At 45.2% G+C, this 121,896-nt stretch overlaps 1 protein-coding gene across 2 annotated transcripts; it reads right to left on the reverse strand.

Annotated features, from left to right (window-relative positions):
- Positions 1-25,235: 25,235 nt before the first annotated feature.
- Positions 25,236-109,913, reverse strand: LOC137327111 (succinate--CoA ligase [ADP-forming] subunit beta, mitochondrial-like). Of its 2 annotated transcripts, XM_067992569.1 has the most exons (11): positions 109,776-109,913; positions 107,331-107,514; positions 68,887-68,986; positions 57,883-58,045; positions 53,139-53,267; positions 50,144-50,282; positions 47,355-47,516; positions 43,367-43,509; positions 28,505-28,625; positions 27,112-27,200; positions 25,236-26,225 (listed from the first exon to the last, which is right to left on the reverse strand). In XM_067992569.1, the coding sequence occupies exons 1-11, from the start codon at positions 109,866-109,868 to the stop codon at positions 26,151-26,153; spliced, it is 1,398 nt and encodes a 465-aa protein (XP_067848670.1). In that variant the 5' UTR covers positions 109,869-109,913; the 3' UTR covers positions 25,236-26,150. The 2 variants fall into 2 exon arrangements, with proteins under 2 accessions (XP_067848670.1, XP_067848671.1); XM_067992570.1 differs by lacking the exon at positions 53,139-53,267.
- Between the last annotated feature and the right edge of the window lie 11,983 nt (positions 109,914-121,896).

The raw sequence follows: 121,896 nt of genomic DNA on the forward strand, positions 1-121,896 counted from the left end.
TTCTCTTTGTAGTGAAGTGACGGTAAGATCCATGTGCCTGGACTGACGAAAGGCAATCTGATGGTGGTAGTAAGGGTGGTGGTCAGGACTGTGAGACTGATGGTTTATAGGGGATGGTAGGGCTGACTTAGGTGAAACACTCGTCGATGGGCTTGTCTCTGAGCTCTGGCAAATAGGGGCACTGGTGGTCGCTGCCTGTCCTCCTCCTACTCCTCCTCCTCCTCCACTTCTTCCTCCTCTTCCTCCTTCTCCTCTTCCCGCTCCTCTTCTTCCTGCTCCTCCTCCTCTTCTTCCTGCTCCTCTTCCTCCTCCTCCAGGTGGTGGTAAAGGCTCATCCCTCATGATGGCGAAGTTATGCAGCAGATGACGACAGATCTGGATATCCACTCAGACGTGTTCTGCAAAGCTCCTCCGGAACAGTCCGGGCAGTGGAAATGTTGCTTGTGCACAGGGATGGTTTGTTCAATGATGTTCCATGTGGTGGCATGGCTCTCGGTGTAGGCCAGATCTACAGCTGTGCCCCGGTTCCTGACAGGCGTCATGAGCCATGTCCAGAGGGGATGTCCATGTCGCCAAGTAGCCAGCCTGTAACCTGATCGCCTGGATGGAGTAAAGGCAGCACAGAGGACTGGTGAAGGATAAATGAGTCATGACGGCTGACAGGAAACCAGGCACGATGCAGTGCCTGGACTCAGAGGGAGTGGAATCCCTTTCGATTGATAAAGATGCCAGGCTGGTAATAATGTAAGGAATCTTACAACACCAGGTTATAGTCCAACAGTTTTATTTGAAAATCGCAAGCTTTCGGAGGCTTTCTCCTTCCTCAGGTGAGTGTTGGATTCCTTGAAAATTACCGCATATATAGTCAGAGAACAATGCCTGGTGATTACAGATAATCTTTCCAACTGCCCGTTATCAAGGCAATCAAAGGAATTGAATAGTGTTCAGACAGAGAGACATTAGATACAAGACTACTGAATATACAAACAGCCAGAACCAAAGACAGAGAGAGAGAGAGAGAGAAACATCCGAAAGGAAGAGAAAGAGAGAGAATGACCCGTTGTATTAAAAACAGATAACTTTTTTTTGCTGGTGGGGTTACGTGTAGCGTGACATGAACCCAAGATCCCGGTTGAGGCCGTCCTCATGGGTGCGGAACTTGGCTATCAATTTCTGCTCGACGATTTTGCGTTGTCGTGTGTCTCGAAGGCCGCCTTGGAGAATGCTTACCCGAAGATCGGAGGCTGAATGTCCTTGACTGCTGAAGTGTTCCCCGACTGGGAGGGAACCCTCCTTACATTTGTCCACCCCAGTCCATCACCGGCATCTCCACATCAAGGCTGGTAATAGGAAGCGTGCAAGGCAATGTGAGTGCAGTCCATGGCACCTTAAACCTAGGGAAGCCTGGCATATAGGCAAAGCTTAGTGCTGTCTGGTCCTGCTTCACTCTGTCCATAGCGAAGGAGATGTAGGTGTTCCTCCTGGTGTAGAGAGCCTCGGCCACTTCCTTGATACATCAGTGTACTGTGAACTGGGAGATGTTGCTGATATCACCCATTGCAGCCTGGAGGAGCCCGTGGCATAAAAGTTGAGGGTGACGGTGACCTTGACAGCAACCAGCGTGGTCCATGTCCTGGTTCGGGGCTCGTGTTGTGACCTAGCTCAGTGACAGCTCCTTGGTGCAGTGAAGGATCTTCACATTTTGCTCCTCAGTAAAGTTAATGTAGGAGAAGTGTCCCTGCTCCTTGCAGCTTCCCCTCGTCCTCCAGCTCCGAAGGCAGCCCTACGAGGTCAGTCATGACTGGAGCCAGACTATTCCCGAGGCAGCTAATAACAGTGCAAGATCAGCAAAATCTTTCTCTCTTTACACAAAGTGAACTTTCCAGGGTGATAAAACACACCCAGAAACCCCCAGCTGCCTGAAATGAGAAACTAGCAACTAACCTGTAAGTATTCCACAATCTCTTTAAATATCACTGCTGAGAGCTCCTTCCTGCCGGGTAGCACCATGTTGCACTGTGCGATTTCAGTACGTGACAAACGAAGAGCTGGGATGTTCGACCATGAGAACAGGTCCTGCAAGAAGTGCAGGGCCCTAATCAGAATAAATTATTTCTTTGTTTAAATGATCCCGATGTGCGCTCCTGACCCCAACACAACCACCGACATCAATATGGCGGCCAGGGCATTTCCGTCCACAAAAGTGCGTGTCCTGCCCACCATATTGAGACCGTGTATCGAGAAACGGGTTCTGTGTGGCCGAATATCTGGGCCACGGACTCTCGGCTCCAGGCCCCGAGCAATCTCATGGACCTAATGACCACCCCCCCTCCTCCCCCACTCCCCCCTCCCCCTCCACCCTCCTCCCTCCTCCCCCATCTCCCACTCCTCCCCCCTCCACCCCCCCCCCCCGGTCAGGTTCTCTTCCAGCCCCGTTTCCCACTGGAGCATGGGATTGGCCAATTTACCCTTAAAATATCACCAGTGCTGAGCTGACGGGTCGTAGAACTCTGCCGCGGGATTCGAACGTACGAAGGATTAAAAGAATCTCAGCGAATGTGTTGCGAGTTTGTACGGGTTTCCCTACGTTACAACAGTGACTACACTTCAAAAGTACTTCATTGGCTGTAAGGTGCTTTGGGACGTCCTGAGGATGTGAAAGGCGCTATATAAATGCAAGTCTTTCTGTCTTTACCTGAATCGCTCGTAGTGCAATTTCAGATGCTCCTCATGTCCCTGACAGTCCACACCTTTCACATAACTTACCTTTCACTTCATGCACCATCCCATTAGCTGAGTACACAGTCTATTATCATGCCCTCAATAGAATCAGCTTTCGGGCATCGAGGTGAACAGAATGTTCGGTTCAGTTTCTCTTTATCTGTACCTTCCCAGTCGAACACTTCACCTTCCCAGGTCTGAATGCTGTCCTCAAACGCTGCACCTTCCCAGGTCTGAATGCTGTCCTCGAACACTTCACCTTCCCAGGTCTGAATGCTGTCCTCAAACACTGCACCTTCCCAGGTCTGAATGCTGTCCTCAAACGCTGCACCTTCCCAGGTCTGAATGCTGTCCTCGAACACTTCACCTTCCCAGGTCTGAATGCTGTCCTCAAACGCTGCACCTTCCCAGGTCTGAATGCTGTCCTCGAACACTTCACCTTCCCAGGTCTGAATGCTGTCCTCGAACGCTGCACCTTCCCAGGTCTGAATGCTGTCCTCAAACGCTGCACCTTCCCAGGTCTGAATGCTGTCCTCGAACGCTGCACCTTCCCAGGTCTGAATGCTGTCCTCGAACGCTGCACCTTCCCAGGTCTGAATGCTGTCCTCAAACGCTGCACCTTCCCAGGTCTGAATGCTGTCCTCAAACGCTGCACCTTCCCAGGTCTGAATGCTGTCCTCAAACGCTGCACCTTCCCAGGTCTGAATGCTGTCCTCAAACGCTGCACCTTCCCAGGTCTGAATGCTGTCCTCAAACGCTGCACCTTCCCAGGTCTGAATGCTGTCCTCAAACACTTCACCTTCCCAGGTCTGAATGCTGTCCTCAAACGCTGCACCTTCCCAGGTCTGAATGCTGTCCTCGAACGCTGCACCTTCCCAGGTCTGAATGCTGTCCTCGAACACTTCACCTTCCCAGGTCTGAATGCTGTCCTCGAACGCTGCACCTTCCCAGGTCTGAATGCTGTCCTCGAACGCTGCACCTTCCCAGGTCTGAATGCTGTCCTCGAACACTTCACCTTCCCTGGTCTGAATGCTGTCCTCGAACACTTCACCTTCCCAGGTCTGAATGCTGTCCTCGAACACTTCACCTTCCCAGGTCTGAATGCTGTCCTCGAACGCTGCACCTTCCCAGGTCTGAATGCTGTCCTCGAACGCTGCACCTTCCCAGGTCTGAATGCTGTCCTCGAACACTTCACCTTCCCAGGTCTGAATGCTGTCCTCGAACACTTCACCTTCCCTGGTCTGAATGCTGTCCTCGAACACTTCACCTTCCCTGGTCTGAATGCTGTCCTCGAACGCTGCACCTTCCCAGGTCTGAATGCTGTCCTCGAACGCTGCACCTTCCCAGGTCTGAATGCTGTCCTCGAACACTTCACCTTCCCAGGTCTGAATGCTGTCCTCGAACGCTGCACCTTCCCAGGTCTGAATGCTGTCCTCGAACACTTCACCTTCCCTGGTCTGAATGCTGTCCTCGAACACTTCACCTTCCCAGGTCTGAATGCTGTCCTCGAACACTTCACCTTCCCTGGTCTGAATGCTGTCCTCGAACACTTCACCTTCCCTGGTCTGAATGCTGTCCTCGAACACTTCACCTTCCCAGGTCTGAATGCTGTCCTCGAACGCTGCACCTTCCCAGGTCTGAATGCTGTCCTCGAACACTTCACCTTCCCTGGTCTGAATGCTGTCCTCGAACACTTCACCTTCCCTGGTCTGAATGCTGTCCTCGAACACTTCACCTTCCCAGGTCTGAATGCTGTCCTCGAACACTTCACCTTCCCAGGTCTGAATGCTGTCCTCGAACACTTCACCTTCCCAGGTCTGAATGCTGTCCTCGAACGCTGCACCTTCCCAGGTCTGAATGCTGTCCTCAAACGCTGCACCTTCCCAGGTCTGAATGCTGTCCTCGAACGCTGCACCTTCCCAGGTCTGAATGCTGTCCTCAAACGCTGCACCTTCCCAGGTCTGAATGCTGTCCTCGAACGCTGCACCTTCCCAGGTCTGAATGCTGTCCTCGAACGCTGCACCTTCCCAGGTCTGAATGCTGTCCTCGAACGCTGCACCTTCCCAGGTCTGAATGCTGTCCTCGAACGCTGCACCTTCCCAGGTCTGAATGCTGTCCTCAAACACTTCACCTTCCCAGGTCTGAATGCTGTCCTCAAACGCTGCACCTTCCCTGGTCTGAATGCTGTCCTCAAACGCTGCACCTTCCCAGGTCTGAATGCTGTCCTCGAACGCTGCACCTTCCCAGGTCTGAATGCTGTCCTCGAACGCTGCACCTTCCCAGGTCTGAATGCTGTCCTCAAACACTTCACCTTCCCAGGTCTGAATGCTGTCCTCAAACGCTGCACCTTCCCTGGTCTGAATGCTGTCCTCGAACACTTCACCTTCCCAGGTCTGAATGCTGTCCTCAAACGCTGCACCTTCCCAGGTCTGAATGCTGTCCTCAAACACTTCACCTTCCCAGGTCTGAATGCTGTCCTCAAACGCTGCACCTTCCCTGGTCTGAATGCTGTCCTCGAACACTTCACCTTCCCAGGTCTGAATGCTGTCCTCAAACGCTGCACCTTCCCAGGTCTGAATGCTGTCCTCAAACACTTCACCTTCCCAGGTCTGAATGCTGTCCTCGAACACTTCACCTTCCCAGGTCTGAATGCTGTCCTCAAACGCTGCACCTTCCCAGGTCTGAATGCTGTCCTCGAACGCTGCACCTTCCCAGGTCTGAATGCTGTCCTCAAACACTTCACCTTCCCAGGTCTGAATGCTGTCCTCAAACGCTGCACCTTCCCAGGTCTGAATGCTGTCCTCAAACACTTCACCTTCCCAGGTCTGAATGCTGTCCTCAAACGCTGCACCTTCCCAGGTCTGAATGCTGTCCTCGAACGCTGCACCTTCCCAGGTCTGAATGCTGTCCTCAAACGCTGCACCTTCCCTGGTCTGAATGCTGTCCTCGAACACTTCACCTTCCCAGGTCTGAATGCTGTCCTCAAACACTTCACCTTCCCAGGTCTGAATGCTGTCCTCAAACGCTGCACCTTCCCAGGTCTGAATGCTGTCCTCAAACACTGCACCTTCCCAGGTCTGAATGCTGTCCTCGAACGCTGCAGCTCCGTGATGCTAAAGCCATCGACCTCAGGCTTGAATTGTGATGTCGTTTCAGCTGAAATCACCAAGTAGTTTCCAATAAGGAGAACATGCCGTCGATCATCCAGCAAACGGCCTTTTAAACCAGACCGAAAGAACAATGTTAACAGAACCGAGATATCCTTTACACGAGAGCACCGTCAGCAAAATCAGAGCTGTGACCACCAGTGTGAGGAGGGGCCTGGGCCCAGTGTGAGGAGGGGCCTGGGCCCAGTGTGAGGAGGGGCCCGTGCCCAGTGTGAGGAGGGGCCCGTGCCCAGTGTGAGGAGGGGCCCGTGTCCAGTGTGAGGAGGGGCCCGTGTCCAGTGTGAGGAGGGGCCCGGGCCCAGTGTGAGGAGGGGCCTGTGCCCAGTGTGAGGAGGGGCCTGGGCCCAGGGTGAGGAGGGGCCCGTGCCCAGTGTGAGGAGGGGCCCGTGTCCAGTGTGAGGAGGGGCCCGGGCCCAGTGTGAGGAGGGGCCTGTGCCCAGTGTGAGGAGGGGCCTGTGCCCAGTGTGAGGAGGGGCCTGGGCCCAGTGTGAGGAGGGGCCTGTGCCCAGTGTGAGGAGGGGCCTGGGCCCAGTGTGAGGAGGGGCCCGTGCCCAGTGTGAGGAGGGGCCTGGGCCCAGTGTGAGGAGGGGCCTGGGCCCAGTGTGAGGAGGGGCCTGTGCCCAGTGTGAGGAGGGGCCTGGGCCCAGTGTGAGGAGGGGCCTGTGTCCAGTGTGAGGAGGGGCCCGTGCCCAGTGTGAGGAGGGGCCTGGGTCCAGTGTGAGGAGGGGCCTGGGCCCAGTGTGAGGAGGGGCCTGTGTCCAGTGTGAGGAGGGGCCTGTGCCCATGGTGAGGAGGGGCCTGTGCCCAGTGTGAGGAGGGGCCCGGGCCCAGTGTGAGGAGGGGCCCGTGTCCAGTGTGAGGAGGGGCCCGGGCCCATGGTGAGGAGGGGCCCGTGCCCATGGTGAGGAGGGGCCCGTGCCCAGTGTGAGGAGGGGCCCGTGCCCAGGGTGAGGAGGGGCCCGTGCCCATGGTGAGGAGGGGCCCGTGCCCATGGTGAGGAGGGGCCCGAGCCCAGTGTGAGGAGGGGCCCGGGCCCAGTGTGAGGAGGGGCCTGAGCCCAGTGTGAGGAGGGGCCTGGGCCCAGGGTGAGGAGGGGCCGTGTCCAGTGTGCAGAGGGGCCTGTGTCCAGTGTGAGGAGGTGCCTGGGCCCAGGGTGAGGAGGGGCCGTGTCCAGTGTGCAGAGGGGCCTGTGTCCAGGGTGAGGAGGGGCCTGTGCCCAGGGTGAGGAGGGGCCGTGTCCAGTGTGCAGAGGGGCCTGTGTCCAGTGTGAGGAGGGGCCTGGGCCCAGGGTGAGGAGGGACCCGTGCCCAGTGTGAGGAGGGGCCTGTGTCCAGTGTGAGGAGGGGCCCGGGCCCAGTGTGAGGAGGGGCCCGTGCCCAGTGTGAGGAGGGGCCTGTGTCCAGTGTGAGGAGGGGCCTGTGTCCAGTGTGAGGAGGGGCCCGTGCCCAGTGTGAGGAGGGGCCCGGGCCCAGTGTGAGGAGCGGCCTGTGTCCAGTGTGAGGAGGGGCCCGTGCCCATGGTGAGGAGGGGCCTGTGTCCAATGTGAGGAGGGGCCTGTGCCCAGGGTGAGGAGGGGCCTGTGTCCAGTGTGAGGAGGGGCCCGGGCCCAGTGTGAGGAGGGGCCCGTGCCCAGTGTGAGGAGGGGCCTGGGCCCAGTGTGAGGAGGGGCCCGGGCCCAGTGTGAGGAGGGGCCTGTGCCCAGTGTGAGGAGGGGCCTGGGCCCAGTGTGAGGAGGGGCCCGTGCCCAGTGTGAGGAGGGGCCCGTGCCCAGGGTGAGGAGGGGCCTGTGTCCAGTGTGAGGAGGGGCCTGTGTCCAGTGTGAGGAGGGGCCCGTGCCCAGTGTGAGGAGGGGCCCGGGCCCAGTGTGAGGAGCGGCCTGTGTCCAGTGTGAGGAGGGGCCCGTGCCCAGTGTGAGGAGGGGCCCGGGCCCAGTGTGAGGAGCGGCCTGTGTCCATGGTGAGGAGGGGCCTGTGTCCAGTGTGAGGAGGGGCCCGGGCCCAGTGTGAGGAGGGGCCCGGGCCCAGTGTGAGGAGGGGCCCGGGCCCAGTGTGAGGAGGGGCCTGTGTCCAGTGTGAGGAGGGGCCTGTGCCCAGTGTGAGGAGGGGCCCGAGTCCAGTGTGAGGAGGGGCCTGTGCCCATGGTGAGGAGGGGCCTGGGCCCAGTGTGAGGAGGGGCCCGTGCCCAGTGTGAGGAGGGGCCCGGGCCCAGTGTGAGGAGGGGCCTGTGCCCATGGTGAGGAGGGGCCCGGGCCCAGTGTGAGGAGGGGCCCGTGCCCAGTGTGAGGAGGGGCCTGTGCCCATGGTGAGGAGGGGCCCGGGCCCAGTGTGAGGAGGGGCCTGGGCCCAGTGTGAGGAGGGGCCTGTGCCCAGTGTGAGGAGGGGCCCGTGCCCAGTGTGAGGAGGGGCCTGGGCCCAGTGTGAGGAGCGGCCCGGGCCCAGTGTGAGGAGGGGCCTGTGCCCAGTGTGAGGAGGGGCCTGTGTCCAGTGTGAGGAGGGGCCCGGGCCCAGTGTGAGGAGGGGCCTGTGTCCAGTGTGAGGAGGGGCCTGTGCCCAGGGTGAGGAGGGGCCTGTGCCCAGTGTGAGGAGGGGCCCGTGCCCAGTGTGAGGAGTGGCCTGTGTCCAGTGTGAGGAGGTGCCTGTGCCCAGTGTGAGGAGGGGCCTGTGCCCATGGTGAGGAGGGGCCTGTGCCCATGGTGAGGAGGGGCCTGTGCCCAGGGTGAGGAGGGGCCTGTGTCCAGTGTGAGGAGGGGCCTGTGTCCAGTGTGAGGAGGGGCCCGGGCCCAGTGTGAGGAGGGGCCCGGGCCCAGTGTGAGGAGGGGCCTGTGTCCAGTGTGAGGAGGGGCCCGGGCCCAGTGTGAGGAGGGGACCGGGCCCAGTGTGAGGAGGGGCCCGTGTCCAGTGTGAGGAGGGGCCTGTGTCCAGTGTGAGGAGGGGCCTGTGTCCAGTGTGAGGAGGGGCCCGTGTCCAGTGTGAGGAGGTGCCTGTGTCCAGTGTGAGGAGGGGCCCGTGTCCAGTGTGAGGAGGGGCCTGTGTCCAGTGTGAGGAGCGGCCCGGGCCCAGTGTGAGGAGGGGACCGGGCCCAGTGTGAGGAGGGGCCCGGGCCCGTGGTGAGGAGGGGCCTGGGCCCATGGTGAGGAGGGGCCCGTGCCCAGTGTGAGGAGGGGCCTGTGCCCAGGGTGAGGAGGGGCCCGTGCCCAGTGTGAGGAGGGGCCCGTGTCCAGTGTGAGGAGGGGCCTGTGCCCGTGGTGAGGAGGGGCCTGTGCCTGTGGTGAGGAGGGGCCCGGGCCCAGTGTGAGGAGGGGCCTGTGCCCGTGGTGAGGAGGGGCCTGAGCCCAGTGTGAGGAGGGGCCCGGGCCCAGTGTGAGGAGGGGCCTGTGCCCATGGTGAGGAGGGGCCTGTGCCCGTGGTGAGGAGGGGCCTGTGCCTGTGGTGAGGAGGGGCCTGTGCCCATGGTGAGGAGGGGCCTGTGCCCGTGGTGAGGAGGGGCCTGTGCCCGTGGTGAGGAGGGGCCTGTGCCTGTGGTGAGGAGGGGCCCGGGCCCAGTGTGAGGAGGGGCCTGTGCCCGTGGTGAGGAGGGGCCTGTGCCCGTGGTGAGGAGGGGCCTGTGCCCGTGGTGAGGAGGGGCCTGTGCCCATGGTGAGGAGGGGCCTGTGCCCGTGGTGAGGAGGGGCCTGTGCCTGTGGTGAGGAGGGGCCCGGGCCCAGTGTGAGGAGGGGCCTGTGCCCGTGGTGAGGAGGGGCCTGTGCCCGTGGTGAGGAGGGGCCTGTGCCCGTGGTGAGGAGGGGCCTGTGCCCATGGTGAGGAGGGGCCTGTTCCCATGGTGACGAGGGGCCTGTGCCCGTGGTGAGGAGGGGCCCGTGCCCGTGGTGAGGAAGGGCCTGTGCCCGTGGTGACGAGGGGCCTGGGCCCAGTGTGAGGAGGGGCCTGAGCCCGTGGTGAGGAGGGGCCTGTGCCCGTGGTGAGGAGGGGCCTGTGCCCGTGGTGAGGAGGGGCCTGTGCCTGTGGTGAGGAGGGGCCCGTGCCCGTGGTGAGGAGGGGCCTGTGCCTGTGGTGAGGAGGGGCCTGTGCCTGTGGTGAGGAGGGGCCCGTGCCCGTGGTGAGGAGGGGCCTGTGCCCGTGGTGACGAGGGGCCTGGGCCCAGTGTGAGGAGGGGCCTGAGCCCGTGGTGAGGAGGGGCCTGTGCCCGTGGTGAGGAGGGGCCTGTGCCCGTGGTGAGGAGGGGCCTGTGCCCGTGGTGAGGAAGGGCCTGTGCCCGTGGTGAGGAGGGGCCTGTGCCCGTGGTGAGGAGGGGCCTGTGCCCGTGGTGAGGAGGGGCCTGTGCCCGTGGTGAGGAGGGGCCCATGCCCGCGGTGAGGAGGGGCCTGGGCCCATGGTGAGGAGGGGCCCGTGCCCAGTGTGAGGAGGGGCCCGTGCCCAGTGTGAGGAGGGGCCTGTGCCCAGGGTGAGGAGGGGCCCGTGCCCAGTGTGAGGAGGGGCCCGTGTCCAGTGTGAGGAGGGTCCTGTGTCCAGTGTGAGGAGGGGCCCGGGCCCAGTGTGAGGAGGGGCCTGTGCCCGTGGTGAGGAGGGGCCTGTGCCCGTGGTGAGGAGGGGCCTGTGCCTGTGGTGAGGAGGGGCCCGGGCCCAGTGTGAGGAGGGGCCTGTGCCCGTGGTGAGGAGGGGCCTGTGCCCGTGGTGAGGAGGGGCCTGTGCCCGTGGTGAGGAGGGGCCTGTGCCCGTGGTGAGGAGGGGCCTGTGCCCGTGGTGAGGAGGGGCCTGTGCCCATGGTGAGGAGGGGCCTGTTCCCATGGTGACGAGGGGCCTGTGCCCGTGGTGACTAGGGGCCTGTGCCCGTGGTGAGGAGGGGCCCGTGCCCGTGGTGAGGAAGGGCCTGTGCCCGTGGTGAGGAAGGGCCTGGGCCCAGTGTGAGGAGGGGCCTGAGCCCGTGGTGAGGAGGGGCCTGTGCCCGTGGTGAGGAGGGGCCCGTGCCCGTGGTGAGGAGGGGCCCGTGCCCGTGGTGAGGAGGGGCCTGTGCCCGTGGTGAGGAGGGGCCTGTGCCCGTGGTGAGGAGGGGCTTGTGCCCGTGGTGAGGAGGGGCCTGTGCCCGTGGTGAGGAAGGGCCTGTGCCCGTGGTGAGGAGGGGCCTGTGCCCGTGGTGAGGAGGGGCCTGTGCCCGTGGTGAGGAGGGGCCCGTGCCCGTGGTGAGGAAGGGCCTGTGCCCGTGGTGAGGAGGGGCCCGTGCCCAGTGTGAGGAGGGGCCTGTGCCCGTGGTGAGGAGGGGCCCGTGCCCGTGGTGAGGAGGGGCCTGTGCCCGTGGTGAGGAGGGGCCTGTGCCCGTGGTGAGGAGGGGCCTGTGCCCGTGGTGAGGAGGGGCCTGTGCCCGTGGTGAGGAGGGGCCTGTGCCTGTGGTGAGGAGGGGCCCGTGCCCGTGGTGAGGAGGGGCCTGTGCCCGTGGTGAGGAGGGCCAGATTTATGAAGTTACCTCATCCTAAACCCTGTGGATGGAGAACGGGAGCAGGCTGCCTGAGCAGCAGCTTCACTGGTTTGGTGGGTGGGTGAGTGGAAGGGAGAGAAATCCATCAAGGTAGCTCCTCTTAAATGGCCATTGCTGGTCAGGACGATGGAGGCAAGAAGCAATGTGGACATAACCTCCCTTTTGAAGATGGTGCCTTGGAAGGGCTGCTGCTGAAGTGGTAGCAAAGGCAAGTGACCTTGTTTGGAGGGGAAAGCCATCTTGGGCGTAGGTCGTTGAGAGGCTGAGTAGAGTTTCCCAGGTCAGTAGGGCCTGGCACAAATGAAGAAGTAGTTTTCGGGTATGACGGAGTGCGAGGGCCAGGAAATTGGGCAGGACTGCACGAGCTGGTCCCTCCCTGAGCTGTGAAGTGTTTCATCCTCCAGCAGAGCCTAAACTTCTGACAACACAGAACTCCCTCATCACTGCACTAAAGTGTCAGCCAAAGATAAATGGTCGCGTACCAGCGTGGAGCTTTAATCCACGACCACCTGACCCAGAGGAGAGAGTGTCTTCAAATGAGCCAAGATGGCCCAGTCTGCCTGCTCCACACTGACTGGGACCAAATCTATTGTCACCTTTAAATCTCTTCCACTCTGAGCTTTTACAACACTGTTCACAGGATGCCTATATTTTAATTCCGATGTGCTGTAATTTCCACTTTTCGGCATTGCGTTTATCTGTCACTGTCCGCACTACGTGCAGATCTCACCTGGCTCATTTCAGAGTTCTTCAGCTGCCTCATCAGACTCGACTGCCCCACTCAAGTTTAGAACAGTGTTGTCCAATAGAAATCATTGACCAGCCCCAGGCAGAGCGACAGTGACACCATTTTATCCACATGCAGTAATTTGAGGAGAAAACGCCCCCCCACACAATCCAGGGAACTGGATTTCACATGGGATTTAAACATTCACCACCAATCAGGGCAGAACTTTACAGTTTCTCTCTTTCACCAAAGCTTGGAATTCTGGCACATCTTAGTGCAGCTTCGAGCCTTTATCAGGAGTTATAGAGGATACTGCGCCTTCAGAGTGACTGCTGACAATGTTCACTCGCATAATGTGAGGCACCGTACCCTCCCCCGCTCTCCGTCCCTCCCCTCCCTCGCTCTCCGTCCCTCCCCTCCCCCGCTCTCCGTCCCTCCCCTCCCTCGCTCTCCGTCCCTCCCCTCCCCCGCTCTCCGTCACTCCCCTCCCTCGCTCTCCGTCCGCACCCTCCCCCGCTCTCCGTCCCTCCCCTCCCCCGCTCTCCGTCCACACCCTCCCTCGCTCTCCGTCCCTCCCCTCCCTCGCTCTCCGTCCCTCCCCTCCCTCGCTCTCCGTCCCTCCCCTCCCTCGCTCTCCGTCACTCCCCTCCCTCGCTCTCCGTCCGCACCCTCCCCCGCTCTCCGTCCCTCCCCTCCCTCGCTCTCCGTCCCTCCCCTCCCTCGCTCTCCGTCCCCCGCTCTCCGTCCGCACCCTCCCCCGCTCTCCGTCCGCACCCTCCCCCGCTCTCCGTCCGCACCCTCCCCCGCTCTCCGTCCGCACCCTCCCCCGCTCTCCGTCCGCACCCTCCCCCGCTCTCCGTCCGCACCCTCCCCCGCTCTCCGTCCGCACCCGCCCCCGCTCTCCGTCCGCACCCTCCCCCGCCCTCCGTCCGCCCCCTCCCCCGCCCTCCGTCCGCCCCCTCCCCCGCCCTCCGTCCGCCCCCTCCCCCGCCCTCCGTCCGCCCCCTCCCCCGCCCTCCGTCCGCCCCCTCCCCCGCCCTCCGTCCGCCCCCTCCCCCGCCCTCCGTCCGCCCCCTCCCCCGCCCTCCGTCCGCCCCCTCCCCCGCTCTCCGTCCGCCCCCTCCCCCGCTCTCCGTCCGCCCCCTCCCCCGCTCTCCGTCCACACCCTCCCCCGCTCTCCGTCCACACCCTCCCCCTGCTCTCCGTCCACAATGCGGTTGGGATGCTGCTTGTCCTTTGCTATAACGTACCCTGTTGGAGCTGCTTGTTATTGGTTGGGCTTGCTTGCTTCTGCTAGCGTGGAACGGTTATTCTGATTGATTGAGCTGACCATGATGACAGCTGCCCTCTTTATACAATGTGGCTGGTGTTTCCATGGTGAAGGCCAGTGTTTTCACCTGTGGACACACCATTTTAGCAGATAACCAATAAGCAATAATCAAGGAAGTAAAGTACACACAACGATCAAAGAACACTCTTTACTCAAAGATACAACAGACATCTAGCGAACGAAAATATAATAAAGAATAGTCAGCATGGATTTCAGAAGGGAAAGTCATGTTTGACCAACCTTATTGAATTCTTTGAAGAAGTAACAGGAAGAGTAGACAAGAGTAATGCAGTAGATGGAATATACTTGGATTTTCAAAAGGCTTCATTAAGATACCACATAGTAGACTCATGACTAAGGTCAGAGCATTTGGAGTCAGAGGACAAGTAACAGAATGGATCGCAAGTTGGCTACAAAACAGAAAACAGAGAGTAGGGGGTTAAGGGTAGCTACTCAGACTGGCAAAATGTGGGAAGTGGTGTTCCACAGGGATCGGTGCTGGGACCATTGTTGTTCACCATTTACATTAACGATTTGGATTCGGGAATCAGAAGTACAATCTCAAAATTTGCGGACGACACCAAATTGGGGTATGTAGTTAATACAAAGGAATAATGCATCAAAATGCAAGAGAACATTAATAAACTTGCAGAATGGGCGTGTAATTGGCAAATGAATTTCAATATATGTAAGTGTGAGGTGGTGCATTTTGGTAGGAAGAATAAGAAGGCCACATACTGCTTGGGTAATAAGAGTCTAAATGGGATAGAGGAGTGAAGGGATCTAGGGGTACAGATACACAAATCACTAAAAGTAGCGAACAGATTAATAAGGCCATAATAAGGCCAATCCCCCATTTCTAGAGGGATAGAATTGAAAAGCAAAGAAGTTTTGTTAAACTTGTACAGAACCTTGGTTAGACCACACCTGGAGTATTGTGAACAGTTCTGGTCTCCATATTAGGCACTGGAGAGGATGCAAAAAAAGTTTCACAAGGATGATACCAGAACTGAGAAGATATACTTATCAGAAAAGGCTGAACAGAAAAAAGAAGGCTGAGGGGTGATCTGATAGAGGTCTTTAATGAAGGGGTTCGATGGGGTATACCTGGAGAAAATGTTTTCACTTGTGGGGGAGTCCAAAACTAGAGGTCATAAATATAAATTGGTCATTAATAAATCCAATAGGGAATTCAGGAGAAACTTCTTTACCCAAAGAGTGATAAGAATGTGGAACTCACTACCACAAGGAGTAGATGAGGCAACTAGCATTGATGCATTTAAGGGGAAGCTGGATAAGCACATGGAGAAAGGAATAGAAGGAATAGAATTTATTCTGATTGGGTTAGATGAAGTAGGGAAGGAGGAGGCTCATGTGGAGCATTAACACTGGCATAGACCAGTTGGGCTGAATGGCCTGTTTCTGTGCCGTAGTTTCGATGCAACTCGATATAACTCAACGTAACACTCACACACTCTGCCTTTTGTCTCACCATTTTACCAACAAACACACAAAAAGGTTAAAGTTCACATGCGTACGTCTTGTGAATATGAGTCTTGAGATCACAGATCCGACGATGGTGTCTATTACTCATTTTTTTATTTACTAATCAGAAATGCAATTAGCCATATCTGAATTCTCAATTAGCCACATGAGTAATGTATTGGACAACTCTGATTTAGTATCATCCACGTATTTGAGCAGCTTGCACAGAGTTTATGAATCCAAGTTGTTGACGTAAATACGAAGCAGTAGGGATCTCAACACCGATCCCTGGGGCACTCCACTCTGTACACCCCTCTACCCCAATGTCACTGCTCAAACTACTACCTTGTCTGGGATTCTTCCATCACTGCTCCCAATTGAAATGACTTAAAAAAGGTTAATACCTGCCAACTGTTTCCTCTCCTTCACAGAGAGAAGATTTCTACTAGTTCCTGTATTCCCCGTAGAATCTCTTCATTCTCTTCTGTCTATTGATCTGAAAAACATAGGAACATTAGGAACACCCAGTAGGCCATTCAGCCCTTTGAACCTGTTCCGCCATTCGATTAGATCTTGGCTGATCCGTACCTCAACTCCATTTACCGACCTTCGCTCCCTTGATACTCTTACCTAATAAGATTTAAGTAATCCAGGCAAGGATAGAGGAATACTCCAAGAATGACGTAGTGAACAGATGACAGCAAACCACGGCAGAGTCTGTCCCCAGTGTTAAAATCCTCTGGCAGTATCTTTCTTCCTTCTCTTTAGCCCGGGATGGTTTCAGATTCTTCCCTGAATTCAACAGCGGGCGAGACAAATATCCACCACCCCTCTAGTAGCTGTGTGTGTGGGAGCAGCAAGATCCCAGCTTGGATGCCCAGGCTGTGCTGAGTCAGCTGATCTGAGCTGAGATGGCGGTAGGCTCATTACACTTGGCCTCAGCACCCTTGGGCTAAGAAGGGGAGGGTGGAACAAATCAGCCAGGGCTCCTTCTCCTGATCGGTGTCCGGGTGGTGGCTGCTGGAAGGTGTGGGGTGTGAGGTCACTGGGTGAGGACAGAGTCAGATTAGGCTGCGATGGCCTCCATGGTTGAATAGCCTACCAGCCTTCACTTGTTAGGTTCACATAGCAACTTGGACAGAGTTGCCAGTGTCTGTGGAACTGTATCTCAGTGACAGTGCTACATCAGGGGGAAGCTTTGTTTTTTTAAAAAGTCATTGCAACTTATGTCTGACCACAGAATGGCTCGAAGAAGCCAGTGCACCATTTGGATACGACATCTCCACTTGATTCGTTTCTGTTTCACGAAACCTTAGCCTTCAATTTATTGAAATATTCAACAGATCTCTGGCGAAGTTGCTCACTGTGAGTATAATGCCAAGTAATATTACCAAAAACATTGACTTATCAGCATCAGGGGCAGCCCCGAGAGTACGGGGAAGGGGCCCTGGGGACTACCAGTATGGGAGTGGGGTCTAGGATGTAGCACTATTTTCAGGAGACCCAGGGTCTGAGATCAGAGAACACTGGGAATACGGTTTGTGTGCGCTGAGAAAGGGTCCCAGGAATCTGAGAGTGGGGAGGAAGTCTGGGGAATGGAGTCCTGAAGTCCAGCAAGAGTAAGGAGGGGGAGCATTGTGGGGGGAGGGAGAAAGAGCCTGGCAGTTTTGGGGGTTGCTGGGGTTTGCAGTTTTTTTAAGAAAATTGGATACCATAAATTTATTAGTGAGAAAAATTATGGATGCATTTTTTTTTGATAAAACAATCATATTTAATCCTCCAATTTTAGCCTCCAAAAATGAAAAGGGGCTACACTCAGCCTACCTATGTTTGTCCTCCACTACACTCCTGGCCCTAGAAATAGATGCAATTGGAAGCACGATCACATGGTTTGATATAGTTAGCAATAAGTATGGCTGCCTCCTTTTAAATATTAAGTTATAGTCCAACAATTTTATTTGAAATTCACAAGCTTTCGGAGGCTTCCTCCTTCCTCTTTCCTCATTTTTTTTCCCACAACATTCACCTGAGGAAGGAGGAAGCCTCCGAAAGCTTGTGAATTTCAAATAAAATTGTTGGACTATAACTTGGTGTTGTAAAATTGTTTACAATTGTCAACCCCAGTCCATCACCGGCATCTCCACAACCTTTTAAATAGTCATCAGTAAGTTGCTCTGGCAGAAGAGGGCCAAATGGATGGGTAAATGAATTAGTCAGGGTATGAAGTTATTGTCTTGATCTAGACACCAGTGCTTGAGGTTTTTGTAGCCTTTATCACATTTAGAAAATAAATCATGATTCATCCTGTTCTTGGAGGGTTTTAAATGGCAATGTTTAAATTACACTGAAATCAAAAGAGAGTTGAGTTTACATAAAGGATCTCACTTTACAATCAGAAGGTGGAAATAGCATTTGTGTTCCATTAAATCAATATTCTAAATAAACTGATTTGCAGATTTTTTTTTCATTCTTGGGATGTGGGCGTCACTGGCATGGCCAGCATTTATTGCCCACCCCTAGTTGCCCTTGAGAGGGTGGTGGTGAGCCGCCTTCTTGAACCGCTGTAGTCCATGTGGTGAAAGTACTCCCACAATGCTGTTAGGTCAGGAGTTCCAGGAGTTTGACCCAGCGATGATGAACGGTGATATTTGTCCAAGTCAGGATGGTGTGTGACTTGGAGGGGAGCTTGGAGTTAATGGTGGTCCTATGTATCTGCTGCCCTTGCCCTTCTAGATATGTTTGTGTCTGATGTCGTGATAACAGGGAGAAAGACCATCGCATTTTTAGCACAGCTCACTATAGAAATTTGGAAGGCTTGTGGAGAATGTATGAGCCGCTTAGATATTACAGAGGCTGTTTCACCTGGAAGGAGTGTTTGGGACCCTGGACGGTCGGAAGGGAGGAGGTGAATGGGCAGGTGTTGCATCTCCTCGCACGGGAAGATGCCGTGGTGAAACAGGATTTACATGTGCTTCTTTCAATTTACTATATTGTATTCGCTGCTCACAATGCGGTCTCCTCTACACTGGGGAGACCAAACGCAGATTGAATGATCGCTTTGCTGAACACCTCCGCTCTGTCCGCAAGAGTGACCCTGAGCCTCCGGTCGCTTGCTATTTTAATTCCCCTTCCCACTCCCACTCTGACCTCTCTGTCCTCGGCCTCTTACACTGTTCCAATGAAGCTCAACGGAAGCTCGAGGAACAGCACCTCATCTTTTGATTAGGCATTTTACAACCTTCCGGAATCAACACTGATTTCACTAATTTCAGACCATAACCGCTGCTCCCATTTTTTCGGACAGCAGGTGTTGGAAATGGTTCTACTGTTGCCATTTCCAGCTCCTCTAGACCCATCTTTTGTTTCTTTACTTGTCCCATTACCACCCTCCTTGCCTTGCACCATCATCCCTTTTGTCATTTAATCACTCCTGCCCTCTACCCTTTCACAGACCTTCCCTTTTGTTCTTTCCTCCCCCCTCCCCCTTTCCCAGGCTCTGTACTTGCTCAAAAACTTTAACACTTTCAACATCTTCCAGTTCTGACAAAAAGTCTTCAACCTGAAACATTAACTCTGTTTCTTTCTCCACAGATGCTGCCTGATTTGCTGAGCTTCTCCAGCATTTTCTATTTTTATTTCAGATTTCCAGCATCCGCAATAATTTGCTTTTGATCACTTTGGTAAATCCAGCTCCTTTCCTTCAGCTCATTTTTCCTGATATGCCCACTGTAAACCTTCATCCCTCCCTCTAATCTCACGGCCCAGGCCTCTCTCGGCACAAGATGTTTAATTATAAACATACTTTAAAGATGTATGCTGTAAATTTGGGCTTAACTGAAATAAGCAAACGTCTTATCCCTAGCAGTTTCCAAGAGCAGGTTCTACTTTTTAAATTAAAAAAAATAATTTTCAATTTAAAATAAAGATATCTATATATACAATACTGCAGCACTGTAACAACTGCATACTGGACTAGGAAACCTGCCCCCTTCACCTCCCTCCCTCGCTCCCTCTCCTACCCAATAGAAAATGCTAGCCACACTCACTTTACTTAAAGAACCGTAGAAAAGATACAGCACAGAAGGGGGCCATTCGACCCATCGTGTCCGTGCCGGCTCGAAGAACAACCAGGTGCCCATTCTAATCCCACCTTCCAGCACCCGGTCCGTAGCCCTGCAGCTTACATCACTTTAGGTGCAGGTACAGGTACGTTTTAAAAAGAGTTGAGGGTCCCTGCCTCTACCACCAATTCGGGCAGCGAATTCCATACACCCACCACCCTCTGGGTAAAAAAGTTTTTCCTCATGTCCCCTCTAATCCTTCCGCCAATCAGCTTAAATCTATGTCCTCTAGTTCTTGACCTCTCCGCTAGGGGAAACAGGTACTTCCTGTCTACTCTATCTGGGCCTCTCATAATTATGTCACACCAAAGTCTGGAAGGAGGGAAGAGGGGAAGAGGAATGAAAGTGAAGGAAGAAAAGAACGAAACACCAGGCATCCATTGAATGATTTTTGAAGTGCAGTCACAGTTGTTAAAGGGGCAACTTTAGAAAACTATATCTAATGAGTCTGAAAAATATTCTCCATAGCCAAAAAAACAATATCTTTATTTTGAGGGGAGAGAGGAGGTGAAGGGAATTATTTTTTGTAGCAGGGGTTCAAGTTCTTGACTTCAATTATTTAGCTCTACGACTTGCTTCTGTCAAGAATGAAACATGAATTTCAGCCTGCCTGTCAGAATAGCTAGTTAAGGTGATACACTGACTTCAATTGTTTTCCTTGAAGATTGAAAGGGTTAAGTGATCCAGTCATTTAAAGTGTTGAGAGCCATTGACAACATAGATCAGAAACATCAAATGGGTCTTAGTGGGCCGCGTATAACATTTAAATCGAGTTCCCATTAATATGCAAATGACTCAAGTTGCTGTGATCTTGGTGTTCTGATTTAGGATTTATCCACTATTGAGGCGACAATGCTAAAATCAGCCTTTTCCAAACCTGCAGGCACACAGAATTCGAACAGGACGAGCCAACAAATAAAAAAATATATAAACACAGATGAGACTGAGTTGCCTGGGCCCTGGGGGAGTGTGTGACCCTTGACCTGTACCACTGATGTAGATGCAAACAGGCTATCTGAGTTGGTCTAGGAACATAGAATTAAACACAAGTTTAAAAAAATTAACAAGCCCCAGGCCAGATAGGAGATTAGAAATTTGTTTTAATTTACTTTTTTTCCAAGCCACAAAAAAGGTAGATGCTCTTTATATTGCAGGGCAACTTCAAATGAACAGGAATAAACTGAATATTTTTCAAGCACGATTAAGGTGCGAGACCATTAAAAAATGATTTATTGGAAATGACCAGGACACAGTTAATGTGAAATTGTTTTCCAACTCAGCAAAGTCTCTTTGTGGAACTATAATCCAAATTTAATCAGAATTGTACCAAAGTAATCTAAGAGGACTATTGCCTTTTGTACAGTGGTAATGGGATTTCCTCCTCACCAGAAATCAATTTCCCCTTCTTCTAAAGGTTTATTCTGCTTCATTAAAATGTTACAGTGGCCGACTAAAAACTCATTTGTACCCAGTGCTTTTAAAATAGCCTCTTGGGTTCATTTTATGTCATTAATCTCACTAAGGGTCTCAATAACAAAGTGATGATCAATGGGATTTTCAATTTCTTGAGCAGCCAGCCCCCTTACTGGGTGAAACAGTTGCTGATAATTATCAATCTGGCATTAAGTTAATGCGGATCTATCTGTAAGGCACCCCTGTGGATTTTAACATTAGTGACTAAAGATGCTGCTTACATTTGTCTCAGACGCCTTTAGATGGTTATCCGAGCCTTAATCTTTTGTTCCTACAATCTCTAATTCTGTCTTAAGAATTCTGCTTAAGCATTAACCACATGGTTCAATTGGTATTTACACCGAGTCAATTTTTTTTTAAAGATTGCCTTCTAGTCCCTTGGTTTTCATCTTTATTCTCTGAACAGTGCATTTTCCACAGTGTTCAAAGGAAATGATCCAACTGTGCATGCTTAGAATTTACAGCACAGAAACAGGACATTTGGCCTCACAGGTCCATGCCGGTGTTTATGCTCCACGTGTTCCTCCTTCCACTCTTTTTCATCTAACCCTATCAGTATATCCTTCTATTCCTTTCTCCCTCATGTACTTATTGAACTTCCCTTTAAATGCATCTATGCTAATTGACTCAGCTACTCCATGATGTAGCAAGTTCCATATTCTCACCACTCTCTGGGTAAAGAAGTTTCTCCTGAATTCCTTATTGGATTTATTAGGGACTATCTTACATTTATGACCCCTAGTGTTGGACTCCCCATGGTCATGGTGTCCATCTATAATGAAAAGTCTTGTGTAGAGTGCATGTCCATAGTGTGCGGAAATGTATGTCACACTTGCTCAAATAACTACATTTGATTCTTCTGAAATATGTACAGATAGGAAAATCAATCACAAACCAATAGAAAGGCAGAAATCACGAACTACCAACCCACACAAAATTAACCAACCAATTTTTTTCTCCAAAGTTATCAACAAAAGAAAAACTGCTGCAAAAACAAATCGATCGATTTATTTCTTATTTCTTTCAGCCACCACAGTTTCCTCAGCCAACCGAATTATTTACATACACGTTAAAAAAACACAATTTGTAACACTCAAAAATTTCTATAATTTGGGGAAAAAAATATTTAAACTTACTCCAATAATTGTCACGTTCTCTTGGAATTCCATCCAATAAGTTTTGCCTCCAGTCATCTACCCACTTAAAAGAAGCCCCAGGTCTGGGTTTTGCTCCTCTCCTGAAGCCTGCTTTCTTCTGCTGGACCTTCTATCTTGATATTTTCAGTGCTCCTTGCACCAGTCACCTCACTACCCTTGCTCAGTCTCGTGCTGTCACCTGCTCCATTCGACAGAAGGATAAGTAGCTGTCTATTCTCCTGGGCAGCCGCAGTCTATGTTTCAGGTGTGGTCACGGCCACTGTCTTGTGTTCTTGTTGCAGCTGAGGCCACAGTATATTCTCCCACTATCTGTGGTGCCACAGCTACAGCCATTGTCTGTAGCCCCAGCCCACCCACTGCTGGTATCTGTGCTCCCAGGTTAGCCATAGCCACTATCTATGCTCCCAAATTGCTCCAGTGAGTTCTGCCTCCACGCAAACTGCTCCCAAATCCCAGTGTTGCCAAACCTCGGGTGACCCTCCCAGGTATTAAAGATCTAATTTCCTCCAGTATTCTCAAACTCCAGACCTCCTCAGCAGTCTTCTCAGACTCCTACAGAGGAAAATTGGACTTTGGACACCCAAGGAGCACCTGATGCAATTTGTAGGCAGGCCTGTAAATGGGCACGCAGCATGCCCACCTGTTTCATGCAGGATCCTACACCATTGTATGACACGGATTGCAATTTTGAAGTACAAAGGAGCAAAGCTGGTAACCTCTCCACAAAAGAGTCAAGAGCAGGAGTGCTCCTCCTGACTCCACAAAAATCCGGCCGTTTCCCCTCCCCCCGGATGATTCCCTGCCCTCCCACAACTGGTGAACTGCAGCCGAGTGCCTGTTTTGGTGCCCACTGCTTGCTGGCTGTATTCAAATGAAGCCTGAACCTCCTTTGTGCCCTTGTTCCCCTGCCTCCCACATGCCAACCCCAAGCCCCATCACCCTATGGCTCCTATTGGTCTCTGCCCCCCACTGCCTTAGCCCTGGCCCTTCTCTCTCAAGGCTCTGGAGAAGATGCAAAGGACAGCAACTAGAACAATACTTCGCTTTAGGTTCTTTGAACAAATTACAAGAGTTAGGACTATTTACTTTGGAGAAATGCAAGCTTAGAGAGGATATGATTAAGTTTATGATGAAGGGATTATACTTAGTCAAATTGGATGGTTATTTGAGATAGATGGGGATGATAGGACAACAGGGCATGTATATAAAATCCTTAGGCAGAGTTAGGTTAGATGCCAGGAAGTATTTTTCCAGAGTCATCACTCTCTGATAACAGACCATCTGAACATGTGGTAGGTATGGATTTATTGCTGTTCTTTAAAAAGGAACTTGGCAAATGCCTAAAAGAGGACATTTGAGACTACAGACGGTAACTAGTTGGCAGCGATTATGAGACATTATGGGCTTCCAACATCTCCTGGAGCCTCCCTTGATTGCCTTAGGGAGTTGGAGAAGCAGAAGAACTTACATTTATATAGTGCCCTTCATGGCCTCAGGACGTCCCAAATGGCTTCAGAGCCAGTAACACGCTTTTGAAGTGAGAAATTTTTCAGTTTTCCTGAGTTGGCCATAGGTTTTATTTCTCTCTGGTTTTCTGCTTCTCTTAGGAGAATACAGGATTAGATGGTGGGGCATAGTGTACGTGATTACACTATGGTCTGGATTAGGCAGGTTTAATGCACCTGCTCATCTTTACTCATCCTTCTTTTCTGTATGTTCATCACATCCTGGAACAGCCTCTCTCTGCCTGTTTCCTGCACCCATTTCCAACCTGATACCATCTTGTAAGAGATAAGAATTGAGCTACAGGGGTAAAGGAGAATGTATGACACCCACACGGATTGGGAGAGATACAGAAAAGACTGACACAAACTGCGAAATGCGAGAAATAAATTGAGACAAATTGAGGCAAGACACCACAATGAGGAAGGTATAAGAGTCACTCACTGGGGGGGGGGGGGGGGGGGAAAGAGAGAAAATAAGGCTGAAAGACAAACAGGAAGATAGAGAATGCCACATAGAATTAGGGAGTGGAATAGACCATTTTGTTTTTATTTTTCTCCAAGAGCACAGGCCGAGGAGTTCGACTCTTACTAGTACATTGGGAGCTACATGGTATGATACCCCTGTAGTTTAAAACACCGTATCCTCACGTGAATAACACTATGGGAGATCTGCCAGCATTATTTAATAACAACTTGCATTTATTTTGTGTCTTTAACGTAGTGAAATCTAAAAAGCAAAATATTTTATTGGTCATGCAGTATATAATTTGGACAATTTTGTATTAACCAAAACTTTATTTCTGTACTTACAAGTACACTGTGAAACCATCACCTGAAAGAGGTTAGAGAGATAGGGAATGGCAAGGCCATGAAGGGATGTAAACATGAGGACGGGAATTTGACATTTGAGGCATTGGGTGACTAGGAACAGATATAGGTCAGTGAGTACAGGGGTGATGGGTGAGCAGGACAGGATACGGGCAGCAGAGTTCGAGATGAGCTGAAGTATGGAGAGTGGAGGACATTATAATTCAGATTATAAAAAACAACAATGCCTATTGTGTTAAGAACATAAGAAATAGGAGCAGGAGTAGGCCAATCGGCCCCTCGAGCCTGCTCCGCCATTTAATAAGATCATGGCTGATCTGATCCTAACCTCAAATCTAAATTCATGTCCAATTTCCTGCCCGCTCCCCGTAACCCCTAATTCCCTTTACTTCGAGGAAACTGTCTATTTCTGTTTCAAATTTATTTAATGATGTAGCTTTCACAGCTTCCTGGGGCAGCAAATTCCACAGATCTACCACCCTCTGAGTGAAAAAGTTTCCCCTCATCTCAGTTTTGAAGGAGCAGCCCCTTATTCTAAGATTATGCCCCCTAGTTCTAGTTTCACCCATCCTTGGGAACATCCTTACCGCATCCACCCGATCAAGCCCCTTCACAATCTTAGATGTTTCAATAAGATCGCCTCTCATTCTTCTGAACTCCAATGAATAGAGTCCCAATCTACTCAACCTCTCCTCATATGTCCGCCCCCCTCATCCCCGGAATTAACCGAGTGAACCTTCTTTGTACTGCCTCGAGAGCAAGTATGTCTTTTCTTAAGTATGGAGACCAAAACTGTATGCAGTATTCCAGGTGCGGTCTCACCAATACCTTATATAACTGCAGCAATACCTCCCTGTTTTTATATTCTATCCCCCTAGCAATAAATGCCAACATTGGCCTTCTTGATCACCTGCTGCACCTGCATACTAACTTTTTGATTTTCTTGCACTAGGACCCCCAGATCCCTTTGTACTGCAGTACTTTCCAGTCTCTTGCCATCAAGATAATAACTTGCTCTCTGATTTTTCCTGCCAAATGTTGTACAACCTCTCCTGTGGAGTAGTGACACATTTGCTCTGTACTGTACAAACTATGTATCTCTTCAACAAGTCACTACAAAGTAATATAGAATGACTACTTCATCCAGTAGAAAGCTTAGCAGTGGAGTTAATTAGTCTGGCCGTAAAATACAACCGAGTTTTCATACATTTTCAATCTGAATAAGGTAGCAATAATTTTCATAGAAACCCAGTTATCAAGCAACTGAAATGTATTTTATTGTTGAATACAATAACCAGAGTTTCCATAATAATGCATATTTAAATGTTCCAACTCTAGCCCATGAGGCTTAAACATCATATTACAGAAATGCCTTGCTACATACACAAGGGTACAATTCAATGTGCGTTTTTCTTTTAATAATAATTTTTGTTCTGTAGTTTACAGTGTCAAACAAAATACAGCAGCAACAAATATCTTTGAACATACTTCTCTTTCGTAGAAGGGACTATGTTGTATGGAAATTGATCTGGAGTACCTCAGACATGTGTTTAGAAATAATAAATCCACTTCTGTTGAAATGTCAATACCATTTGGTGCGTCGCAGTGGAGGGATGTGTACAGGTTAGACCGTTCCAATGCTGTAATTAATGAGTTAATATCCGTTGCATAAAATGCATTCCCAAAAAACATCCTGTGCGTTTCAAGACAGACAAGAGTGCAGACACGTCAGTGATGCTTTAAACAGTAAAGCATGTGATAGTTTGTTGGGAGCCTGGTTATGGTCTCGGTTATATATAAACACAGATCAATTCAGACTTAGTGCTCTGTCATGCAGCTGTGCTGCAGGATCGACCAGCTAAACCAATCAGTGCTCTATGAGATTTGGAGAGCAACTCATTACGCACGCAAACTTTAAATAGTTCATAGGTAATAATTTAAAAATCTACCCATGTCTGCATTACATTTCATCCCTGCCTGCTTCTATATATTTAGAGATGCAACACTAAAAAAAAATGTCCATGCTAACAAGTCAACATTAAATTTTGTGCAGTATTGTAACTTGGGTAATAGAGTCCCTTCACAAAGAGAAACAAAGGGAAGAACACAATTTAAGGGGCTACCACAATTGTGAACACCATAGGAATTCATTTCTTTAATGTACGCCTCAAATTGGCAGCTGGAAATTGACATCCACACGTGCCTCCTTTGCCAATGACACGATTTCTGAAAGCTTTACAACCTGCAGGCAAAGAAAACCGTTGAGAGGGCACCGAATAAGCAATTCCAGGTTGAGCAAAGTCAAGAGAGAAAAACTAGAGTGGCAAAATTAACTTGAATTTAAAAAACAATTCTCGTAGGAACAAAGGACTGGCATTAGTCAGTTGGTATTCAAACAATTAACCCGTGGAGTGCCACATCGTAGTTTATTCAACTGTAGGAAGCTCCTTCTTGCTTGACAAATAAAACGCATTAGGCATTGGCTGGGTCACCACGTCAATCATTACTATTCTGGCTTTTGATTGGCTTTTTAAAAAACAGTATCTCGGGAGTCCATTCAAAACCCAAATTTTGGAAAATTGTTCACATCCCCAAAATGGTGGATGAGAGCGGGTGTTTAATGTTTGCTATTTAAAGGAAAGATAAAAGGAACAAAAGTAGATTGGGTGAAAGGGGAAAAGAAGTAAAACTAAGTTAAAAGAGAAACAGAATGGAGAGAATGGGAAAGGAGCAGCAATGGTGGAAAGGGAGGGGGTGGGGAGGGAAAGAGATGAGGCACATCAAGGCCAGCATAATGAAAATATTCTAAATGTTTTATTGAAATGTGTTTTAGGTGTTTAAATGTAGTTAATATTACAGAAATAAAGCTACTCCCTACATTTGAGAATCTCGATTACTGTACTTAATGATAATGTTGATTTCAGTGTAACACGGTGCAAGCTGAAAACGTACAAAATCAGCCAGCCCAGGAAGACTGTTATTTCTCTACATAACAGTTCGCTTGGTGCCAAGTCAGTCAAAACAATCTGCTCGATAGCACATTTCCCAAAACCGCTAAATTCCACTGATTACTGAGCTCGGGACTGGAGGGTGGTTTGTTTCAGTTTCTCAAGCGACTTGTCGCTTACCATTTTAGCAGCTTCATCCAAATCATCACAACCCAGGATCTTGAGGCTGCTGGAAGCAATCAGTGCTTTGGCATCATCAACTTGAGTGCCTGTAGATGAAAGATAATAGACACTGAGCATTCGGTGCACACAGCACACAGTACCTCGAATAAAGAAAGAAAGAATTGCAGCTATATAGCACCTTTCACAACCTCAGGACATCCCAAAACACTTTACAGCCAATGAAGCACTTTTGAAGCGTTGTTATCATTGTAATGTAGGAAATGTGGCAGCCCATTTGTGCACAGGACAGTCCCACAAACAGCAATGTGATAATGGCCAAATAATCTGTTGTTCATGATGTTGGTTGAGGGATAAATATTGGCCAGGGGAGAACTCCCCTGCTCTTCTTTGAAATAGTGCCACGGAATTTTTTATGTCCATCTGAGAGGGCAGAAGGGGCCTCGGTTTAATGTTTCATCTGAAAGACAGCAGCTCCGACAGTGCAGCGCTCCCTCAGTACAGCACTGGGAGTGTCAGTCTAGATTATCTGCTCAAGTCTCTGGAGTGGGACTGGAACCCACAACCTTCTGACTCGGAGGCGAGGTCTAAAGGCACTGATAGGTAAGGATTTTCAGAAGAGAGAAAAAGGCCAGCTGAATTTTAAAAATGGTAAAAACCTACAAGTTCTGCAGTGCTGCTTCGGTGAAATATTTTTCAATCACCTCATTGCTTTTTGTGAAGAAAAAAAAACTTGTGCTGAATGTCACAGAAGTAATTTTTGAAAATTAAATGTACCTGCAGAGTACTTTCCCAGCAGAACATTAAAATGTATTTTTGCAAAGTGCATTTGAAAAGAATGTATAAGCAGTTGTATAGCCAGCTGTCACACTGCAAGCTTTGTAACATCCCGTCACCTTCAATCACGTCATGCTACATAATGTGCGGCTGCCTGTTCCTCCTGATTCTGGTAATCTCATTGAAGAAAAATAAACTTTCACCTTTATCGTGACCACAGGGGTTTTTTTGTGTGGAAATTGCAGAGAATGGATTCATCTTTGAAAATCTATTTTAAAGGCAGTCTGATGCACAGTATTATTTTTCAGAGCAGGGAACAGGTTAGAACTTCCCCTCCCTGCTAATGCTGGCATTTAGGGTTCCACCAGACAGCAAGTCACCAATCTCAGACAAGTCATTAGCCCCAACACCCAAAGTGAAGGGTGCGAGATGATGGGGGGGAATGAATGATTAAAGTGTAAAAGTGTTGGGAAGAGCATTTACATCATGAAATTCTAATAGCGGCCATTAACTGATGCACCAAGGAAGAGGCCAACCTGTGGAAATAAAGCAGAAAGCAATTGGACAAAAGTAAATGCCTCTCTGTAGTTGAATGAGTGGAAACCACAATGCTCACCTTGCAATCTCACAACTATAGGAATCTTCAAATTCAAGTCCTTCACAGCCAGAATAATACCTTGAGCAATTACATCACAGCGCATTATGCCACCAAATATATTTACCATGACAGCAAGTACCTAGAGAAAGAAGGGACCTTTTTAAAGTAATAATGAAACCATCTGGGTAAAGTGACAAATCAATCTACATTTTAGTCAGATTGCTGTATCAAAAGTACTTACTTCTCTACTCATCAATAATAATTGTATAAATTATGCATTGGCAATGTATATAAGGAGTAATAGTACTAATTTGCACTCCCTGTACTAAGTTCTGCTAGCCGGAATAGCATATCAGGAATGTTGGCATATGCTCCCTAGGAGGGTGAAATTATTGGGAGGCAAAATTGGAAAATGACTCCTATAAAATCAGTCTAAAATAGAAGTCAATAGTAAGGAGGATCTGATTGGGGTCACCTAATATTCAACTAAAATGTACTAAATTTCAAGTTACAACTGTTATATTATTCACTGCATTCAGTACACATATTAAATACGTCACGTTGTTTTCTGTGATCTTTAACATAAGTCATACAGAATTTATTTAATAGGTAATAAAGAGAAATTGTTGGAAACATTCAGGTCAGCATCGACCTAAAACATTAACTCTGTTTCTCTCTCCACAGATGCTGTCTAACCTGCTGAGTCTTTTCTAGCATTTTCTGTTTAATTTCAGATTTCCAGCATCCACAGTATTTTGCTTTTGTTTCATTTAATAGGTACCCTGAGTTACTCTTGTAACTCTTAGAATGCACACACTAGGGTAGATTTTCAACTACAAACTGATTTTCATTTCTATTGAAATTAATGGAAATAAAAACTGGTTTCTGTAACGAGCGGCCAATCCACAACGCATGGTGTACGCCCAGGGGAAAATGAAAATTATCCCCAGTGTGTTATCGTCAAACCTGCCTCTGGCCATAGAGAGAAGACCCACAGTTCTGTGCTCTGGAGGAAAGCAGGTCAGCCTGTGTCGTTCAAATCCTGTGTCGTTCAAATCCTAGGGCAGTCCTTCATAGTTTTGCAAACAAACAGATTTAACCTCTTCAAGCAAACATAACATATGTAAAAAAAAAATAGAATTGTGAAGGGGAAAGATTAGAAACAGCTCTCTGTTGTTGAAAAAAGTAAGCAGAACTGGACAAGTGGTTATTTTACTGTGTGGGTCGTCATTGCCTAGGTTTCTTAGAAAACGTGTACTAATCAAATAAAGTTTACATCATGTATGTATGTACCTTCAAATCAAACTAACTGTGAGCAGCACGAGCTTGATTTTTTTTTATTCGTTCATGGGATGTGGGCGTCGCTGGTGAGGCCAGCATTTATTGCCCATCCCTAATTGCCCTTGAGAAGGTGGTGGTGAGCCGCCTTCTTGAACTGCTGCAGTCCGTGTGGTGAAGGTTCTCCCACAGTGCTGTTAGGAAGGGAGTTCCAGGATTTTGACCCAGTGACAATGAAGGAACAGCGATATATTTCCAAGTCGGGATGGTGTGTAACTTGCAGGGGAACATACAGGTGGTGTTGTTCCCATGTGACTGCTGCCCTTGTCCTTCTAGGTGGTAGAGGTCGCGGGTTTGGGAGGTGCTGTCAAAGAATGCTTGGTGAGTTGCTGCAGTGTATCCTGTGGATGGTGCACACTGCAGCCACTGTGCGCCGGTGGTGAAGGGAGTGAATGTTTAGGGTGGTGAATGGGGTGCCAATCAAGAGGTCTGCTTTGTCCTGGATGGGGTCGAGCTTCTTGAGTATTGTTAGAGCTTCACCCATCCAGGCAAGTGGAATGTATACAATCACACTCCTGACTTGTGCCTTGTAGATGGTGGAAAGGCTTTGGGGAATCAGGAGGTGAGTCACTCGCCGCAGAATACCCAGCCTCCAACCTGCTCTTGTAGCCACAGTATTTATGTGGCTGGTCCAGTTAAGTTTCTGGTCAATGGTGACCCCCAGGATGTTGATGGTGGGGGATTCGGCGATGGTAATTGATTAAGTGATAGCCTGCTTACCTACTGATCAATTTCACTGAATTGGGATCAGAAATACTTCTAACTAGATTTGGTCCATTGATCAAGTGTAGATGCATCTCCCCTGTTACTGCTCATCCACACAATGCCATTTTGAAATGTAAAATATTAGGAAGTTTGATGTGCTAGACTTTTAAACAGATGCACAAGGGGAACCCAGTTCACTACCCTTACTGTTGGGAATTTCCATCTTCCTCAATGCTTGTCTAACACAGATTTCAGGTTTTAGAGCAAGAGGCATTGCATTGTCAGGTGAACAGGAACTGAAAAGTTAACTGCATCTTTCAATTACATTCCTAATTCCACCTAGCAGTCACTCAAGATAATTTAAAACAGATGGCTGTACACTGACTATCTTAAAAAAAAGTTGCTGCAAACATCTGGTCACCTCAGGAGTACCATTTCACTCCATATTTTGATTTGAAAAAGAAAAATCAATACAAGGAGAAAAAAGACTAGATAGCTTGTTCAATGCAAACAATAACTATGAAACAACAAATGCAATAACAGCTGAATGAAGTCTACCACTGATAAGATGAAGCTTTTACGCTAAAAAAAAATTGAATTATCCAATCATTTGAATTAATATAAATAATAGCAGTCAGAATTTAGTGCTTAAAAAACAGAATAATCAGATAATTTGTGTAGCACTGCACCAGGAATGGTTTCCCACTGGAGTCTCGCCTGACTAGCACATGGTTATTTGCCACACTCGGTCTGACTGACTCCAGTCGCAATGTACCAGCTCAGCATCAAACAGCCTCAGAAAAATCCCCAGCCCTGGCGCAAATATCAGTACCCATTCACGATATGAAAAACAGCCTCATCCCAAACTAAACAATTAGTGCAGAATTTCCATTTAAAATGGCTTAAGTTGTATGTAAAAACAGTTAAAAAAAAATTATACTCTTGGCAATTTTTCCCTGCTCACATCTCTGTGATTTGCAAACGTTCCTCCGACTTGTCATGTGATACAGATAGTCATTGTGTTCTGATTATTATGGTTCCACAGGAGCAGGGTGAAAACTAGAACTTCCATGATGTTTTATTTTCACACACAGAATTAGTCAAAGCGAGCTAAAGCTCCTAGAGCTGCAGGCGTAGGTGAAATTTCTAACCCCTGGGACTCGAGCACAGCTAGAGTCCCAGGCCCCAGAGTGAGGGCCAGGCCTTCAACAGGAGATTCTTGCAAGCATTTTGAACATTCAATGACCAATTTTAGGGGAATGATTTTTCCAGAATTGTGTATTTTTTTTAATGTGTTTGTTACGTTATAGCTTTTTTCTTTAAGCTATAAATACTGACCAGTGAAAAAGGAAAGTGGTGGCCAAATGCAGTTTGAAAAAGTTGTTTGAGCAACTTGATTGGTTTGTCTTGTGGGAATTGCTGGTTCCAGATAGTGATTTGCTTGTTGATTAGTAGTTTTCTCTACCTGTTTAGTAAGCATACTCCAAGGCGGCCTTCGAGACACACGACAACGCAAAATCGTCGAGCAGAAATTGATAGCCAAGTTCCGCACCCATGAGGACGGCCTCAACCGGGATCTTGGGTTCATGTCACACTACACGTAACCCCACCAGCGAACAAATGTTATCTGTTTTTAATATAACGGGTCATTGACTGTCTTCCTTCTCTCTTTTTTTGGGGGTTTGTATATTCGGTGGCCTTTTTAGGTGACACCTTTCTGTCTGCTCACTGTGATTGCCTTGGCAACGGGCAGTAATCACCAGGCATTGTTCTGTGATTTTCAAATACGAAGGATTCGAAAATTTCATTTCCACACCGTTCACCTGACGAAGGAGGAAGCCTCCGAAAGCTTGTGGAATTTAAAATAAATTTGTTGGACTATAACTTGGTGTTGTAAAATTGTTTACAATTGATTAGTGAGTGGAAGTGGTTTTTGATTATTTCAAATTTAGTCAATGGGATATTTCAGCCAATGGATCGACTTCATTAACTTAACAGATAGTCTCTAATTTAGCCAATCACTACTTTTTGCCTCATGGATGCAAGACATTTAAATATATATGTACATTAAACAAAACATTTGTTTAAGTCAATTGGTTTCAGGCTTCTACCAATATTGTTCTTAAAGGTGCAAGAAAGTATGAGAAATAGACTCTTTGCCCATTGCTTCCAATGTACTATGTATTCCACTGCAGAAGTGTCTCTCCTGTGTTTTTCTCACCATCCAGCATCTCAGTGGGAGGCTGGGAACTCAGCATATGGGTAGTCACTGGAGTGGAATCTGCATCTTCTCTCCCTTCCATCCTACACTCAGGGCATCAGCCCACCAGTGTCCTGGACCATCAGACCTTCATTTTCTCCTGTTTTTCCTTTAATCTTGAACTCAATGTCATCCTGGCTCAGTTAATAGCACTTTCATGTGAATCAGTAGGTCATGGGCTCATAAAATCATAGAAAGGTTACAGCCCGGAAGGAGGCCATTTGGCGCATCGAGTCAGTGCCGGCTCTACGCAAGTGCAATCCAGCTAGTCCCACTCCCCCGCCCTTTCCCCGTAGCCCTGCAAATTTTTTCCTTTCAAATACTTATCCTGTTCCCCTTTGAAAGCCGTGATTGAATCTGCCTCCACCACCCCCTCTAGCAGTGTATTCCAGATCTTAACCACTCGTTGTGTACAAAAGTTTTTCCTCATGTCACCTTTGGTTCTTTTGCCAATCACCTTAAATCTATGACCGCTAGTTCTTGATCCTTCCACCAATGGGAACAGTTTCTCTCTATCTACTCTGTCTAGACCCTTCGTGATTTTGAATACCTCTATCAAATCTCCACTCAATCTTCTCTGTTCCAAGGAGAGCAACCCCAGCTTCTCCAGTCTATCCACGTAACTGAAGTGTCTCATCCCTGGAATCATTCTAGTAAATCTCTTCTGCACCCTCTCTAAGGCCTTCACATCTTTCCTAAAGTGGTGCCCAGAGCTGGACACAATACTCCAGCTGTGGCCGAACCACTGTTTTATTAAGGTTCATCATGACTTCCTTACTTTTATTTCACTGGTTTAGGAGTGCACTCGAGGGGCCATGGTCACTAAAACTTTTTTGCGGCCTGTTCCTTACTCCTTGGAAGAAACTCAATTGCTGATACACAGCCGGTCCAAGGGACGGAAAAAAACCAGACGATAAATTCGCAACCACTGCACTAAAACCTTCGTTCACACGAGCATTTGAGGCCTTCAGTATCACACAAACCGGAGAACACGTTGCCTCGGGTACTGAGCATAAATTAACAGCAACATGTGGCTATAAATCAACCTCGCATTAAATTAGCTTTTAATTTTAAACATTAATTTTTTACAAATTTCATTTCCACTCAAAACTCTTCATCCAGGCGCCAGGAGTAAGCCTCTGCCCAGCTCATTCCAACCACACACCGCCGCAACCACCCACTCGAAGACTTAAGCATATAATCTAAAGTGACACTTCAGCGCAGTACGAAGGTATTGCAGCATTGTCAGAGATGCTGTGATTTGGATGAATCATTAAACTGAGGTTCCATCCGTTTGTGCTAACATTTTTCCCTCAACCAACACCACTAGAAATAGATTAATGGGTCACTCTTATCATTGCTGTCTCTGCGATCTAGTTGCGTGCGAATTGGCTTCTGCATTTGCCTACCCAACACTGGCTGCTCTTCAAAAAGTAATTTGTATGCAGCACTTTGATATGTTTCTCAGACTTGATAAGATGCTATTAAATACACATCTGTCTTTTAATTCTTCCTGCCCATTGCTAATTTCTTAGTGCTAGGAAATGACCGAGTGAAAACCTCTCAGGTTTTTAGTGCATTATTCCATTTGCTATTCTCTCCTTTTAAAAAAAAATCCTGCATTTTTCTCCTGCTGCTCCCTTTCCCTCTTTGGGAAATCCGGCTCCATTAGTCCCTCAGTCCTAAAGCACAGGAGTTTTTACGTTTGCATAATTATAATTGCTTGTTCAGCAGAGCCCTCTTATCTATTAAATTATAAACATATTTAGGATATGAAATGGTTTTTATAAAAACAAATGAAAAAAGATAAAGATTAGAACATCTTAATAGAAATAGGTCACAAACATTGCAAAGCAGGTGATGGAAGGATTAAAGGATTAGATTAGATTCATAGATATTTCAATACCATGAATGAAAATGGCAAGGCTCATCTAAACATCAAATGGTTCAATTGTAAATTTCATATTAAATTTTGGTTAGCTGTTGTTAACTGGGGTGCTTTAACCCAGAAACTCTTAGGACCTAAAACCAGAATTGATCAGAAACATCTGGAGTTCAACAAGCAGAAAATATTAAAACGGTACAATTAACAGGCTTTGCTGTATTTAGATTTTTGAGGAGGACTTCAAACAGTGATTTTTTTTTGCCGCAGAGAAAAGTGTATAGCTGCTGAACTTCATTGTCGGGAATGGTCACACCAAGAATTACAACTTTTTAAAGCAGCAATTTGCGGATTAGTGGCATTATTCACAGTAAGTCAGATGAAACAGTGTCTTATAATGACAGAAGCATTATACCATGTGATGTATAATCTATTATTATGCTGCTAAAGATGGATCTATGCTTAATATGGCCTTTCCCTTTTAAGGCTATAAAGTCTAATCGCTGTAAGTAAACACAGTCTGAGGTCAATCATTTCAGTTGCTGTTTGGTATGGGGAGTTTGCAGATTGGACAGTGCTTGTAAATTTCCTGACCCAGGTCAGAAAAAAAACCAGCATCAATATTTTGTCTTCTCTATGCACTTTTGAATATCTAAAGATTGAAAGTTTTGAGAGCATCTGTCAGGGATACAAAGATAAAAACAGATTTCCTGCTGGTGTATCTGTCCAGAATGTAATCTACTACTAATCAAAAGGCACATAACACAGCACCTCAATGGTTCAGGTCCATTTCGCTGTACTTCAGGACTACTACAAGATGCTTCCGTTTTCATTCCCAGCCTTTACAATGGGACAACCATTCAAGTCGCTTTTGTTTCTGTGGTGGGATGAGGTGGTAACCAACCACAAACTCTTTTCAAAATGAGGCCTTGGTATTTTTTGGATGCTTCCTAAATCATTGCAATCCTCTATTTTTCATGGAAGGGTCCTGTGGCCTCCATAAGGCAAGAATACATATAGGAGTGAATCGCAAAGCACTTTTTCACACAAAGGCTAGCCGAAATCGGGACACAAAGGCTAGCTGAAATCGGGACACAAAGGCTAGCCGAAATCGGGACACAAAGGCTAGCCGAAATCGGGACACAAAGGCTAGCTGAAATCGGGACACAAAGGCTAGCCGAAATCGGGACCACTCTCTCCCCCCTGTGGATGCCGGGGGTCAATTGAAATTTTCAAGACCTAGATCAATAGGTGTTTGTTAGGCAAGGTATCAAAGGAAGGTAAATGGAGTTGAAGTACAGATCACGAATGATCTGACTGAATGGAGGAACAGTCTTGAGGGGCTGAATGGCCTACTCCTGTTCCCAAATCGGGAATATGAAACTCAACAGCTCTGGGGGAAGTTGTCCAGATGAACATGTATTGGAAATTCATGGGCACATGGTACCAGGTTAACACGGGGTTAGTATCCAGGGCAATCAATTCATGTGCCCAAACTGAATAGAGCACTAAACTTAACCAAGATACAAATATGCCGCTTGGGATACTACACAGTCTCCTGCACAAATCCAAGGAGGAAGAAAAAACACAAAATTTGGACTTTATATGGGGAAATAACAAACTTGGTGCAATATTGTACATTGGCTTCTCTTATCTTCGCTCCATTCCGAAACTTTGCCGAGATCATTCCAAATCGAGAGCTACTCTTCCTAGAGGGGTCTCTTTCAGTTAGTAGACTTTATCAATGGATGACTAGGTTCATGAGCACATACATATAACTAAGTATATGGACGGTGTCTTTCCATGAAAGGATGCTGAATAGGAAGTGGATGGCACCACCCATGGGTATTGGGCGTCTCCCAATTACAGTAGCACACCTTAAGAAACTGGCCAGCCCAGTAATACTAATTCAACCTCAAGATTGTGCAAGGAGTCCTTTGTAGCCACGTTCACAGAAGCAAAGACTACCTGCAGGCATCTCCCATTATCCCTCTTGGTTGCAGGAGCACATGGCCCAACATGAAAACTAACAGGTTAGTAAACCCTCAAAAAAAGGTACAGCCAAGTTCGCATAACATTAAGTTGCCTTTTGTTATGACATAGAATTTACAGTACAGAAATAGGCCATGGGGCCCAACTGGTCTGTACCAGTGTTTATACTCCACACAAGCCTCCTCCCACCTTTCTCCATCTCAACCTATCAACATACCCTTCTATTTCTTTCACCCTCATATACTTGTCTAGCTTCCCCACTATTCACCTCAACCATGTGTTAGCGAGTTCCACATTCTCACCACTCTGACTAAAGTAGTTTCTCCTGAATTTCTTGTTGGATTTATTAGTGACTGTCTTATACTTACACTCCCTAGTTTTGGACTCGCCCACAATATCATCTCTATCAAACCCCTTCATAATGTTAAAAGACCTCTATTAGATCACCTTCTCATTCTTCTCTTTTCTAGAGAGAAGAGCCCCAAGCCTTCTATCCTGCTTTCCTGTCTCCCTCATGTACTTATCTATCTGCCCCTTAAATGAATCCATGCTATCTGCCTCAGCTACTCCATGCAGTAGCAAGTTCCACATTCTAACTACTCTCTGGGTAAAGAAGTTATACTAAAAGATTATCATTTACCCGACTGCATCAGCCACTTTCTTCCCTAACCTGGACTGCCACCCGTACGCTCACCCTTGCCCTAATCTCATATCACTCCATACTTTCTCCCTCATCTTCCCCCAGGCCTTCACCAAGCTCATTTCCTTCATGATCCGCATAATGTCAGACTGGAGGTCGGTCCCAGCTGTGCTCGGTATGTTTTATACACATTTGAGTTTGCGTATTATTATCGCTGCAAAATGTTATAATTCGTCTAATATGGTGGACATCCTCAGTCCAGATTAACAAAAGATCGGATAATGTTCTACCGTCCTTCAACCCTCCAAAGTTCTCATTGCGTGTGCACATTTTGACAACCACAGATTGACCTGACCGGATCTATCGCTCTGGATAAAATGTCATTCACAGACTGAATTAGCAAGAGAATATGATGTCACTCAGGCGACCGTCAGCAAAATCTACAAAGAACAACGGGATTCTGTCTTGAAGCAGGTCAGAAGCGGAGATTCAGAAATGATATCAAACATTCTGGGCCAGGAGCCATTCTTCAGAGGTGATTGGGGTATACAGACATGGAGCAACTTTCTTAAATAACTGATGAATAGGGAAGTTAGTGAGGAATTCCTGGTCATCAAAGCAAACTTTGAACAAACTTGCATCTAAATAGCACTTTTCGCGACCTCAGGACGTCCCAAAGCACTTCACAGCCAATGAAGTACTTTTTGAAGTGTAGTCGCAATTGTAATGTAGGAAATGTGGCAGCCAATTTGCACACAGCAAGATCCCACAAACAGCAATGAGATAAATGACCAGATATCTTTTTTGGTGGTGTTGGTTGAAGTTTAAATACTGGCCAGGACACCAGGAAGTACCCCCTGCTCCTCTTTGAAAAGTGACTTGGGATCTTTTATGTCCACCTGAGGGGGAAGTTGGGCCCTCAGTTTAATGTTTCATTCGATAGATGGCATCTCTGACAGTTGGTATCTGAAATGCCAGCCTAGATTATGTGCTCGAGTCTCTGGAGTGGGGCTCAAAACTGTGTTCATCTGACTCAGAGGCGCAAAATCGACCAACTGAGACAAGTCTGATACCTGTAGTAGCTCTGGAGTGGTGAAGTTGAATTGCCAACGTATTACATTAGCAACCAGTGCAAGACTACCTTTAGGAGATTACCTCATACTGTCTCAGCTTCACACCAACGGCAACAAAACTCCAAGACGTGCAAAGTGAACTTCAAAACATTCCCAGACAGTCCAACAGAAATAATGAATTGTAGCATAATCCTAATAGTTCTGTGTTGGTCTGAGCAGAGGTTAATGTGAAACTAGCAGTATAGCTCAACTTGTTCTCTATCATAAAACTTCTATAAAATTACCCCTCAGTCTTCTTTCAAGAGAAAAATCTCAGGGTAGCTGGCCACTCCTCAAAGCTGTCCCCACTGTTCTGGAAATAATTTGGTAGACCTTTCCTTTGTACTGCCTCCCTCCCTTCAATAAATCTATATCTATCTCTTAACAGCGTATTAAAAATCTTACATCTGCACGCACTTCCTGTCAACTTGTTCCATTATGAATCACTTTATCCACATTTATAATGGAAATTACCTATATAAACTTGACATGTAATTACCCTCTCCTGCCACATCCGTTGCAGTATACAAATCACTATTACACCTGGAGTCCTGTGTGCTGTAACGGGAAGCTAAATTGGGTTAGAAACTAAACTGTGGCTATACCAACTCGTTACAAGCCAAGCTAAGAGTGTCACTTAATTGTGAGTAGTTTGAGATAGAGAAAGGTGAGAGGAGAAGCCAGCCCAGATATTGTCACTTGGGTGTAAAGATGGGGTCAGTCAGCACCGAAGATCCAAGTGAAACAGATAATCCCGCCACGAAGGGGTTCGATGACTTAACATTCCAGAAGCCAATACTTGCGCCCAAGGAAGGAAGGAGATTAATCCAACGCTGCTCGTGAGGATGAGGTTATGTAAGCTCTGAACATTGTTAATTACACACGTAGACTTAATCTATTTGATAGACTGGCTATTCAAAGCCAGTCAGCTATCCAAGGAATTACATTAAGTCATTTCACCAATCTATAACCTCAGACTCTGGTCACTGCTATTGTTAATGCTCAGCATCTATTCATGCTGATTTACAGTGATACACTGAATTGCCTGTGTAACCTTTGCTACTCATTTTGTTAAGTAACTCTGTCCATTAATAATTTACTACTCAACTGCTAGGTAAGGGATTACATTTGCATGTCTATACAGCATTCTTGGGATTTGTGACAAATAGTGTTTAGTGCATGACTTGTGCACTGGCTTCTTCTTGGATGATTTGGCAAGAAAGTTAACTCACAGCATGATGGTAATTTAACCGAGGATTTGTAAATTAAATTAATTTTGATCTCAACCGGTTAGTGTAAGAAGGGATCACTCATCCCAAGACCTACATTGAGAGGTAAATCCCCAGACGGTTGCTTAGTAAGGAGTCAAAGGAGAGAATTAAGAAATCATCTGGTTTCTCGGCATATATTTGTCAGGATACCAAAACCCAGCTTTCTTGCAAATCAGCGCTTCCAACAACATTTTGAACAGCTTCAACAATGTCGATCTTGGGGTACTCCACAAACAGCTACATTCCTGAATATCTACTGAGAATTCTACCCGGGATACAAAATACCGACCACAGCAGCTGCAGCACGGACTCAGACATATCCATTCTACCGATGACATCACTGGAAAAATCAAGGCAACAGAATAGTGGACAAAAGCACTATGTTGTAACTTTGTTTTACTGGTACGCTAAAATATCCATTAAACCTCTCTTCAGCTACAGCTCCCACATGGCAGGTTTCTGATTTTATCTACGTTGTCAAGCACCGTTGTCTAAAATATGAGGAGATGGGTGGCAGTAAGGGAAATGTGCAATCTGACCCAGTCTGCCCCTGCATATCTCTGAACACCCAGACAGGTAAAAAGTGGCACATGTCACCTCTCTGCTCTCTCAGACAGCAAGTCTTGTGCTGCATGGAGAGAGTTTGCAAGAATGCCTTCAACCCCTCACTATGTTTTGTAAAACCCTGAAAACTACAATATTGCTACGGTCACAACAGTAATCCACTGTAATGAACTGCACTAGAACTAACAGGACAAACCTTTACAGAATGTTTTCTTCAATTTTCTTCTTGAAAAGGGGAGCAATAAATTTGCAGCTCAATAAAAACTGAGGTTTCCATTCAGAAAGAAGGTCAACCACATGTTTAGTTGTATTTGCAACCACTTGTACAGAGCAGCCAGCGTTCCACTATCTTATTTAATAAAGCAGAAAGCCTAGTAGGTATTTCAAATGAATGCACCACCATACGGCGGCAAAGCAGAGTATGACGTGGTCAGACACCCACAGTTTGACACTCGGTAAGTTGCAGATCTTATTGGTGGTCATGGAAATATTCCATGGCCGTTCCCAAGTGACGGACTTTTCTTGCGAGCTTCCCGGCAACTGGTTACAAAGCAGTTTGATCTTGGTGACATTCCAGGTTTCTACAGGAGGATGTGTTAAATGGGCCAAATGCGTCTCAATCATCTATAATTACATCAAGTTACATCGAAACTACAGCCCAGAATCAGGTCATTCGGCCCAACTGGTCTATGCCGGCATTTATGCTCCACACGAGCCTCCTACTTCACTACTTCATCTAACCCGATCAGCATATTTAAAAAAAAATTTGTTCATGGGATGTGGGCGTCGCTGGCAAGGCCAGCATCTATTGCCCATCCCTAATTGCCCTTGAGAAGGTGGTGGTGAGCCGCCTTCTTGAACCGCTGCAGTCCGTGTGGTGAAGGTTCTCCCACAGTGCTGTTAGGAAGGGAATTCCAGGGATTTTGACCCAATGACAACGAAGGAACGGCGATATATTTCCAAGTTGGGATGATGTGTGACTTGGAGGGGAATGTGCAGGTGGTGTTGTTCCCATGTGCCTGCTGCCCTTGTCCTTCTAGGTGGTAGAGGTCGTGGGTTTGGGAGGTGCTGTCGAAGAAGCCTTGGCGAATTGCTGCAGTGCATCCTGTGGATGGTACACACTGCAGCCACTGTACGCCAGTGAAGGGAGTGAATGTTTAGGGTGGATGGGGTGCCAATCAAGCAGGCTGCCTTGTCCTGGATGGTGTCGAGCTTCTTGAGTGTTGTTGGAGCTGCACTCATCCAAGCAAGTGGAGAGTATTCCATCACACTCCTGACTTGTGCCTTGTAGATGGTGGAAAGGCTTTGGGGAGTCAGGAGGTGAGTCACTCGCCACAGAATACCCAGCCTCTGACCTGCTCTTTTAGCCACAGTATTTCTATGGCTGGTCCAGTTAAGTCTCTGTCAATGGTGACCCCCCAGGATGTTGATGGTGAGGGATTTGGCGATGGTAATGCCGTTGAATGTCAAGGGGAGGTGGTTAGGCCGTCTCTTGTTGGAGATGGTCATTGCCTGACACTTATCTGGCACGAATTTACTTGCCACTTATCAGCCCAAGCCTGGATGTTGTCCAGGTCTTGCTGCATGCAGGCACGGACAGCTTCATTATCTGAGGGGTTGCGAATGGAACTGAACACTGTGCAATCATCAGCGAACATACCCTTCTATTCCTTTCTCCCTCATGTGCCTATCCAGCTTCCCCTTAAATGCATCTATGCTATTTGCCTCAACTACTCCTTGTGGTAACGAGTTCCACATTCTTACCACTCTTTCGGTAAAGACGTTTCTCCTGAATTCCCTATTGGATTTATTAGTGACTATCTTATATTTATGACCTCTAGTTTTGGACTCCCCCACAAATGGAAACATTTTCTCTCCGTCTACCCTATCAAACCCTTTCATTATCTTATAGACCTCCTTCTCTTTTCTATAGAAAAAAAAGTCTCAGCTTGTTCAGCCTTTCCTGATAAGTATATCCTCACAGTTCTGGCATCGTACTTGTGAATCTTATTTGCATCCTCTCCAAGGCCTCTATAGCCTTTTTATAATATGGAGACCAGAACTGTGCACAATACTCCAAGTGTGGTCTAACCAAGGTTCTGTACAAGTTTAACATAACTTCTTTGCTTTTCAATTCTATCCCTCTTGAAATGAACCCCAGTGCTTTTTATGGCCTTATTAACCTGCGTCACTACTTTTAGTGATTGTGTATCTGTACCCCGAGATCCCTTTGCTCCTCTACCCCATTTAGTCTCTTATTATCCAACCAGTATGTAAGCCTCCTTATGCTTCCTACCAAAATGCACCACCTCACACTTATCTATATTGAAATTCATTTGCCAATTACATGCCCATTCTGCAAGTTTATTAATGTCTTCTTGCATTTTGACGCACCCCCCAATTTGGTGTTGTTTGCAAATTTTGAAATTGTACTTCCGATTCCCAAATCCAAATCGTTACTGTAAATTGTGAACAACACTGGTCCCAGCACCAATCCTTGTGGAACACCACTTCCCACCTTTTGCCAGTCTGAGTAGCTACCCTTACCCCCCACTCTCTGTTTCCTGTTTTGTAGCCAGCTTACTATCCATTCTGTCTATCCCCTGACTCCACATGCTCTGACCTTAGCTATGAGTCTACAATGTGGTACCTTATCAAAGGCCTTTTGAAAATCCAAATATATTCCATCCACTGCATTACCCTTGTCTACTCTTTGTTACTTCTTCAAAGAATTCAATAAGTTTGGTCAAGCATGACTTTCCCTTCTGAAATCCGTGCTGACTATTCTTTAATATATTTTCATTCTTTAGATGTCTGTTACATCTTTGAGTAAAGATTCCATTATCTTTCCTACCACCGATGTTAATCTAACTGGTCTATAGTTCCATTGACTTGTTCTATCTCCCTTTTTAAAATTATGTTTGCAAGTATTGGCAGACTGGGTGGCACAGGCTCCCTGTCCAATCTCCTTTGCTCAGAGGCTGGTACACTGGAAAGGTGGACAAAAAAAAACACTTTAGGTAGTCCGAGGAAGGGAGGAACATTTAGAATCATAAAATCCCTGGGCCAATCCAAACAGTTGTAATGGAAGAGGGTAACAATTCACCACCACTCACCTTTTTGTTTGAAGTAATAAGCTTAAATGCCTCATTCACTTGCTGAGCTGTTGCCCCACCACCTACATCTAGAAAGTTGGCAGGTGTTCCTCCATGAAGCTTTATGATATCCATTGTGGCCATAGCCAGCCCTGCACCATTTACTGCAAAATAAAATACCCACCAATGATCATGCAACCAACCTATGTTTAACAAAACAAAACCAGCAAAGGCTCGGAATATTCTCCCATAAAAAAGGAATCATCCCTCAAAGTCAAAAAATGACGAGAAAGTAATATGCACAGACATGCGCATATCAAAAACTAAAAAGGACTCCCTGTATCTGTCATTCCTTGACTCACAGAACTGCCTTTCTTTTTCTTAATGCCTCCACATTATTTTAGGCACATTTTGCACTGTTTAAAAGTGTTCGCCCATTTTTTAAATCACGTTGCAAGTTTACATTTTTGAACAAAGATTCCACCGTGCTAATTTGCTTCATCGATCCAATGTCCCATTGGAGTAAGGCATTCATTTACTGAATTCAATATATGAAAGACAGAAATCACAACACGGAACCAGGCTGTTCAGCCCAACCAGTCCATGTTGGTGTTTATCCTCTACACAAGGTACAGTTCCAAGCTTGCCCAACATTTCTAACTGAAGTTCTAATTAATCCAGAAATATTTGCACTGTACAAATCATTTAAAGCTACTACACAGGTACAAAAAGCAACCAAAAAGGCTAATGGAATGTTGGTCTTTATCTCAAGGGGGGCTGGATTGCAAAGGGGAGGAAATTAAGCTTCAGTTGTATAGAGCCTTGTTCAGACCCCATCTGGAGTACGGTGTTCAGTTCTGGGCACCGCACCTCAGGAAGAATATAGAGGTCTTGGAGGGGGTGTAGTGCAGATTCACCAGAATGATAGAGTCTTAGAGGGTTAAATTATGAGCACAGGTTGCATAAGCTTGGCTTGTCTTCCCTTGAGTATAGAAAATTAACAGGATGATCTGATATAGGTGTTTAAAATGTTAAAAGGATTTGATAAGGTAGATACAGAGAAACTATTTCCTCTGGTGGGGGAATCAAGAATGCGGATAAATAAAATTAGAGCTAGGCCATTTAGGAGAGAAATCAGGAAGTACTTTTTCTACTACCCTTTTCACACAAAGGGTAGTAGAAATCTGGAATTCTCTCCCCCAAAAGGCTGTAGATGCTGGGACAATTGGAGCTTTTAAGAATGAGATCAATAGATTTTTGTTAAGTAAGGGTATCAAGGGATATGGAGCCAAGACGGGTAAATCAGCCATGGTCTAACTGAATGGCAGAGTAGGCTCGAGGGGCTGAATAACCTACTGCTGTTCCTATGTACAGTCAATGACCTATATCACAAGTGCACTCCAAGCAACAAGTCCACCTGAGCAGCGGTCTCATCCTTATGTTGATTGTTAGCGTGTGGAGTTCTGCCAGTATGGATTGGCAGGCAACCAGTCCACCATTGGCTTAATGGGTACTAACGTAGTGTGATACTAAGCCATAAGCACCAGAAGGTCCCAGGTTTGATCGCTGGTCTGTGGAAAGTAAGCGGATCTCATCCAGGGCAGTATGTGGGAGCTACAATTGGCCTTGGTGCCGCTGGTTTAGAAGGGCAATCAATAAATAAAATAAATAATCCAGTGACCCACTACTGGAAAGGGCACAGGGGTGGATATTGTTGAATAATCTGCTGTCTAGGCTCACACAAGAATGGCCACTTGGGTCTGTGGAAGTGTACCTCAGCAGGAGCCACTGCCTACAGGAGAGGACGAAGAAAATTGGGAAAATAGCTGACCGATGCAGTCTCCTCTCAGATCTGCACCCAGTACGGTTTCCCTTTTCAGAACGGGCACTCCAATTCAAATGTTTGCATGCCAGTACTTGAGAAAACTGTGCTGGTCGGTAAGGAACAGAGTGCTGGATTACATAGTATTTACAGCACAGAAACAGGACATTCGGCCCAACTGGTCTATGTCAGTGTTTATGTTCCACACGAGTCTCCACCCACCCTATCAACATATCCTTCCATTCCTTTCTCTCTCATGTACTTATCTATCTACCCTTGCATTTATATAGTGCCTTTAATGTAGTAAAACGCCCCAAGGCACTTCAAAGAAGTGATTAGCAAAGAAAATTTGACATTGAGCCACGTAAGGAGATATTAGGACAGGTGACCAAAAGCTTGGTCAAAAAGGTTGATTTTAAGGAGCATCTTAGGAGAGAGGGGTAGAGAGGCAGAGATGTTTAGGGAGAGAATTGCAGAGCTAAGGACTGAGGCAGCTGAAGGCACGGACGCAAATGGTGAGCGAAGAAAATCGGGGATCCGCATGAGGCCACAACTGGAGGAGCCCAAAAATCTCGGAGGGTTGTAGGGCTGGAGGAGGTTACAGATATAGGGAGGGGCGAGGTCATGGAGGGATTAGAAAACAAGGATGAGAATTTTCAAATCCAGGCATCACCAGATCGGGAGCCAATGTAGGTCAGCGAGCACAGGGGTGATGAGTGAACGGGACTTGGTGCGAGTTAGGATACGGGCAGCAGAGTTTTGGGTGAGCTCAGTTTACGGTGGGTGCAAAGTGGGAGTCTGGCCAGGAGAGCATTGGAATAGTTTGCTGTTTCATGAAACTGTTGCAGCGTAAATCAGGGCAGCTTTACTAACTGGGAGGTACCAGCTTCCAATATTGAAACTGTGTAATGGCTCAATTAGTAACATATTACACTATACAGTAAGAAATTGGGAGACTGATTGTCCCCAAACAAGCGGGGTATTTAAAATTAAGGTGATAAGTTGGTTTTCTGTATGGCAATATAGAAGATTTTTAGACTTGTGGTTCAATATTATGACATCACTGTTTGTTTAAAAAAGCATGTTAGAGAACCAAGAGAACAAAACAAGAATTTTCACTTATATAGTACCTTATCACACCTCTCAACTGTCCCAAAGCTCTTCACATACAATTAATTACTTTTAAAGCGCAGTCACAATTGCTATGTAGGCGAATGCGGCAGCCATTGTGCACACAGCAAGGTCTCAAACAACAATGAGATGAATTACCAGTTAATCTATTTATGGTGACGTTGGTTGAGAGAAGAATGTTAGTCAAGACACCAGGAGAACTCCTGTGCTCTTCAAATAGTGCCATGGGATCTTCTAGCTGAACAACCAGACAGGGCTCAGTTTAAGTCTCGTCCCAAAAACGGCATCTCCAATACTGCATTTAAGTGTCAGCCTAGATTACGTGCTCAGGCTTTGGAGTGGGGTTTTAACCTGCCACCTTCTGACTCAGATCAACATACTACCAACTGAGCTAAGTGAACAATTAAAATCAAAAAGTGAATTTTAAAATGATTCATTTCTTACAGACATGCACTTGGACCTGATTATGAGCCATTGCCAAAAGGAACCCAGGTGCTTGAGGAAGGGGGTACAATGATGAGCAATGCTTTCTAAGTAACGCAGGAAGAAAACAGCTTCTTGCAGTTCCATTGTCAGGAGACAGACTAAACCAAACTTAATTTCCAAAATTAACTCAGGATTTGGCGAGGGAAAGACATTAAGTCAATTTCAATGCTACGTGTATTTACACTTGAGGGGACTAATTAGTTTACAGTGATAATATAGCTCTCTTCTCTCTCTCTCTCTCTCTCTCTCAACCCCCTCCACTGGAACAGGGGAGAGCAGCCATTAACAAAAACTATCATGCACATTTGCTTTGCATAATTCTATGGGGACACATTTATTTGGATTTGTAATTAAATGTTGATCAAGTTACATGCCCTTAGACTGTCAAAGGAAACTGTGGTAATTTGCATAATGAACAAATAAGCTGAATGACAAATGTAAAGTTTGAGGTAAAATGGATTTAGTAAAAAAATAAATTTTAAAAACACAATCTGGGCAGAATGAGGTCAATTGTTTTTCTCAGCTGATTCTATTAATTAATCGGTGATGTATTCAAGTCTCATCTCTTACCCAAACAACCAATGTTTCCATCCAATCCAATGTAATTGAGATCTGAATCAGCTGCTTGTCTGTCTAGCGCATCCTCTTGACTCCAGTCCTGCTGGGCAAAAATATCCTTCTGCCGATAGGCAGCATTAGAATCAAAGTTGATCTTTGCATCCATGCACATCACTACAAACAAAACAAGATTATGGCTGATAAATGATCACGAATACAGTAGTAATTGAATAAACAGTTGGCAACTGTTAAAAATTGCTTGCATTGCAGAGATGGCAACTGATAAATGGCAGTCAATTAGTCTAGACCAAGCCAAAAAGATTCAATTAGGTCTACTGATGCATAAACGTCATGGGTACAGCATTACTCCTTAAGTAAATGCAAAATACTGCAGATGCTGGAAATCTGAAATAAAACCAGAAAATGCTGGAAATACTCAGCAGGTCAGGCAACATCTGTGGAGAGAGAAACAAAGTTAACGTTTCAAAACTGGTGAACGGTCATCGAGCTGAAACGTTAGAAAATGCTGGAAATACTCAGCAGAGTTGTTTTTATTTACTCCTGCAGTAGCAGATAAAACTGGAGGTAGTAAAACAGTACCATCATTTTAGTATTTTAGTGCGAGTTTGAAAGGGCAGTTTTGTGTTGTGTGCGCTTGTGGCCATTAGCAACCAACTAGATATTGCAATTCTCATGAGGGACAATCAACAACATTTTCCCCAATGTCATTTGAACAGTAGAACTAGCAATAGCAGTTGTGACCAGGATACTTGGCTTTTCTAGCTAAAAAAGGGTATGTGGAGGTAACTCACTCCATGAGGGGATGGGGAGAACATTTAAAGGAAATACACTTGAAAACATGTGTTGGCCTGTTTTTCTAAAACACCAATATCCACACAATTTTTTTTTAACAAATAAAGAACATTTCACAAAGAATAACCTAGATTACCAAGGGTGCAATTCACTTTATTCTACAAATGTGCCCCAGGTCAACTTAGCATAAAAGGTATTAATTGTTTAAGATATGCTTTAGGATCACGGACAAATTATGAAGACAGGGACAACTGGCAGGAGATCCTTCCCCAATCTACCTCCCCCACGGCCTGCAATCTCAGTCCCCCAACCCCGCACAGCCCTTCTACCTCCTTCCCAAGATCCACAAACAGGACTGCCCCGGTAGACCCGTCGTTTCAGCCTGTTCTTGCCCCACGGAAATTAGTTCTTCCTACCTCAACTCTTTCCTTCTCCCCTTGTCCAGTCTCTTCTGACCTATATCCGCAACTCTTCCGAAGCCCTCCGCCACTTTAACGGTTTCCAGTTCCCCGGCTCTAACCGTCTCCTTTTTACCATGAACGTCCAGTCTCTCTACACCTCCATTCCCACACCAGGACGGCCTAGGGTCCCCCCTTGTCACCACCTTCCACCCCACCAGCCTTCACATTCAACACACCATCCTCCGCCATTTCCGCACCTCCTGCACAATCCCACCACCAAACAGGTCTTCCCTTCCCCTCTCAGCATTCCAAAGGGACCGCTCCCTCCGCGACACCCTGGTCCACTCTTCCATCACCCTCAATACCCGCTCTCCTCCCCACGCCACCTTCCCGTGCGAACGCAGGAGATGCAACACCTGCCCTTTCACCTCCCTTCCCACCGTCCAGGGCCTCAAACACTCCTTCCGGGTTAAACAGCGATTTACTTGTATTTTTCTCAATTTAGTATACTGTATTCACTGCTCACTATGTAATTTACTCTACATTGGAGGCCAAACGCAGACTGGGCGATCGCTTTGCTGAACACCTCCGCTCAGTCCGCAAGCGTGACCCTGACCTTCCAGTCTTGCCATCTTAATTCTCCATCCCACTCCCTCTTTGACCTCTGACCCTTCCACTGTTCCAATTGAGTTCAATGGAAGCTCAAGGAACAGCATCTCATCTTTCGATTGGGCAGCTTACAACCTTCTGGACACATGATTTCAATAACTTCAGATCATAACCACTGCTCCCATTTTTTTCAGACAGCAGGTGCTTGTAATGGTTCTGACTTTGCCATTGACAGCTCCACTAGACCTTTTGTTTCTTTACTTGTCCCATTACCACCCTCCTTGCCTTGCACCATCATCCCTTGTGTCATTTAATCACAGACCTTCCCTTTTGTTCTTTCCTCCCCTCCCCTCCCCTTCCTTCCCCCTTTCCCTGGCTCTGTACTTGCTTAGGAACTGTTTAATCTTCATCTTCTTCCAGTTCTGATGAAAGATCATCGACGTGAAACGTTAACTCTGTTTCTTTCTTCACAGATGCTGCCTGACTTGCTGAACATTTCCAGCATTTTCTGTTTTTATTCTACCAAAACTACATCTTTACCAGTATTTTTTAATAACTGATCCTGTTGAATGTGTAGGAACCATTGGTTCAAGAATTATGCTGCAATTCAGTTGTAAAGGCATTAGTATTTGCATCACTATGAAAACGATGCAAGTCCACATTCAGAGGTATTACCCTGGTAGAGGTGAAATGTATTTTTCTGCTCTTCCATTCAGCTTTGTTGGCGGAATGCAATATAAACAGAGATCTTATTGGAATAAGTCTTTCTAAACAATGTAATTAAATGCAGCACTCCACCGTTTCCCTCGCAGAAATGCTGAAGAGTTCATTAACACAGCTCCGCCCCATCCACTAATTTGGAATTAGCCAGTGTTTTTTTTTAAAAAAAAACAAGTACTGACCCCTCTCAACATAAAATTTTATATTAGTAAACATTATTAAGCAAATCTGAAATAAAAGCAGTCCAGTGTACATTACCAATCCCAGAGGCATCCTCCACCATAGGATTTATCTCTACCATACTGGCATCATATTTGATAAACAGCCCATACAATTTGATCATGTTGTCTGCTGCATCTTCTACGACATTTTGTGGAAAACCCATTTTCCGTGCAAGCTAGAAAAATGACATTTTAACACAGAAATTAACATTAAAATGCTAATCCTTTTTAAAGCAGTCTTTGCCAAGAGGAATTGCTGTCTAGGTCTACACGCGTTACCGGTGTGATTTTAGTATTTTACAGAGAGTAAAAATGTCATTGTAAAATGCAGTTTAAAATTATTCAACAAGGACAGAAAACTCAGGTTCCAAAGCAACCGGAGATCAGATTAGTTCAGAAAAATACTGTCTGTAAGAGCAGAGGACACTTAATGTGTCAATGTTTCAATCAATATAAATAATATCCCTAAATAAAAAATATAGCTCATTGTAGCACTCTTGCTTCTGAATCAGAAGATCATAGGTTCAAGCCTGACTATAGGTAACTTGTGCACAAAATCTAGGCTGTCACTTCAGCGCAGTACGGAGGCAGCGCTGCATAGTTGGAGATGCCGTTAAACCAAAGCCCCGTCTGTCCTCTCAGGTAGATGTAGATGCATTAGTCTAGGGAGAGCAGCTGTGTTCTCAGTGTCCTGGTCAACATGTATCCCTCAACCAACACCACGAAAAAAAATTATCTGGTCATATATCTCACTGCCATTTGTAAAACCTTGCTGTGTCACGTTTGCCTATATTACAACAGTGATCACTTCAAAAAGTACTTAATTGGCTGTGAAGTGTTTCAGGACGGCCTGAGGATGTGAAAGGAGCTATATAAATACAAATTCTTTCTTTAAAATTAGAAACCATCTTAACTGGGATAGTGCTGTGCACAAGAGCTCTAGACAGTGGAGCTCAGCTTTGTGCCTGTGATTCCCACACACGCTGACTTTCCACTTGTTGTGTATTCCAAGAGAGGCTCCAAGTAGAGGCACAAAGGGAAGAGAGGAAAAACATAACCATAAACTGTTCTCATGCAGCTCTTAGCCTCTGAACAAAAAGCAGCACTGGAGGTGGTGGACGAGGGAAGAAACAAAACACGGCCACAGAAATGTGTATTATCTAAACTTAAATAGTGAATCATTCAATTCGATATCACAGACGTTTTCTTTCCTCACCACTATTTTTGAAAAGCATCTCCTCCCCATTGCTCTGGACAGTAAACTGCCCCCATTCTGTCAACACTACTTAAATCAATTCGTAGGATGTGGATGAGAGCAGGCCTCTGACTGACCCTCCATGAGGGCGAGTGTGAAATTCATAACATTATCCTTCCTCCCACTTCCTCACTGACAACTGGGGACTTAACTTCTTTTTAAAAAAGGGGCGTGGGGGGTGGGGGTAATTAGGTGGAGCACTGGGTTAGGTGTGGAGCAAGCCTTTGGCTCAGTGGTTAGCATTCCCACCTCGAGACAAAAAGGTGGGGTGGGGGTTTGAACCCCGCTCCCGACGAGTGGAACCCTGGCTCTGACATCCAGCGGGACACTCGCGTCCGGTGGATGCCCCCCGACCCCCTATATAGGACCAACCACCCGATCGGCTGGTATAAAAATGGTTACGGCCACGGAAGGAGTGTTCACGTCACAGCCTGTCAGACTGTTAATCAGCCTGCAAATCCTTCCACCACTTCAGTGCGAAGATACGAAAACAACAACTGGGTTAGGCACTGGCTTTTCCCTTCTGCGGCCTGGGATCAAATCCAAACCAGACTGATTAAGGTCTGCTGCCTGCAAGTATCCCGAGTGATGTGAGTTTGAGCAGTCTCAATCCAGGAGTTTGGGCGGTCTCAATCAACTCCCTACCTAACAGCACTGTGGGAGAACCTTCACCACACGGACTGCAGCGGTTCAAGAAGGCGGCTCATCACCACCTTCTCAAGGGCAATTAGGGATGGGCAATAAATGCCGGCCTCGCCAGCGACGCCCACATCCCATGAACGAACAAAAAAAATGTGCTTTACTAAGGTTGGGGGCAGTGGCACATTGCTCAGACAGAGTAAAAGGAGCTTTACTCCGTATCTGGCTGTGCTGCACCTTACCTGGAACTGCTTGATGCTGAAAGTGTTCCATTCCCCAGCACTAACATCCCTCACCTCGATGAGCACAAAATTAAAGAGTGGAGGAAAAAGGATGAAAATTTGCAGGTGAACACATGCAATTTGGTTCCAACATATCATTCACATCAAGTTCTTCAGTAACCCAGTGGTGCAGCATGCTGCCGCACTAATAAAGAAGAACTTGCATTTATAAAGCACAACACCCCAAAGCACTTTACAGCCAATTAAGTACTTTATTAAAAAATTAGTAACTGTTGTAATGTAGGAAACACAGCAGCCAATGTGCGCACTGCAAGGTCCCACAAATAGCAATGTGCAAATGACCAGATAATTTGTTTTTAGTGATGTTGGTTGAGAGAATAAACATTGACCAGGAGACTGGGGAGAACTACCCTGCGCTTCTTCGAATATGCCATGGGATCTTTTACGTCTCATCCGAAAGTTGACACCTCCAACAGTGCAGCACTCCCACAGGACTGCACTGAAGTGTCAACCTAGATTCTGTGCTCAAGTCTCTGCAGTGGGACTTGAACCCACGACCTTCTGACTCAGAGGTGAGAGTGCTAGTACTGAACTAAGGCTGACACCTTAATACAATGCACCAGAAATCGGGTCTTGGGTTCTACCCTTTAAGGCCCCACGCAAAAAATCAATATCAAAGAGGGAGAATCAGCCTGAACCTCCTGTCGGGCCTTTCAGAGAATAGATTACGGCTCGCTGACAATCTAGGAGGAGCAAATTGGAAGAAAAAAAACACAATAGAAAAATTGTCGCTATGCATGTGAAATGAGTTGTGGTACAATTAACGTTTCCAAAAAAAGGAATTTCAGCTCTCTGAATTCTGTTCAGTTTTCATGTTTGGAATTTCTGTGCAATACCTTGACAGCTTGCTCTTTCTTGACGCCTTCAACTATATCAATGGGCTCCTTAATAATTGCTTCCGGGTTTTCAGCTGCTACATCCTCTATATTAACTCCTCCCTGTGAACTGCCTATTAATACTGGCCCCTAAAGTAGAAAAAAAATTAGTTGGCATAAATTAGATCCCTTTCTAAGTACTAGGTCATTTTAAAAGACTACAGAATTACATTTGGGCTATAAATATAGCATCATCCAAAAACACATCACTACAGTCCCAAAGTCGAGTATGTGCAAACAGTTTGGCAATTAACCACTGGTATGAATACTGGGCAATATCTATTTCAATTATTCAGTATGCCCACTTCATGCTGCCTTCAAGAGCAGATGATCCAGAATTTTTTATTCATTCTCAGAATGTTGGCATCGCTGACAGGGCCGGCATTTATTGCCCATCCCTAGTTTCCTGGAGAAGGTTGTGGTTGACCGTCTTGATCCGCTGCAGTCGGCGTGGTTATTGTTTCTAATGGTTTGATACTACAGAGTGGCTGGCTAGGCCACTTGAGAGGGCACAATGAGTCAACCACGTTGGTGTGGGACTGGAGTCACATTTTTTTATATTTCAAAATATACTTTATTTCATAACATTTAAAAATACACAGTTTACACAAAGTTCAAGTAAAATGACAAATTCCAGTTGACAGTTCAAAGCAATACAGTGCAGATCGCATACACTATGATCTCATTATTACAATTTTAAAAACATAGTACATATCTTTCTAATACATTCTGAACAAGACAAGGTGGGGTGGCCTTACATGGTGGCCTTTCCCCATCGAGCCTTTGTATAAGTCGCACCTCGCTTCATTGCGTCCCGCAGCATGTACTTCTGGACCTTGGAGTGTGCTAGTCGGCAACACTCGGTCGTGGACAGCTCCTTCAGCTGGAAGACCAGCAGGTTTCGGACAGACCAAAGGGTGTCCTTCACCGAGTTGATGATCTTTCAGCCGCAGGTGATATCTGTCTCGGTGTGCATCCTGAGGAACAGCCCGTGGAGCACAGTGTCCTGTGTTACCGAGCTGTTGGGGATGAACTGAGACAGATACCAACACATCTCTCTCCACACACTGTGCAAAATGGGGCAGTCCTTCAGGAGGTGGACGACAGTCTTCTCCCCACCGTAGCCTCGAGGGCAGCTTGCGGTGGCGCTGAGATTCTATGCGTGTTGGAAGGACCGCACTGGGAGTGACTTTCTCACCACCATCCAGACTACATCCTGGTGCCTGTTGGTCAGTTCTGGCAACGAGACGTTCTGCCAAATGGCATCGATCGTCTGGTCAGGGAACTGCCCAATCGGATCCACCCTCTCCTTTCCTTGCAGGATTCTCAGAACGTTTCGTGTCAACCACTGTCTGACGGCCTTATAGTCGAAGGGATTCCACCTCAGGAACTTCTCCACCTGAGACAGGTGGAGGGAGTATGGTCCAGCTAGCACGGCCAGACCCAGCCTTCTCAGTGTGTTGGACAGGTAGAAACTCAGCACGTAGTGACACTTGGTGTTTGCGTACTGGGGCTCTACACACATCCTGAGGCAGCCACACACGAAGGTGGCCATCAGGATCAGAGCGGCATTGGGGACGCTCTTCCTCCCTTTGTCTGGGGGTTTGTACATGATGACCCTGTGGACGCGTTCTACCTTGGACCTCCAGACAAAGAGTAAGATAGCTCAGGTGACTGATGCCGGAGTTGTGGGGAATGGGCTGACAATCCCAGGCAGGGGAGGCTCTCAGGTTCAGGCTTCCCTGTACATGGATGATGTCACTGTTTTTTGCTCCGATCAGCGGTCGGTCCACAGACTGATGGGCATTGATGACAGTTTCGAGCTGACCACGAGGGCCAGAGTGAACCAAAGTAAGAGTGAGGCCATGTTCTTTGGCAGGTGGGAGACCCGGTGCTTTGTCCCCTTCACCGTCAGGTCCAACTATCTGAAGCTGCTGGAGATCTGGTTCGGGGGGGGGGGGCTCCAGGCCTACACCAAAAACTGGGAGGAGCAGGGCGTCAAAGTCAAACAAAAGCTTGGTATGTGGGTGGGGCGCTCCCTCTCCATAACCGGCAGGAACCCGGTGATTAGGTGTGCTTTATGTGCCCAGGGTCTGGCCCGTGACTAGAATTTTTAAAATACGATATCCCTAAATTCCAGTGCACAAACAGCAAATTTTGCCAGGAAAACTGGTTGTGGAACCAGTTTTTAAATAACAAAAGACTAATTGTATATTTGCAATATCAAGATTTCAGTTTGAGAATTGTAGTACAATCTATTCTAAAAAGCAAGCTCACTGATTCTCAGTAGCTAGCTACTGTCTGAATAAAGGCCTTCAAACACCATCAATCTGGAGTTAAGATGCTAGCCTGACCACAGTAGCAACTACAATTATCATCTGTAAACACCCTTTTTAATTGGTTCTTTTTGGGCTGCAGTACTTCAAGTTACTTCAGTTACTTGAAATGTTTCAGAAGCACTGGAATATCCTCACATTGTAAGTACAAACTGTACATTTCCTGTTTAAAGTGCTGTGCTGCTATCTAGTGGTAAGTGATAGCAAAAACTTCTATCTACCTAAACACTTTGTGTGTCCCAAGTCACTGGAGTGCCATTCTCCTGGGTGCTGATTGGTAAAGTATTCGCCAATCACTTTCCACACAAAACAACCCTACTTCATTGAAAGTATTATGAACCAATGAAGTGTGACATATGACAGAGGCCCAACCAATGGGAATGACTCTTCGATGTTTGGAGAGAGAGATTTTGCTGGATTTAATTTTTCACATAAATTACAGCTATGCTGAAGACCTCCAGCCTCCCTATCTACCCTGTTCCTCTCCCTGCCATAACCTCAACTCAACTAATATCTCCACACACCTATATCAAAGGCTTCATCGTTCCCAAACCTAGCTCCCCACTTGCAAGGCTTAACCTAACCAATCTCACGCCATCTCTCCTTCAACATGAGTTACGCCTATTCCATTCCTCTTCTAGCTACCATCTTGTTATCTTGGCCCAGTGGTAGCATGCTCATCTGTGAATCAGAAGGTTGTGTGTTCAAGTTCCATTCCAGAGACTTCAGTGCAGTTCTGAAGGAGTGCTGCATTGTTAGAGGTGTTGAATTTCAGTTGAGACTAAAACGGAGGCACTGTCCACCATGTTTAGCTGAACGTAAAAGATCCCATGGCACTATTCGAGTAAGCGTAGGGGAATTCTCCCGGTGTCCTGGCCAACACGGATCCCTCCGTCAAGACCTTCAGAAACAATTAACTGGTCATTTGTCTCATCGCTGCCTATGGGATCTTGCTGTGCATAAACTGACTATGGCATTTGCCTACATAACAGTGACTACAATTGAAAAAGCAACTAATTGGTTATAAAACAATTTGGAACATCCTGAGATGGTGAAAGAGACTATAAATGCAATTTCTTCCTTGCTCCATTCCACGGTTTTGTACTGTTCCCCACCCTACGACTCCGATCTCTAACAAATCTCCCTCCTCTCTCAAATGCTCCACTCTGCAGTCCAAGCCTTGGATTACCCATCAGCAATCTATGAACTCTAGCCAAGAAGCAAAATCTGCAGGACTACAGAAAGCTCCACTAATAGGATGTTAAAAATCAGATTTACTACTTCCAGCGCTGGAGTATGCAGCTGTCAATATTTTATAGAAGATAAGAGTGGAACACAATGGACAGGAAATGCAGTCACGGATTTGTTTGGGGCCAATGTGGACATGGATACCAATCACAGATACCCACACAAACTCAAATCATTGAAGAAACCCCAAGCACACAAGGAACTGATCCCCTTGCCAGTTCCTCATTACACATTTTTTTTTTAACTTAAAGATTGAAAACATATCTTTAAATTTGCTGAGCACGCACATAAAAATGTGGTCGCAACATTGCAAATCGGCTCCTATGCCCATGTCGTATAAAGCTCCATGACCTGAGCTGCCTCACCAGTTAGTTACAACTTGAAGCTAAACTGAAACCAGTGGATGGTTTATAGTACTGGACTAACAACTCAGAAGTCAGAGTTCAAATCTCACCATGGCAAGTTAATGGTCTCAGGACAACTAGGGATGAGCAATAAATAGTGACTTATCAGTGTCACCTATGTTACAAGAAGAAATATTTTTTTTAAATCAATCACTTAATACTAGGCTTCCCCATCCCCAATCAATACCCTCATGGAACAGGGGGTAGCATTGTGATGGGGAATGAGTACATTATTTGAAGAATGAAGACCTTACAAGGGAGGTATTATCTTCTTCATTCAAAGTACCAAAGTAGTATAGGTTTTAAAGAGGGAGCCGCTTAGAAACTTCTCTTTCCTCCTTTAAGACGTTTCTTAAAATCTCTCTCTTTGACCAAGCTTTTGTTCACCTGTTCGAATGTCCCCTTTTTTGGCTCTGTCAATTTTTGTGTCTAATTCTATTCCTGAGAACTGCCTTGGGATGTTTTTGTTATGTTACCGGCACGAAATAATGCAGGTTGTTGTTGTAAGCTAGGTCAACTCCTACTATTTGTGGAGGATATGGAATAACGAATGACAAAGGTAATTGACTATTTTTAATTCACACTCCAAACACCATGGGTAATCCATACGATAGTAATGTCTCTCTATGAGGCAGAAGAAACAAAAGATTTTGAACAAGAATGAACCATGCACTGCAGCAAGAAATAAAACCATGCCAGTCCTGGTTGTTTACTCACCTCAAATGTCCTTTCCAGTGTTATTGCAAAGTAATATTCTCTCCTGGGATACCTTCGCTCACAGATAAGCACGTGGTTGCATATCCTTCCTTTCTCCCCTGTCTGCTTGGTAAATAACTTCTTTCCAATCATTTTCGAAGAGATATCCCGAGCTTCCTCTGGGCTGTAATGGAGATATGTTATCAACCAACTTGCTTTTCATTGCAAGATACGCAGAAAAACTTCACAAATGTACTTAGAATCACTCAATATGAATGAGACATCTTCAGAATCACTCCGTATGAGTGAGTTAAAAACTTTTAAAAAGCTGACTTGTTTCTGAAGACAGTACTTGTAGCAATGATTTTTTTCCTTCATGCTTACACCTCTGAAACAAAGGTCCCGATATTTACAGGGAGGGTGCGGGGGAGGCCAAAAAACAGCCGAAGAACCTGAATTTAATGGCAGGGTCTCATTAACATTTTTTTCTTCCGTCTCCTGCCCGGCAGCCAGACAAATCGACAGCCTGGCCATGGGCTGGGTGGGAAAACCAGCAGCAGGAGGCCACAGCCGGGGTCCCTTGGGTACAGACCCCGGCAATCGGGAGGGGAGGAATGTCGGCCGCAATCGGCAGAGGGTTGGCTGAAGGCTTCCTTGTGGGGCCGGGGGGAGCATTCCTGCTCCTCCCGGCTGGCAAGGGGTGCTGTAAAAGGCACTTTTACAAGAAGGCGTGAGCCAGCCGCTCCCGTCTCCCTTTCACTGCCAGGTTTCAAAACCAGAGAAACCCGCCCAGTAACTAACATTTAAAATTGGGCTCCCAATTGAACTGTTGGAGCCTGATTTAAATATGTTAATAAAGTGTCCCACCTCTCCACAGCGGGACACCTGGACGCCTCGAAACCTGCTGCTGTTGGCGTGTACGTTTGGGACCCTCTCCTGCCTTCCATTGTTGGGGGAGGGGTGAATATCAAGGCCAAAATGTCTGCCTATTTTGTTACATGATCATACAAAACAGGTCACCTAGCATTCTTGAGCCTGATGATGGATTTTTAAAATTCAGCTAATAAACCTTTCAGGAATGCAATGGGCATTTGGCTGGAATAGCAATGACAGTAACAGCAATCAAAAATCACAAAGTGGCCTGTTTCAAAGCAGCACTGACACAGATCTAGGAACAATTTTGGCTGGGAACAACAGGGGGCACACAAGACCAATAGAATAGATTGAAAAAAATGTAATTTTCTATCCTATTTGTTCCTGGGATGTGGCCCATCCCTAGTTGGACTAACAGCATTAAGAGTCAACCACATAGTGTGAAACTGGAATCATATGTAGGCCAGGCCAAGTAGGAGTGGCAGGCTCCCTTTCCTGAAGGACATTATCGAACCAGTTGGGTTTTTACATCAATCCGGCAGCTTTAACGGCCATTTTCTGATACCAGCCCACAAATTATCAGATTTATTGAATTCAATTTCACAACTTGCCATGGTGGGATTTGTACTTATTAATGGAAATGCAACCAAGAAAGTCTTCCGAGTGAGAAGTCACTGTCATCATCTAAATGCGAAGTCAGAGATTAGTGGGGGGAGGAGGGGGGGGTGGCTTGCACAGAAGTTAAGCCTCAACATTCACATTTTTGAGCACTCATCCTTCAAACAAGAATGTATCAGGTCTTACATAATAAAGATTGGAAATGCTTGCCCATTTAATTTTCTCCAATGAAAACAACAGGGTTTATACAATGCGTCCGCTCTTTATTTGAGCATACAAGACTTATTACACCACCATCTAGGATACAGTGCATGAATCCTGGCAGCATATTAACTTGTGACATCAACAAAGAGATAGAAACAGAATGTGTATGGATTAAGATAAACAATAGGAAGGGATGGGTCACTCTATTAGGGGTATTCTACAGATCACCAAAGAGTGGAAAGGAAATGGAGAGAGAAATATGTAGGCAAATCTATGAAATGAGTAAAAAAAACACCGAATCATAATCATGGGCAGTTTCAACTACCCCCAAATAAACTGGCATGCAGGGTGAATGAAACTGGAGAAGGGGATGGAGTTTTTAAAACAGATTCCTTTCTGACCTCATATGCAAGTCACCCAACAAGGGAGCAAGTGCTGCCAGACCTAGTAACGGGAAACAAACCAGAGCAGATAGGAGAGGTCAGCCTGGGAGAACATCTAGGGAGTAGTGATCATGATATAATATGGCTTAAGATAATGATTGAGAGAGATATAGATAGTACACAAGACCAATGTAATAAATTGGAAAAAAAACCATGAGGAAATGAGGATGGAGCTAAGGGAGATAAACTGGAGAAAATATTGACCTATAGGTAGAATAGTGGGCAATATTTAAAGGAGAGATCAATAAAGTTCGAGAAATATATTCCACTAGAATACATGAACAAACTAGTCAAGAATGAGTCACCATGGTTAAAGAAAGAGGTGGGGATCAAATTGAATATAAAGAAAAAAGCATACACAAAGTACATAAATAATAAACAAGAGGATAACAAAATATGATGAACTTAGGAAATATGTAAAATATGTAAAAAAGACAACTGAGGGCAAAAGGAAATATGAAATGAAAATATTTAAAAAATAGTAAATCATTCTATAGGCACATAAGTAACAAAAGAAAAATTAAGAAAGGGATGGGGCCATTCAGGGATGAGCAACACAAATAGCCACTATCAGATCAAACAAAGAATTTAGGAGGAATTTCTTTACATAGAGTGGTGAGGATGTGGAACTCGCTGCCACATGGAGCAGTTGAAACAGATAGCATTGATACATGTAAGGGGAGGCTTGGTGCACACATGAGGGAGAAGGGAATAGAAGGATATGTGGGCAAGGTGGAGAGCAGTAATTAGAATAGGAAGATGCCAGTATAAACACTGACAATTGGGATGAATGGCCTTTTCTGTGCTGTAGATTCTATGTAATCAAGAAAAACAGAGCTTTTCAAATATGAACACTTGGAAAAGCATAACTTGTTAAACAGCAGCAGTATGAATTCAAGAAAGTCATGTCCTGTAATGACAGCAAAATGGCAGAAATATTAAATAATTACTTTGCCTCAGTATTTACCCGGGAAATTAACATGGTGGGCATGACATTAGAAGAAAAGATCGAAAAAGATATAAAGACATTTAAGATAGGAAGAGGGGACATAATTGATAAGCTAATCAAACAGAGAGGAAAAAACCCTGGGTCTGGATGGATTGCATCCACACACATTAAAAGAAGTTAGGCAAGAGATAGCAGAGGCACTATTACATATATATAAAAATTCATTAGAAAAGAGAATAGTGCCAGAGGACTGGCAGACAACTTATCTGACTCCTATATTTAAAAAGGGAGATAGAACAAATACAGCGAACTACAGAGCAATTAGCTTAACAACGGTGGTAGGAAAGATAATGGAATCCTTACTCAAAGAACTAGAAAAATATCTAGAAATCGAAAATATAATAAAGAATAGTCAGCACAGATTTCAAAAGGGTTGTGCTTGACCAACCTTGTTGAATTCTTTGAAGTAGTAACAGAAAGGGTAGACAAGGGTAATGCAGTAGACGTAATATATTTGGATTTGCAAAATGTCTTCAATAAGGTACCACATTGTAGACTCATGACTAAGGTCAGAGCATGTGGAGTCAGGGGACAAGTAACAGAATGGATAGCAAGCTGGCTACAAAACAGAAAGTAGGGGTTTAAGGTTCTAGATGTTTTTCTAGATCTTTTGAGTAAGGATTCCATTATCTTTCCTACCACCGATGTTAAGCTAACTGCTCTGACTGGCAAACAATGGGAAGTGGTGTTCCACAAGGATCGGTGCTGGGATCGCTGCTGTTCACCATTTACATAAATGATTTAGATTCGGGAATCGGAAGTGCAACTTCAAAATTTGCGGATGACACCAAATTATGGGGTGTAGCTAATACTGAGGAGGATTGCAACAAAATACAGGAAGACATCAATAAACTTGCAGAATGAGCGTGAGGTGGTACATTTTGATAAGAATAAGGAGACCACATACTCCTTGAACAGTGAGTCTAAATAGGGTAGAGAAGCAGTGGGATCTGGGGGTACAGATACACAAGTCACAAAGTAGCGATGCAGGTTAATAAGACCATAAAAAAGGAAACAAAGCACTGGGCTTCATTGAATTGAAAAGCAGAGGAGTTATGTTAAACTTGTATAGAATCTTGGTTAGATCACACTTGGAGTACTGTGAACAGTTCTGGTCTCCATATTATAAAAAGGAGAGGGGCACTGGAGAAGGTGCAAAAAAGATTTACTAGGAAGATACAGAACTGAGAGGTTATAACTATCAGGAAAGATTGAACAGGCTGGGGTTCTTTTTTCTAGAGAAAAGACTAAGAGGTGACCTGATAGAGGTTTATAAGATTATGAAAGGGTTTGATGGGGTAGACATAGAGATGATGTTTCCACTTGCAGGGTAGACCAGACTAGGGGTCATAAAGATAAGGTAGTCACTAATAAACCAATTTCAGGGAATTCAGGAGAAACTTCTTTACCCAGAGAGTGGTTAGAATATAGAACTCACTATCGCAAGAAGTAGTTGAGGCGATTAGGATAGGTGCATTTAAGGGGAAGCGAGATAAACACGCGAGGAAAAAAGGAAAAGAAGAATATGCTGATAGGGTTAGATGAAGAAGGGCAGGAGGAGGCTCGTGTGGAGCATAAACACCGGCATGGACCTGTTGGGCCGAATGGCCTGTTTCTATCCTGTACATTCTATGTAATATCATACTTAGCTAATCTCATTCTTTTATTTAAATCTCTTTATGGCCTCGTCAGTCCCTATCTCTGTAACCTCCTCCAGTTCTACAATCCCCACCCCCCGACACCAGCCCTTGTGCATACACCCCTCCCTTCGCCCCACCATTGGTCCTGCCTCAGCCATCAGGGCCCCACAGTCTAAAATTGTCTCTCTAAACCCCTCCCTCGCCTCCTTAAAACCCACCTCCTTGTCTAAGCTTTTGAGCCACACGCAAATTGGCATAGGAACAAACAGATCAGAGAGTTAATTGCGTGGCTCAAAGAGTGGTGTGGGAGGCAGGGGTTTCAATTCATGGGGCACTGGCACCAGTACTGGGGAGAAAGGGAGCTATTCCGTTAGGATGGACTCCACTTAAACCGGACTGGGACCCTGGCGAATTGATTAACTAAGGCTGTAGATAAACTAAAGTGGGGGGGGCGGGGGGTGTCAGGTATGGGGAAATTTAGAAATCTAATGAGAAAAGTCAAGGCAATAGAGCAGTGTAGTGATTTGGGTAAAGATAAGCAGAGTGAGGAGATAAAGTAAAAGAAGGGAAAAATGGTGAAAAGTTAAAATTAAAGGCTCTTTATCTGAATGCACGGAGCATTTGTAACAAGATAGACGAATTAGTTGCACAAAGAGAGATAAATGGGTTTGATCTAATAGCCATTACAGAGATATGGTTGCAAGATGACCAGGGTTGGGAACTAAATATTCCAGGGTACTTGACGTTTAGACAAGACAAGCAGAGTGGAAAAGGAGGGGGTGACCTGATCATAAAGGATGATATAAGGACAATGGTGAGAAAGGATCTTGGCTCGAAAGATCAGGAAGTAGAATCAGTATGGGTGGAAATAAGAAATAACAAGGGGCAGAAAACACTGGTGGGAGTAGTTTAAAGGCTCCCAATAGTAGCTATACCATTAGACAGAGTAGTAATCATGAAATAATAGCAGCTTGTAACAAAGGTAATGCAGTAATCATGGGGACTTTATCTTTATATAGACTGGACAAATCAAATTGGCAAAGCTAGTCTGGAGGACGAGTTCATGGAATGCATTTGAGACAGTTTCCTAGAACAATACGTCATAGAACCAACCAGGGAACAGGCTATTTTAGATCTTGTACTGTGTAATGAGACAGAGTTAATTAGTAATCTCTCAGTAAAGGATCCCCTGGGGAAGAGAGATCATAATATGAGGAGAGTTTCACATTGAGTTTGAGAGTGACACTTAAGTCAGAAACGAGAGTCTTTAACTTAAATAAAGCCAATTGAATAGGTATGAGGGGCAAGTTGACTAAGGTAGATTGGGAAATTAGATTAAAAGGGTATGATGGTAGATAAGCAATGGCAAACATTTAAAGAAATATTTCAATATTCTCAACAAATATAAATTCCATTGAGAAATAAATACTCCATGGGGAAAGTGATTCATCAGTGGCTATCTAAAGAAGTTAAGGATAGTATTAGATTAAAAGAAGAGGCCTATAACGTTGCCAAGAAATGTAGTAACCCTGAGGATTGGGAAAGTTTTAGAAACCAGCAAAGGACGACCAAAAAATTGATAAAATGGAAGAAAATAGAATATGAAAGTAAACTAGCAAGAAATATAAAAATGGATTGTAAGAGCTTCTACAAGTATGTAAAAAGGAAGAGAGTAGCAAAAGTAAACGGTGGTCTCTTAGAGGCAGAGACAGGAGAAATTATAATGGGGAATCAGGAAATGGCAGAGACATTAAACAAATATTTTGTATCTGTCTTCACAGTAGAAGACACAGAAAGCATACCAGTGGGACTAAAAGCCAATAAATCCCCAGGACTGCGTGGCTTACATCCTAGGGTTCTAAGAAGTGGCTGTAGAGATAGTGGATACATTGGTTGTGATCTTCCAAAAGTCCCTAGATTCTAGAATGGTCCCAGCAGGTTGGAAGGTAGCAAATGTAACCCCACTATTCAAGAAAGGAGGGAGAGAGAAAATGGGGAACTAAAGACCAGTTAACATCAGTAGTCAGGAAAATGCTGGAATCCATTATTAAGGAAGTGGTAACAGGGCACTTAGAACATCATAATATGATTAGGCAGAGTCAATATGGTTTTATGAAAGGAAAATCATGTTTGATACATTTATTAGGGTTTTTTGAGGATGTAACTAGCAGGGTAGATAAAGGGAACCAGTGGATGTTGTATATTTGGATTTTCAAAAGGCATTTGCTAAGATGCCACATAAAAGGTTGTTACACAAGATAAGGGCACATGGGGTTGGGGGTAATATATTAGCATGGATAGAGGATTGGTTAACGGACAGAAAACAGAGTAGGGATAAACAGGTCGTTTTCAGGTTGGCAGGCTGTAACTAGTGGGGTGCTGCAAGGATCGGTGCTTGGGCCTCAGCTATTTACAATCTATATTAATGATTTAGATCAAGGGACCGAGTGTAATGTATCCAAGTTTGCTGACAATACAAAGCTAGTTGGGAAAGTAAGTTGTGAGGAGGACACAATGAGTCTGCAAAGGGATTTAGACTGTTAAGTGAGTGTGCAAGACGGTGGCAGATGGTGTATAATGTGGGGAAAAGTGAGGTCATTCACTTTGGTAGGAAGAATAGAAAAATAGAATATTTTTTTAATATTGGTGTTCAGAGAGATTTGGATGTCCTCGCACAAGAAACAAAAAATTAGCATGCAGGTACAGCAAGCAATTAGGAAGGCAAATGGCATGTGGCCTTTATTGCAAGGGGGTTGGAGTAGAAGAGTAAGGAAGTCTTACTACTATTATACAGGGCTTTGGTGAGACCACACCTGGAGTACTGTTTGGTCTCCTTATCTAAGGAAGGGTATACTTGCCTTAGAGGCGGTGCAATGAAGGTTCACTTGATTGATTCCTGGGCTGTCCTATGAGTAGAGATGTGGTAGAATGGGCCTATATTCTCCGGAGTTTAGAAGAATGAGAGGTGATCTCATTGAAACATAAAAGATTTTGAGGGGGCTTGACAGGGTAGATGCTGAGAGGTTGTTTCCCCTGGCTGGAGAGTCCAGAACTAGGGGGCATAGTCACAAGATAAGGGGTCGGCCATTTAAGACTAAGATGAGGAGGAATTCCTTCACTCAGTTGTGAATCGTTGGAATTCTCTACCCTAGAGAGCTGTGAATGCTGAGTCATCAAGTATATTCAAGGCTGTAATAGGTATATTTTTAGACTCCAGGGAAATCAAACGGTATGGGGATCGGGCAGGAAAGCTGAGTTGAGGTCGAAAAGCAGCCTTAACCTGATTGAATGGCGTAGCAGGCTCGAGGGGCCATATGGCCTGCTCAGTGTTCTTGTGGTCACACCTAATACCTCCTTGTTTGACTTGGCACCCATTTTTTTTTTTTCCCTTGCCTCTGAAGCACCTTAGGACATTTTTCTACATTAAAGACCAGTATGTATATACAAGCATTTCCAAAGACATTACTGACAGGGTAAATGCACTTGATATATATTTGGGTTTTCAGAAAGCTTTCACATTTGTGATTAACAGGGTGGCTAATCACAGAATAGAACAGTATGGCAACAGTTAGAAAATTGGATTAGAAACTTGGAGTAGGGTTAATCATAAATGGAAACATTTTAAGGCAGGAAAAAAGTTAACTAAGGTACTTCAGGGATCAATCTCATGACTTGTTATTTTTAATTTATAATTAACGATTTGGACAAGGGCATAGAAGGCAAGATTTCCAAGTGTGCAGACGACATAAAAATAGGAGGCAAGGCTATTTAATTAACAATGGAACAAGATTCCAGAGGATTTGGGTGTTTTTTTATAAAAGGTATCTGAGCCAATAGATGGCAGATCAGTTCAATGTGGATAGGTATAAAATATTTACTATGGGAGCAAGGAACCAAATGGCACAGTGGGAAAGCATGCTGATCAGGAAAGAAACATGGGGATTATGATGGATAAATCTGTGAAGCTATCAGCAGTGCTTCGTTGCAGTAAAAATAAGCAAATAAAGTATGAGTTGTGTTAGTTTTGAATGATCTATAGCTTTTTAGGAAGAAGTTGTTGAGGGATGTGGGCGATGCTGGCATTTATTGCCTTCTCCTTGAACTGGTGCGCCCGTGGTTTTAGGTAGAGTATTCCAGGATATTGACCCAATGATTATATGGGGCAGAGATATAAGTCCAAGTCAGAATAGTGTACAACTGGGAAGCAAATTGGAGGTGACTGTGTTCCTACAACATTACTGCTCTTGTCCTTCTCAGTGTTAGAGGTTACAAAGGAAGGAGGTGCTGTTGAAGTAACCTTGGTGAGTTGTTGCAGTACATTCCGTAGATCACATACATTGTGTCAGTGTGTAGGTGATGGAGGGGGCGGACATTAAGTTCAATGACTGAGGCGCCAATCAAAAGAAATTGCTCTGTCCTGGATGGTGTCAAGCTTCTTGAGAGTGGTGAGTATTCCATCACACTCCTGACGAGTCTTGTAGATGGTGGAGAGGCTTTGAGGGTCAGGGGGTGAGCCACTCATTGCAGAATATCCACCCTGCTCTTGCAGCCACAGTTAAACTACTGGGCAATGGTGACCCAAAGATATTGAGGGTGGGAGGATTCAGCAATGGTGGCGTCATTGAAAGTCAGTGACTGGCTGGGCTTTCTTTTGCACTTGTCTAGCGCGAATGTTACCTTCCACTTGTCAGCCTAAGCCTGGATGTTGTCCAGGTCCTGCAGTGGACAGGCATGGGCTGCTTCATCATCAGGGAAGTTGTGAAAGGAGGCAGAAACTGGAATCAGCAGAGAACAGCCCCACTCCTAACCTGATGATAGAGGAAAGGTCATTGATGAAGTAGCTGGTCATGTTAAAGGGTGCTTCCCTGAGAAACTCCTGCAATGATGTCTTGGAGCTGTGATAATTGTGTGCCCAAAGAATGGGCACTGGAACCCCCGTTGACTTGAGGGTCTTGGGGCAGCCTGAAGACAGAAGGTTGCTGCGAGTGAGAAACTGCTCCCCCTCCCGTTTGGCAAGCTTCGCGCTTCAAGGCCTCCGGTTACTGCTCTCCGGCAGCAGCCACAAGGGCCTGATGCCGTCAGCCGGGATCATAGGTGCCGGCATCTCAAGCAACACAGTCCTGCTCTCTAGCACAAGACCCATCCAGGGGTGTTCCTGGGCCAGGTTAACGACCTAGGATAGGAAAATCCAACACTTCAAGGGCAGAGGGAGGCCAGGAAATCTGTCCCTTTACACTTTTCAAACAGGACACTCTGCTCCACCTGGCTACTATGATATGAAAAACTGCTATTACACAAATCAACAAGATCGCTCATCTCCCTGATCTGCTAAATGTTAACCCCATTTTACACTTGCACTGCCGTCCTATGACCACAATGTACTGCTTCAAGCAGGAGGATGGGACAGTTTGAGCAACTGTTGTCTCCGTAGCCATTAATGTAACCTCTTACTGCACCAAAAAGACTAGCATTTTACAGGGCCAACACAGTCCCTCTGCTCCTTTTTCGAGCTCCTCCCAATCTGAGCTGGAGTGTTTCAACGATAAATCCAATTGAAAACTTTGAAAACATAACCAGCCAGCTTTGAACTTGAGGCCTCCGACTGGGCCTCCTCTAGTCTACCACTAAAGTTATGAGCTGAAAACACCAGACATAAAGCCTTTTTATGTTATATACACCTTATCCAAATTAAGTATAACTATTAATATTGCTTTTTTTGAATGACTGAATATCTATGAAGTATTCAACAGCTGCACCAGATTTTGAAGTACATTGTGACGTGGAGCAGGGACATGGGTTACATTAGTGGCCTCTGCTAACCTTTGTATCCCCGCTGCATTGGGCCACTACTGATTTCACAAGAAAAAATGCACATTTCTGGAAAATTACGAATCAAAGTTTGGATTCATATGTATGGTATAATTTACAATATCTTTCACAACTTCCAGTTGCACCAGACCTGCCGAAGCTCAATGCAGAGTGAGTAACTTAGACCGGATTGAAAATGCGGCCTATTTTAAGCTACCTCACTTGAAGGTAAATACAGATCAAAATGTTTATACCCGCTTTCATTCTTTTCAATCACATATATAAAAATACCTTTCTCCAAACATTTCTCTAATGTTGACAGCTCTTGTTGCATATATGCAAAATAAGCAGCTGATTTACAAGCCTTATACAACCTTGTATACCTGCTTTAGGGAGAGATTAAAAATGTGGTTTACCTTATAATACTTACGAATAAACAATTCTGACTCCTCCCTTCAGACCACCTTCAAATACCCCTTTTCCTCTGCCACCAGCTAATACTTGTGCTTTTACAACAAGGTCCTTTGAACCTGTAGTGCAGAACAAAACATTAGACAATGCAGGCCTCAAACAATTCTCCAATAATTCTAACCTACTTAGCCAGGGTATCCACTTACCTGTTCAGAACAGAGCGATAGCACCTGTCAAAATATACACTCATTCATCAAGTGTCCAAAACCTTTCGCTATGTTGTTCCAAACAGTTTTAAAACAAAAATACAAACCTATAGAATTATAGTAATTTAGGAACACACCCATACAACTATGTAGGAGAAACATCTGTGATATTTATTGCCAATCAGGACAGTCAATGAACAGACTCTGCCTTATCTTTGAGAGATACCAGACAATCCAGCGCCTCTTCTTGGAAGCCTGCATTACCCAAACACCACCGCCCCACACCCCCCCTCCCCACTCCACCATCTCCCAAGGAGATGAGAATGGGCTAACCTCAAAAGGGGCCACAAGCATGACTCTACTCTCCAATCCCCTCTCTTTATAATCAGAACATTGACATCCAAATGAACTCTAGGAGCTGACCCCAACAAGGGCATAGTTCCCAGCATGTATACCATTGTACCAATAATCTGTCAATGTATTGTCACATGACAAAACTGTACAGTAACTCCCAAAACATACACTCACGTGCTTTCTTCTAAAAGAGTACTAAAAACCTTGCTATGGGGAAATTGGTCTGTACCTATGCATTCAATATTAATTCAACCTAGACAGAAGAACATTTTCACAAAGCATTTTCTTGTACCTATCCCAGTAGCAAGTTATGTGTACCCAAACCTCCCATGTCTAAGAAATGACAGATGGGTGTCAAATGTCTTTTATCCTAAAAATGTGAGGCAATTTCCAACCTACAGTCAATTATCCTCTGGTATAAGCGCTGTGAAATAAATTAGGAGGAAAGAATAAGAAATTATCCCAGTGGCTGTAGATTTATGAGCTAAAGGATCACTGTTGGTGGTAACTGTGAGATGGATGGAACAAAGGAGGGGAGGAGAAAGAGGGATGGGAGAGAGGAGAAGAAAAAGAGAGACAAGGATAGGTGACCAAGAGAATGGGCAGAGAACAAGTAAGAGTGAATGAGAGAGACAAGAGTAAATGAAATTAGAGAACAGGAAGGCAATGATCAAGAGCAAGAAAGAGGGCTACAGCTGAGACAGAAATAGATAGAGGAACAGAGAAAGAGGAAATGACAGACAAGGAGAAATGCAATGAAAGAAGAGGGAATGAGAAAGGTAAAGAGAAACAGGAAACAAGGGAGATAAAGACAGACAGAGGAGGGGAGACAATGAGAAACAGACCAAGACAAGGAATGAGTGGAATAAGGGAATAAAAAGCAGAAAAGGTAAAAAGGGAATGACAAATGTAATGCAATGTGAGATAGATAGAGAGAGAGAGAGAGAGAGAGACAGACAGACAGACAGACAGACAGACACAGACACACAAACACAGACAGGAAGGGAGGGAGGAAGAAACAAACGGAGAGAGAGAGGGAATGTGTGTGAAGAGGGAATAAGAGGCAGCTGGGGAATATGTTAGAGAATAGAGAAATGTAATGGAAGAGGAGAAGGAAATGGAGCATAACAAGACAGCAAGTTCCAGATTTCAAGTAAAAAGTTGAATCAAACCCTGCCAAAACTGATAATGATGGGCTAGATTTTGAAATGTCTTGCTGAGTATACCTGGTGTTACAGTAAGAATATCAGTGAGCATACCAGTATACTATATAGAAAACTTGTAGCTCTTTCTTGGCCACCCAATGTCTAATCTAAGCTAACTCTCAACAATGCTCCAAGATGTAATCAGAGCTTTGCATATACAATGCAATATAAAATCCATTTAATGAGATGCTGCTTTTATTTTAGAAAAATGTAATCATCTGAAATTCTACTCCTATGGGAAATTAATACCTGTTTAGAACATTGAGCTTCAGTTCTGTATGCAAAGCACAAAAGGGTTTTGTAGGTTCCATCTTGCAAGAATATAGTATTGTGTAAAAATATAGCAGTAGAGTTGCCAGAGATAGAACTCTGACACAATCTTGAGATGGAATTTAGAGATACTTGATCCTTCTAATACATGAAGCAAGATGCAGCCACTTCGAGGACACGCTGGCCAGGGTTTTCTGCTTGTGTCCTTACCAACCCATGCTTTTTAATGGGCATGGGTCAGTCAGCACAGAAGCAGAAAATCCCAGGTCATGATCTACCTCCTCTTCAAATGAGAACTGCACAAGTTTGTGTAGGACAAGATTAGGATCCCAAACTAGATCTGAAGCGTGCATCAGAGCCTGACTTTCAAGACTCCCTTTGTTAACCTTGAGATAAGGGAATGGTCTCCTGTCCAAGTGCTGTCAATAGAAAACCAGCAGAGCCAGGTTCAAGGTCTAATACAAGACACTACAAAGACATTGTAAGACTTTCAAAATGTCAGAATGGATAGGGTCAAACTGAACTTCATAATGCAAATAATGAAGCACCTAGAAAAATATGAAATACCAGGGAGACAGTAAGGTTACGAGGTTCTACTTGACAAATTTCAGTTCCATGAAGAAAATATTGACTGGTGGACGGACACTGACACTGTAGAAGTGTAACACAAGGTGAGCTTTTTGGTTGAGTACAAACATTAGGCACCTAGAGACAGAATATACTTTAAAATACTGGCACTAAGTCCACTCCTTGAAACAGAACTAGGTGGACATTATATGTTTAGACATCAGCAAAGTTTTTGACAATATCACACAGGAGATTGGTCCCTGGGTTAGAAGGGACAGAAAATTGGGGTCAGCAGCTTCTAAAGTGGATTGGAACTTTGGTGACTCAGAGGAAACAAAAGTGTCAATATAGGAGGTGGTGACTAGCAGGGTGCTTCAGTGATCAGAGCTCGGGCCATTGTTTACAATGTGTACAAAACGAAAGCAGAGACAGAAACAAAGCTATAGTATCGTAATATGTTACAGCACAGAAGGAGGCCATTCGGCCCATCGTGCCTGTGCCGACTCTTTGAAAGTGCTATCCAATTAGTCCCACTCCCCAGCTCTTTACCCAAAGCCCTGTAATTTTTTTCCCTTCAAGTATTTATCTTATTCCCTTTTGAAAGTTATTACTGAATCTGCTTTTCAGGCAGTGCATTCCAGATCATAACAACTCTGCGTAAAAAAATGTTTCCTCATGTCGCCTCTGGTTCTTTTGTCAATCACTTCAAACCTGTGCCCTCTGGCTACCAACCCTTCTGCCACTGGAAACAGTGTCTCCTTAACTATTCTGTCAAAACCGTTCATGATTTTGAACACCTGTCAAATCTCCCCTTAACCTTCTCTGCTCTAAAGGAGAACAACCCCAGCTTCTCCAGTCTCTCTGCATAACTGAAGTCCCTCATCCCTGGAACCATTCGAGTAAATCTCTTCTGCACCCTCACCAAGGCCTTGACATCCTTCCTAAAGTGTGGTGCCCAGAATTGAACACAATACTCCAGCTGGAGGCCTAACCAGTGTTTTATAAAAATGTAGCATAACTTTCTTGCTTTTGTACTCTATGCCTCTATTAAAAAAGCATATGGGATCCTGGGCTTTATTAACAGCCTTCTCAACTTGTCCTGCCACCTTCAAAGATTTGTGTACATACACCCCCAGGTCTCTCTGTTCCTATACCCCCTTCAAAATTGTACCATTTAGGAATCACTCCTCATTCTTTCTACCAAAATGTATCACTTAAATTTTTTGATAAACTGAGAGGAAGGGTTTACAAACAACATGGATGGTCCAAATAACTCATGTAGAGATCTCGATAGATCAAGAAATTGGGCCGACGCACAACAGATATCATTTAATGTCTATAAGACTGTGCTAATACTGGGGAAATCAATACAAGTTAGGCACTATTGAACTACATAACGCAGCACAGAAGAGAGATCTGGGAATATTCAGACAGCTCGCTGAAACCATTAGCATAAATCCCAGGAATTTATATTGACCTAGGACAATGCACTGGTGCAGCCTGCATAAAACATCCTGTACAGTTTTGTAGAGACATTCAAACATTGGAGAGTGAAGGACAACTGAATCGATACAATAGATGAGGCACCCAAGAACCAAGGAGATACTTTGCAAACTGGGAAGGTTCACATTGGAGAAAGTAAGGCTCAGTGGGCTTATTGAGGTATTCAAGAGTCTCAGGGATGCTGATAAATTAAACCCTAAAAATGTTTTAATCTAATCACACACTGTGCAAGGGCATAGACTCCAGCTACAAAGAGGGAGCATGAATAGGCAGGTGAGGTTTAACTGCTTTACACCGAGGCTGGTGACTCTCCAAAGAAGGAGACGCCCATCGTGTTGTCAAATTCAAGAGGGAACTCATTAGACATGTCACTGAAAGAGGTTGAAGGGTACGAGAGATACAATGCATGGTCTTTTTTAAACTTTGGGGCCAACCAGAGAGACTGCTCCCTTCCAGTTCCTTACGCTCCTATTTCCCTATGTAGATATCCAACAACTTGCAGAGGAAACATGAGCATGAAAAATATTCTGGATGCCCAGAGAGTATACAGGACAAAAAGTAGGACTCTCAGCTCAGTCCTTCTCAAAATACATCACATTAAATATAGGCTCTCAAAACATGCTGTTTAATTTACATGATTAATTGGAACTTAGTTCTTTAAGGTCCAGGAAGAAAGCTTTTCTTGGCCCCAATGGCCAAATCAACCAGAGCCTTCTCTGGCCCAATCTAAAATTAGAGGAAATGAAAGAAACACAGTGCCTTCCAAGAGAATGACAGGAGGAAATCAAGCCACTGCTGTGTGGTTATGAGTCCTAGAATTTCTCTAGCCTCCTGTTCCAAAAGGTTGACAAGAAATTTATTTCCCAAAAAAAGGGAAAATTGTGGTATCAAACCAAAGAGGCCATTCATGTATGATGCATTTAGCTTTTGCTGTGAATGTGCTACTAAATTCTGTACTCCAAAAGATGCTGAGAGCAAAAGACAATTCGGTACCAATGGCAACTATGCGACATTTCAAATGCACCAAGGTGCGAAGTGCAAAAAAAAAGTTCCAGTTTGCTCACAAACTTCATGCTATTTCCCCACAGATACATAAACTGGTTGCAGAATTACTCCTAGGAATCATTTTTGGAGTACAAAATAACCCAAAGTTGTGGCTGCACTGAAAAAACCCTTGATTTCAGTCTCTTGAAGATGGTTGTCCAATTTGAATTACATAGAAATTAAAACACTGACCGGCCTCCGATCTACCACTCTCTGTATACTTCAACTCATTGAAAACTCTGCTGCCCATACCCTCCCTATTCCTGTAACCTTCCCCAGCCTTAAACCGCCCACCTTAAGAATGCCCCATTATTCTGACTCTTGCCTGTTGCACACCCCACTTCCTTCGCCTCACCAATAGCGGGCCTTCAGTCATCTAGGTGCCGTGCTCTGGAATCCCTCCCTAAACCCCTTTACCTTTCCACCTCCCTTCTCCTCAAGAAAACTCATCTTTTTGACCAAGCTTTTGGTCACCTCATCTAATATCTCCATTTTTGTCTGATTATGCCTCTTCGAACAACCTTGGGGATGTTGTTCTACGCTTAAGGGCTATGTAGATGCAAGTTGTTGTTTCTATCTATCCTGTCTAATCACTTCATAATTTTAAACACTTCTATCAAATCACCCCATAATCTAAATAAAACAGCTCCAATTTTTCAAATCTTTTTGTATTTGAACATCCTCATACCAAGCAGCATTCTATTGAATTTACACTATACCATCTCTATTGCCAGAACATCCTTCCTATAGAATCATAAGGCTATGGAAAAGGACATGGACCACTCTAAAGTAAAAATACTCAAATGGAGGAGGGCCAGTTTCAGTGGGATGAGAACGGATCTGGCCCAGGTAAATTGGAATCCAAGATTGGCAGGCAAACCTGTAATTGAACAATGGGCGGCCTTGGAGAAAGGTAGGGCAACTAAAGCCAGAGCTCCCTGGATGACAAAAGAGATAGAGAGTAAGATGAAGCAGAAAAAAGGGGCGTATGACTTCTGTCAGGTTGATAACACAAGTGAGAACCTGGCTGAATATAGAAAGTTCAGGGGGGGGGGGGGGGGGGGGGGGGGGGAGAAGTAAAAAGGGAAATAAGGGGGGCAAAGAGGGATTATGAGAATAGACTGGCAGCTAACATAAAAGGGAATCCAACAGTCTTATATAGGCATGTAAACAGTAAACGGGTAGTAAGAGGAGGAGTGGGGCTGATTAGGGTCCAAACAGGAGATCTACTCATGGAGGCAGAGGGAATGGCCATGGTATTAAATGAGTACTTCACATCTGTCTTTACCAAGGAAGAAGATGCCGCCAGAGTCTCAGTAAAAGGAAGATATAGTTGAGATACTGGATGGGCTAAAAATTGATAAAGAAGAGGTACTAGAAAGGCTAGCTGTACTTAAAGTACATAAGTCACCCAGTCCGGATGGGATGCATCCGAGGTTGCTGAGGGAAGTAGGGGTGGAAATTGCGGAGGTGCTGGCTGTAATCTTCCAAACATCCTTAGATGCCGGGGTAGTGCCAGAGGACTGGAGAATTGCAAATGCTACACCCTTTTTTGAACAAGGGTGCAAGGATAAACCCAGCAACTATAAGCCAGTCAGTTTAACCTCAGTGGTGGAGAAATTTTGAGAAATGATAATCCGGGACAGAATTAGCAGTCACTTGGACAAGTGTGGACCGATTAGGGAAAGCCAGCACGGGTTTGTTAAAGATAAATCGTGTTTAACTAACTTGATTGAGTTTTTTGATGCGGTAACAGAGAGGGTAGATGAGGGCAATGCAGTTGATGTGGTGCATATGGACTTTCAAAAGACGTTTGATAAAGTGCCGCATAATAGGCTTGTCAACAAGATTGAAGCCCATGGAATAAAAGGGGGCAGTAGCAGCGTGGATACAGAACTGGCTAAGTGACAGGAAACGGAGAGTAGTGGTGAACGGTTGTTTTCGGACTGGAGGGAGGTGCACAGTGGTGTTCCGCAGGGGTCAGTGCTGGGGCCACTGCTTTTCTTGATATATATTAATGACTTGCACTTGGGTGTAAAGGGCACAATTTCAAAATTTGCTGATGACACAAAACTTGGAAGTGTAGTGAACAATGGGGAGGATAGTGATAGACTTAGGAGGATATATGATGTGGAGATGCCGGTGATGGACTGGGGTTGACAATTGTAAACAATTTTACAACACCAAGTTATAGTCCAGCAATTTTATTTTAAATTCACAAGCTTTCGGAGGCTTCCTCCTTCGTCAGGTGAACGATGTAGACAGACTGGGGAAATGGGTGGACACATGGCAGATGAAATTTAATGCAGAAAAATGCGAGATGATACATTTCAGTAGGAAGAATAAGGAGAGGCAATATAAACTAAAGGGCACAATTCTAAAAAGGGTACAGGAACAGAGAGATCTGTGAGTATACGTACACAAATCAGTGAAGGTGGCAGGGCAGGTTGAGAAAGCATTTAAAAAAGCATACGGGATCCTGGGCTTTACAAATAGAGGCATAGAGTACAAAGCAAGGAAGTCATGATGAACCTTTACAAAACACTTTAGGAAAGATGTGAAGGCCTTAGAGAGGGTGCAGAAGAGATTTACTAGAATGATTCCAGAGATGAGGGACTTTAGTTACGTGGATAGACTGGAGAAACTGGGGTTGTTCTCCTTGGAACAGAGAAGGTTGAAAGGAGATTTGATAGAGGTATTCAAAATCATGAAGGGTCTAGACAGAGTAGAGAGAGAAACTGTTCCCATTGGCTGAAGGGTCGAGAACCACACAACATTGATTTACGGTGATTGGCAGAAGAAGCAAAGGTGATATGAGGAAAAACTTTTTTTTTAAACACACAGCGAGTGGTTATGATCTGGAATGCACTGTCCGAGGGGGTGGAGGAGGCAGATTCAATCATGGCTTTCAAAAGGGAACTGGATAAGTACTCGAAAGGAAAAAATTTGCAGGGCTACGGGGATAGGGCGGGGGAGAGGGACTAGCTGGATTGCTCTTGCATAGAGCCAGCACGGACTTGATGGGCTGAATGGCCTCTTTCCATGCTGTAACTTTTCTATGATTCTGGTACGGAGCCCAAAACTGCACACTGTGCTCTGTAATCTTACTAAGGTTTTAAATAGATTCAACATTACATGGCATAAAACCCAATATTCCATTTTTTAAAAATTGTTTTATCCATTTGCGGTGCTGCTTTTAATATCGTGAACCTTAGCCCCCAAATTCCTCTGCTCTTCCACATCATCTGGTTTTCCCCCAAAGTATAATCATTACTTTTTTTTAAAAAAACAAAACATACCACCTCACATTTACTGACATTGAACTCCATCTGCCAGCTGCTGCAATATTTAAGTAATAGCGAGGGTGCTGTTTTCAATTTCCAGAGCAGCTTGTTCAGATTATCTCACATTCTTCTAGGGATAACAATTTGGAATAGGAACCTTCATTTTTCTGGCCTGAGGAAATAAATCTATGATTTGCAAATATATATGTCTACCGCTAAAGCCTCAATTTGCTCATTACAAGAACTACAACCATTTCAAGGAAAATTGCCTTCTTGAACTGAAGAAAACCTTGTTCAAAGTCAAGATAATAAATTAATATCATCTTGCTCACCCATGTCCCCAATATGATGTGGTCCCAAATTGGAACTGTACAGGTGCCTACCCTCCATTGCAAGACAAGCAGACTGAAATAAAAAGGGAAAGAGAAGGGGAATGGGACTAATTGGATAGCTCTTTCGAAGAGCCGGCACAGACACGATGGACCGAATGGCCTCCTCCTGTGCTGTACCTACTATGATACTATGAAGTAGAGGGGCAATATGATATCCGTATGTTTCTATGGCAGGAATCAAGACTTTGTTCTGGTAGGGAGCCTAAATCCAAGAAATCTTTTAGCTCCCAAAAAGAATCTGTGATTGGACTTTATGGGCAGCATCCCCCTTGTTACCCAATTATGGGATTGCCTTGGGGTTTAGCTAGCACTTCTAGTTCTGAAACCCGACTTTCCTCAAATTGTTCCCCAAAGAACCCTTCTACTGTACAGCGGTTTGAAAGTTCCAAACAATGAAGGGAGTACAGAGTGCAAAATGTATCACCAACTCTTTTAAGCACATTATTATATTCAAAATGACTTGGGTTTTCTTTTATACACAAGATCGTAACTAATTTTCTGCAATACAAATTGCATAGCATACTTTAGAGATGAACATTACATAGCATTACATCGAGACTACAGCACAGAAACAGGCCATTCAGCCCAACTGGTCTATTCCGGTGTTTATGCTCCACACGAGCCTCCTCCCACCCTACTTCATCTAATCCAATCAGCATACACTTCCATTCCTTTCTCCCTCGTGTGCTTATCTTGCTTCCCCTTAAATGAATCTATGCTGTTTATGCTGAGATTATCATAGATAGCACGTTCAGTGAGGTGCTCACACCACAGGTAAAGATTACGCAGGCAGAAAGGAAATGGGTGACCGCCAGGCAGAGTAAATGGACTAGGCAGGTAGAGCAGGAGTCCCCTGGGGCTATCTCCCTCTCAAACAGAGTCTGAGAGGTGAACGCAGTGTAAAAGGAGAGTCCGAGAGTGGGAAGAGTGCAACGGAGCAGAGTGAACAACTGAGAGTTTGGTGAGTGTGGGAGTTCGGTGAAGTGGGGGAAGGAGGTGCTGCTTTGCCTTGCTTTTCCTAATATTTTCCGCAGAGCAGCGGCAGACCTGAGCAGCAGAAGACTGAGAGCGGGGATAAAAGCAGCAGCAGACCTGCAACGAGAGAAAACTACTGTGCGACGTCACAGGTGAGGCAGGAGAGTCCGAGAGCGGAAGGAGAGTCCGAGAGGTGAGCACAGTGTAAAAGGAGAGTCCGAGAACGGGAGGAGTCTGAGAGGTGAACGCAGTGTAAATCTAAGGCAAGTAATGGCAGCACAGCTCGCACCCGTGATATGTTTCTCCTGCACCATGTGGGAAGTCACGGACACTACCAGTGTCCCTGGCGATCATGTGTGCAGGAAGTGTGTCCGGCTGCAGCTACTGGCTAACCGCATTTCGGAGCTGGAGCTGCGGGTGGATTCACTGTGGAGCATCCGCGATGCTGAGACTATCGGGGAAAGCACGTTCAGTGAGGTGGTCACACCGCAGGTAAAGATTACGCAGGCAGAAAGGAAATGGGTGACCACCAGGCAGAGTAAAAGGACTAGGCAGGTAGAGCAGGAGTCCCCTGGGGCCATCTCCCTCTCAAACAGATATACCGCTTTGGATACTGTTGGGGGAGATGGCTTATCGGGGGAAAGCAGCAAGAGCCAGGTTCGGGGCACCACGGGTGGCTCTGCTGCACAGGAGGGGAGGAAGAAGAGTGGCAGGGCTGTAGGTGATAGGAGATTCAATTGTAAGGGGAACAGATAGGCGTTTCTGCGGCTGCAAACGTGACTCCAGGATGGTACGTTGCCTCCCTTGTGCTAGGGTCAAGGATGCCACGGAGCGGCTGCAGGGCATTCTGGAAGGGGTGGGTGAACAGCCAGTAGTCATGGTCCATATCGGTACCAACGACATAGGTTTAAAAAAAAGGGATGAGGTCCTGCAAGGTGAATTTAAGGAGTTAGGAGATAAATTAAAAAGCAGGACCTCAAAGGTAGTGATCTCATGATTACTACCAGTGCCACGTGCTAGAGAGTATAGGAACAGGAGAATAGACCAGATGAATGCGTGGCTGCAGGGATGGTGTAGGAGGGAGGGATTTAGATTCCTGGGACATTGGGACCGGTTCTGGGGAAGGTGGGACCTGTACAAGCAGGACGGTTACACCCGAGCAGGACCGGGACCAATGTCCTCGCGGGGGTGTTTGCTAGTGCTGTTGGGGAAGGTTTAAACTGGAATGGCAGGGGGATGGGAACCTGAGCAGGGAGACAGAGGAGGGGGAAACAAGGATAGAAACAAAAGATAGAAAGGGAAGAAGCAATAGTGGAAGGCAGAGAAAACAAGGGCAAAAAACAAATAGGGCCATAGTGCAAAATAAAACTAAGATGACTGGCAATCTTAAAAAGACAAGTCTAAAGGCATTGTGTCTAAATGCACGGAGCATTCTCAATAAGGTAGATGAATTAACAGCGCAGATAGATATTAATGGTTATGATATAGTTGCGATTACGGAGATATGGCTGCAGGGTGACCAAGGATGGGAACTGAACATCCAGGGGTATTCAATATTTAGGAAGGACAGGCAAAAAGGGAAAGGAGGTGGGGTAGCGTTGTTAGTAAAGGAAGAAATCAATGCAATAGTGAGGAAGGATATTGGCTCGGAAAATCACGATGTGGAATCTGTATGGGTGCAGCTAAGAAACACCAAGGGGCAGAAAACATTGGTGGGGTTTGTTTATAGGCCCCCAAACAGTAGTGGAGATGTAGGGGAAGGCACTAAACAGGAAATTAGAGACGCATGCAAGAAGGGTACAACTATGATCATGGGTGACTTTAATCTACATATAGATTGGTCAAACCAAATTAGCAATAATACTGTGAGGGAGGAATTCCTGGAGTGTGTACGTGATGGATTTCTAGACCAATATGTTGAGGAACCAACTAGAGAACAGGTGATCCCAGACTGGGTATTGTGCAATGAGAAAGGATTAAACAACAATCTTGTTGTGCGGGGTCCCTTAGGGAAGAGTGACCATAACATGATAGAATTCCTCATTAAGATGGAGAGTGAAGTAGTTGAATCCGAAACTAGGGTCCTGAATTTAAAAGGAGGGAGAGAAAAAACAGGGAATTACAGACCAGTTATCCTAACATCAGTAATGGGGAAAATGCTAGAGTCTATTATAAAAGATGTGATAACAGAACACTTGGAGGGCATTAACAGGATTAGACAAAGTCAGCATGGGTTTATAAAAGGGAAATCATGCTTAACAAATCTACTGGAGTTTTTTTTTTGAGGAGGTAACTAGTAGAATAGATAGGGGAGAACCAGTGGATGTGGTGTATTTGGATTTTCAGAAGGCTTTTGATAAGGTCCCACACAAGAGGTTAGTGTGCAAAATTAAAGCACTTGGGATTGGGGGGAATATACTGGCATGGATTGAGAATTGGTTGACAGACAGGAAACAGAGAGTAGGAATAAACGGGTTTTTTTCCCCCGAGTGGCAGGCAGTGACTAGTGGGGTACCGCAGGGATCAGTGCTTGGGCCCCAGCTATTCACAATATATATCAATGATTTGGATGAGGGAACTGAATGTAACATTTCCAAGTTTGCAGATGACACAAAGTTGGGGGGGAATGTGAGCTGTGAGGAGGATGCAAAGAGGCTCCAATGTGATATAGACAAGTTGGGTGAGTGGGCAAGAACATGGCAGATGCAGTATAACGTGGATAAATGTGAGGTTATCCACCTTGGTTGTAAAAACAGAAAGACAGATTATTATCTGAATGGTGATCAATTGGGAAAAGAGGAGGTGCTACGAGACCTGGGTGTCCTTGTACACCAGTCACTGAAAGCGAGCATTCAGGTGCAGCAAGCAGTTAGGAAGGCGAATGGTATGTTGGCCTTCATTGCAAGAGGATTTGAGTACAGGAACAGGGATGTCTTATTGCAGTTATGCAGGGCCTTGGTGAGACCACATCTGGAGTATTGTGTGCAGTTTTGGTCTCCTTATCTGAGGAAGGATGTCCTTGCCATGGAGGAAGTGCAACGAAGGTTTACCAGACTGATTCCTGGGATGGCAGGACTGTCGTATGAGGAGAGACTGGGTCGACTAGGCCTATATTCACTAGAGTTTAGAAGAATGAGAGGCGATCTCATCGAAACATAGAATTCTAACAGGACTAGACAGACTAGATGCAGGGAGGATGTTCCTGCTGGTTGGTGAGTCCAGAACCAGAGGTCACAGTCTCAGGATATGGGGTCGGCCATTTAGAACCGAGATGAGGAGAAATTTCTTCACTCAGAGGGTGGTGAACTTGTGGAATTCTCCACCACAGAAAGCAGTGGAGGCCAAGTAATTTGACGTATTCAAGAAGGAGATAGATATATTTCTTAATGCTAACGGGATCAAAGGATATGGGGAAAAAGCAGGAACAGGGTACTGAGTTAGACGATGAGCCTTGATCATTTTGAATGGCGGAGCAGGCCTGAAGGGCCGAATGGCCTACTCTTGCTCCTATTTTGTATGTTTCTAGGCTATTTGCCTCAACTACTCCTTGTGGTAGGTTTGAGATTTCACATTCTTACCACTCTTTGGGTAAAGAAGCTTCCTCTGAATTCCCTATTGGATTTATTAATGACTATCTTACATTTCTGATCTCTAATTTTGGACTCCCCTACAAGTGGAAACATTTGCTCTGCATCTACCCTTTCATTATCTTAAAGACCTCTATCAGGTCACCCCTCAGCCTTCTCTTTTCTAGAAAAAAGAGCCCCAGCTTGCTCAGCCTTTCCCGATAAGAAAATCCTCTCAGCTCTGGAATCATCCTTGTGAATGTATTTTTGCATCTTCTCCAATGCCTCTACATCCTTTTCATAATATGGAGACCAGAATTGTTCACAGTATTCCAACTGTGGTCTAACCAAGGTTCTAAACAAGTTTAACACAACTTCTCTGCTTTTCAATTCTCTCTCTAGAAATGAACCCCAGTGCTCGATTTGCCTTTTTTATGGCGATATTAACCTGCGTACTCCCAAAATCCCTTTAGACTATTATCCAAGCAGTATGTGGTCTCCTTATTCTCGCTGCCAAAATGCACCACCTCACACTTACCTATATTGAAATTCATTTGCCAATTACATGCCCATTCTGCAAGTTTATTAATGTCCTCTTGCATTTTGACACATTCTTCCTTTGTATTAACTACACCCCCAAATTTGGTGTAGTCCGCAAATTTTGAAATTGTACTTCCGATTCCAAATCGTTAATGTAAATTGTGAACAATGGTCCCAGCATCAATCCCTGTGGAACACCACCTTTTGCCAGTCCGAGTAGCTACCCTTAACCCCTACTCTCTACTTTCTGTTTTGTAGCCAGCTTGATATCCATTCTACCTGTCTCCTCTTTGGATGGCCTCTTTGACCCACCATCAAGCTCACCATGGACTACTCCTCAGACTCCAACCAACACGATACACCAGATACATCGACGACATTTTCTTTCTATGGACCCACGGCAAGGAATCACTAAAGAGACTACACGATAACATCAACAAGTTCCATCCCACCATCAAGCTCACCATGGACTACTCCTCAGAATCAGTTTCTTTCTTGGACACACGAATCTCCATCAAAGACGGGCACCTCAGCACCTCACTCTACCGCAAGCCCACGGACAACCTCACGATGCTCCACTTTTCCAGCTTCCACCCTAACCACGTCAAAGAGGCCATCCCCTATGGACAGGCCCTGCGAATACACAGGGTCTGCTCAGACGAGGAGGAACGCGATGGACACCTACAGACGCTGAAAGACGCCCTAGTAAGAACGGGATATGACGCTCGACTCATCGATCGACAGTTCCGACGGGCCACAGCAAAAAATCGCATAGACCTCCTCAGGAGACTAACACGGGACGCAACCAACAGAGTACCCTTTGTCGTCCAGTACTTCCCCGGAGCGGAGAAACTACGCCATGTTCTCCGCAGCCTTCAACATGTCATCAATGAGGACAAACACCTCGCTATGGCCATCCCCACACCTCCACTACTCGCCTTTAAACAGCCACCCAACCTCAAACAGACCATCGTTCGCAGCAAACTACCCAGCTTTCAAGAGAACAGCGTCCACGACGCCACACAACCCTGCCACGGTAACCTCTGCAAGACATGCCAGATCATCGACACAGATACCACCATCACACGAGATGACACCACCCACCAGGTGCATGGTTCATACTCCTGTGACTCAGCCAACGTTGTCTACCTCATACGTTGCAGGAAAGGATGCCCCAGAGCATGGTACATTGGCGAGACCATGCAGACGCTGCGACAACGGATGAACGGACACCGCGCAACAATCGCCAAACAGGAGGGTTCCCTCCCAGTCGGGGAACACTTCAGCAGTCATGGACATTCATCCACCGACCTTCGGGTAAGCGTACTCCAAGGCGGCCTTCGAGACACACGACAACGCAAAATCGTCGAGCAGAAATTGATAGCCAAGTTCCGCACCCATGAGGACGGCCTCAACCGGGATCTTGGGTTCATGTCACGCTACACGTTACCCCACCAGCGAACAAATGTTATCTGTTTTTAATATAATGGGTCATTTGCTGGCTCTCTGTGCCTTCCGGATGTTTCTGCCTCTCTCTGTGTTTTTTTTTCTCTGTTTTTTTTCCCTGTTTGTTTTTTTGTTGAATGTGTATTCGGGGGTTCTGCAGATGACACCTCTCTGTCTGAACACGGTGATTGCCTTGGCAACGGGCAGTTGCAGGGGCAGTCTGTAAACACCATGTATTATTCAATATGTATAAATGCGTAGGCTTCAAGGAGATCTTGAAACATTTACCTGAGGAAGGAGAAAATCTCCGAAAGCTTGTGAATTTAAAATAAAATTGCTGGACTATAACTTGGTGTTGTAAAATTGTTTACAATTGTCAACCCCAGTCCATCACCGGCATCTCCACATCATGACTCCCTGGTAAATAGTGAGGCAAAGTAACTATTCAATATTTCTGCCATTTCACTGTCATTACCTGTGAGTTTATCTTGTGCATTCCTTAGTGGCCCTATCCCTATCCTGATTTTTCTTTTGTTATTTGTGTCTGTAGAACACTTCACTATTTCTTGTTATATCCCTTGATAATTTAATTTCATAGTTCCTCTTTGCTTTCGTAATTGTTTTTTTTTTACTTCTTTCCTCATCTCTTTGTATTCATTTTTGTCATCCTCTCCTTTATTGTCTATGTACTTAGTTTATGCCTTCTTATTTAGTTTCAATTTTACCTTTAACTCTTTATTCATCCATGGTGTTTCATTACTGGCTAGTTTGTTCTTGTTTTTTAGTGGAACATATTTCTCCTGAACTCCATTGATCACAGTCTTAAATATTTCCCACTCCTGTTCTATCTCAATTTTTTTTCAAATTTACTTTCCCTAGTTCCATTCTCATTTCCTCAAAATTAGTTTTTTTCCCAATCTATTACTTTAGGCTTTGTCTTACTCAATCTTTATTATTTTAAACCTTATTATGTTATGATCACTATTGCCTAGATGTTCCCCTATGCTTCTGTTATCTGCTCTGGTTCATTTCCCATTACGAGATCCAGCAGTGATTCCTCTCTTTTTGGGCTTCTCACATACTGGGTAAGAAAGGAGTCCTGCACACACTGTAAAAATTCCATTCCCTTTTCCCTATCCCCTCTTGCCAGTTTATTTGGGGTTAATTGAAATCTCCCATGATTATTATTCAATAGATTTGCCTACATATTTTTTCCTTTACTTCCCTTCCACTATTAGGTGGTCTGTAGAGTATACCTGTTAACATGATCGACCCCTTCTTTTCCCTGTCTCAATCCATATCACTCCATATGATATCAAGAAACGGCTGAGTGCACTGGATACAACAAAGGCTATGGGCCCCGACAACATCCCGGCTGTAGTGCTGAAGACTTGTGCTCCCGAACTAGCCACGCCTCTAGCCAAACTGTTCCACTACAGCTACAACACTGGCAGCTACCCAACAATGTGGAAAATTGCCCAGGTATGTCCTGTCCACAAAAAGCAGGACAAATCCAATTCAGCCAATTACCACCCCATCAGTCTACTCTCAATCATCAGCAAAGTGATGGAAGGTGTCGTCGACAGTGCTATCAAGTGGCACTTACTCACCAATAACCTGCTCACCGATGCTCAGTTTGGGTTCCGCCAGGACCATTTAGCTCCAGAACTCATTACAGTCTTGATCCAAACATGGGCAAAAGAGCTGAATTACAGGAGGTAAGATGAGAGTAACTGCACTTGACATCAAGGCAGCACTTGACCAAGTGTGGCACCAAGGAGCCCTAGTAAAATTGAAGTCAATGGGAATCAGGGGGAAAACTCTCCAGTGGTTGGAGTCATACCTAGCACAAAGGAAGATGGTAGTAGTTGTTGGAGGACAATCATCTCAGCCCCAGGATATTGCTGCAGGAGTTCCTCAGGGCAATGTCCTAGACCCAACCATCTTCAGCTGCTTCATCAATGACCTTCCCTCCATCATAAGGTCAGAAATGGGGATATTCGCTGATGATTGCAGTGTTCAGCTCCATTCGCAACCCCTCAGATAATGAAGCAGTCCGTGCCCGCATGCAGCAAGACCTGGACAACATCCAGGCTTGGGCTCATAAGTGGCAAGTAACATTCGCGCCAGACAAGCGCCAGGCATTGACCATCTCCAACAAGAGAGAGTCTAACCACCTCCCCTTGACATTCAACGGCATTACCATCGCTGAATCCCCCATCATTCTGGGGATCACCATTGGCCAGAAACTTAACTGGACTAGCCACATAAATACCGTGGCTACAAGAGCAGGTCAGAGGCTGGGTATTCTGCGGCGAGTGACTCACCTCCTGATTCCCCAAAGCCTTTCCACCATCTACAAGGCACAAGTCAGGAGTGTGAAGGAATACTCTCCACTTGCCTGGATGAGTGCAGCTCCAACAACATTCAAGAAGCTCAACATCATCCAGGACAAAGCATCCCATCCACCCGGTACCGGTGCACTGTGGCTGCAGTGTGTACCATCCACAGGATGCACTGCAGCAACTCGCCACGGCTTCTTCGACAGCACCTCCCAAACCCGTGACCTCTACCACCTAAAAGGACTAGGGCAGCAGGCACGTGGGAACACCACCACCTGCACGTTCCCCTCCAAGTCACACACCATCCCGACTTGGAATCATATCGCCGTTCCTTCATCGTCGCTGGGTCAAAATCCTGGAACTCCCTATCTAACAGCACTGTGGGAGAACCTTCACCACACAGACTGCAGCGGTTCAAGAAGGCGGCTCACCACCACCTTCTCAAGGGCAATTAGGGATGGGCAATAAATGCTGGCCTTGCCAGTAACACCCTCATCCCATGAATGAATATAAAAAAAAGGATTCTGTTTCTATCTTATTACTGATGTCCCTTTTTTCTATTGCCATTATGTTGTCGCTAATTAGTACAGCTACCCCACCATCCCCTTTCCTTTCCAAATACGTTATATCCTGCAATATTTAACTGCCAGTCCTGTTCTTTACGTAACCATGTTTCAGTTATCCCTACTATATCTGGCTCCACGCTACAAATTATTGCCTCCAATTCCCCCGTTTTGTTTCGGATGGTGTGCGCACTGCTGTACAGGCAATTTAATTTATTTTTAATAGTTGTTCCTGTCACTTGATTTTTAACAGTGATTTTGTATTTTCGTTCTATAACTGTATTTGTTCCCTGACCGTTGATGTTACCCTTATTCCTTAAGGGCTCTGACCTTTACTCTCATCTCCCATTTCTTTTATCTTCCGACTTGTTATTTTCACCAGATCCCTCCCCTCATCTTACTAATTTAAAATCCTATCCACAGCCCGATTTATCCTTTCTGCTAGAACTCTGGTTCCATTCCGGTTCAGGTGGAGCCTGTCCCAGTGGTACAGCTCCTTCCTGTCCCAGTACTGGTGCCAGTGTCCCATTAAATGGAAACCCTCCTTCCCACACCACTCTTTCAGCCACGTACGTATTCACCTTTCTGATCTGTCTATCCCTATGCTAATTTGCACGTGGTAGTGATCCCAAGATCACCACCCATGAGGTCCTGTTTCTTTAAATTTAGTTCCTAACTTCTGATATTCTCTTAGGGAAGAAAAGGAAGGAGGTCCTGGTAGGCTATTGGTCCCAACATGGACCACGGCGACTGGATCGTCACCCTCCCTTTCAAAGTTCCTCTCTAGTTGCTCCAAGATGTCCTTTATCCTTACATCAAGTAGGCAACACACCTTCTTGGACTCTCGGTCGTGATTGCAGAGGACACTATCTATCCCCCGATTATAGAATCCCCAATGACCTCAAGCTTTCTATTCTGCTCCTGCCCACCCCACCCAACCAAACCTTGGACTGCTCCTGCTCCATGGCACCATGGTTAGCGTTCGGCTGTCCACTTGCTATCTGTGAGGATCCTTATCCTCACAGATAGCAAGTACATTGTACCTGTTGGATAGGACCAGTGTCTGCGGGACCTCCTTCCTTCTCTAACTCCCCTTGGTTCCCCTTACCCTATTGACTGACAGTGACACACTCCCCTTCCTGTTCCTCCCTCTGAGGTATTCTGGAAAAAAACTATCCAAAAATTCCTCCCCCTCCCTCATGTGTCAGAGTGCCTGTAACTCGCACTCCAGCTCAAGGACTCTGAGCCGGAGTGTCTCAAGCCAGAGACATTTACTAACAGATGTGGCAATCTGGGACAGTCTCACTGTCCACAAACTCCCACGTATCACAGTCCCGACACAGTCTGCATTGCCATTTCTAGTTTTTATTTATAGTAATTTAATTCTAGATGTATTTCAATTATTTGAGATCTAGATTATATTTAGTAGATGGATTTAGCTTGATTTCAGATTAATTTGTAACTAATTAGTCTTACTTTTTGTTTAACTTTTTTATTTTAATATCCCCTTAACTCCTATTTATTATTTATGTATACCAGATTTTTAATTAGTGCAATTTGAATCCCTTGCTGGTAATGTTGGTATACTCCATTTAGTTAATTTTAATTTTATCCCTTCAGATCTCATTAATTACTGATTATTTGATATATTTACTTATTTACTGTCGCCCTTTAAATTACTGAGCACCTCCTTCCCCTCTGCACCTAATTCCCACTCTCACCAAATTCCCGTCGTCATTGTTTAGCAAGTCACTCCATTTAGCAGATTCGCCCAACACTCACCAAGCTCCATACTTAAAGCTCTGATAGCCCAATATGGATTTGTGTCTGTAAAATGTATAAAATATAAGACTACATTGTCCCTCCAGCATTGCTGCTTGGTTCATGCTAAACACAATCGTAGGAACATACGAATTGCTAGTTGAAGAAAGGCCAATTTCTATCTAGTTTGCCTTTATCATCCTGGTAGTCGCATGATGCAACGATAATGGAGTTGTTGATCATAGCAATCAATCTCTATCAATTAGTCTAGAACAGACCCAGACATGACACAAGGAAAACACCAGTGGTGCAGAACTTTGGGAATCATAGGCATAAAGTCCCTGTTTCTTCCATGCATGCTAGTTACCACATTATGCCTCAAATTCATCAAACTCTATCCCAAAATGTTATTTTCTTAAAGAAATTACCTCGCATCTGAATAAATCAATACTAACTGCTTCCATCATCTCCCCAAGGAGCCTTTTCCATGGAATGGCCACTCGCTCACTGAAATATTGATTCCGCAGATTATTTTTGAATTTACCATCCTTCAAGCGCAGGCCATGTCCTCTGGTTCCACTGTTCGGGACAAGGTGAAATAGCTTGTCATGGTCTACATTATCTAGTCCCTTTAGAATCCTGAAAACAACAGTCATATCACCTCTCAAAATGCTCTTTTCCAGTGAGAAAATGCCCAATTTACACAATCACTCCTCATAATCCAATACCTCCATCCTCTCAAACACCACAGATCAGTTACATCCCAATAATAATTTGCACAAGAACATACAAGGCAGCCTATTTTTATTCTGTGCATAATGCTCATTAATTACCCCACCTTTTTTTGTTGTTATCCCTTATTTTTTAATTCAAAAAAATATTGCTCGCTGCCTTCACTTTAAAAAAATTTATCCCAAGCAGCCAACTCAGTATCTATACTCATCCGAACGCAAATTTCCAGTCACATGCCAAGGCTCTGGCAGCTTGCTGTCTCGACTCCCCCAGACCTGACCCAGATCGTCCCATTTCCTTACGCACAGAGAGCACAGCAGGGTTGGGAGTTAAATATAAAAGAAAATTTTAAAAGAAAATTAGAAGTAAATTTACAGAAAATACTGGAGAATTAAAGGAACAAAAGTGGTTCAGAAAATAAATTCAAAAAGTAACAAACATAAGAATGAAAGAATAAAAGCGATAGAGAGAAAGCGAAAGATAGAGAGATGCACACGCAAAGGTTGACACGCAGTATTACAAAGAGCAAGACATTTACAGAAGAGAGAGAGAGAAAAGACAAAGGAAAGGACAGCTTTCCAGGAAGAGCGAAAAAAGGGAAAAGTGCCTGAAGAGTCATACAGAAAAGGTCAAAGATAAGAGGGAAACAGAATGAATGGAAGACCATTAGAAAGATAGAGAGCAAGGCACAAAGAGTTGGAGTAGATGACAAACAAAGAAACAGTTACATGAAGGCAAACTAATTTATTACGGTATCAAAGTCTGAATTGCTGATTTCAATTACTTAAAAGTGCAAAGTGGCTTGTTTCATTGATTTAATAAGCAGAATTGTTCCTTTGATGTGGGAGACTTGTTTTGTTTCATCATATAGATTTTTGTATGATCGCCAAAAATATCGAAAGTTATCATTGTGACTAATATGCAGCATCTTGTCGAAGGTGTATGGTGTTCTTGGCTTGCTTGCTTTCTTGCCATGTCACATACGAATTCAAAATACCAAGTTCACTAACAGAAAATAACCTAGCCTGTCGGGGGAAAAAAAATAGTCCAGGACCCAGGAGATGCAACTCTTGTGATTTGCAAATTACTTGGGAGTAGGTAAATGTTGCAGGAAGGCTACTACTAAATTCCCGTCCATCAGCTCAGCAACGACGATGGAGCCGAATGAATTCATTCCACTGTTGTCGGTTCTGAACTAGCCTGGCCACTTCAGTGATCTGTATCCCATTCTGTGACAAGGGACAGAGAGTAGTGGTGAACGGTTGTTTTTAAGACAGGAGGGAAGTTTACAGTGCTGTTCCCCAGAGGTCAGCATTAGGACCACTGCTCTTTGTGATACATATTAGTGATCTGGACTTGGGTACATAGGGCATAATTTCAAAGTTTGCAGATGGCACAAAACGTGGAAATGTAGTCAACAATGAGGATAGTAATAGACTTCAGGAGGCTATAGACAGACTGGTGAAATGGGCAGACACATGGCAGATGAAATTTAATGCAGAGAAGTGTGAAGTGATTCATTTTAGTAGGAAGAATGAGGAGAGGCAATACAAACTAAATGGTACAATTTTAAAAGGGGTGCAGGAACAGAGAGCCCTGGGGGTGTACGCACACAAATCTTTGAAGGTGGCAGGACAAGTTGAGAAGGCTGCTAAAAAGGCTTACGGGATCATTGGGTTTATTAAGAGGCACAGAGTACAAAAGCAAGGAAGTTATGCTAAACCTTTAGGCCCAAGCTGGAGTACTGTGTTCAATTCTGGGCACCACACTTTAGGACTGATGTCGAGGCCTTGGAGATGGTGCAGAGGAGATTTACTGGAATGGTACCAGGGATGAAAAACTTCAGTTATGTGGAGTCTAGAGAAGCTGGGGTTGTTCTCCTTAGAGCAGAGGAGGTTATTGGGAGATTTGATAGAGGTGTTCAAAATCATGAATGGTTTTGACAGAGTAAATAAGAAACTGTTTCCTGTAGCAAAAGGGCCGGTAACCAGAGGACACAGATTTAAGGTAATTGGCAAAAGAACTAGAGGCGACAGGAGGAAAAAAAAATTACCCAGTGAGTTATGATGATCTGGAATGCACTGCCTGAAAGGCGGGTGGAAGCAGATTCAATAATAACTTTCAAAAAGGAATTGGATAAATACTTGAAGGGGAAAAATGTGCAGGGCTATGGGGAAAGAGCGAGGGAGTGCAATTAATTGGATAACACTTTCACAGAGCCGGCACAGGCATGATGGGCCAAATGGCCTCCTTCTATGATGTATCATTTCATGATTCTATGAAGTCACCCATGACATTGTCTATCCAGTGTTTCCTTGGCTTCTTGTTCCATGTCCCTCGTCCCTCTGTATGCAGGGTCATGAAAAGGTATTCTAGCTGTTTCCATTCTTGAAACCTACCCAACCATTACAGTCGTCTTTCTCTGATCTTCTGTATAAGCCTTGTTTCTTGTCCAAGTCATGTTCTTATATCATTCCTGATTCTTTGCTTCCCGGATATTCCCAGTATTCCTCTCAACCAACTCATCTTCACTGTTAGTATATTTTGCTTGTCAACTTTTCTCATGTTCCAACACTCAGATCTGTATAAAATGGGGATAACCATCACTTCATAAACTCTTACCTTCATTGTACGAAAATATCTTCAGCTTTCCATATTCTGCTTAATCTTCCAAAAACAGAAGTCCAATCCTTCTTTTGATGTCCTCTTCACAACTCCCATTCTCTGACAGTAACCCACAAAAGCATAAAAAACTTTTGCACCTGTACAACTGCATCCCCTCCAACTGTAATGTGTACATTTGGCTAATGCTTCCCAAAAGACATAACCGTTGTCTTCTTTATTCACCTGTGTAAATACCCTAGGTTGCAATACTGCTTGCCTTGTTCAATCTGTTCAAAGTGCAAATTGGCAACAATTGGACAGCAGCCATAAGGCTGTCACTGTTTCCAGATGGAGTAATGTCTTGCAGGTCGTTCAAAGCGTTTCAAACTAATTAATTTGCTTCCAGGAAGGGCTGAGCCATTCAATTCAAATACAAGTATCTTGTGGGTTTTTTAAAAAAATATATTTGGCTGGCAGCTCTACTTGGGTTTGAGAGATACGTATTAATATCCTTTGGTTCGGTCAATCTCAAGGATTTGAAAGTGTATCTCACGCTGAAAACTTCAGAAGGACTTGGGAGTACATCAGCAGGAGACACCGTGGAGGGTTAGCAGTACAATTCCCACGCAAGGTTATGATCAGTATTTTGAGTCCAGGTTTACAGAGAGTGTCAGCACAGAAGACTCAATTAATATTCTTCTACATTGTGTGGATGAGTCTGTAATTCCTGGCAGTCTGCTCCTTATCTTGGTTATCATTTTCTCAGTGACCTGCTAATAAATCTGTTCTGTAGTTCAAAGCCTAAGCCACATCTTATAGTATTTATTCTGCCGCTTTCTGAATAGAAGATCAGCAACAAGGGTTTCTGTTGGACTGCTGGGCTCACGACAGATACCCAGATAGTGGGCAGGAAAAGGCACAACCTGGTTCACAGGTCAGCTTATGAAAACTACTGTTAGAATGTTGAGAGAAGATAAGTTTTATAAAAAACAAACCTAATTACATTATGATGAAAGGTCACCGAACTGAAGCATTAACTGTTTCTCTCTCCACTGATGCTGCCCGATCTGCTGAGAGTTTCCAGCATTTTCTGTGTTTATTTCAGATGCAGTATTTTGCTTTTTTTTTGAAGTTACATTACCATTGGTCAACTTTTAAAATCCTGATAGAATTTAAAGTAACCAATTGTGTAACATTTAAAGGTTTAAAAATTGTAAATACGTGTCTCCAATGAAGAAATAAGGTTTGCCACATTACTTGAGTGGGCTTTTCCTTTGTTAGGTATCTCAGCAATACTTCTTGAATCAGGTGCACTCAACAAATGACAGCATCAAGTGGAACATTTAATTTTGTTTTTAAATGGCAATACAATTTAAGATGTAGATTCATGATCTGGCAATTTTCAAACATCAAGTTCCAAAAAAAAATTGTTTTTCAGAATTTTGGGAAATATGTCAGTAGTTTATTATAAACTTTACAAAAAGAATCAGTTATTTTCATGAAAACAATTGTGTAAATAAGGAGAAAGTGTGTAATTCTCAACTGGTTATGACAAGGCAGCCCTGAAAATAAATCATGTTTTATCAGCCTTATATAAAACCACTGACATGACGATACTGCCTGAAAGGGTGGAGGAAGCAGATTCAGTAATAACTTTCAAAAGGGAATTGGATATATACTTGAAAAGGAAAAATTTGCAGGACTACGGGGAAAGAGCAGGGGAGTGGAACTAATTGGATAGCTCTTTCAAAGAGCCAGCACAGGCACGATGGGCCAAATGGCCTCCTTCTGTGCTGTATGATTTTATGATACTGGTAATATTTTCCTAGTATTATTTATTCTTTAGTAGGTGCGACTGTTGATGTTCGCATAATTTTGCGCAACTTACATAGCCCTTCCAAGGTCTGACAAAGTACGGCTGGGTGTTTAGTACATCGTAAACCGAAACTGGCTTTGGATGAAAAGTATGGTCATGAAAGTCCCTCTTCTGTACTATAAATCAAATCACAAACCACTAAAAAGTTAGGGCTAATTTTTTTTTAAAAAAAAGATACTTAAAACATTAGTCCATTGCATAACCTCTATGAATTAAACAAAATGAGTATTTATATAATTACGAGGTTAAAGTGTGATCCATGTAAACAAATATAAAAAATGGCTTTGGATTTAGTTATGCTCAATTTATGGAAACTTGACAAAACTACTTCTCATCAGCTCATTCCGTTTAGGCTTGAGCACCTGTACTGATTACAGTGGAAACTCAGACAGAACAAGAATGTTTGTCATAAGGTTTGACTACATCCAAAAAAGGAGAAAAAAAATTCTAAATTAGAAACTCAGTGTATTCGATCCTTAGTGTAGGTTAGAAGTTTTCAAGTGAGACACAAAGTTAAAGAATGAGGCCTCAACAGTTCAATAACCACTTATGAACTGCTTCACAATCTCCACCCCCACCCAGTTAAAAATCATGATGTGGAGATGCCGGTGATGGACTGGGGTTGACAAATGTAAGGAATCCGACAACACCAGGTTATAGTCCAACTGTTTTATTTGAAAATCACAAGCTTTCAGAGGCTTTCTCCTTCGTCAGGTGAGTGTGGGATTCGGATTCCATGGAAGGTTGCCGCATTTATAGTCAGAAAACAATACCTGGTGATTCCAGATAATCTTTCCAACTGCCCGTTGTCAAGGCAATCAAAGTGTTCAGACAGAGAGATGTTACCTACAGGACCACCGAATATACAAACGGCCAGAACAAAAGACGGACAGAGAGAGAGAGAGAAACATCCGAAAGGAAGAGAAAGACAGAGAATGACCCGTTGTATTAAAAAGATAACTTTTTTTCGCTGGTGGGGTTACGTGTAGCGTGACATGAACCCAAGATCCCGGTTGAGGCCGTCCTCATGGGTGCGGAACTTGGCTATCAATTTCTGCTCGACGATTTTGCGTTGTCGTGTGTCTCGAAGGCTGCCTTGGAGAACGCTTACCCGAAGATCAGTGGCTGAATGTCCTTGACTGCTGAAGTGTTCCCCGACTGGGAGGGAACCCTCCTGTCTGGCGATTGTTGCGCAGTGTCCGTTCATCCGTTGTCGCAGTGTCTGCATAATCTCGCCAATGTACCATGCTCCGGGGCATCCTTTCCTGCAACGTATGAGGTAGACAACATTGGCCGAGTCACAGGAATATGAACCACATACCTGGTGGGTGGTGTCCTCTCGTGTGATGGTGGTATCTGTGTTGATGATCTGGCATGTCTTGCAGAGGTTGCCGTGGCAGGGTTGTGTGGTGTCGTGGACGCTGTTCTCCTGAAAGCTGGGTAATTTGCTGCGAACGATGGTCTGTTTGAGGTTGGGTGACTGTTTGAAGGCGAGTAGTGGAGGTGTGGCCTTAGCGAGGTGTTCGTACTCATCGATGATGTTTTGAAGGCTGCAGAGAACATGGCGTAGTTTCTCCGCTCCGGGGAAGTACTGGACGACGAAGGGTACTCTGTTGGTTGCGTCCCGTGTTAGTCTTCTGAGGAGGTCTATGCGATTTTTCGCTGTGGCCCGTCGGAACTGTCGATCGACGAGTCAAGCGTCATATCCCGTTCTTACGAGGGCGTCTTTCAGCGTCTGTAGGTGTCCATCCCGTTCCTCCTCGTCTGAGCAGATCCTGTGTATTCGCAGGGCCTGTCCATAGGGGATGGCCTCTTTGACATGGTTAGGGTGGGAGCTGGAAAAGTGGAGCATCGTGAGGTTGTCCGTGGGCTTGCGGTAGAGTGAGGTGCTGAGGTGCCCGTCTTTGATGGAGATTCGTGTGTCCAAGAAAGAAACCGATTCTGAGGAGTAGTCCATGGTGAGCTTGATGGTGGGATGGAACTTGTTGATGTTATCGTGTAGTCTCTTCAGTGATTCTTCGCCATGGGTCCATAGGAAGAAAATGTCGTCGATGTATCTGGTGTATAGCGTTGGTTGGAGGTCCTGTGCAGTGAAGAAGTCCTGCTCGAACTTGTGCATGAAAATGTTGGCGAATTGGGATGCGAATTTGGTCCCCATGGCTGTTCCGTGTGTTTGGGTAAAGAACTGGTTGTCGAAGGTGAAGACATTGTGATCCAGGATGAAGCGGATGAGTTGTAGGATGGCGTCTGGAGATTGGCTGTTGTTGGTGTTGAGTACTGAGGCTGTCGCAGCGATGCCGTCATCGTGGGGGATACTGGTGTAGAGTGCCGAGACGTCCATCGTGGTGAGTGTTCCTGGTTCAACTGGTCCGTGGGTGCTGAGTTTTTGTAGGAAGTCTGTAGTGTCGCGACAGAAGCTGGGGGTTCCCTGTACGATGGGTTTCAGGATGCCCTCGACGTATCCAGAGAGGTTCTCACACAGGGTTCCGTTGCCTGATACGATAGAACGTCCGGGTGTGTTGGCTCTTAGGGAGGCAGTAGAAGTCTCCCACGCGGGGAGTACCCACCAGCTCGACAAACTGATCAAGACCTTCGATCCAGACCTTCAAAACATCCTACGCACTCTCATCCCACGTACTCCCCGCGTGGGAGACTTCTACTGCCTCCCAAAGATACACAAAGCCAACACACCCGGACGTCCTATCGTATCAGGCAACAGAACCCTGTGTGAGAACCTCTCTGGATACGTCGAGGGCATCCTGAAACCCATCGTACAGGGAACCCCCAGCTTCTGTCGCGACACTACAGACTTCCTACAAAAACTCAGCACCAACGGACCAGTTGAACCAGGAACACTTCTCACCACGATGGACGTCTCGGCACTCTACACCAGTATCCCCCACAATGACGGCATCGCTGCAACAGCATCAGTACTCAACACCAACAACAGCCAATCTCCAGATGCCATCCTACAACTCATCCGCTTCATCCTGGATCACAATGTCTTCACCTTCGACAACCAGTTCTTTACCCAAACACACGGAACAGCCATGGGGACCAAATTCGCATCCCAATTCGCCAACATTTTCATGCACAAGTTCGAGCAGGACTTCTTCACTGCACAGGACCTCCAACCAACGCTATACACCAGATACATAGACGACATTTTCTTCCTATGAACCCATGGCGAAGAATCACTGAAGAGACTACACGATAACATCAACAAGTTCCATCCCACCATCAAGCTCACCATGGACCACTCCTCAGAATCAGTTTCTATCCTGGACACACGAATCTCCATCAAAGACGGGCACCTCAGCACCTTACTCTACCGCAAGCCCACGGACAACCTCACGATGCTCCACTTTTCCAGCTTCCACCCTAACCATGTCAAAGAGGCCATCCCCTATGGACAGGCCCTGCGAATACACAGGATCTGCTCAGACGAGGGGGAACGCGATGGACACCTTCAGACACTGAAAGACGCCCTCGTAAGAACGGGATATGACGCTCCACTCATCGATCGACAGTTCCGACGGGCCACAGCGAAAAATCGCATAGACCTCCTCAGAAGACTAACATGGGACGCAACCAACAGAGTACCCTTCGTCGTCCAGTACTTCCCCGGAGCGGAGAAACTACGCCATGTTCTCCGCAGCCTTCAAAATGTCATCGATGACTAACACCTCGCTAAGGCCATCCCCACGCCTCCACTACTCGCCTTCAAACAGCCACCCAACCTCAAACAGACCATCGTTCGCAGCAAATTACCCAGCTTTCAGGAGAACAGCGTCCACGACACCACACAACCCTGCCACGGCAACCTCTGCAAGACATGCCAGATCATCGACACAGATACCACCATCACACGAGAGGACACCACCCACCAGGTATATGGTTCATACTCCTGTGACTCGGCCAATGTTGTCTACCTCATACGTTGCAGGAAAGGATGCCCCGGAGCATGGTACATTGGCGAGACCATGCAGACACTGCGACAACGGATGAACGGACACCGCGCAACAATCGCCAGACAGGAGGGTTCCCTCCCAGTCGGGGAACACTTCAGCAGTCAAGGACATTCAGCCACTGATCTTCGGGTAAGCGTTCTCAAAGGCAGCCTTCGAGACACACGACAACGCAAAATCGTCGAGCAGAAATTGATAGCCAAGTTCCGCACCCATGAGGACGGCCTCAACCGGGATCTTGGGCTCATGTCACGCTACACGTAACCCCCACCAGCGAAAAAAAGTTATCTGTTTTTAATACAACGGGTCATTCTCTGTCTTTCTCTTCCTTTCAGATGTTTCTCTCTCTCTCTCTGTCTGTCTGTCTTTTGTTCTGGCCGTTTGTATATTCGGTGGTCCTGTAGGTAACATCTCTCTGTCTGAACACTTTGATTGCCTTGACAACGGGTAGTTGGAAAGATTATCTGTAATCACCAGGTATTGTTCTCTGACTATAAATGCGGCAACCTTCCATGGAATCCAAATCCCACACTCACCTGATGAAGGAGAAAGTCTCCGAAAGCTTGTGATTTTCAAATAAAACAGCTGGACTATAACCTGGTGTTGTAAGATTCCTTACAGTTAAAATCACCCATTTACTCTCCACTGAGTATAAGCCTCTACTAAAGAATTTCAACCTCATTAATGCATTGTGTTACTTAAAACTTATAAATACCTACATTGAGGTTCTTGTGTAAGTGCTGTGTGATCTGTTGTGCACCCGCTTGACTCAAAGAAAGAAAGACTTGCATTTATATAGCACTTTTCACAACCTCAGGATGTCCCAAAACGCTTTGCAGCTAATTAAGTACTTCTGAAGTGTGGTCACTGTTGTGACAGCCAATTTACAATCAGCAAGGTCCCACATACAGCAATGTGATAATGACCAAATAATCTGTTTTAGTCATGTTGGTTGAGGGATAAATTTTGACCCGAACACTTGGGGAAAACCCCCTGTTCTTCTTCGAAATAGTGCCATGGGATCTTTTATGTCAGGCTGAGAGAACGGACAAAGAACGTGGAATGTAAGAATTTGATTTTAAAGAGTTGTCTAGATAAACTTCAATTAGACTTTTGTTTTCTTATTGATAAAAGCAGTCTTTTAAAACCACTTATTTTGATAACAGCTAATAGGAAGTCACAAAACAATAAAACATGATATCACAGTAAAAGGACAAAGCTCTGTGCAGCAGAACCTAAGCTAAAATCAATACCTTGTAACTCACAAACAGGGATTTGTTGTCTGCATAAAGATTATATGCAAAAACTAAATTGGAGGAACTTTTATTACTACTTTTTGTTAAATGGGAAAAATGACACGAGAATAGAGGTAACACCACTTAGGTGACCTGAAGCTCCACAGCAGGCAAAGTAGTGCCAAAAACATTTTGGATTGGGAAAGGGGTCAGTACTAAAATAGGAAGTAAACGATACTATCTATAGTTTGAACTAGAAGTTTCTGCATTGCTTAAAATAGCTCAGCCAGTAAACCCTGATGATGTACAGCAGTCACAAAAGGGAATCTTCAAATTCCAAACAAGGGCCTTCACTCAGGGCAATCTTTCATGGCATTACCATAGCTCTAGCTTTTGAAGTAACTCCTGCAGTTGGACTCAATGTTGAGGCCACTGAACAAAGCACAAGAGCTAAAAATGTAAGATTTTTTTTGAAAGAAGCAATAGCTTCTAACTGGTAAAAAAAAAATTCACCCTTCAGGAACACATGTACTCAAATCCAAGCTGCTCACTACAATGCTAAGAGTGGAAGACAGTAAAGAGAAATGGACAATCAAGACTCACCAAGCCCACCTCAAATTAAGTGAAAATAAACACTTATCACACTGCTAATGCCATACGTTAGAAAACTTATTTAACTCTAAACTAAAACAGGGTAACTCAACAGATACGTACTCAGAATGCGAAGAATTTCTCAATGTGTTCCAGGTTGACTATTTTTTATACTTGAGAACTTGCTTTAGCACTCGGTATTTTAAGAGTTCTCCATGGAGCTCATCAAAAATAAATCCATTTTGTGCATGAGCGGTTAAGTAGGTGTAGTGAAGTAGCAGTAGAAAAGGGATCCCTGCAAAATATGTTATCTATTCAATACTAATGTGATCATAGTTACATTCCAGGCCAACCACAATCTTCTTTTAAGCTTAGACCTTAGTAAAATCATATACCACAACAGCAAAGCTCTTGTGCAGAACCCCCAAGAGTGGAACAGACGCCAATTATACCCAGCGATCTGGAAGCTGCAAGTTTAACTTTCTCAACTCCCCAAAATGACAAATAGCGCCGCCCCAGGTCACTCCTCTCCGTTATTAAATAAATCTATTTATGTGTTTTAAATACATGTATTTTAAACAGGTTAATAATTTCATTAAAACTGCACAGAGAAATTTGACCAGTGCTTAAAATTTCAACCCCCAGGAATCAGAGCTACCATTTTCCAGATTCCAATTATTTCCAAAAATGTAAAAAAAGACTTGCAACAATGTAGGAACATAAAACTAAAATATGTTTTCTTCACAGTTCTGCAATTAATCCATTGCAATTTTCAGCAACAGATGCAGTATGGTACTGAGTGAAACCAGACCCAGCAACACCGATGGATAAATTTGAACTACTGTGTGAGCTCGCCATTCATCTGGATATCTGTCATTTACAACCTTTCAGCAGCCAAACAGCACCTATGCATCTTTACCCTCTACCAGGCCAACTTTACAGGATTTGTCACGGTCACAGTCTACTGGCCACCCCTCCCAATCAACTGGCGGGGGTGAATAAGTGTCTTCAAATTGAACATTCCACTCAGGCTCCTATCTGTTCCAAACCACCCCAATCAAAATCTCCAAGCTATCATCTGCCAAATTGGATAAAGATCACCAGATTTCTCTTGGAGAAGAAACCCAGAAGACCCGAGCCACTCAAAAAAAAACACACACCCTCTCAAAGTGTCAGTAACTCTACTGGGCAGCACACATCCAAATGATAGCATCATGGACCAACCCTTGCCAGATCATCCTTGGGTAACAAAGGAATAAAAGTTCTGCCAACCATTCTCTCCTAAATCTCTGACTGGTAACCACGTTGGAAATATGCCCCATACAATTTATGTGCCAAGGTTCTGGAGTACTCTCTGCTATCAACCAAGCAGGCTGACCTCCAAAGCTCTTGATACACAACCAAAAGCCACTAGGCATGGAAACATTGAGCAAGCCCAACAGTACACTCTAACACAAGTGCCAAACACTGGATACCGCACACGCTATACTAACGATACGTTTTTAAATGCAAAATATGTCAATGTATTGCAGCCAAAGAACAATTGAAAATTAAGTCGCAACTACTAAAACTAACCCAGAAATGAAGTGGAAACCTGATGTTCAAATGGTGAATGTGGAAGACCAACCAAAAGAGAAATGAACAAACTTACTCTTCTCCCATTCCTCCCACCCCACCCGTCTCCCATTCCTCCCACCCCACCCGTCTCCCATTCCTCCCACCCCACCCGTCTCCCATTCCTCCCACCCCACGCCCCCCCGTCTCCCATTCCTCCCACCCCACCCCCCCCCCCGTCTCCCATTCCTCCCACCCCACCCCACCCCGTCTCCCATTCCTCCCACCCCACCCCCCCCATCTCCCATTCCTCCCACCCCCCCCGTCTCCCATTCCTCCCACCCCCCCCGTCTCCCATTCCTCCCACCCCCCCCGTCTCCCATTCCTCCCACCCCACCCCATCTCCCATTCCTCCCACCCCACCCCCCGTCTCCCATTCCTCCCACCCCACCCCACCGTCTCCCATTCCTCCCACCCCACCCCACCGTCTCCCATTCCTCCCACCCCACCGTCTCCCATTCCTCCCACCCCACCCCACCGTCTCCCATTCCTCCCACCCATCCCCCCAAGAAAAGTATCTGGCGAATCATTTCCCGACTATGAGTATCCTGGAATCAATTTGCAATTCCTAGGTCAAAAGCTGCCTGCATAAAATTGTGGTCTCTAAGAGAATTCAAGTAGCTACATTTAAAAAAAAACTATTTTGTGACATTAAAACATGATATATTATGCCTTTAGCATATGAACACTTAGAGATATTTAAACATGTCATGTGAAAACTATCAACTGTAATGCCAGGTTATTAAAATGATTTTTCATTTTTAATTAATATAGATTTCAACTGATGGAAGGAAAACTTGCCAATGTGGAGAATTATTTGAAGTTCCCCCATACTCCTGCTTGTGACTTTTTAAAAGTAAACTTTATTAAAGAAATTCAAATATTTACAAAATTACAAGAGTTTAACATCACAATAAACACAGTACAATGTCACTGTACAAATAAAACTGCAAGAGCCAAAAAACTGAAATAAAAATATAAAATGTTGGAAATACACTCAGCATCTACAAGAAGAAAAAGAACTTGGATTTATTATAGCGCCTTTCCCGACCTCAGGTCGTCCCAAAGCTCTTCACAAACAATGAAGTACTTTTGAAGTCTGGTCACTGTTGTAATGGAAGAAAACACAGCAGCCAATTTGTGGACAAGCTCCCACAAACAGCAACGAGATCATTGACCAGATAGTCGTTTTTTAGTGGTGTTGGTTGAGGGACAAATGTTGTCCAGGACGCCTGGAGGACTCCCCTGCTCTTCGAATAGCTCCATGAGATCCTTTACATCCACCTGAGGGGGCAGACAGGACCTCAGTTTAACATCTCATTTGAAAGACAGCACCTCCGACAGTGCAGCACTCCTTCAGTACTGCACAAGTGTCAGCCTGGATTTTGTGCTCAAGTCTATGGAGTGGAACTTGAATCCTGGACTTTCTGGCTCAGAGCAAGGGTGCTACCACTAAGCCAAGTCTGACACCAAAGGAAAAAAAGTTAGGTTCTGACTTTTAAGACGTGTACCCTTCATCAGCACAATGTGTCCAGCATTTTCTGTTTTTATTATAATGTCACTGTGACAATTGCTGACATGCAAAATCCACATTAGCCGAACAGCCAGTTCATATCGCACTTTATACTCATTGGCATTAAGTGGAGTAGCCTGTATATCTACAGTAAATAAACGCAAGGTCATTCACACTAACATCATGGATTCCACCCCATCACAGCTTCAACTGTGCTACGGGCAAATTGTATTCAAGTTCAAAATAATAATGACCAAGCCAGGAATTCCTTTATCTTGTTTACAATTATGGTGATTAATTTTGGACCTGACACACCTTGTGTAAACCAAACAAAAAACTGGTTTATTTTTCCTAAAAATATGCAGTAAAAGAATCAGCATTTATATAGTGACTTAGCACGTCTTCAGGATATCCCAAAGCGCTTTATTACCAATGGATTACGCTTGAAGTGATACACAGGGAAGTGCATCAGCCAATTTGGGCATAGCAAAGTCCACAAACAAGTGAATGAAAGACTAGTGTGTTTTGGTGGTGCTGGTTGAGGGAGGAATGATGGCCAGAACACCAAATTAAGAGTTTTGATGGACTTAGCAGTAAATGACTATTTAATCTGGTTGGGGAGTCAGTGGTAAGGGGGCATCAATTTAATAATTAAGAGGAAAGGGGCCAGCAGGAAACTGGGGCTGTTCTCCTTAGAGCAGAGAAGGTTAAGAGGAAATTTGATAAAAGTGCTCAAAATCATGAAAGGTTTAAATAAAGAGAAACTGTTCCCATTGGTGGAAAGGTCAAGAACCAGAGGACACAGATTTGTGATTGGCAAAAAAACCAAAGGTGACATGAGGGAAAATCTTTTTTTTTTAAACACAGCGAGTAGTTACGATCTGGAATGTGCTGCCTGAAAGGGTGGTGGATGCAGATTCAATCGTGGCTTTCAAAAGGAATTGGATAAATACTTGAAGGGAAAAAATTTGCAGGACTATGGGGAAAAGAACGAGGGAATGGGACTAACCGGATTGCTCTTACAAAAAGCCAGCACAGGCTCGATGGGCTGAATGGCCTCCTTCTGTGCTGTAACCATTCTATGATTCTATCTCTTTATGCAGCTGGGTAAGCTCGCTGCTCTTATTAAAATACTGTTGTGGGATCTTATCAGCTTAACAGCTCATCCGAATGACGGCATCTCCGACAACACGGCACTCAATGCATTGGTGTCAGCCCAGATTATGTTCTTAAATCCATAGTTTGGCTTGAACTCACAACCTTCCAACTCAAACAAGAGTACTAGCACTGAACCATGTTGAATAATGTGTTTTCTCTAGTTACGCTTTCCCATTTCTTCCATTTCCCCACCCCCCAATTACACATCATTCAACAGAAACAACCTGAGGTAGAGATTGCTCCTAAATCACCACAGCGGACACATGATCGGCCAACTAAAAATTCACATTTCCACAACAGGGCTCAGTCCCAGAACTAGGTATTGTTTTGAAAGATTGTTAAAAACATCTAGTATACCATAACTGTCAAAGTAGATATGATTATGGCATCTGTAATTTGACCCTAGAATAGATCCTTCCATTTACTTCTGTTCATAAGTAAATAGGCTGAGCACGTCAGACAAAATGCTGCCAACAATGCACCATTTCGAGGCGGATCCGATAAACAAGTCCAGAATCTTCACAATTTTTAAAATATTAAACTGACCAGTTGTCCAGAGTAGCACTATAGAATTCACTAATTATTTTCTTTCAAGCTGTTGGAATGGTTTACACAGATAGTGTTCACTGGCTAAACCACTGAATAATGTGCACAATCTGGGGCACCGCAACATCGAAAGGACATAATAGCCATAGAGAGTGTAGAACACAAATTTACCATATCTGGTCCCTTATCTCATTGCTGTTTGTGGGGCCTTGCTGTACACAAATTGGCTGCGCATTTCCCTATATTACAACAGTGTCTACACTTCAAAAGTATTTAATTAGCTGTAAAATGCTTTGGGACATGCTGAGGACATGAAAGGCTCTATATAAACCTAATTCTTAAAAGAAAAGGCCATTTGGTTTTATAGGGAAATTCTTATTTCCGATATTATATACATAGCTACGTTCTCTCAAATATTTCATTGGCACTGAAGAAATTTTCATTTGGGGAGAGACACCTCACGACACAAGAGAAAATTAAAGCATCCTGTGTTGGTGATAATTACCAAGGTTGGGGGGGGAAATCTTAAATAAAATTCCTTCTCATTTATTCCCAAAAAGAAACATAATTCATTTGTGTTGTCATTCATTAACTAAACGATATTCCTCACCTATTGGGTATCCTCCATTTAACCTCACTAATACATCTGTACACTGACTCATTTAGCTGGGCTAAAATATATAAACTTATGTAAATTACTATTCAAAACAAGATAAGCATCCTGTACCATTAATCTTCTAGTTTTCAGTGTAGTCATTTACAGTACTTAAAATGGATCTTCTCTACATAATCATCGCACTGTTTTTGATGGGAGTAAATTTTTGGTTTTACAAGTTATGTTAAGATTGCTCGCTCTTTTACAATAATTATTTTCAGGCCACCATGTAGCATACATAGGAGGATGCAGCCTTCTCCCGAGCCTCTGCCATTATTTCTCTGTGACTGGGTGCTAGTCCCCCACCTTTGTCTCTGTGTAGATTCCTCCTGTGCTGCATCCAGTAATATTATTCAACAGCTAATAGTCAAAAAAACATGGGAAATCCTTTTTGCTGCAAGGTCATCTGAATAGAATACAAGTGCCTCATTACAATTTCCAGTTGGTTTCTAAATCCAGGCTTGAAGAAAGCATGTTCAAGACCTAACATCGATGCATCTTACAAGGACACACATTTTATCAAAACTGTGTCACCAGAGGTCATTGGCAAGCTTTGTAGATTAAAAAAAGTTCCTTACTTTAGCAATTCAATCTCAAGTCAGACAGACTTTTCCAGCAGGACAACACCTCAGATCTGCAGAATATTTCACCTCTTCAATTACTAAGTATGTTACATCTTGGACCCAACTGGTGGATATTTCGTTGTGGATTTGGCACCAACCTCCCTTTTTCCACTGTACCTAATTCATTGGTCGTGAAGTACTTTGGGAGTCGTCAGTATGTGATAAGGCCGAATGCAAGTTTGTCCTTTACCTTTATGCCCATTTACGATCATTAATTTATTTAATTTGATTTGTATTTTCTTCTACAACTTTATGCAGCGATTTTGTTCAAAATATTTTTTTAAATTCTAATCATCACCATAGCTGGTTTTTATTACTTGGATTTCTCCATTTTCACTCAAAACATTTTAAATATCCCACACATCATTTTTTTTAAAATCCGCTGAAAAAAAAGTGAGGTCCAAAAAAAAGGGAAAAGACTCTTATACTTATCCTACATCTTTCAGTAATCCCATACTTAGGTATTCATGCAAAATGTTTTCATAAACTGCAGTGATGTACAAGTTTTCAAATAAAATATAGACCTTCCAATTTAAAAAAAGTGTGCAGCATATAAAAGATGCACTATTTCTCAACCATGGCTGCAAGCAAGGATCTGCTCCCAGGCCTCTGTCATCCTCAATACTGCAATTAGAAAGTTCTACTATGTCAGTTTCTCACTGCCCCAACTCTCCCTGCTTTCTCACTAAGTTCTTTCATCCTATTCCAAAGGGATCAAGTGTAATAAGATTCTTTATATGGTGAGTTCCTTAAGGAATACTCACATCCTACCAAATAAGAAAAACACAATAAATGTTGGGCCTATACAGCAGGTCAGTTAGCATCTATAAAGAGCAAGGACAAGTCAACATTTTGGGTATATAGCTTTCATTAGAACTGAAAACTAAAAGATAAGCAAGCACCTTAGTAAAGTTGGAAAAAAGAGAGAAACTAAGGGATTAGGGTATCTGTTGCTTCTCCCTCTCCCCTTCTATCTATTTTTCTAACCTCAATGAAATGCTTATCTTTTAGTTTTCAGCTCTGACTAAGAGTTTTATCCAAAATATCAACTTGACCTTTCCCTTTACAGAAGCTGATTGACCTATGTATCTCCAGCATTTTCTATTTTTAATTACATACATCTTATCGTTCTGTGAAAGCACACATTGGTACACCAATAATCCTGAATCACCACCCTGCCAACATTAATCATTTCCATGATGGTGTTCTACTTATGGCTGGAGTCAGACTTCATTCACAGTTTCACATTTACCTCAATCTAAAATTGCCATTGTTTTAATTGACAAACACAGAAGTAATCTGAAATTAACTGCAGTGGTCATCATCATACCAATTGCTTTGGCAGCATCATATGCCTCTTCTGGTGTACAAACAACTTTCCCCTTGGGAACAGAGACGCCTTCATCTTTCAGTAATCGCATACTTAGGTATTCATGCAAGGAAAGGTTCCTCCGCTGCTGCAGATTGTGTTGCAAGCCATGGATTGAAAGCAATCCAGAAGATACTCCAAACACCTAAAGAATTCAAAACAAATCATCTGATAGAAGGCAGATTAAAATCTGAATGCAAAAATCAAATCATTTTCATAAATTGCAGCCATTTATGTTTTAAAATAAAATGACCTTTCAATGAAAAAAAATGAAGTGTGCAACATAGTAATGGTTATTTAATGGCTAAATCAATATTCCATTGGTGAGGATAACCTACAAATCAAATGGAGTTTGAAGGTCATCCTCAGCTTTCTAATCTAAATAAATACTGTACACATTAAAAAGCAACAGTTTAACATACTCAACCTTTTCTCTTTTAAGGTAAGCACATGCAAGTGATTTTGAGATCCTTCCTCTATTATACGGCATGTCATTCTTAAAGTTAAAAACGGAATGTCAATTTAGCCAAGTTTTTGCTTCAATTCACACTTTTCAGGAAGCTGCAGTGGACTCATAATAAAATTGACAGTCAGTGCTCAGCTCAGCAATGACCTTGGGAAATACTGGCCACCTGTTATTTTCAGCTACTGTAGCACTCCAAAAAAAAATTAGCATGGGAGTCCTAGCAGGCACTGTAATCATCCTGTTACTTGCAACCAACCACCAGGGAAGAAAACCTCAACTTTATAACTTAATAAAAACACTTGGAAAAATAAAATATTAAAAGTTTGAATCCAAAACTTTGGAAGATATTGGTTGAACATCAATCTTCTCATGCTACTTTGATAAACAAAAAAAAATGAATCATTATACAAATATATATCAAGGTTTTCTCTGCATTTAGATGAAAAAGTAACTCTATCATAAATATGGCATCTGGAAAAGGAGTAATTTATTGTTGTGGGAAATAAATAATTTTAAATTAGAATGCAAATACAGTGTAAGAGACAAAAGATTAGAGTCACGATCTGTAATACTCAGCTGATGAGGGAACTTAAATAGTTCCAAAAGCTGACTACACTTTGCAATCTGAATTAATCATAATAAAAATGACAAGGGAACAAACCGCTATATTAGGTACAATTTGTGCAAGAGTTGCCTGGAATTTTTCTTCAAAAAACATTACACTGTTGTTTTGAAACTGTAAACATCTTACACTAGAAACACATCATGAGGGAGGCATCAGCAACATATACAAACAACTGACATTTAAATAGCATCGTTAATGCAATAGGACGTCGCAAGGAGTTTCACAGAGATGTAATCAGACAAGAGTTGACACCGAGCCAAAGAAGGAGACATTAGGACAGATGACCAAAAGCTTGGTCAAAGAAGTAGGTTTTTAAGAAGCGTCTTAAAAGGAGGAGAGTTGGACAGGTTTAGGAAGGGAATTCTAGACCTTAGGGCCTAGACAGCTGAAAGCACAGCTGCCAATGCTGGGATGAAGGAAATTGGTGGATGCACAAGAGGCCAGAGCTGGAGGAAAGCAGAGTACTCAGAGGGTTGTAGGGCCAGAGGAGATTACAGAGATAGGGAGGAGTGAGGCAATGGAGGGATTTGAACACAAGGATGAGAATTTTAAATTCGAGGCATTGATGGACCGGGAGCCAATGTAGGTCAGCGAGCACAGGGGTGATGGGTGAACAAGACTTGGTTTGAGTTAAGATACAGGCAGCAGAGTTTTGGATGATGGGAGACTGGCCAGGAGAATATTGGAATAGTTGAATCTGGGTATACATCAGGACCTGTTAACTTTGCAATGGGAAATAAGCTGGTCCCCATTTTACTTACAACCACCGTACATTTTATTTCCACCAGACGCCAACAAAAAGGGGCTGAAGTGCAGAGACAATCACTATGACTGCATATATCCATCTCAGCAAAAGCAGTAGCTGCAATTTTGCAAAACGGGACACCTACAAAGATGTCAGGCGAGCTGTGAATACTGAAAACCTCTTAGCAGAAATCTGAACTGGAGTGCTGGCCAGAATGGAAGGCAATGCAAGCGATTGAAAACGACAATATGGATGGACAAGCTTGCATCTTCCATTCAAACAGCCGAGCGACACAGTAACATTTGGACAGTCACCGTGCACCAAATTGCCCAACGGCGCAGCTCCCGCCCCTCACACTACCATGACCCCGGGAGGGGGGAGGGGATATCGGCTGCCATGTGCACCACGGTCCCAATGCCTTCAAGCTGCGCTCAGACCCCTTGTGCGGAGCCCCGGCTTGTTGTGCGCTGACCCAACCGCTCCGGGCCCACCAAGGACAGCCGCTGGCGAGTCCCCATCAGCTGCGCTTTAATCCACCCGCCAACTGAGGCCTCGCGTCCTGTGACTCACCCTGCCTTCGTCGTGGATGATAGCCCGGGTGCGGCGGATGCTGACACCGCCGCCGTTCAGAGCCGCCAAAAGCCGGCACCTGAGCGCCGCCATCGTCGCTGTCCCCCCCCCCACCTCCCAAACATCAGGAGTGCGCAGGCGCGGGCTTGCTTCAACAAGCGCGCAGGCGCGGGCTAGGCTGAGAGTCAACCAATCAAAACGGGGGAAGAGGCAAGACTGGGGACTCATGGTGTTGACAAGATCAACGGGGATCAGCATCCTCGATCATTGTAATAAGATTATTATTTGACTCTTATTATTTGATTTTTAATTTGTTTTAAATAAAACACACCCTAACCCCCCCCCCTTCTTATAAAAGGTGGCCTAAAACACACACAAAACAAAGGGATCAGCACTTGATCCATCCCAACCCAGAGTAAGAGGTGAGGAGGGGACGCGGGCAAGTCGGAGGACCACCTCCTGAGTCTGCTCCTACGCCTGGCCAAGGTGACTATCCACAGATCCAGGCTAGACGCGGTCAATCTGACTGTCTGCCTCCCTTCCGCAGCATTCTCCGTGCCCGGCTGGCCCTGGAGAAGCAGCACGCAGTGTCTGCCCAGTACGCTTGAGGCTTTCCGCGGCCAGTGGGCACTGCAGGGACTGGAGTACATAATGGACACGGACAATAAAATTATTATTTAATTGGATTTCTAATTGATCATTCAAGATGACATGGGTTGCCCCAGAGTCATCAGTAAAAGGGACACATTTATGCCTAACCGCACCCCCTTCTCTTTTAAGGGGCTTAAACTAAAAAAAAAGAATAAGGCACAACGAACAATTGACAGCCGCATTTTGCCCCCCGTGCTTTATCTGCGTATCACCTGTGGACTCCAAACAATGGAAGAAAAGTTTCCAAGACTCCAGCAGAGTTACCTGCACAACAACATAATTTGCATTTGTATAGCACCTTTAATGTAGTAAAAACTTCCCAAGACGCTTCACAGGAGTGTTATCAGGCAAAATTGGACACTGAGCCACATAAAGAGGTAGAGATATTATGACAGGTGTCCAAAAGCTTGGTCAAAGAAGTAAGTTTTAAGGAGTGTGGAGAGGTTTAGGGAGGGAATTCCAGAGCTTAGGGCCTAGGCAGCTGAAGGCATGGCCGCCAATAGTGGAGCGATGAAAATCGGGGATGCAGAAGAGGTCAGAGTTGGAGGAACGCAGAGATCTCAGAGGGTTGTAGGGCTGGAGGAGGTTACAGGGATCAGATGGGGCCAGGCCATGAAGGGATTTAAACACAAGAATGAGAATTTTAAAATCAAAGTATTGCTGGACCAGGAGCCAATGTAAGTCAGCGAGCACAGGGGTGATGGGTGAACAGGACTTGGGTGAGTTAGGATATGGGCAGCAGAATTTTGGATGAGCTCAAGTTTACGGAGGGTGGAAGGTAAGAGGCTAACCAGGAGAGCATTGGAATAGTCGAGTCTGGAGATAACAAAGGCATGGATGAGGATTTCAGCAGTCGATGAGCTGGGGGGATATTACAAAGGTGGAAGTAGGCAGTCTTTGTGATGGAGACGATATGGGGTTGGAAGCTCAGCTCGGGGTCAGATAGTACGCTGAGGTCGCGAACAGTCCGGCTCAGCCTCAGACAGTGGCCAGAGAGGGGGATGGAGTCGGCGGATAGAATGATATTTGTGGCGGGGACCGAAGACAATGGTTTCAGTCTTTCTAATATTTAATTGGAAGGCATTTATGCTCATCCAATACTAAATATCGGACAAACAGCATGACAAATCAGAGGCAGTGGAGGGGTCGAGAGAGGTAGCGGTGAGGTAGAGCTGGGTGTCATCAATATACATGTAGAATCTGATGTTGTATTTTCGGATGATGTCGCCGAGGGGCAACATATACAAGGCAGGCACTAGCCCGTCATTGTCACTGATAATAAAGATAGAAGGACAGAACCCACACTCGTACCTCTGCAATGTCTGTGGGCCTCCAAAAGGTGACAGATCTTAGCAACATTCAATTATAGAGGGGATGGTGGCTCCAGGGATCAACTAATATGGCACTGAAATCAACAGACCAACCAGAATTGAAGATTACAAATTCCAAAACACCTGATATAAAAAAGGTGTGAAAAGGGTAGTAATCTCTGGGCCAGCCTTAGCAAGTTCACAATGTTACTAGCAATTCATCCCAGTTTATGTCCAAAGGTAGATTAGTTCCTTCCTCATCACGTCCCCTGGATCTCTTCTAAGCTAGTTTTGCAAAGAAATGAGTGTTGCCGGCTCTTGATTCCACAGCCTTGCACAGCGGTGCCAACACTGAAGAAAACTGGCTGCATTCATTGGAACAGGAGTACGCCATTCAGCCTCTCCGGCATTCAATTAGATCATGTACCTCAACTCCATTTACTCATCTTTGGTCCATATAATTTTGTACCAATAGTTTGGTTTAACTGCCAAGCTGATAAACTTGCATTGAAAAATAATAAAAGTAAGGACTGAATATGTAACTTTAAAATAGAGACTGAATTATGTCTAGGTGCCCTGGTCCAATTATGCCCCCTGTCCTCTAATTCTGCTTTACTTCTGCTTTACTTCAGGATGACACTTGGTCTTGATTACCTATGTGCAAAAACACAGGAGATCAACTAATATATACATTGTATGATAGTAAATAATGTAAAGCAGAAAGGAGAAACTGTAAATGCCGGCCATCTGATATAAAAGCAGGAAATGTTGGAAATGTACAGGTTAGTCAGCGACAGTAAAGAAAAAAAATAGGTTATGACAATTCGGGTGTTACTCTACATCAGAACTAGTCTTAAATACTACATTCCTCTCTCAACAAATTAAATTGCTCAACCTTAACAAAACTTAACTATCAAATATACTGGCCTTGAATTTCCTACGTATTTGCGCCCAGAGACACGTGCAATTGGGGCACAAAGCAAATATGTGGCCTAAAAGATTGCGGAGTTTGGGGCATTAAGTGATTTATGTGCATAAGTACAATACAACCAAATATCCTTGATCAGCTGACCCAGGAAGCATTGAAGCCATCTCATCCTGTTACTGCAGATGGCCATTTTACAGTTGATTTTAGAAATAAAAATGGTTCTTTTGCTGGCTCTATCCCTGATTTATATTATAATGGAGGAGGAAGAGGAACAGGAGGGAGAGAACTAAAGACAGGAGGCCCAGAGGGTGAAGAACCACCAGCAGAGACAGCACCTCATACGCAAATACCCGGACCAGAAAGTATATAGGCCTCGACTGACATTCAAGATGTCTGAGGAGCTGACTGTTCGACGGCTATGCTTTACAAAGGAGGCTATCATCTGACTCTGCGACTTGCTCCGCGATGACTTAAAGCCCCGCTGCAACTGTAGAAATGAAGGTCACCCCGGCACTCAACTTTTGAAGGTCTGGATCCTTCCAGGCATCCACGGAGGCCTTTGCAGAATTAGTCAAGAAGCAGTGACGCCCTGTTCCGCAGAGCTTGGGAGTTCATCAGATTTGGAATGTCCACGGTGAAGCAAAGGCAGGGACCATTAATGTTGGGTTGCTGGCTTCCCCAAAGTGTTGCAGGCAATTGACGGATCACATGTAGCACTAAAAGCTCCCGTTCAGAACCTGCAAAGCTATATAAACAGAAAGGGCTACCACACCCTCAACTTCCAGGTGGTCTGTGGTGCCAGGCTGCATATCCTGCATGTGTTCACTGTGTGTAATTCAGCCATCGCACGCATGCTCAGAGATGGGGGGGGAGGTCAGGATGGATAATCAGTGACAAGGTTTACCCCTTGCTGCTATGGCTGATGACACCTTTTTGTGTCACACAGTCCAAAGTGGAGGAGAGATACAATCAGGTCCATCAGGTTGAGAGAACCATCAGGTTGCTGAAGAGCAGCTTCAGGTGCTTGTAAGGTCTGGGGGTGTCCTCCAATACTCCCGAGAAAGCAGAGCCGTCATGTGCTGTGCCCTGCAAAACTATGTCTTGACGGAAGGTGTGGATCTTGACATACTGGGGGAAGAGCCAATCGAAGCAGAAGATCCTGGACGGCGGGAGCCAAGAGATGGGGAGCATCCGCAGCAGGTATCGCTCCAAAAGGGCAGGGCGGTCAAAGGGCAACTTGTAGCACAGGCTTTTACCCAAATAGCACCCATGCAGAGGTTACCAGAAGAACCAGACACAACTCTCTTACATAAGGGGACCGAGTGTAATGTATCCAAGTTTACTGACGACACAAAGCTAGGTGGGAAAGTAAGCTGTGAGGACACAAAGAGTCTGCAAAGGGATATAGACAGGTTAAGTAAGTGGGCAAGAAGGTGGCAGATGGAGTATAATGTGGGGAAATGTAAGATTATTCACTTTGGTAGGAAGAATAAGAAAACAGAATACTTTTTAAATGGCGAGAAACTATTAAATATTGGTGTTCAGAAGGATTTGGGTGTCCTCGCACATGAAACACAGAAGGTTAACATGCAGGTACAGCAAGCAATTAGGAAGGCAAGTAGAATGTTGGCCTTTATTGCAAGGGGGTTGGAGTACAAAAGTAAGGAAGTCTTGCTGTGATTGTACAGAGCTTTGATGAGATCTGGAGTAAGTACTGTGTACAGTTTTGATCTCCTTACCTAAGGAAGGCTATACTTGCCTTAGAGGTGGTGCAACAAAGGTTCACTAGATTGATTCCTGGGATGAGAGGGCTGTCCTATGAGGAGAGATTGAGTAGAATGGGCCTATCCTCTCTGGAGTTTAGAAGAATGAGAGGGGATCTCATTGTAACGTATAAGATTCTGAGCGGGCGTAACAGGGTAGATGCTGAGAGGCTGTTTCCCCTGGCTGGAGAGTCTAGAACTAGGGGGCATAATCTCAGAATAAGGGGTCGGCCATTTAGGACTGAGATGAGGAGAAATTTCTGGAATTCTCTACCCCAGGGGGCTGTGGATGCTCAGTTGTTGAGTACATTCAAGACTGAGATCGATAGATTTTTGGACACTAAGGGAATCAAGCGATATGGGGATCTGGCGGGAAAGTGGAGTTGAGGTTGAAGATCAGCTATGATCTTATTAAATGCCGGAGCAGGCTCGAGGGGCCGTACGCCCTACTCCTGCTCCTATTTCTTATGTTCTTATGTTCTTTAACTTCCATGACTGTTTTATCACAAAAAATGTTTCATAACTTTAAGCACAAATTGTTACAAATAAATACAAATGTTGCCTGAAAATGTTAAGCTATACTTAGACATTTCAACAAACTGTTGAATAGACTCTGAGAAACATATTTTAATTAAAAACAGTGTTCATTTGCAATAGTGAACTATCTAGAAATTTGAACAATTAATTTACAAGAATATACTTTTTTTTTATTCGTTCATGGGATATGGGCGTCGCTGGCGAGGCCGGCATTTATTGCCCTTGAGAAGGTGGTGGTGAGCCGCCTTCTTGAACCGCTGCAGTCCGTGTGGTGACGGTTCTCCCACAGTGCTGTCAGGAAGGGAGCTCCAGGATTTTGACCCAGCGACGATGAAGGAACGGCGATATATTTCCAAGTCGGGATGGTGTGTGACTTGGAAGGGAACATGCAGGTGGTGTTGTTCCCATGTGCCTGCTGCTCTTGTCCTTCTAGGTGGTAGAGGTCACGGGTTTGGGAGGTGCTGTCGAAGAAGCCTTGGCGAGTTGCTGCAGTGCATCCTGTGGATGGTACACACTGCAGCCACCATGCGCCGGTGGTGAAGAGAGTGAATGTTTAGGGTGGTGGATGGGGTGACAATCAAGCAGGCTGCTTTGTCCTGGATGGTGTTGAGCTTCTTGAGTGTTGTTGGAGCTGCGCTCATCCAAGCAAGTGGAGAGTATTCCATCACACTCCTGACTTGTGCCTTGTAGATGGTGGAAAGGCTTTAGGGAGTCAGGAGGTGAGTCACTCGGCGCAGAATACCCAGCCTCTGACCTGCTCTTGTAGCCACAGTATTTATATGGCTGGTCAATGGTGACCCCCAGGACGTTGATGGTGGGGAATTCAACAATGATAATACCGTTGAATGTCAAGGGGAGGTGGTTAGTCTCTCTCTTGTTGGAGATTGTCAATGCCTGGCACTTGTCTGGCACAAATGTTACTTGCCACTTATGAGCCCAAGCCTGGATGTTGTCCAGGTCTTGCTGCATGCGGGCTCGGACTGCTTCACTATTTGAGGGGTTGCGAATGGAACTGAACACTGTGCAATCATCAGCGAACATCCCCATTTCTGACCTTATGATGGAGGGAAGGTCATAGATGAAGCAGCTGAAGGTGGTTGGGCCTAGGACACTGCCCTGAGGAACTCCTGCAGCAATGCCCTAGGGCTGAGATGATTGGCCTCCAACAACCACTACCATCTTCCTTTGTGCTAGGTATGACTCCAGCCACTGGAGAGTCTCCTATTTCTTTCAACGAGTTTTAACGAACAATAATAAACGTTAGGCACAGTTGGAAACATGAGTTAAACAAATGTAAACTTTACAAATTTTTACAACTTTTGCAAACTTTGACAAATTTAAATAAAGATTTAACTCATGAATCAATTTTTTTTAATTAGCAGCAAAAACACATCAAAAACAAGGTATTAATCGAACAAGTGGGACATGACTGTGATGGTCACAATGTTCCAGCCAGGCAGCTTCCCCCCTTCCCGACAAAGGAGAAAGAGGAGGTAGAGACAGGAATTAAATTTCCCCTACTCCCACAAGGCACCCCGTTTGGCCCTGGTGCCTAGACAAGCCCTTCAGCCAGCTGCTCCCCTGGGTTGTCTCCTACTAAACTCAGGGCCAGAAAAGTGGGGCATGGTGGAAAGATGCCGGGCTGATGAGTCGTGGGCCTGTGGTCGGTCCATGCTGATGGCCGTGTGCACCTGGACTAAAGCTGCTGCTGCCTGCATCCCAGAAGGAAGATCCAGAACTGCCTTGTGCAGCCTGCTGTGTACAGGTGGCACCATGCTTGCTGTTGGAAAGCCGGAGTCTGGTGCCCGGAGAGGTGGCAGCAGCAGGCACTTGGACTGCACCAACTACCCTTTCACTACTGTCTTGATCTGCAGCCTGTCAGCAGTCTGATGGCTGGCACAATGGCAGCCATCAGATCTCACAAGGCCTCAGTAAGAGACTAGAAGCCAGGATTCATCCCGCCATCCAGTCTGTCACCCAAAGCCTCAAGAGCAGAAGTGAGAGCTTCCATCAAGGTGGATACCCCGACTGCTTCCTTACCGTTCCCTGCCAGGAGACCTGCTGCATTGGTTCCCACAGCTCTAACATCCCCAGTGCGATGTTGGTGCTGAGCATTACAGCAGACTCATAGGCCAAACCCACAAGAAGCTCCACGTTATTGCTGACGGAGCCCAGAGTCCTCCTGCCCTTTTGATGCCTCACCAGCAGACACCTCTGCAGATCTGCAGCTGTCAAGTCATATTCCACTGACTCACAAGTTCGTGGCCCCCTTCACCTTCTTAGAATGCCCCTGTTCCCCGAAAATGGATTCCGATGTTAGAGAGCTCACCTGGAAAAGAGCCGCTCACTCACCCTGGTGGAATGTGCTCGGGCTTGAAGCTGGTTGAGAAGAGCTTGGTGACTCTGCTTGGGGGGGTGGCCTGAAGGTGGAGGGGGGAAGGATGCACTTCCAGGAAAGAGCAGAGGTGTGTGATCCTGGCTTACCATCAACCTGGGTATGGTAGCATAGTAGTTATGTTACTGGACTAGTAATCCAGAAGCCTAGACTGATAATCCAAGTCTATGAGTTCAAATCCCGCTACGGCAGATGGGGAATTTAAATTCAATTAATTAAATAAAATCTAGAATTAAACTACTAGTATCAGTAATGGTGGCCATGAAACTACCTGATTGTCGTAAAAACCGAAACCTACCATCCTTACGCGGTCTGGCCTACATGTGACTCCAGACCCACAGCAAAGTGGTTGATTCTTAATTGCCCTCTGAAATGGCCTAGCAAGCCACTCAGTTGTAAAATCTTGCTAAAAACAGTCACAATAAGAATAAAACCGGAAGGACCACCAGGCACCGGACATGACAAAGGCAAATCAAGCCCAGTCGACCCTGCAAAGTCCTCCTCACTAACATCTGGGGACTTGTGCCAAAATTGGGAGAGCTGTCCCACAGACTAGGCAAGCATCAGCCTGACATAGCCATACTCACAGAATCATACCTTTCAGCCAATGTCCCAGACTCTTCCATCACCATCCCTGGGTATGTCCTGTCCCACCGGCAGGACAGACCAACCAGAGGTGGCGGTACAGTGATATACAGTCAGGAGGGAGTGGGCCTGGGAGTCCTCAACATTGACTCTGAACCCCATGAAATCTCATGGCATCAGGTCAAACATGGGCAAGGAAACCTCCTGCTGATTACCACCTACCGTCCTCCCTCAGCTGATGAATCAGTCCTCCTCCATGTTGAACACCACTGAAGGTAGCAAGGGCACAGAATGTACTCTGGGTGGGGGACTTCAATGTCCATCACCAAGCAGTGGCTTGGTAGCACCACTGCTGACCGAGTCCTGAAGGACATAGCTGCCAGACTGGGCCTGTGGCAGGTGGTGAGCGAACCAACACGAGGGAAAAACTTACTTTACCTCGTCCTCACCAATCTACCTATCGCAGATGCATCTGTCCATGACAGTGTTGGTAGGAGTGACCACCGCACAGTCCTCGTAGAGATGAAGTCCCGTCTTCGCATCTGAGGGCACCATCCAACGTGTTGTGTGGCACTACCACCGTGCTAAATGGGATAGATTCAGAACCGATCTAGCAGCTCAAAACTGGGCATCCATGAGGCGCTGTGGGCCATCAGCAGCAGAATTGTATTCCACCACAATCTGTAACCTCATGGCCCGGCATATTCCTCACTCGACCATTACCAACAAGCCAGGGGATCAACCCTGGTTCAATGAGGAGTGTAAAATAGCATGCCAGGAGCAGCACCTGGCGTACCTAAAAATGAGGTGCCAACCTGGTGAAGCCACAACTCAGGACTACATACATGCTAAACAGCAGAAGCAACATGCTATAGACAGAGCTAAGCGATTCCACAACCAACAGATCAGATCAAAGCTCTGCAGTCCTGCCACATCCAGTCGTGAATGGTGGTGGACAATTAAATAACTAACGGGAGGAGAAGGCTCTGTAAACATCCCCATCCTCAATGATGGCGGAGTCCAGCACGTGAGTGCAAAAGACAAGGCTGAAGCGTTTGCAACCATCTTCAGCCAGAAGTGCCAAACTCGGCCACCTCCCGATATCCCCACCATCACAGAAGCCAGTTTTCAGCCAATTCGATTCACTCCACGTGATATTAAGAAACGGCGGAGTGCACTGGATACAGCAAAGGCTATGGGCCCCAACAACATCCCGGCTGTAGTGCTGAAGACTTGTGCACCAGAACTAGCTGCGCCTCCAGCCAAGCTGTTCCAGTACAGCTACAACACTGGCTTCTACCCGACAAAGTGGAAAATTGCCCAGGTATGTCCTGTCCACAAAAAGCAGGACAAATCCAATCCGGCCAATTACCGCCCCATCAGTCTACTCTCGATCATCAGCAAAGTGATGGAAGGATGTCGTCGACAGTGCTATCAAGCAGCACTTACTCACCAATAACCTGCTCACCGATGCTCAGTTTGAGTTCCGCCACGACCACTTGGCTCCAGACCTCATTACAGCCTTGGTCCAAACATGGACAAAAGAGCTGAATTCCAGAGGTGAGGTGAGAGTGACTGCCCTTGACATCAAGGCAGCATTTGACCGAGTGTGGCACCAAGGAGCCCTAGTAAAATTGAAGTCAATGGGAATCAGGGGGAAAACTCTCCAGTGGTTGGAGTCATACCTAGCACAAAGGAAGATGGTAGTGTTTGTTGGTGGCCAATCATCTCAGCCCCAGGACATCGCTGCAGGAGTTCCTCAAGGCAGTGTCTGAGGCCCAACCATCTACAACTGCTTCATCAATGACCTTCCCTCCATCGTAAGGTCAGAAATGGGCATGTTCACCGATGATTGTACAGTGTTCAATTCCATTCGCAACCCCTCAGATAATGAAGCAGTCCGAGCCCGCATGCAGCAAGACCTGGACAACATCCAGGCTTGGGCTCATAAGTAGCAAGTAACATTCGCGCCAGACAAGTGCCAGGCAATGACCATCTCCAACAAGAGAGAGTCCAACCACCTCCCCTTGACATTCAACTGCATTACCATCGCCGAATCCCCCACCATCAACATCCTGGGGGTCACCATTGACCAGAAACTTAACTGGACCAGCCATATAAATACTGTGGCTACAAGAGCAGGCCAGAGGCTGGGTATTCTGCACTGAGTGACTCACCTCCTGACTCCCCAAAGCCTTTCCACCATCCACAAGACACAAGTCAGGAGTGTGATGGAATACTCTCCACTTGCATGGATGAGTGCAGCTCCAACAACACTCAAGAAGCTCAACACCATCCAGGACAAAGCAGCCTGCTTGATTGGCATCCCATCCACCACCCTAAACATTCACTCCCTTCACCACCGGCGCACTGTGGCTGCAGTGTGTACCATCCACAGGATGCACTGCAGCAACTCGCCAAGGCTTCTTCGACAACACCTCCCAAACCCGTGACCTCTTCCACCTAGAAGGACAAGAGCAGCAGATACATGGGAACAACACCACCTGCACGTTCCCCTCCAAGTCACACACCATACCGGCTTGGAAATATATCGCCGTTCCTTCATTGTCGCTGGGTCAAAATCCTGGAACTCCCTTCCTAACAGCACTGTGGGAGAACCTTCACCACACGGACTGCAGCGGTTCAAGAAGGCGGCTCACCACCACCTTCTCAAGAGCAATTAGGGATGGGCAATAAATGCTGGCCTCGCCAGCGACGCCCACATCCCATGAACGAATAAAAAAAACCTCTCATCTTGCAGCTCGAAGGGCACAAGTTGCATGACAAAATGAGAGTCCGCATTCTCCAGCTCATCCGGAAGCTGCTCCCCCTCCTTCTCCTCAACCCCTCCTCCTCCTCCTGAGTGACTGCCTTCTGGATTCTTGGATGACCTGTGCAAAGAAAAAACAGAGGGTTAGAATGGCTTCCTTTGCCAGTGCTGAGATGCTCCATGATGGTTGGGGAAAACTTGTTCTGGAGCATTGAGAGATACCAAGCGGACGGGTACTCACCTGGCTCCAGACTCTACCCTCCTCCGTGGCCACAGTGATGCAGGACCCCAGAAGCTCCATTCTCTTCTCCTCGTGGCGGGGGGTTCAGAGGGCTTTTTGCCATCTCCCAGGCATTGTGCACAATCTTGCTCTGCAAAGACAAAAATAGAGGAAAATTAGGCTTGCAATTGTTTGAGCGTGCGGAACAACTGAAGGTGATACTGGTCTGCATCTTTCCGGGAGTTTTCACTGTAAGGGCACAGATCAACTAATTCCTCCTCAGATACTTTAGTGGGCGAGGAAGAAACGGAGAACATGGTGCCTTACCATCCATGCTCTGGATAGGTCATTGAATTTTTTTGCAGGACTTCTCTGCCATCCTAGGCGCCATGGATGTGGCACTCAGTGCCTTTGCCACCTTCATCCACGCCCACCTCCTGACCGCTTGTGAGGATTGGGATATGGGGGAGCTGAGAAGCCTGTCATGCCTTCCCACTATCATCAAAGAAGGCTTGCAGGTCTCCTTCAGCAAAGCTTATAGCCCTCGTCCTGGCAGCCTTCTCCTGTCAGTCAGTCATCTGTGAGAAGGGAAATATTTGAGTCCACTCAGACTCTTTACATAGCAATTTAAAAGAATTCATTAAAAATCCTTATGACAGAGAGCTGTGTGCTGCTTACCTGTTTTTCTCCCAATTTTATAGTCCTCCACCCTAGCACCTTAATGCCCCATTGGTTCTGTCCCAATTATGTTCAAACCACCCTGTACAATTATGCAGGTTTACGCCCATGTTACGTTTGGGCATATGTTAATGAGATTGGCAGGAAATCACATTCTGCGATTCATTTGCTTTTCTATGAGAATTGAAGTCCATTGGCCTTACCAATGACACGTGAAAATAAAGTTACAAGAAGAATGCACTGGGACATGGACTTGCAACTTAACAACAACTTGTATTTGCATT

Source organism: Heptranchias perlo, chromosome 11, assembly GCF_035084215.1.
Source record: "Heptranchias perlo isolate sHepPer1 chromosome 11, sHepPer1.hap1, whole genome shotgun sequence".
NCBI classification, from domain to species: Eukaryota; Metazoa; Chordata; class Chondrichthyes; order Hexanchiformes; family Hexanchidae; genus Heptranchias; species Heptranchias perlo.

Bases quoted from the DNA above. Each gene is read 5' to 3' on its own strand.
- LOC137327111 (XM_067992569.1), bottom strand. From the start codon at position 109,868: ATGGCGGCGCTCAGGTGCCGGCTTTTGGCGGCTCTGAACGGCGGCGGT. The intron at 43,510-47,354 runs GTAAGAGATGAG...TTTATTTTGCAG, and splicing joins TGGAAACATTGGTTGTTTGG to TAAATGGTGCAGGGCTGGCT. The intron at 28,626-43,366 runs GTGAGTGGTGGT...TTCTTTCTCTAG, and splicing joins TTATTACTTCAAACAAAAAG to GTACTTGCTGTCATGGTAAA.